The sequence below is a fragment of the Anomaloglossus baeobatrachus genome, chromosome 1 (assembly GCF_048569485.1).
Source record: "Anomaloglossus baeobatrachus isolate aAnoBae1 chromosome 1, aAnoBae1.hap1, whole genome shotgun sequence".
NCBI classification, from domain to species: domain Eukaryota; kingdom Metazoa; phylum Chordata; class Amphibia; order Anura; family Aromobatidae; genus Anomaloglossus; species Anomaloglossus baeobatrachus.
In genome coordinates, this window is record NC_134353.1 from 590,101,482 (window position 1) to 590,245,660 (window position 144,179).

General features: G+C 46.1%; 1 protein-coding gene across 2 annotated transcripts; it reads left to right on the top strand.

Annotated features, from left to right (window-relative positions):
* Positions 1 to 19,166: 19,166 nt before the first annotated feature.
* LOC142296483 (cytochrome P450 1A3-like) lies at positions 19,167 to 80,864 on the top strand. 2 transcript variants are annotated; one of them, XM_075340145.1, is made up of 7 exons: positions 19,167 to 19,248; positions 20,573 to 21,384; positions 54,009 to 54,132; positions 66,205 to 66,294; positions 66,870 to 66,993; positions 74,765 to 74,851; positions 80,269 to 80,864. In XM_075340145.1, the coding sequence occupies exons 2-7, from the start codon at positions 20,587 to 20,589 to the stop codon at positions 80,549 to 80,551; spliced, it is 1,506 nt and encodes a 501-aa protein (XP_075196260.1). In that variant the 5' UTR covers positions 19,167 to 19,248; positions 20,573 to 20,586; the 3' UTR covers positions 80,552 to 80,864. The 2 variants fall into 2 exon arrangements, with proteins under 2 accessions (XP_075196260.1, XP_075196269.1); XM_075340154.1 differs by lacking the exon at positions 66,205 to 66,294.
* Positions 80,865 to 144,179: the final 63,315 nt, after the last annotated feature.

The window sequence follows — 144,179 nt, forward strand, 5'->3', positions numbered from 1 at the left end:
ACACACCATGTATACATATTAACCAAGCACACAAGAGCTTGTAAAATAAACTAGAACAGAAAGCAGATGAAGTATGAAATATGATGCTCGAGCCAGAAAAACTTAGTAACAATGCCACCTCAGTTTAGGGTCCTTCCTAGTGTAGTTTTTCAAAAAGAGAGAATGTTTAGGGCTACATGATTTTATGTATACCCCTTCTCAGATACTTTTAATAAACTAGTAAATCTTGGAGCATGTTTTCTGCAAGCAGTCTTTAGATGTATGTTTTGTAGAAAGTCAGATTTTATTGCCAAGTGAGGTGTTAACAGTGGAATGTTAGTTGTTATCTACAATGCTTTCAGCTTTAGCTGTGAAAATAGGCAGATTGGATTAAAGCCTAGCTAGCGCTGCAGCTCAGGGGTGGAGGTGAGAGGCAAAATATCTGAGTGAGCCCCAAACCAGTTAAAAATGTTTAAATCTAAGCTGATGCACCCTAATCGTAGGTATAGGAGATCTTTAGCAGGTGACCATGTTGTTACTGAAAATAAATCTCAACAAAATAACCAATTAATATCACTGCCATAAGATGGTCATGATGGTCATACAGTGGAAGACGCCAATCCTACAGAAATTTTTAAAATATTACAGTACATTTATAGTTAGTGACTTACAAGCGACATTCTTCATGATGGAGTTGTTTACTTTTCCATCATGTCCGGACTGCATTTCTAAGTTCTTCCAAACAGGGATTAGAACGACACATTTCTCTCCTCAATTTCCTGCACTGTCCACATAATTTCCCAACCTGCACAAACTCCTCATCCTACCGTCACTCAAATTGTGACCCTGCTGCTCCTGCTGCTGTATCTGTCCCTGTTACTTAACCTGCAGTGTGGCACAAAAACATACTCCTCTTAGTACCCCACGTAATAATGACACCCACTGTGTCAGTTGAAATGCAAAATGCATCCTTTGTGAACTCTAGATGGTTAAATTTGTCTTCAAGCAAATGTGAATGCCCTATTCTAGAAACCATTGCCCACATTTTGCCCTCTAAAAAATAATAATGCCCCTTTTGATGGACACAATACTCTCCACGTTACATTTAATAATGTCACTTGAGTCTGCCCACGTAGTTACAATGTTCTATGAGTCCCCCATGCACAATAATAATATCCCCTCAGTCCCCCATTGTACAGCTCTGCTCCCCTATACAGAGTATGATGTTCACACAGCTCCCCTATACACAGTATGACTCCCAATTGCCTTTTACACAGTGTAATTCCTCCATATATATAGTATGATGCTCCCATAGTTCCTCTATACATAATATAATGTTCCCCCATGCTGTATAATGTCCATCTAAAGTTTTCTTTTTATGGTTTAATGCCCCCCACAATATATAATGCCCCCACAGTTACACTGATGGGCAAAAGAGTAACAATGTTTTGAACTTTTGAATTTCAGGCTCCATATCTCACCATCCACTACAGCTTTGAATGAGAGACTACCATTAATTTATAAACCATCATTTTGGCTATCTCATATAGAAATTTGATTTGTAACTATTTACCATATGATTAGTTATGCAGATTCTCATCATGTCACTGCATTGTTGCTGTCTTGCTCCTAGTGGTAGGAAAAATCTTTTTTTCCTGTATACAAATTGCAACCTCTACTCATATTTATTAATAGCTCACTGTGTTATTAAGTTGAAGCAAAAGGTCACTGGTTCAAATCAAGGAGCAGCCATGAAGATTTCCCAAGAAAAGAGAAGCAGCAGCATCCAGCTCATTGATAGAAGTCTCTTAGCCAAGAAAATTGATAAACTACATCATATGAGTGCCATGACAGTTGGAAGAATACGAAATAAAGTCAGATCATGCATTCAAGAGCTAAAGTGGACATCTGGGCAAAATATCAGAGTCAAGATATCGGGTCATCACAAGATCTATCAGTTCTAGAATGACAAAGACGGCAGTGGAGGTGCCTTGTATGCTTCATAATAGTCATATCACAGGTGTCCATGCAAACAACATGTGGCGAACATTGCACAAGTCTGGAATGGTGGCCTGAAAAAAGATGAAGTAGCCTTGATTTCAATATCGTCATAAGAAGCGTAAGCTTGAGTTTGCAAAAAAGTACAAAACATGGACAGAATATTGGAAATGGGAGAGTTTGAATTATAGACGATAAATGAAAGTCAATAGACTAGGCTCTGTTGTGTGCAAATGGGTCTGGAAGAAACAAGGGAAAAAGTGTGCTAACAGATTGAGAAATTGAAGTAACTGTCAAGTTCATTAGAGGAAGCCTGATAATATGGGGTTGTTGCATAGTCAAAGGTGTTGGACACTTGACCAGGATCGATAATGGTCTCAATACTGAGTTATTGTGAGTATCCTACAAGACGAGTTATTTTGTACACTTTAGTACTATGGGTATAAAAATTATGACATAGCGTTCCAGTGGGTCAATGACCCAAAACATACGTCGATATTGGCAAATAAATAGTTCAATTAGAGGTGCTGGATAGGTCCCCACGATCCCCAGACATCAAGCCAATTGAACGGAATGTTGAAAGTCAAAGGTGGATTTACAAAATGCAATCACAGCATATAGGAGGCTGGGAGAGGGAGTGCACTCCCTCCACCACCCAATCAGACTCTAGTGATGTGATCACGAGGGCTCGATCATTTCTATGGTCTATGAACTCAGGGTTACCTGTCTATAGTGGCCTGTTAGACCATGCCAAAAGAATGGTCTAAGAGACAATCTGTAAGTGCAGAACTGACAGGTATAATGTATTGCAATGGTGGTGCATTACAATATATAATACCAGCGATCTGGCTAACAAACATTAATGTCCCACATAGGGTCTAAGAAATAAAGGTAAAAAAAATTGTTAAGATATTTTTAAAAATTTAGAAAATTAAAAACAAAAAAATGAAATGCATATTTATTGACATTTTTTTTATTTATGTGAAAACAAAAATAAACAACAAAAGTACATATATTTGGTATCACCAATTCTGGAACACCCTGATCTCCAAAACTGTCAGACGAGTTAATCCCCTCAGTGAACACCGTAAAAAAAATTGCAATAAGACTGTGTGCACACGTTGCGTTTTTTACCGCGGAAACACTGCGTTTAGAACCGCAGCGTTTCAGTGGCAAATTGCATGCGTTCAGCTTTCCCAGCAAAGTGTATGAGAAAGCCGAAAAATCAGTGCACACGCTGCGTTTCTAAACGCAGCATTTTGGATGCCAAAAATCGGTGCGGAAAGAAAAGCAGCATGTCACTTCTTTTGTGCGGTGTGGCTGCGTTCTCTCCCCCATTAAATCAATGATGTGGGGTCAGAACGCAGCTACACCGCAGTGAGCTGCTTTTTTGTTGCGGTCCGCGGGCTTTGTCGGCATGCCAGAACGCAGGCATTTACCTGGAAGTGAGGTCAAGAGGTTTCCTGTTGACCTCACTTCCTGGCAAAGTTCTGGAAAGCCCCCAGTGTCACCAAAGTGCCCGCCCCGACCCCCGACCCCCCTCCCGAAAATCCAACAAGTAGCGCACCAATATCGACAGTAGCGCACCGGCCGCCCTGCTCCTATGATTTCTGTCGCATGTGCCTTGAGACATGCGACAGAAAAATGCCCCCCAGGCCCTGCCCGGTCACCCCCTATTCTCCCCGGTATTCCCCCTTACCTGTCTGGTCGCAGCGCTGATCCCCCGCGGCCCCCTCCTCCTTCACAGCAGACGACGGTCAGTGCGGTCACATGAGCAGAGCAGCTGACAGCCAGCACTGTGTTCAGAGAGCTGTGCTGGCTGCTCGGCACTCTGCAGCTGTGACCCGGGGAGAGTGGGTGCAGATTCTTTGCACCCACTCTCCTCAAATGGAGGGTCTGCCCTCCTAGAAAATGGGGGATACATTCCCTGAACGTGCCCCCATATTCTAGAAGGTCCAGAGGCGACGTGGGATGTCCAAATGGATTTCTGCAGACCCATTTTTTTCACATTTTTGATTAAATTGGAGAACAAGGGAATGATTTGGGGAGTGTTTTTTCTAATAAAAAATTTTTTGTCATTTTTTTTTGCTTTTGTTTCCTGTCAATTAGTTATGTCTGGTATCTGATAGACGCCGTGACATCACTAATTGCTGGGTTGTGCCAGGTGACATTACACATCTGGTATCAACCCCATTTATTACCCCGTTTGCCAATGCACCAGGGCGCGGGATGAGTTGGGGCGAAGCGCCAGGATTGGCGCATCTAATGGATGCGCCACTTCTGGGGCGGCTGCGGCCTGCTATTTTTAGGCTGGGAAGAGTCCAATAACCATGGCTCTTCCCACCCTTTGAATACCAGACCCCAGCTGTCAGCTTCACCTTGGCTGGTGATCTAATTTGGGGGGACCCCACGTTATTTTTTTTTTAATTCTTTATTTATAAATAAAAAAAAAAATCCTGGGGAGCCCTCCAAATTGATCACCAGCCAAGATGAAGCTGCCAGCTGTGGTTTGCAGGCTACAGCTGTCTGCTTTACCCTGACTGGCTATCAAAAATATGGGGGACCCCACGCCATTTTTTTCATTGTTTTTTTTTTTTGTTTTTTTTTGATAAATACTAAGCTAGGCACCCTTTAGTGCCACATGAAAGGTACTAAAGGTGCCAGCTTAGAATATGCAGGCGGGGGTGGGACGTTATATATATTTGACATCCATTCATCCATTGGCGCTTTTTAGGCTGTGTGTCCACAATCAGGGTTTGCAGCGTTATGGGTGCTGAGTGTTTTTCCTGCATCCATAACGCTGCGTTGTGCAGTAGAAGCACAGTGGAAGGATTTTTGGAGATCCCGTGCCCACTGTGCTTCTCTTCTCCGCAGCATAAACTGACCGGTGGCGTGGCTTCCCGAGCCTCAGCATGTCAATTTATGCTGCGGAGATGAGAGTGTTCTCTGCAGGTAGAATAGAGCTAAAGTCCACAGCAGCCTGAACCCAAATCGTGGGCATGGGCAGCTGCAGGAAGGCTGGCACTGTGTACTAGACGCCGTGTCGCTGGATCATGGCCACATAGCCTTAGGCCTCTTTCACACGTCAGTGATTCTGGTACATTTGTGCTTTTTTTTAAACGTACCAGAATCACTGACATACGCAGACCCATTATAATGAATGGGTCTGCTCACACGTCAGTGATTTTTCACTGCACGTGTCTCCTTGCGGCGTACCCGCGTGTGCGTGATTGCCGCACGGAGACATGTCAATTTTTTTCTGGCATCACTGATGTTCCACGGACCACGCAGTGGTGTGGTCCATGAAACACGTGCCAGAAAAAAAGTGCTTTTAAAATAAAAAGCATTTTAACTCACCCGGCGTCCTGCGATGTCCTCTGCAGCCCGTGCAGCTTGCTGCTTCTGAGCCGGCTCATTATTGTCGCGCATATTCATGATGCGCGACACAGCCGACCCGGAAGCAGCTGCTGCGGGGGTCAGCACCAGCCGGATGCTGCACCGCGGGAGCGATCAGCACCATGGAGAGCGGGAGCGGGCGCAGGTGAGATGATTACTGAGTGCAATCACGGGCCACGGAGAACGGAGCCCGGATTGCACTTAGAGAACCCACGTGTGCCGTGATTCACGGCACACGGAGGGACATGTGCATGTTTTACACGCCAGTGAAAAACGTCAGTGTTTTTCACTGACGTGTGAAACGGGCCTAAAAGTGAGAATATTGTTGCTACAGCAACATTTTGGGTGAAGTAGCTGTGGATTCACAATGCTTAATATACTCCTGAATAAAATCCTTGAGGGGTTCAGATTCCAAAATGGGGTCACTTGTGGGGGTTTTCTGACGTATAGGTACCCAAGGGGCCCTGCTAATGTGACATGGTGTTCGAAGTTTATTTCAACTTTTCCAAAATTCAAATGGTGCTCCTTCCATTCCAAGCCCTCCCATTTATCCAAACAGAATGTGGAGAAGGAAATGACATCACAGGTTTTTTTTCCAAAGGTCTGTGTTCAACCAACTTTATTAACACTGACAAGTCTTAAAAAAACGCACCTAAAAAAACGCATGAAAAACGCATGAAAAATGCATGCGTTTTCGATGCGTTTTTCTCAAAAAGCATTGTTTACAATTCTCCCCTCTGCCAGAGGGTGCGTTTTTTTCCGCGCTGAAAAAAAAGCAACGTGTGCACATAGCCTAACTGTCTTTCCATCATACAGCTGACAAAAACGTGGAATAAAAAAAACGATTAAATAGAAATAGATATAGTCAAATGTCAATAAAAATAGTATATTTTCAGCGTAAAAAACTGGGGAAAATGGGTTTTATGCTGCGCTAAGAGACCACAAGCATAAATATAATAATTTGTTCTTTTATTTAGGTCATTCCAACGCGTTTCGGAGACTCATCTGCCTCCTTCCTCAGGGAAAAGAATCCTATCACAGCACCAATAAAAATAGTATGGCAGAAAACGTCATCTTGTGCCAAGCCACCATACAGCTTTCTCAGCAAAAAAATAAAAAAGCAATAGTTTTCAGAATACAACAATGTAAAAACAAATACCGTATTTTTTGGATTATAAGACGCACTTTTTCTCCCAAAACTTAGGGAGGAAAATGAAGGATGCATCTTAAAATCAGAATGTAGCTTACTGGGGGTTGTTGAAGAGGGGTCACAGGAGGCAGAACAATGCACTGTGCTGTGGGCGCTGCTCTCTGTGGTGCTGCTCTGTGTGGTGTGCAGGCTGCGAGGCTTTGTACGGTGGGCGGGCAGCAAGACTCTGAGCGGCAGGTGGGCAGCGAGGCTCTGTGCAGTGGCCAATGCTGCTGTGCTGGTGCTTGCTTTGGGCAGAGAGGCATTGGCCATTCTGAAAATGTCAGTGGTAAGTTCTTCCAATAATGGCGCCCAGAGTTGGCGAGTGCGCAGATAGAGCTCTCAGCTCAAGCTCTCATCTGTACCAGCGCCGACTCCGGCCACCATTTCTTTGAAGCCCGCACCGCCGACATCTTCAGAATGGCCAGTGCCTCTCTGCCGAAAGCAAGCACCAGCACACAGCAGCGCCGGCCACCCTAGCGCACAGCAGCGCCCGCTGCCACAGCACAGCACCGCAGTGCGCATTTGAGCCCCCCTCTGCACCACTCGCAGCACCGACCTGCTCCACCACCGCCACTGCCTCCTCTGGCCCTGGCTTCACCACCCCTGCTGCCACCCTCCAGTAAGACACCACCAGATTATAAAACAGACCCCATATATTTTATTATTTTTTAACTTTTTTAGCTCTTAATTTGGGGTGCGTCTTATAATCCAAAGCGTCTAATAAAGCAGAAAATACGGTATTTTTTGATAAAATTGTTTTTATTGCTTAAATGCAGCAAAACCTAAAACAATATAACTGCATTCATACTGACCAGAATAATAAAGCTGTGTTATCACTTTCATGACACAGTGAATAAAGTGAAAAACAAATAAAAAAACAATTCCTGAATTGCTGCCTCTTCTTGATGCTCCTCATAAAAAGTGGAATAAAAATCGATCAAAAAAATATTATGCTGCCCAAAATATTACCAATACAAATTCCAACTCATCCCACTAAAAACAAGCCATGACATGACATCGGCAGAATAAGGAAAAACTATAGTCTTTAAAATTCGGTGATGCAAAAAACCTTTATTTTCTAAAAGAAATGTTTTTTAGTGTGATAGTAGCCAAATCTAACAAAAAACTATATAAATCTGGTATCGCTGTAATTGTAAATAAAGCTTATTCTTCAACTGCTGTTTTATAATTCTTTCTCCCAAAGATAACAGTGAGACTCAGCTTGCGTGTAAAAAACGCATGTGTTACAAGGTCCGTTTTGCCCATCTGTGTGTGTCGTATGTGTGCCGTTCGCGTAACATCCGTGTGACATGTATCGAAAAAAAATACATGATACTGAAATAATTTTTTTTTTATGTGTAAAGATAGATAAATGCTAAATAGATAGATAGATAGAAAAGTTTACATACACTATCTATCTATCTAAAAATACACATATGCATGTTTTTCTCACTATCTGACATGAAAACAGAATAAATCTTTGCCGTTTTAGGTCAATCAAGAACCAAAATTATTTATATTCGCCAAATGCCAGAATAACGAGAGAGAGAGCATGTTTTAAGGCATTTCTATTACTTTCTGCAAAGTCAAAAAGTTTACATAAACTACGAGTACTATGCCTTTATACAATATGCGACAGCCCATATGATGATGTTATGTCTTTGAAAGCTTCTGCAACATCTGAGTAAATTAGAGACACACCGGTCGATGAAACACACTGCTTCTATGTGTAGCATAATGGGAAAGTCAAAAGAAATCAGCTAAGATCTCAGGAAGAGAATTGTAGACTTGCACAAGTCTGGTTCATCCTTGGGTGCAATTTAATTTACAGATACCTGAAGGTGCCTGGTTCATCTGTAGAAACAATTATACACAAGTACAAACAAGATGGGAATATCCAGCCATCATATCGCTCAGGATGAATATGGGTTCTCTGTACCAGAAATGAACATGCTTTTGTCAGACATGTGCATATCAACCCAAGAACAAAAGCAAAAGACCCTATGAAGACCATGGTGGAAACTGGTAAGATTGTGTCATTATTCACAGTGAAATGAGTACTGTTCAAATATAGGCTGAAAAGCCACTCTGCCAGGAAGACATCATTACTCCAAAAGAAACAAAAAAAAACCAAATGCACAAAGACCTAATTTTTGGAGACATGTCCCGTGGTCTGACAAAATTAAAATTGAACTGTTGGGCTATAATGACCATCATTACGTTTGGAGGAAAAAGGAAGCAGCTTTGAAGCCTAAGAACACATCCCAACTGTGAAAGACGGGGGTGGCAACACCGTGTTGTTTGGTTGTTTTGCTGCAGGAGGGACTGGTGAACTTCACAAAATAGATGGAATCATGAGGAAAGAAGATTATGTGGCAATACTGAAGCAACATCTGAAAACATCAGGCAGGAACTTAAAGCTTTGGTGGAAATGGGTCTTTCAAATGGACAATGACCCCAAAGATACTGTGAAACTGGTTACAAAGTGGCTTAAGAATAACAAAGTCAATATTTTGGAGTGGGCATCATAAATCCCTGATCTCAGTCTTACTGAAAATGTATGGGCAAAACTGAAAAAGCAGGTGCGAGCAATGCGACCTACAACATGTCTCAGTTACACCAGTTCTGTCAGGAGGAATGGGCCCAAATTCCTACCAACTAATGTGAGAAGCTTGTGGAAGGATACTCATAACATTTGACACAAATCATACAGTTTAAGGGCAATGGTACCAAATACTATTGAAAAGTATATAAAATGTTGTCTTTGCAGAAAGTAATAAAAATGCCTTAAAATATTCTCTGTCTCTCTTATTGCTCTGGCATTTGGCAAATACAAATAATTTTGGTAATCATAATGGACCTAAAATGGGGGCTTGTATTATCATGGTTGGAAGGCCCATGGTTATTTGTCCATTCTCAGCTTAAAAATACCAAAGTTTGGCATTGTGCCTGGCTCTTCCAGATTGCTCTGGTGTTGTGGCAATCAGAGTATCAGGGTAATAGGATAAAGAAGTAGATGCCAGCTGTGTAGTGTCAGCTGGCATTAAGCCCTGATGTTAGTAATGGGTGAGCATCTATCAGACAACCTCATTACTAACCCAGCAAATTTAAATAGGAAAAAAAACAAAAATATTTTATGTTAAATAAAATAAGCCAACTCTAGCCCCCATTCACCAATTTGTTAAAAAAAATAAAAAAAGACTTGAAGTTCCGATGTAATCCAATGAATCCGAAGGAATCCACAAAAGCGAACCTGAAAGACATAAAAGAGAGAATTAAAGAAATAAAGACAGGACAAAGTCCTTCATTCACCAATATATTAAAAAATTTAAAAAGCCATGAAGATCTGACATAATCCACTTGATTGTCCCCGACTCAGTATCCCAGTCTACAAAGAATGTTTACAGAACAAACCCCATAAGCTGGAACAGTAGCCACTGCCAGCCATCAAGCTGTGCTCTGTGAGAACCACTGGTGGCTGTGATGAGCAGTAACGTCATGAGGTCACAACAATTCAGAACAGTGGGGTCACAGAGAAAGTAGTGCAAGAGCCAACAACAGTGAACTGTGGTGACCTCATGATCTCACTGCTCTTCACAACTGCAGGTGGTTCTTAAGGTACCGTCACACATAACGAGATCGCTAGCGAGATCGCAGCTGAGTCACCGTTTGGTGACGCAGAAGCGATCCCGTTAGCGATCTCGTCATGTGTGACACCTACCAGCGATCAGGCCCCTGCTGTGAGATCTCTAGTCGTTGCAGAATGGTCCAGGCCATTTTCTTCAAAGGCGATGTCCTGCTGGGCAGGACACATCGCTGTGTTTGACACTGTGTAACAGGATCACAGTGACTGCTGAGATCATTATACTGGTCACTACTGCGATCTGTATTGTTCTGCATCGCTGGTAAGATCTCACTGTGTGACATCTCACCTGCGACCTCCCAGCGACTTACCTGCGATCCCTATCAGGTCGCATCGTTTTCGGGATCGCAGGTAAGTCGTTATGTGTGAAGGTACCTTAACACTACATTGTGTGTGAACTCAGCCAGAGAAAGTCATGGGACCTCCATGTGGACTTCTGGGGCAGCTGCTGGCTGTAATTTTTAGGCTATGAAGGGCCAAATAACTATGGGCCTTCCCACCCTAATAATACCAGTGCCCAGCTGTTTGCTGTATCTTGGATGTACAATGCGGGGGACCCTATGCCATTTGCTTTAATTTTTTATTTAAATAATAAAAAAATAGCATATTTTTCATAGCAAGACAAGTTACAGCAGATATCTGAGCACAATTTCCTTTTGGCCTTTGAAGAAGTCACAGCTCTGGTGACAGAAAGCGTGGGGCAACACCCCGTATGTAAGCTGATCTGTGGAACACACACTGCTCTCCCTGCATGGCAGTGGGTAGTTAGATTATAGAACAACTTGCTATTTTCTTTTTTGTCTGGACCTAGGCTGAAATTATTTGTTCCGACTTACTGATTTATACCGATGCTGTTTTGTCCATAGTTCTTTACTCTAAAGGGGGCTTTACACACTACGATATCATTAATGTTTTGTTGTCGGGGTCACGTTGTTAGTGACGCACATCCGGCGTCATTATCGATATCGCAGCGTGAGACACTGACCAGCGACCTTAAGCGACCTCAAAAATGGTGAAAATCGTTCACCATGGAGAGGTCGTCCCAAACTCAAAAATCGGTAAGGGTTGTTTATCCAGGTGGTTCATCGCTCGTGCGGCAGCACACATCGCTATGTGTGACACCGCAGGAGCGAGGAACTTCTCCTTACCTGCCGCCAGCCACAATGCGGAAGGAAGGAGGTGGGCGGGATGTTACGTCCTGCTCATCTCCGCCCCTCCGCTTTGATTGGCTGGCCGCTTAGTGACGTTGCAGTGACGTCGCTGTGATGCCGAACGTCCCTCCCCCTTGAAGGAGGGATTGTTCGGCAGTCACAGCGCCGCCGACGACCAGGTAAGTATGTGTGACGCTGCCGTAGCGATAATGTTCACTACGGCAGCGATCACAAACAATCGCTTGCACAACGGGAGCGGGTACTTACACGCTCGCTATCGCTACAAATTGCTAGCGATATCGCTACCGTGTAATGCCCCCTTTAGTGTACTCCACCCAGGCTCACTACTTATCCTACACTGAGACAGGGTTGTCTCATGTACTGTATATTTATTTTTGAACCAATAAAATATAATAATTTTTGTCTATATACACGGAGTTGCTTGGTTGATCCCTATTATACAGCAATTCTTTCCTCATATATTTGTCTTTTGTTCCTTGTTGCTGTTGGAGATCCCAAGAAGGGAAAGGTGCCCCCTGTCATATTATTATTCAGATATCTGAGGGTGCAGCCCACAGCTGCTGCTTTACCTGTGCTAGTTATGAAAAATAGCTGGAAACCCACGTAATTTGTTTCCTTTAATTATTTATTTATTTTGTTTTAATAGCTGTAAAAGCTATGTAGCGATCTACAGTATCTATCTATGTATTTATCTATGTATCTATCTATCTATCTATGTAACATTTATCTATCTTTGCACATCTTTCACACATAAAAAAACATTTACAGTATTTCAATATCATCTGTTTTTTTTCTGCTACGTGTCACACAGATTTCACAGGGGTACTATCCGTGTGATGTCTGGATTTTATCCTTGTTGCCAGAAAAAATGAACAAGTCTCCAAATGGATCACACGGATACGTAGATGCAGGGACGTAATGATGTTGCAGAGATTGCCACGTGGACAGGCCTGGCTTGGATAAGGGCCTGGCGCCTGCCCTGCAGAGAAGCAGCTGGCTCTTCTCTGTGAGAGAGGAGATGCACTTTTCAGTGGCAGACTACACGGCCGCTATAGGGCACATGAGTCATGGGCCCTCTAAATCATCGCACAGAGGAATGATGAAGGCTGGAGTGGAGTGCTCCACTACATTCTTCTTCATTCTCCTCCTGTGCCTGCGCTCAACATCTCAGTGCAGCAGAACTCGGTGATGTCAACACTGCGTGGCTGCTGTGCTGAGATGAGACATGCAGAGCGCAGCGTGCAGGATGGGAGGATGCTCTGACCAGAGCAGCGGGGGAATGAGAAATGAGTACATATATTTTTTTTTTTTTATCAATGAGTACATGGTGGCCAGAGGCCTATAGGGGTGCACTAAATGGTATAGGGCTGCATAAAACAATATGAAGGACACATTCTACATGTACTATAAAGGTGCATTAAAATACATGGAGGCTTATGGGGTTGCATTAAATGGTAAGGGGGCTGAATAATATAATATGAAGGACTATGGGGCTGCATTATAAGATATGGAGGCCTATGGGGTGAATTATAATACATGGAGGACTATGGGAGGTGCATTATACTATATGGAGGACTATGTGAAGTGCATTATAATACATGGAGGACTATGAGCGTGCATTCTAATATATAAAGGGTTATGTGGGACCCATTAGACTATATAGAAGGCTATGTGGGGGCCATTATAGTATTTGGAGAGCGATATATGAGGGGGGACAAAGATTAATTATGCGCTGGGAAAGCACTCAGCACTCAGCTTTCTTATGCACTGTTACGGGGTCCTTCTCCCATATCACACAATCAACAGAGCGACAGATGATTGACCAATCCAAAGAAAATTTATTTCAAGCAAAACAGAAGGTCCATAAAATAATCCACCACACAAAGGGAAAAATAGTCTAGCAACATGGATACAGTCCAGTAAGCAAAAAATGTCCAGGACTCAAGTCTCTCGGGAGCCGCAGCTTCTCCTAGAGAGGATGAATCTTCCTGCTTCTCTCTTCTTCTCAGAAAGACTGAAGAATCCACTAGGTAAACAGAGAGGTTGGGTGGATTCCAGGTCCCCCTCCACCAGACTTATTAACAAAAGCCTGGCAGGGGGTGATTAACTTGCAAACAGGACAATGTATACATAAGGAATACACAATGGACAGAGCACCACGCCTAAAACACAAACCTACACAAAATTATACAGAACGCACAATATCACATTATCACATGTACTTTTGCTTATAGAGGGATTTCAGATCATGAGAAACATGGGTGCTGAGGGAAAGAGCCAAGTGTCAGTGACACTATCCTGTACCCCAAGTGTCAGCGTCATTATCTCGTACCCCAAGTGTTGGCATCATTATCCCGTACCCCGAGTGTTGGTGTATGGTACGGGGTGGGCCCACGTCCAAACTTTGCCCTGGGGTCCATCAAACTCTAGTTATGCCACTTGTAGGTGGTTCACAGGGACACCAGGTCCGTTTGAAAACACAGAGGTGTGAAGATCCCGATTTAATTAGTATGCACGTGAACATGTCTCCAGTACATGTGCAAATGGGCACCACACGTACCAGAGACATGGACATGTGAAGGGGGCCTTATGCTGAGGGTTTACGTGAAAATCCCAGAAAAATGTGATTTAGACAAAATTCCCAAAGGAAAATTCACTGTAAAAAAACGGAAGGACCTGAGCGCCTATCTGGACAACACTGAACAGCTTCTTAATTGAGGACCATGTGATGGATGTGACTGCTATTCCACAGTTTGAAACAAAGGAGATCTAGCCACAAGACATTGAAGAAAATGGATGAATAATATGCAGTGTTAAAAGAATGTGCAATATCAAAATACTACAGAGTATGTATGAAAAGTTTAAAAGTTTGAGTTTCTTCACAAAATGTTTCTGAGTTTATTTAACTTCACCATCAGATACAAATGGGAAACAACCAATGACCTTTCATACTAAACAGCAGAGCAGTAATAGTGCAACCAAATCCCCTGTATACTAATACTAATACCTTCAATTAAAGCACCCTGAGCGACATATATACAGTACTTGCTCAGGAAATTTTTAGAAATATGTTCTATTTAACAATATAAAAATTACAACAAAAAGTAATATAATATATATATATATATATATATATATATATATATATATATATATATATATATATATATCTACACACACACACTACAGTTCAAAAGTTTGGGGGTCACCCAGACAATTTTGCCTTTTCCATGAAAAATCATACTGTTATTTATCAAATGAGTTGCATAATGAATAGAAAATATAGTCCAGACATTCACTAGGTTACAAATAATGATTTTTACTTGAAATAATAATTTTCTCCTTCAAAATTTGCTTTCGTCGAAGAATGTTCCCTTTGCAGCAATTACAGCTTTGCAGACCTTTGGCATTCTAGCTGTTAATTTGCTGAGGTAATCTGGAGCTATTTCACCCCATGCTTCCAGAAGCCCCTCCCACAAGTTGGATTGGCTTAATGGGCACTTTTTGCGTACCATATGGTCAAGCTGCTCCCACAACAGCTCAATAGGGTTGAGATCTGGTGACTGGGCTGACAGAATACCAGCTGCCTGCTTCCTTCCTAAATGGTTCATGCATAATTTGTAGGTGTGCTTTGGGTCATTGTCCTGTTGTAGGATGAAGTTTGCTCCAATCAAGCGCTCTCCACAGGGTAAGGCATGGTGTTTCAAAATGGAGTGATAGCCTTCCTTATTCAAAATGCCTTTTACCTTGTACAAATCTCCCACTTTACCAGCACCAAAGCAACCCCAAACCATCATATTATCTCCACTATGCTTGACAGATGGCGTCAGGTACTCTTCCAGCATCTTTTCAGTTGTTCTGCGTCTCACAAATGTTCTTCTGTGTGATCCAAACACCTAAAACTTCGATTCGTCTGTCCATAACACTTTTTTTCCAATCTTTCTCTGTGCAATGTCTGTGTTCTTTTGCCCATATTAATCTTTTTCTATTATTAGCCAGTCTCAGATATGGCTTTTTCTTTGCCACTCTGCCCTGAAGGCCAGCATACTGGAGTCGCTTCTTCACTGTAGACGTTGACACTGGTGTTTTGCGGGTACTATTTAATGAGGCTGCCAGATGAGGACCTATGAGGCGTTTATTTCTGAAACTAGAAACTCTACTGTACTTGTCTTGTTGCTAAGTTGTGCAACGGGGCCTCCTACTTCTCTTTCTACTCTGGTTAGAGCCTGTTTGTGCTCTCCTCTGAAGGGAGTAGTACACACCATTGTAGGAAATCTTCAGTTTCTTGGCAATTTCTCGCATGGAATATCCTTAATTTCTAAGAACAAGAATAGACTGTCGAGTTTCACATGAAAGTTCTCTTTTTCTGGCCATTTTCAGAGTTTAGTGGAACCAAGAAATGTAATGCTCCAGATTCTCAACTAGCTCAAAGGAAGGTCAATTGTATAGCTTCTCTAATCCTCAAAACTGTTTTCAGCTGTGCTAACATAGTTACATAAGGGTTTTCAAGGGATTTCTAAACATCCATTAGCCTCCTAACACAGTTAGCAAAAACAATGTACCATTAGAACACTGGAGTGGTGGTTGTTGGAAATGGGCCTCTATACACCTATGTAGATATTGCATTAAAAACCAGACATTTGCAGCCAGAATAGTCATTTACCACATTAATAATGTATAGAGTGTATTTCTGGTTAATTTAATGTTAGCTTCATTGAAAAAAATGTGTGTTTTTCTTTCAAAAATAAGGAAATACCTAAGTGATGCTAAACTTTTGAACTGTAGTATATATATATATATATATATATATATATATTACATATAAAATATATGAAATATTCAATGAAATGTCTGGTTTAAAAAATGACAATAAACATGTACATCCATATTAGAGAGAAAGAGTAATGCTAGTCTAATGATTTCAATGTACATGTAGACTTGAATTGGTGCACGCCATCCAATTTACGCTGCCACTCGCAGCATGCTGCAATTTTTTCTCATGCCAAATTGGCATAATTAAAAAATACACTAATTGGCATTATCCCAGTCTAACGTTGGACTGGGTGCTATCAGATAAAACATTGGATAGTACTCGTCCGAGTTAAAGTTTTTAGTTAAGCAGATTAATTCACCCTGCCAAAAAAATCCCCCTGCTAAAAAACATGATGCAAAAACAAAAGCTAGTAGATAGGGCCATTGCATAAAAACACTGCCCCAAAAATACTGCAACAGCCCTACAATATAGTTATATTGTGTATGGATGCAAAATTTGAATATTAAAACTCATGTTCAAAAACTAAATATAAGTGTTTTACAAGGAAAAAAAATGTTGAAAACATAAATCCATAAGCAAGAATGTCACATTAGTTGATAGGTAAACAAATGCAAAGGAAATTATGGCAACAGCCAGAAGAATTGTTGTATTTCGGTTGGTTGTCAATTTTACTATATAGTGAATGTGGTAAATAAAAAACCCAAAAAACAATTGTTGATTTGTACTTCTTTTGCAAATTGGGCATAATTTCACACAAAACTAGTAAGAGGTGTGGGCAATATCAAAATCACACCTGAAACCAGATATAAAGGGGAGACGTTTATTAAATCTTTGCATTGTGTGTCTGTATGTGCCACACTAAGTATGGACAACAGAAAGAGGAGAAATGAACTCTCTGAGGACTTGAAAACCAAATTATTGAAAAATATCAACAAGTCCATCTCCAGAGATCTTGGTGTTCTATTCTCCACAGTGAAAAACATATTCAAGAAGTTTAGAACCCATGGCACTGTAGCTAATCTCCCTGGATGTGATTGTCAGAGAAAAAATTATAAAAGGTTCCAATGCAGGATAGTCTGGATGATGGATAAGCAGCCCCAATGAAGTTCCAAAGAAATTCAATCTGTCCTGCAGATTCAGGATGCATCAGTGTCAGTGTGAACTATCCATTGACACTATTTGAAATGAAACGTTATGGTAGGAGACCCAGGAGGACACCACTGCTAACACAAAACCATAAAAAAACCCTAGACGGCAGTTTTTCAAAATGTACATTAGTAAGCTAAAATCCTTCTGAGAAACTGTCTTGTGGACAGATGAGATCAAGATAGAGCTTTTTGGTATAGCACATCATTCTACTGTTTACTGAAAATGAATGAGGTCTGCACATAAAAGAACACAGTACCTACAGTCAAATATGGTAGAGGCTCAAAGATGTTTTGGGGTTTTTACTGGGTGCCTTGACTGTGTGCAAGGCATCATAAAATTTCAAGATTGCCAAAGGGTTTGTGTCCCAGGTCATAGGTCTTCCAGTAGGACAATTACCCCAAACATACTTTAAGAAGCACCCAGAAAACAGATGGAAACAAAGTGCTGGAGAGTTCTGAAGTGGCCAGCAATGAGTCTGGATATAAATCCCATTCTACACCTGTGGAGAGATCTTAAAATTGCTGTGAGAAGGCGCCTTCAAATATGAGAGACCTGGAGCAATTTGCAAAAGAAGAGTGGTCCAAAATTCCAGATGAGAGGTGTAAGAAGCTTGCTGATGGTTAAAGGAAGCATTTGGAGTTATTTATTCCTAGGGGTATTATTAAGTTAGATGTGGAAACAATTTTGTCCTGCCCATTTTTGGCTTTTTGTTTGAAACTATATCCAATTTGCTTTTTTTCTCTTTTTTTTTCTGTTGCTCCAATACACACAAAATAACTAAATATTTGTATAACAAAATGTGTAATTGAAAACATTTTCTGGGAGAAATACTTCAATTTTCTGGAACACTTTCAGCCATGACTGTATATCAGAGATCACAAGTCATGCTCCAAAGAGTTAATGTACACTTTTGTACTATATAACATATTGCATTTCAATTTTGCAGCTGATTTAAAGAGGTGTTCTCAAATTTTAATGTTTTCTTTAAAGCATAGCACCCACTGATCCTCTGATTTCGAGAACCAGGGCCTTGAATGGAACAGAGGCAATATGTACTGCTTTTCCATTCATTATACTTGGAGTGCTGAAGATAAGCTGTGCGCAATGTATGGCATTCTCTGGTGCCCCCATTTAGAATGAACAATGTGGTAGTGCACATCATCAACCACCATTTTTTTCAGCTTGTCATATTCAGCACCAGAGTTCTTGGGATCAGTGGAGGACACGGTGATTGAACCCCCAGCGATTGGAAACATATCTCCTATCCTATGGATAGGGGATAATTTTCAAACTTGCAAGTACCCCCTTAATAGAAGGAAACAGAACAAACAGGACATGGAACAACCTGCATATAAGTTAATGAGACTGGTGAGTGACATAACACACTGTTTTTTTATAATATAATTTTTAATTATATGTTTGTATTGCAAGACAATCACGGAAAGCGAAGGTTCCTCTCTGAATCTAAAGGTTTGAAATGTGAACATATTTGCTGGTCAATTGCCATGAGTAAGGGGGCATTATAGAGCTCCGCTCTCGGGTCTGGTAGGGGTTCTAGTAGTGGTACAATGGGCAATCAGCTTATTACCACCTAATAACTATACAATTGATAGGTGATCAGTTCTAAAGAATGAATAACTATAATTCTTGGCAAAAAAACTAACTTTGTATTTTTAAACAATCTTAGTATCCATTAATTCAGTGAATTGCGCAATTGCAGACATGAATTGAGTGATAGTGCCCTACTACATGTGTTATCTAGCTTCAACAACGGCTGGTATTTACTGGCACAGCAACATAGTAATTGTAAACTGATACGCAAACTCTGCCCACATGTTTATATCTTAGTCTCTGCTGAAATGCTGCCAATATCAGTCTTCATATTGTGTATTCGCAGGAAAACTTAAGCACTTTGGCATTTACCAGAGCCTGTGAAGCTACCAAGGTAATGTAAACCATATTTTAGAGCTCTGTTAACATTAGAAGAGGTAAACTGTTACAGTGTGGATTAGACATGTTAGCTGAAATATTTCAGTCTCATTTTTGCATGGTATTTGTTATTTATACAGTGTGTATATATATATATATATATATATATATATCTGGCAAAAATTAAGAGACCACTGTAAAATTGTCAGTTTTTCAAATTTTTCTATTTAAAGAAAGATCTGATTCTAGATCTGATATAATTTATGTTGACACCTTCCCCTTTGTATGAGCAATTTTGTTAACCCCTTTGGTCTGGGTCCCCACGCAGTGTGGTTTTCCTTATGTCCTCTATATTATTGTTACATGGATAGGAAGTTGTACTAGTACACTTCCTTTTAATTTGTATTGGTATTGTTTAATAAAAATTTTGGATAAAATATACTCCATTGTGTGGTTTCACATTTCTAAGTGAAAAAATGCTACATGCAGCGCTCCTTCCACCCGACGCAACGTCAAAATAACGCACTTGCGTTACAGTCCGTCATCAATACAAGTCTATGGAGAATAGCATAGTGCGTTAACGGACTGCGCTATTCTCCATAGCGGCGGATTGCGCTGAACGCAGGTGTGAAACCAGCCTTAGATGGTGCCCACCTCATTGTCTTTGATGTTATGAAGCTGCAACACCATGGGACCTTACCTTTTAAGGGGTTGACCAGGACTTTTATATAAACTATCTATCTTCAGGATTGGTTATCTGTAGAAGATTGGCGGTAGTCAGCCACCTTGCACCTCTTTGATCAGCTGTTATTACCTCCAACAACAGTGTATAAACTCCACAGTAGAAATTCCACAGCTCTGTAAACTGCTTAGTGGCCGCCGGCAGGGTACTGCAGCTGATTTGCTAAAGTTTTCAATAGGAACTCATTAGCAGTACGCAGAAGCAGCCACAAAACAGTGTATGGAGCTACAGTGTTCCGGTCCACGCATTGTTTATATCTAGCTGCCAAAGGTGTTAACAGCGGATCAGCAGGGCACAAGGTGTCGGACACCCAGTGATTTTATATTGATGAGCAATCTTAACGATGAATACAAAACTCCTGGAAAACAACATTGAATTTATGGTGCTTCCTTATTCTCACTTGAGAAATCTGAGTTGGCTCAATTATAACGTGCTTTAAATCGAGAACCAGTGTTTATATGCATGTTGTGATATTTTTGAAGACTTGTACATTTTTGGAATAACTTTTTATTAGTTAATTATTATTCTGTTTGTTAAATTTGATTTTAACAGTCAATGCCAAGATATTAACCTTTCTTAACATTATTTACTTGTGTAGGACAATTGATCAACATGTTTGTTTTTACAAATGTGGAAATCACTTTATCGCTGGTGACATTTTTTATTGTCTTGTTAATCACAAAGAAAGTCTGGAGAAAAAGGCGGCTTCCTCCTGGTCCTTGGGGAATACCAATTCTGGGGAACATATTACAAGTAGAGGAACTTCCTCACATTTCATTTGGTAAAATGAAGGAGAAGTATGGAGATGTATTTCTTCTAAAGCTAGGCATGGTGCCAGTGGTGGTAGTGAGTGGATTAGAAACCATCAAAAGGGTGTTACTGAAACAAGGAGAGCAATTTGCTGATCGTCCAAAACTTTACACCTTCAGCTTGGTTAATGATGGAACAAGTATGGCATTCTCAGAAGATTTTGGAGATGCTTGGAAACTCCATAAAAAGATTGCAAAAATGTCTTTAAGAGAATTTTCAAAATCCTCAAGAACTTCATCATCCCAGAGCACTTTTGAAGAATTTGTGTCTCTAGAATCTGAAGCTCTTGTGGAAACGCTGCTATTGAATTCTGTAAAAGGCTACTTTGATCCATCAGATAATATCACATATGCAGTAGCCAGTGTAGTCTGTGCTTTATGTTATGGAAAGCATTACCGTCATGATGATGAAGAATTTCTTGGAGTCATCAAGATAAATGAAGAGGCACTAAAGGCATCAGGTTCTGCTGCGCCCGCAGATTTCATTCCCATTTTACGTTTCTTTCCATTGCCAGGACTAAAAGCATTTCTACAAGTAACTAAAAAATTTAACAACTTTACTAAAAAGCAAGTAAAAGAACATTATGAGTCCTATGACAAGGTTTGTAATAATTAAATATCAATTATTCTTAAAGGGGTATTCTCATGTTTTTAAATTGCTTTCATTAGGTAAACTGGTGGGGTTGTCCTGATATGAGTGTTTCTATGGTACATATTGTAGAATTTGTTTCCATCAAGCTTGGCCACCAGTGCCTGGCCAAGTGTATCCAGTAGATATTTTACAGGAGAAAAGTTAAAGGGGTTGTTCACTACTAGGACAACCACTTCTCATTCCCCATGTGCTCCCCCATAAAAATAAAAAAGCCTATATTCACCTCTGGTGCTGGCCCACTTCCAGCCAAGTCGGAACTCGCAATCACAGGGCCCACCTGATAGTACATGCGAGCTGCACGACCAGTTGGTCTTTCTTCCTTTCGTCTCGGCACGTTTAAGTAATTAACAGGAAGTGAGTGCTGTGACTCTCACTCACTTCCTGTTTATTGCTTAACCATGCAAAGGCGGGGAGAAGGAAGTTAGCACTGATTGGTCTTGGGCTCACATGTCATAACAATGTCACATGGGCCCTGGGAATGCCGGACATGAGTATAGGCTTTTTTTATATTCATGGGAGCGCATTACATTTTTGACTACACTTCTTGTAATGTTTTGTTTGACAAAATGTTTGGGGGCTGCAATTTCTTCTTTGCATCTTTCCTGAAACAGGACGGTATGAGGGGTCGACACTACTATCACTTACCAAATCTTCTATTACCACTGTCCCCTGATGTCATCCTGGTTCTGTAGAGGTGATTGAGAAGTGACCATATCTTCAGTTGCCACCGTCACTCCTTGATCACGTCTCTATAATGTTATCAGAAGACAGCAGTGACAGAAGCTGTGGTAAGTGACTGACGTGCCACCCCCTAATGACGTCTTGTTTCAAGAGGACAAATAGATGCTGCAGAGACGTGAGTGCAGCTCCAGTCTTTTGTGACATCCCGTTTGAGACTCCTCTTAAACGCAAAGTTTAAGTTTAACGCAAAGAAATAGTAGGATAGGGAGAAGAGTAGGGAATTTAATAATAAAGCTAATTACAAAATAAGTTAGGGTTTAAAGATAGATATTTATGTAGGGCTTTATAGGTATTGGACCATCCTTTTAACACAATTGTAAGTTCTCTTTAGCCCATTGATTTCTAGACAACAGTTAACTGCCTACCTCCCTCCCTTTCCTCTTAGCACTTTGCAAGCTACTATTACAAAATTTGCAAAATCACTATTCCCCAGCCTTGGTTGCTTCCAGAGCAGTTATACTAATCACAGCTCTCACTTTTCTGAGCTGTGTGCTTTTTTAAATGCACAATTATCTCTATATGTAAATACAGGGACAGCAGTGTAAACTCAGAACAAAATACTCATAGCTGAGTGTGTTACAGCAGACTTTGTGCTGAGCCTTAGGGTATGTGTCAACGAGCAGGACTCACTGCGTCTTGGATGCAGCGGGTCCTAACCTGCGGGTCTGCTCTTCTCCTCCACAGGAGAACGCAGGAGACTGCAGCTGCGTGTACCCATGATCAGGGTTCAGTTATCTGCGGTCTCTTGCTGTGTTATCCGCAGCAAACAATTGACATACTGAGGTCTGGAAAGACGCACCGCAGGTCAGTGTTTGTTGCCCTTATAGTCCTGCTAATATACAGCAGTGCTAATCACCAGAAATGTCACTCAATGAGGACTGTCCGCTTCACCAGAAACCATGAAGTAAGGAGACTGCAGATTTGTGAGCTGCTAAAAAGACAACTTGAGAGTAAACCTTTGACTGACAATAAAAAAAATATCTTGCGCAAGATGAATCCTAATTAAACAAGTTATTAGAAAAAAAAATCACTAGCACCTCCTAATATAATAAAGCAAGTGTGAACAGGTTGACTTCTGGTTTGTGCTAATAATTTGTAGGTTCATTTGATAAGTATTTTCTGTAGAGTAGTAACTAGTGTTGAGCCACCCCCCTAGTGTTCGAGTTCAGTTTGGTTCGTCGAACTGCGGCTTAGTTCGGGCAACGTTCGACGAACGTTCGACAAACATCTTCGAACACCATTGAAAACAATGACAGGCAAACACAAACACATACAAACACATACATGTACACATACAGTTAATAAACATTATGCCATTATACTTACAGGTCCCCGGGACACGTCCTGCACTCAGTCTCCCACCGCTTTTCCTTCCGATCATCGCTGCGCCCTCCCGGTAACCAGCACTGATGATAGGACCTTCCGTAATGTCGTCATAGCATGTGACCAGTCAAGTGTGTATTATCTCATTGCCTACAGACTGGTCACATGGCTAGACGTCATGCTAGGTCCCGTCAGTGCATCTCTCCGGTATGCGGTGCTCATTTGAGCATCTCCGTGTACCGGCGAGATGCTTGGGCACATGCTTGGCTTCCCGATCCTGCATGTGGGTGCTCTTTACAGAGTCAGCCCACATGTAAGAACTGTATGCCACAACCGAAAAATAGCGGCGACGGGAATCAGGTGATCGGAGATCACAGTTAATATAGTAACCCGTCTGTCAGATTACTATTTCAACGGTGGCAGCGGTGATGTCACCACTTATAACCCGCAGCCTCTGCTCACTCACTGAGTAATTAGACTACACGGCAGAAGCAGCGTCTTCCTCCCATGCAGTGCTATCTGATGGAGCAGAGCTGCATGGGTTGAAGGAGAAAGAAAACGGAAGACCAGGATCATGGAGGGGTGAGAGGGAGTAAAACACATGTAGCCTCTAAGTGTGTCTGTGTATTTATTTCTATTAAAGTATTTTTTCTCTGTGTAGGCTTTTTTTTAACCCTTTATTGGAGATTCTTAATGGCCGGGTCAAACTTGCCTGACATTAAGAATCTCTGGATTAATACTAGCTAGTAAAACAAAGCTAATATTAACCCATTATTACCCAGCGAGCCACCCGCCACCTGGGCAGCTGAAAGAGTTGGAGACAACACCAGAAGATGGCGCTTCTATGAAAGCACCATTTTCTGGGGCAGCTGCGGACTGCAATTCGCAGCAGAGGGGCCCAGAAACCTCGGGCCAACCTGTGCTGAGGATTCCAATCTCTGGCTGCCTAGTTGTACCTGGTTGGACATAAAAATGGGGCGAAGCCCATGTCATTTTTTTTTTAATTATTTAATGAAATTCATGAAATATTAAAAAAAGGGCTTGCCTATATTTTTAATTACCAGCTGGATACAAATAGGCAGCAGGGGGTTGGGAGCAGCCGTACCAACCTGCTGTACCTGGCTAGCATACAAAAATATGGCGAAGCCCAAGTCATTTTTTTGGTGAGCAAAAAACTCCTGCATACAGTCCTGGATCCAGTATGCTGAGCCTTGTAGTTTTGCAGCTGCTGTCTGCTCTCCTGCATACACTAGTAAATGGAGCATGCTGAGCCTTGTAGTTCTGCTCCCCCTGTCTCTCCCTCCAGCATACAGTCTTGGATGCAGCATGCTGAGCCTTGTAGTTCTGCAGCTGCTGTCTGCTCTCTTGTATACACTAGTGGATGAACTATGCTGAGCCTTGCAGTTCTGCTCCCCTTGCCTCTCCCTCCAGCATACAGTCCTGGATGGAGGATGCTGAGCCTTGTAGTTCTGCAGCTGTTGTCTCCTCTCCTCCATACAGACACAGCAGACTACAGCTGCAGAACTACAAGGATCAATATACTCCATCCAGGACTGTATGCAGGAGTTTTTTGCCCCCCAAAAAAATTACGTAGGCTTCGCCATATTTTTGTATGCTAGCCAGGTACAGCAGGCAGCTACGGGCTGCCCCCAACCCCTAGCTGCCTATTTGTACCCGGCTGGGAACCAAAAATATAGGGAAGCCCTTTATTTTTTTTATTATTTCATGAATTTCATGAAATAATTTAAAAATAAAATGACGTTGGCTTCACCCAATTTTTGTATTTAGCCAGGTACAACTAGGCAGCTGGGGATTGGAATTTTCAGTGCAGGGTGCTCAAGCTTTCTGGGCATCCCTTCTGCGAATTGCAGTCCGCAGCCGCCCCAGAAAATGACGCTTTCATAGAAGCGCCATCTTCTGGCGCTGTATCCAACTCTTATATAAGAAAATAGAGAGAAAAGAGAAGAGAGAGAGAGAAGAGAGAGTGAGAAGAGAGAGAGAGAAGAGATGATAGAGAGAAGAGGAGAGAAGAGAGAGAGAAGAGAGAGGGAGAGAGAGAGAAGAGAGAGAGAAGAGAGAGGAGAGAGAAGAGGAAAGAAGAGGAGAGAAGAGATAGAGAGAAAAGAGAGAGGAGAGAAAAGAGAGAGGAGAGAAAAGAGAGAGGAGAGAGCAATGCAGCCTCATTCCGTGAACTGCTCCGATTTTAGAGGTGTGTCCCGCGGCTCACAGCTGATGTCTGCTTCCTCCCCTCAGTGCATAATTAAATAAATTATAATTATAAATAAATAATAATTATAATTTAAAAAAAAATAAATTAAATTCTTTACCAGGACAGCTGGGACTCGAACTCGTGAACTAATTCGCCTTAGGCAGTAGCTCTACCCGTTGAGCCACTGCCTCTAAAGGAAAGAGAGAGGCACTACCTGAGTGAAGTCTTCAGTGACAGCGTGGCTCACGTCAGTTGCTGTGTGGAGCTGACACAGAGCGCTCGTGTTCTACGGCGCTCCCTGTCAGCTTTATGTAGCAGAGCTGAAAGCGTCGTGTGGATTACTTCAAACCTGGATTGTTGTTTGGGAATTAATAAAGAGGTAAATGAGGGTGTTTTTTGTCTTTTATTCCAAATAAAGGATTTTTCGTTGTGTGTGTTTATTTACTTTCACTTACACGTTAATCATGGAAGGTATCTCGGGGAGACGCCTGTCATGATTAACATAGGACTTATTACCCCTTTTGTCACTGCACCAGGGCAATTCGGGATGAGCCGGGTAGAGTCCCGGGACTGTCGCATCTAATGGATGCGGCAATTCCGGGCGGCTGCTGGCTGATATTGTTAGGTTGGTGGGCTCCCCATAATGTGGCGCTCTCCATCCTGACAATACCAGCCTCCAGCCATGTGGCTTTATCTTGGCTGGTATCAAAATTGGGGGAGAACCGCAGGTTTTTTTTTTTATTATTTATTTATTTATTTTACTGCATGATATAAACCTGACCGCCGGATTGGTTGCAGTGAGACAGCTGTCACTCAGCGTGGGGGCGTGTCTGACTGCAACCAAGCATGGGCGCTGGTGGGCGGGGAAAGAAGGGAATACCAGATTGAATAATGAGCGGCAGCCATTTTCAAAAGAGGAAGAGCTTTGTGACAGCCGTGCAGCGCCGCGCCTATGATCGATGAGTAGGAAAGAGAGAGGAATTATGCTGGGGACGCAGGACGCATGCAAATACACAACGTGCGCACATAGCCTTACTGTGAAAAGCCATGCTTTTGGTGATCGAACCGTTATTGAACGGTAACTCGAATGGCCGAACTTGAAGCAAATCGTTCGAGTTCGTCGAACAACTTGAACACCGCCCAAAATCACTCGAATTTGAAATTGGCGAACGGTTCAAATTGATCACCGCTCATCTGTAGTAGTAACGCAGTACCATGTCCATGTTTGTCACTTAATGAGCAACCATTGTTTTAATTTTTATATCATAAATTAATAGTACACATGAACAGAAGCTTTGTAATATATCTTATCGAACAAATCTTTTTCCTTTTCTTCCAAGACTGATCAGTCATTTTCAACATTCTCTGTTCATGGGTAAAATCTGTATTCAGTGAAGAAAGATTTTTACAGTATAGAGATAGGAGATGATCAGGAGTAGAGTTGAGCGCGGTTCGTGGTTCGTGGTTCTCCAGTTCGCGGCTCGAGTGATTTTGGGGCATGTTCTAGATCGAACTAGAACTCGAGCTTTTTGCAAAAGCTCGGTAGTTCTAGAAACGTTCGAGAACGGTTCTAGCAGCCAAAAAACAGCTAAATCATAGCTTGGTTTCTGCTGTAATAGTGTAAGTCACTCTGTGAATCAAACTATTATCACATTTCAGTGTATAGTGTGCGTGAACAGCGCCTTCAGATCACTGCTGTTTCTATAATGGCGATCGCCATTTTTTTTTTTTTTTTTTCTTGTCTTCCTTCCCTAAGCGCGCGCGTCTTGTGGGGCGGGCCAGCATGTCAGCCAATCCCAGACACACACACAGCTAAGTGGACTTTGAGCCAGAGAAGCAACGGCATGTGTGATAGGATCTGCATGTCACATGTCCCTGCATTATAAAACCGGACATTTTCTTCACGGACGCCATTATCTGCCTTCTGCGTCTTTGGTGTCAGACATCACTGTCGCAGCTCCGTCTTCCTGAGTCCTATAGCCGATACAGCTGTATGCGCTGCATACACAGCGTTAGACAGCTTAGGGAGAGCACTTTATAGCAGTCCTTTTAAGGGCTCCAACCGGCAGGGTCAGAGAGCCATAGGTGACAGGTCCTGCAAACAGCAACAGCGTCTGTGTAGCCCAGGTCAGGGATTTCCTACCTGCATTTCACCATTAGGAGGGAATAGAAAGGCAGGCTTCCATTCCTCTACCCAGAGCACCACAATCCTGCCACTGTACCCTCTTGTCCTCTGCACACTCCAACTGATAACTAAGCCATTATACTAGCAAACACTCAGTGTACCTAGTGGCATCCTATACGTGGCTATTGGACTTTGCTATAGTCCCACTAGTGCAAAGACATTTGCAGAGCGCGTCTGCCTGCATTGCACACTACAACTCATTCTAACCAAGCCATTATACTAGCAAACACTCAGTGTACCTAGTGGCATCCTATACGTGGCTATTGGACTTTGCTATAGTCCCACTAGTGCAAAGACATTTGCAGAGCGCGTCTGCCTGCATTGCACACTACAACTCATTCTAACCAAGCCATTATACTAGCAAACACTCAGTGTACCTAGTGGCATCCTATACGTGGCTATTGGACTTTGCTATAGTCCCACTAGTGCAAAGACATTTGCAGAGCGCGTCTGCCTGCATTGCACACTCCAACTCATTAAAACCAAGCCATTATACTAGCAAACACTCAGTGTACCTAGTGGCATCCTATACGTGGCTATTGGACTTTGCTATAGTCCCACTAGTGCAAAGACATTTGCATAGCGCGTCTGCCGGCATTGCACACTCAAACTCATTTTAACTAAGCCATTATACTAGCAAACACTCAGTGTACCTAGTGGCATCCTATACGTGGCTATTGGACTTTGCTATAGTCCCACTAGTGCAAAGACATTAGCAGAGCACATCTGCCTGCATTGCACACTACAACTCATTCTAACCAAGCCATTATACTAGCAAACACTCAGTGTACCTAGTGGCATCCTATACGTGGCTATTGGACTTTGCTATAGTCCCACTAGTGCAAAGACATTTGCATAGCGCGTCTGCCTGCATTGCACACTCAAACTCATTTTAACTAAGCCATTATACTAGCAAACACTCAGTGTACCTAGTGGCATCCTATACGTGGCTATTGGACTTTGCTATAGTCCCACTAGTGCAAAGACATTAGCAGAGCACATCTGCCTGCATTGCACACTACAACTCATTCTAACCAAGCCATTATACTAGCAAACACTCAGTGTACCTAGTGGCATCCTATACGTGGCTATTGGACTTTGCTATAGTCCCACTAGTGCAAAGACATTTGCAGAGCGCGTCTGCCTGCATTGCACACTCCAACTCATTAAAACCAAGCCATTATACTAGCAAACACTCAGTGTACCTAGTGGCATCCTATACGTGGCTATTGGACTTTGCTATAGTCCCACTAGTGCAAAGACATTTGCATAGCGCGTCTGCCTGCATTGCACACTCAAACTCATTTTAACTAAGCCATTATACTAGCAAACACTCAGTGTACCTAGTGGCATCCTATACGTGGCTATTGGACTTTGCTATAGTCCCACTAGTGCAAAGATATTAGCAGAGCACATCTGCCTGCATTGCACACTCCAACTTTTTTAAACTAAGCAATTTTACTAGCAAACACTCAGTGTACCTAGTGGCATCCTAAACGTGGCTATTGGACTTTGCTATAGTCCCACTAGTGCAAAGACATTTGCAGAGCACGTCTGCCTGCATTGCACACTACAACTCATTGTTACTAAGCCATTATACTAGCAAACACTCAGTGTACCTAGTTGTATCCTAAACGTGGCTATTGTACTTTTGTCTATTCACAGTATTGGAACGATATTTGCAGCACGTCTGCCTGCATTGCACACTCTAACTTTTTTAAACTCAGCCATTTATAGTAGCAAACACTCAGTGTACCTAGTTGTATCCTAAACGTGGCTATTGTACTTTTGTCAATTCACAGTATTGGAACGTTATTTGCAGCACGTCTGCCTGCATTGCACACTCAAACTTTTTTAAACTCAGCCATTTATAGTAGCAAACACTCAGTGTACCTAGTTGTATCCTAAACGTGGCTATTGTACTTTTGTCTATTCACAGTATTGGAACGATATTTGCAGCACGTCTGCCTGCATTGCACACTCTAACTTTTTTAAACTCAGCCATTATACTAGCAAACACTCAGTGTACCTAGTGGCATCCTATACGTGGCTATTGGACTTTGCTATAGTCCCACTAGTGCAAAGACATTAGCAGAGCACATCTGCCTGCATTGCACACTACAACTCATTCTAACCAAGCCATTATACTAGCAAACACTCAGTGTACCTAGTGGCATCCTATACGTGGCTATTTTACTTTTGTCTATTCACAGTATTGGAACGATATTTGCAGCACGTCTGCCTGCATTGCACACTCTAACTTTTTTAAACTCAGCCATTATACTAGCAAACACTCACTGTACCTAGTTGTATCCTAAACGTGGCTATTGTACTTTTGTCAATTCACAGTATTGGAACGTTATTTGCAGCACGTCTGCCTGCATTGCACACTCAAACTTTTTTAAACTCAGCCATTTATAGTAGCAAACACTCAGTGTACCTAGTTGTATCCTAAACGTGGCTATTGTACTTTTGTCTATTCACAGTATTGGAACGTTATTTGCAGCACGTCTGCCTGCATTGCACACTCTAACTTTTTTAAACTCAGCCATTATACTAGCAAACACTCACTGTACCTAGTTGTATCCTAAACGTGGCTATTGTACTTTTGTCAATTCACAGTATTGGAACGTTATTTGCAGCACGTCTGCCTGCATTGCACACTCAAACTTTTTTAAACTCAGCCATTATACTAGCAAACACTCACTGTACCTAGTTGTATCCTAAACGTGGCTATTGTACTTTTGTCAATTCACAGTATTGGAACGTTATTTGCAGCACGTCTGCCTGCATTGCACACTCTAACTTTTTTAAACTCAGCCATTATACTAGCAAACACTCAGTGTACCTAGTTGTATCCTAAACGTGGCTATTTTACTTTTGTCTATTCACAGTATTGGAACGATATTTGCAGCACGTCTGCCTGCATTGCACACTCTAACTTTTTTAAACTCAGCCATTATACTAGCAAACACTCACTGTACCTAGTTGTATCCTAAACGTGGCTATTGTACTTTTGTCAATTCACAGTATTGGAACGTTATTTGCAGCACGTCTGCCTGCATTGCACACTCAAACTTTTTTAAACTCAGCCATTTATAGTAGCAAACACTCAGTGTACCTAGTTGTATCCTAAACGTGGCTATTGTACTTTTGTCAATTCACAGTATTGGAACGTTATTTGCAGCACGTCTGCCTGCATTGCACACTCAAACTTTTTTAAACTCAGCCATTTATAGTAGCAAACACTCAGTGTACCTAGTTGTATCCTAAACGTGGCTATTGTACTTTTGTCTATTCACAGTATTGGAACGTTATTTGCAGCACGTCTGCCTGCATTGCACACTCTAACTTTTTTAAACTCAGCCATTATACTAGCAAACACTCACTGTACCTAGTTGTATCCTAAACGTGGCTATTGTACTTTTGTCAATTCACAGTATTGGAACGTTATTTGCAGCACGTCTGCCTGCATTGCACACTCAAACTTTTTTAAACTCAGCCATTATACTAGCAAACACTCACTGTACCTAGTTGTATCCTAAACGTGGCTATTGTACTTTTGTCAATTCACAGTATTGGAACGTTATTTGCAGCACGTCTGCCTGCATTGCACACTCTAACTTTTTTAAACTCAGCCATTATACTAGCAAACACTCAGTGTACCTAGTTGTATCCTAAACGTGGCTATTTTACTTTTGTCTATTCACAGTATTGGAACGATATTTGCAGCACGTCTGCCTGCATTGCACACTCTAACTTTTTTAAACTCAGCCATTATACTAGCAAACACTCACTGTACCTAGTTGTATCCTAAACGTGGCTATTGTACTTTTGTCAATTCACAGTATTGGAACGTTATTTGCAGCACGTCTGCCTGCATTGCACACTCAAACTTTTTTAAACTCAGCCATTTATAGTAGCAAACACTCAGTGTACCTAGTTGTATCCTAAACGTGGCTATTGTACTTTTGTCAATTCACAGTATTGGAACGTTATTTGCAGCACGTCTGCCTGCATTGCACACTCAAACTTTTTTAAACTCAGCCATTTATAGTAGCAAACACTCAGTGTACCTAGTTGTATCCTAAACGTGGCTATTGTACTTTTGTCTATTCACAGTATTGGAACGTTATTTGCAGCACGTCTGCCTGCATTGCACACTCTAACTTTTTTAAACTCAGCCATTATACTAGCAAACACTCACTGTACCTAGTTGTATCCTAAACGTGGCTATTGTACTTTTGTCAATTCACAGTATTGGAACGTTATTTGCAGCACGTCTGCCTGCATTGCACACTCAAACTTTTTTAAACTCAGCCATTATACTAGCAAACACTCACTGTACCTAGTTGTATCCTAAACGTGGCTATTGTACTTTTGTCAATTCACAGTATTGGAACGTTATTTGCAGCACGTCTGCCTGCATTGCACACTCAAACTTTTTTAAACTCAGCCATTATACTAGCAAACACTCACTGTACCTAGTTGTATCCTAAACGTGGCTATTGTACTTTTGTCAATTCACAGTATTGGAACGTTATTTGCAGCACGTCTGCCTGCATTGCACACTCAAACTTTTTTAAACTCAGCCATTTATAGTAGCAAACACTCAGTGTACCTAGTTGTATCCTAAACGTGGCTATTGTACTTTTGTCTATTCACAGTATTGGAACGTTATTTGCAGCACGTCTGCCTGCATTGCACACTCAAACTTTTTTAAACTCAGCCATTATACTAGCAAACACTCACTGTACCTAGTTGTATCCTAAACGTGGCTATTGTACTTTTGTCAATTCACAGTATTGGAACGATATTTGCAGGACATCTGCCTGCATTGCACACTCAAACTTTTTTAAACTCAGCCATTATACTAGCAAACACTCACTGTACCTAGTTGTATCCTAAACGTGGCTATTGTACTTTTGTCTATTCACACTACTGCAAATCTATGTGCAGCACCTCTGCATGACAACCTCGTGCTCTGTTTTTAATAAGCTATAATGATAGCACAAAATACTGCCATTTTGTGGCATCATAGAACTGGCTGTTGTATTCCATTAGTGCCCCACTGGTGACAAGCTATTTCTAGCACCTCTACATCACACCCTCATGCACATTTAGCTACGCTAATGTTATAGCAAACTCATGGAATTCATTGCTGCATTTCATAATTCGGAGGGATAGAAAGTCAGGCTTCCTTTAGCTTTTCCTTCTGTTCATAGACAGCATCTCCAAGACAAATTTCCCCTCCACGTCTAAGTGTGGAGAGGCAGCTAGTGCGCATGCGTGTGCCGATGTACCCCAGCTGCAGCATAATTACAGTGTTTCGCCTAGTGAGTATGCTCAGCCTGACTGTGCCATTCCTGACGCTAAGTCTTCATTTCGGGATACAGCGCATGCTCCCACACTAAGTGTGAAAAGCCTCTTTGCACAGGTGCTTGCATTCTGTGCCGGGTCTAAGTCCTGTTTTGTGCCTAGACACCATGCTAAAGCTGATAGTCTTTTTTCAGAGACTGTATTTCATGCTACTGAGCATGCTCAGGCACTTCCTGCATCAGAGACTAGGTCCGGTAATGAACTCTTTGGCCCTGGCCCTGATGTGGGGGTCCCATATAGACCACAGGGCATCAGGTGTCCTCCCAAATGGCTTGCAGAGGCCCACACCTATGACTTGTCACCGCATTATTGATGGTCAGACGATGACTGGTGAGGTGTTTGGGTCATGGCAGCCATGAGGTCATCATTGAAGTTGCGTTTCCAAATAGGACGCTAGTTATGCCACTCATGACGTGTCACTCTGCTTTTGTCTCCAGGAGGTGCATTGTGGTTCACCCTGGTTTGGGGCGGACCCAGGTTATAAAAGGGGCTGGAGCCAACAAGGAGGTGCGCAGTCTTCTATTATGCTCCGAAAGAGCACACCTCCATGTGTTGAACCCATTGCGGCTTTAGGCCAGAGGTAGGCAGGGATAGGGTGGTGGATGCAGGCCACCACCACAGTTGGTAACGCAGAACGGTTAAGACCAGCTCCTGTCCTAACAGTCCTGCTTGTGCAGCCCAGTGGCATTAACAGGCCTGCTGCTGCTGATGCGCCTGCTGTCCACAGGTGTGGCCCCTACGCACACGGTCAGCGTACTCAATGGCCCCTGTGTTGTTAACAGGGAGTTCCTGGGCTGGGTGGGCATGTGGACCCTGTGACGCTAACAGGGCTCACAGTCTCCAGATCCGAATGGCGTCTAACTCGGTTCAGGCTACTATTAGTTTCATAGCCACACAGCTCTGTATCCTCCACCAAACCTTCAAGTTGCCAACCTCTCCTTTTCCAACTGGGAGCACGGTGGACACTGACTGCTGAAGGTGATATATACCTTTCTCTTTCTTTTCTTATTAATTTTTGTTATATAGCGGTCACAGATTATATACCACTTTATCCAAATCTGCCAGTCCCACTGTAACAGATGTTGTTTCTTCAGCAAATGTTACAGTTGTTTAACCACCAAATCCACGGACCAAAATTTTTTTCCCCTTTCCAACACACCTGTTCCCCTTTCCAACAGCATCTGTCCTTTTTCAACTCATTTTGGGATATGACCAAAAGTGCAACTGTGCAGGGACACCGTACTCAACGCCATCTCAGCACAGCAGCCATCCCTCGGTCCCTCCGATGTGGACAAGTAAAAGACCATTTCCTCCTATCCATGACAAAGTGTTGAGATTCACTCTGTGCAGCACTGGTGTTTAGTGGAAAAGTAGATCTAAGATTGCGTACCACATTCTGCAGATACTCCTGTATACGTGCGTCTATTTCTATGGCAGGAATTAGTTCGCCAAATTTTGTCTTGTACCGGGGATCTAACAGTGTGGCAACCCAGTATTCAGGATTACTTCAAATTCATACAATCCGAGGGTCATGTAGGTAGTGCAGCAAGAAGGCGCTCATGTGTCTTGTGCATCCAGGAGGACCAAGTCCTTGGTGTGTTGGTGGCAGAGAGGTGAGAATCGTGCATCCTTCCTCTGCCCTCTACCCACAACCTCGCACAACCGAAATGTGAGCAAGCTCTCACTCATCTGCTGAGTCTTCCATGCCCATCGCCAGTTCGTCCTCCATTTCTTCATGGGCTCCTGCACTTTCATCAACACTTTTTGCTGATACTATGCGCCCTTGTTAATCCCTCTCCCTCACCATGACTGCCGCATAGGTGCCGCTGACCATCTGGACCTCGTAGATCTTGTTATCCCTTCCGCATATGACTCCTCCTGTACTTCCTCCCCTTCCTCTTGTCCCAACACCTGACTCCGAATAATAATTACAGTGTGCTCCATCATGTAGATGACCAGAATTGTCACGCTGAGAATGACATTGCCAGTGCTAAACATCTTCGTCGACATTTCAAAACTGTGTAGCAGGGTGCATAGGTCCTTGATCTGACACCACTCCAGCAGCGTGATCTGCACCACCTCTGGATCAACTTATCCCAGGCTATATGTCTTACCGTATTTCAGCAGGGCTCTGCGGTGCTGCCACACACGCTGCAACATGTGCAGATTCCAATTCCTGCGTGTCGGAACATCGCATTTCCGGCGTTTAACTGCCAGACCCTAAGACTTCCGGAGTGATGAAAGTTGTTGAGCTGCTGTGTGCGCACGATGGAAGTGAGCACATAGCGAGCGTGCCCGCTGCACAAGGCCATGTAGGCCGTGATGGTGTTTTAAAAATTGCTGGAGAATTCGGATCAACACGTGAGCCATAAAAGGCACGTGTGTCACATTGCCCTGAGGATGGCCCGCAGCCAGGTTTGCATCATTGCCGCACACGGCTGTTAAGTCACCAACGGAGTCCGCTCCGTCAATTTGTACTCCGGTCGCCAGGTGACAACGTGTTCCTTTCATGAATAGTGCTGATGATGGGAGAGTAGTCGATGCCAGCGGCGCAGGTGGACGCAGGTTATGCTCACCCACTGGGCTGCATTACCTTGACAGATGCAGAATCTCTGGCTGAATGTAGCTGGTGGGTATCTCACAGATGAAATACCATCATTCAGCTACAACCAATGGGAAGACACCACACCCTTTTTTATGCCCATCCTGTCTGCAGACCACTGCCAGACATAGCTATGAACCTCTGGTTAATTTTACCCCCAGTTCAGTTTTATGATTTTGTGTGCTTGTTACCTGACTACTTTTCCTGCTTGCTGTTTATGTACCTTGTTGGCCGATACGCATTTCACCTCTGCTTGTTTTCTGATTAAGTCCTGGCCGTCCCATTCTGTTCCTGTTCCTCAATTAATGTTTTGACCCTGCCTGACTACTATTCTCTGTAATAGCGGTGTGACTCACATTTCCCATACATTTCAAAGTAAAACTTTGACCGCCTGATGGCATTGAGCTCTGCTGCCAGCATAGTAAGGAGGTGTGTGGTAGTCCTTGTGCGCAGTTGCAAGGAAGGGTGGCCTGACCACACAGGGTTTGCGCAAAGGTAGAGGACCCACACGAGGTTGAAGAGGCAGAAGCAGTGTATTAACTTCTACATACAGAACAAGGATTGAAACAACTCGTGGGGACGGCAAGACTTGTACAGCAGACCCTTCTCCATCTCTCACCATAGTTTGCCAGTGCCCAGTCAGTGACATGTAATGACCCTGTCTATGCTTACTGGTCCAAGTATCTGTGTTGAAATGCACCCTGTCGCACACAGATTTTCTCAAGGAAGTGGTGATGTTGTGTGCGACATGCCGGTGTAGCGCGGGCATGCTTTTCTTGGAGAAGCAGTGGTGATTGGGCATCTGGTACTGGGGCACAGCGACAGACATAAGGTCTGTAAAATCCTGTGTGTCCACTACGCGTAAAGGCAGCATTTCGGTAGCCAACAGCTTACAGAGGGATAGAGTCAACCACTTAGCTTTGTCATGGGTCGCAGTAAGTGGCCTTTTATTTGACCACATCTGAGGGACAGAGATCTGGCTGCTGTCTGTAGACGGTGTTGAGTAGGGTGTCCCTGGAAAAATGCAGGTTTGTGAGAAAAGTGCAGGCGGAGACATGATGTTGGCTTCATCTTGCCTTCAGATCTGTTCATCTTGTATCATTTTTAAAAAACACAGCAAGCAAGGGTTACTCCAAGCGGAGTCTCCCTTTTTTTCCAAAAATTGGGCCCCACACAGACACCTTATCAGTGGCAGCACTTGTGCCCTAGTTGCAAACAGGATGTTTTGATTTGCATCAAGCACATTCCAAATCCACAAGCATTTACTCTCCCCAGGATGACACAGGGGTAGTAAATTCCTTCTGGATCCATGACTTGTTCATTTTGATGAACGTCAGTCTGTCCACATTGTCACTGGACAGACGCGTGCGCTTATCTGTCAGCACACACCCAGCAGCACTGAAGACACGTTCAGAGACAACGCTGGCAGCTGGACACGACAAAATCTTCGAGGCGTAACTGGAGAGCTCTTGACATTTTTCTAGATTTGAAGCACAAAAGGAGCAAGGCTCCATTTGCAAAGTCATTGCATCGATGTTCATTTGGAGATACTCCTGTATCATCCTCTCCATCCGTTGACTATGTGTCAGACTTGTTGTCTCTGGTGGCCTTGCAAAGGAGGGTCTAAAAAAATTATGAAAAGATTCCATAAAATTGCTGTTACCAGCACCAGATACGGTCCTACTGGTACGGGTAGACTGTTGAAGATGACGAGGCCGTCCCATGTTTGTCAAGTTACAACTGGGAGAATCACTCCCTTCACCTGCACGGTTGTTTGGTGGAAAAGCCGAGCTAAGATCGAGTAACAGCTTCTGCTGATACTCCTGCATACGTGCGTCCCTTTCTATGGGTGGAATTATGTCACAAAATTTGGACTTGTCCCGGGGATCTAATAGTGTGGCAAGCCAGTAGTCATCATCACTTCTAATTTTGACAATACGAGGGTCATGTTGGAGGTAGTGCAACAAGAAGGCACTCATGTGTCTTGCGCAGCCATGCGCACCAAGTCCACGCTGTGTTTGTGGCATAGAGGTGCTAACCGTTCTTTCTTCCTCTGTCATCTCCCCCCAACCTCTTTCAACTGAAATTTGACCAAGGTCCCCCTCATCTGCTGAGTCTTCCATGTCCATGGACAGTTCGTCCTCCATATCTTCATGTCCTCCTGCACCTTCCTCAACATCTCACCTGCTACCATGCGCCCTTGTTGATCCCTGTCCCCCATGGTCCCATGCCTGCCGCGTTGGTGATGATGAACGTCTGGACCTTGGTGATGTTGTTGTGTCTTGCGCATATGAATCCTCCTGTAGTTCCTCCCCTTCCTGTTGTCCCACCCCCTGACTACGAATAGTGTTTAGCGTGTGCTCCAGCATGTAAATGACTGTAATCGTCATGCTGATAATGGCATTGTCAGCGCTAAACATATTCGTCGCCATGTCGAAACTGTGCAGAAGGGTGCATAGGTCCTTGATCTGAGATCACTCCATCAGGGTGATCTGCCCCACTTCTGCATCTCGTTGGCCCAGGCTATACATCATGACGTATTGCACCAGGGCTCGCCGGTGCTGCCACAGTCGCTGTAACATGTGGAGAGTTGAATTCCAGCGTGTCGCCACATCGCATTTCAGGCGATGAACCGGCAGGCCGAAAGACTTCTGGAGCGATGCAAGTCGCTCAGGTGCGGCGGTTGAACGGCGGAAGTGAGCACTGCAGACAGTTTCCGTGCCCTGGTCAGAAGGCCATCTAGGCCGGGATAGTGTGTTAAAAATTGCTGGACAACAAGGTTAAACACGTGAGCCATACAAGGCACGTGTGTCACCTTGCCCAGGCGAAGGGCCGCACCCAGGTTTGCAGCATTGTCGCACACGGCCTTACCAGGCTGCAGGTTGAGTGGAGACAACCATTTATCAAAATCAGTCTCCAGAGCTGCCCACAACTCAGTCGCTGTGTGACTCCTATTTCAAAGACATGTCAAGCTAAAGACCGCCTGATGCCGTTGCGCTCTGCTACCAGCATAGTAATGAGGGGTGCGTGATTCCTTCTGCGCAGTGAGAACGCTGGTGGCCTGACCAGGCAGGCTTGGGGCGGAGGTGGAGGACCCAGATGAGGTGGAGGATGCAGAAGCAGTGGCGGAACTTGGACAGACAGAGGATTGACACACAAGTCGTGGGGACGGCAAGACTTGTGCAGCAGACCCTTCACCATCTATCACCATAGTTACCCAGTGGCCAGTCAGCGACATGTAACGTCCCTGTCCATGCTTACTGGTCCAAGTATCGGTGGTGAAATGCACCCGTTCACACACAGAGTTTCTCAAGGAAGCGGTGATGTTGTGTGCGACATGCTGGTGTAGCGCGGGCACACCTTTCTTAGAGAAGTAGTGGCGACTAGGCATCTGGTACTGGGGCACAGCGACAGACATAAGGTCTCTAAAATCCTGTGTGTCCACTAGGCGGAAAGGCAGCATTTCTGTAGTCAACAGCTTACAGAGGGATAGAGTCAACCTCTTCGCTTTGTCATGGGTCGCAGGAAGTGGCCTTTTATTTGACCACATCTGAGGGACAGAGATCTGGCTGCTGTGTGTAGACGGTGTTGAGTCGGGTGTCCCTGGAAAAATGCAGCTTTGTGAGGAAAGTGCAGGCGGAGACATGATGTTGCCTTCATCCAAAGTTGGTGCTATCGATGTCTGAGAGAGCTGTACACACTCACTTGTTTCCCCTTCCAAACCAACTGACGACCTACCAAGCAAACTGCCTGTTGCGGTTACAGTGGTGGAAGTTGTGGGTGGAAAAACAGGTGTGACAGCTGTCCCCACAGTCCTAGAAGATGACGAGCGCGCGGATGCACTGGAAGGGGCAGGCGGTGGATGGTTCGCTCCGCTAGGCCGCATTGCAGCACGGTGAGCTTCCCATCGGGCCATATGATATTTATTCATGTGACGATTCATGGAAGAAGTTGTCAAACTGCTGAGGTTTTGACCTCTACTAAGAGAACCATGACAAATTTTACAGATCACATAATTTGGGCGATCTTTTTCTATGTCAAAAAAGGACCTGGCTAGGCAAGGCTTAGAGGCCATGCGACCTGTTGATCCACCCCGAATAATGCTCAGAGGCAGAGTGGTGGCTGAGGATGCAGTTGTAGACGTGCTACCAGTGCTCCGACTGTGTCCAGGAAGGCGCCAGGTTACTTCGACGTCGGTTGCATCCTCCTCCACCGCCTCTGTTGACCTCCTCGAGTGTCTGACTGTGGGTTGACAGTAGGTGTGATCTAGAACTTAATCATCAATTGTTGTGTTTGCACTCCCCTACCCCTCAGACCGAGTTTCTTCTTGCCCTGACCGAATATTTAAGTTGTCATCCCAATCGGGTATCTGCGTCTCATCTTCATCAGTATGTTCCTCATTGCCTATAACCACAGTTGTTGGAAAGGCAGCATTTTGGTAGCCAACAGTTTGCATATGATGAAAGTCAACCTCCAAGCCATTTCATGCCCTTCTAAAAGCATGTAAAACACAGCGAGGGGACTCCAACCACAGTCTCCCTCGTTGCCACTAACTGGGCCACACACACCCCACTTGACTGGCATCGGTTGAGCCCCCTTTTGAAAAAGAAAAAGATGCTTTGCATGAAGCACTCTCAAAAATACGCGTGCCTTTCCCGTCCCCTGGCTGACCCAGGGGAAGAAAAGTCCTCTGAGAGCCATGACTTGTTCATCTTGGTTCTTTTAGAGACACAGCGAGGGGACTCCAACCACAGTCTCCCTCGTTGCCACTAACTGGGCCACACACACCCCACTTGACTGGCATCGGTTGAGCCCCCTTTTGAAAAAGAAAAAGATGCTTTGCATGAAGCACTCTCAAAAATACGCGTGCCTTTCCCGTCCCCTGGCTGACCCAGGGGAAGAAAAGTCCTCTGAGAGCCATGACTTGTTCATCTTGGTTCTTTTAGAGACACAGCGAGGGGACTCCAACCACAGTCTCCCTCGTTGCCACTAACTGGGCCACACACACCCCACTTGACTGGCATCGGTTGACCCCCCCTTTTGACAAAGAAAAAGATGCTTTGCATGAAGCACTCTCAAAAATACGCGTGCCTTTCCCGTCCCCTGGCTGACCCAGGGGAAGAAAAGTCCTCTGAGAGCCATGACTTGTTCATCTTGGTTCTTTTAGAGACACAGCGAGGGGACTCCAACCACAGTCTCCCTCGTTGCCACTAACTGGGCCACACACACCCCACTTGACTGGCATCGGTTGACCCCCCCTTTTGACAAAGAAAAAGATGCTTTGCATGAAGCACTCTCAAAAATACGCGTGCCTTTCCCGTCCCCTGGCTGACCCAGGGGAAGAAAAGTCCTCTGAGAGCCATGACTTGTTCATCTTGGTTCTTTTAGAGACACAGCGAGGGGACTCCAACCACAGTCTCCCTCGTTGCCACTAACTGGGCCACACACACCCCACTTGACTGGCATCGGTTGAGCCCCCTTTTGAAAAAGAAAAAGATGCTTTGCATGAAGCACTCTCAAAAATACGCGTGCCTTTCCCGTCCCCTGGCTGACCCAGGGGAAGAAAAGTCCTCTGAGAGCCATGACTTGTTCATCTTGGTTCTTTTAGAGACACAGCGAGGGGACTCCAACCACAGTCTCCCTCATTGCCACTAACTGGGCCACACACACCCCACTTGACTGGCATCGGTTGAGCCCCCCTTTTGACAAAGAAAAAGATGCTTTGCATGAAGCACTCTCAAAAATACGCGTGCCTTTCGCCTCCCCTGGCTGACCCAGGGGAAGAAAAGTCCTCTGAGAGCCAGGTCCACATTGTCAGTGGACAGACACGTGTGCTTATCTGCCAGCAGACCCCCAGCAGCACTGAAGACAGGTTCCGAGAGAACGCTGGCTGCAGGACACGACAAGATCCTCAAGGCGTACGTGGCGAGCTCAGGCAATTTATCCAGATTGGAAGCCTAAAATGAGCAGGGCTCAAGTTGCACAATAATGGAATCGATGTTTCTTTGCATATACTCATATATCTGTGTGTCTCCCTCTTTTTCCTTGTCCAGCTGTTTTGTTTTCACATGAGTATATGTCCTTGTCACTTTCCCATGTGTTTGTGTTATGTTGTGAGTTGTTTGTCACCTTTTGGACACCTTTCAGGGTGTTTTCTAGGTGTTTTACTGTGTTTGTGATTGCCTGCCATTGTTTCCTATGGGCTCGAGTTCGGTTCGTCGAACGTTCGACGAGCCGAACTCGAGCCAGACCCCCCGTTCGGCGAACCGCCTCGAGCCGAACCGGGACCGGTTCGCTCATCTCTAATCAGGAGCACAGTAAGAGTAGCCAGGACTCTGGGCAGTTTAGGAGGTCCAGCCCGATATATCCTGTGACATGTTCCCTTTGATAGATCAAGTGATAGATCAAGTGATTTACACACAGGTACTCTGGAGCACATTCTGTAGAAGCAAAATGAGAGAGACAGCTGCATGTATAATTTTTTCCCTTATGTACAGTGGTATATACAGTATATCATAGTACATAATAGTGCAGGGCTGGGCAATTACATAGTTACTAAGGTTGAAAAAAGACCTAGGTCCATCTAGTTGAACCTTCCTCCACCAGTTCTACATTTGGTCACAAAGTCATTTATAACCAACAATGTTTTGTGTACTGAGGAAATTATCCAGCCCTTTTTTGAAAGCTGTTATAGTATCTGCCATTACTACCTCTTGTGGTAGAGCATTCCACAGTCTGACTGCTCTAACTGTAAAGAACCCTTTCCTATTTAGCTGTCGGAATCGCTTTTCTTCCACTCGCAGTGAATGCCCCCTGGTCCTTAGTATTGTCTTCGGAAGAAATAAGTCATGTGCCAGTCCTTTATATTGACCACACATGTATTTATACATATAAATGAGATCTCCTCTGAGACGTCTTTTTTCTAAGCTAAACATATCTAACTTATTCAACCTGTCATCATATGGGAGGCCTTCCATTCCTTGTAGTAGTCTAGTTGCCCGCCTTTGAACTGACTCTACCTTCTGAATGTCCTTTTTAAAATGTGGAGCCCAAAACTGAATCCCATATTCCAGATGTGGCCTTACAAGTGATTTATAGAGGGGTAACAATACGTTGGGATCCCGGGATCTAATCTCTCTTTTTATACACCCTAGAATCTTGTTTGCTTTAGCAGCTGCTGCTTGACATTGAGTTCTGCTGCTCAGCATATTTGTAATGAGAATACTCAAGTCCTTCTCCTGTTCTGTAGTCCCAAGTTTACTTCCATTTAATGTATATGTAGCTATAGGATTACTCCGTCCTAGGTGCATTACTTTACATTTATCAATATTAAATCTCATTTGCCAAGTATCTGCCCATTCTGACATCTTATCCAGATCTTTTTGTAATATTATACTATCAAGGTCAGTTTTTAATATCCTACATAGTTTGGTGTCATCAGCAAAGACTGACACTTTACTATCAATCCCATCCACAAGGTCATTTATAAAGAGATTAAAAAGAATTGGTCCTAGCACAGATCCCTGCTGACTATGGCCCATTTAGAGAATATACCATTTATGACAACTCTTTGTTTCCTATCTTTTAGCCAATTGCTTACCCAGTTGCATATAGTTTCCCCTAGTCCTTGCTTCTGGAGCTTTAGTATAAGGCTATTATGTGGTACAGTATCAAATGCCTTTGCAAAGTCCAAATAAATCAAATCAGCTGCATTACCAATATCCAGGTTTGCACTTACCCCCTCATAGAACCCCAACAGGTTGGTTAGACACGATTTATCTTTCATGAATCCATGCTGTCTGTCAGTTATTATATTATTTTCTGCAACATATTTTTGCATGTCATCCCTTAAAATGCCCTCAAAAACTTTGCATACTACTGATGTCAGGCTTACTGGACAGTAGTTGCCTGGATCTACCCTCTTACCTTTCTTAAATATCGGTACCACATCAGCAATCCTCCAATCCTGAGGCACCAACCCTGTTACAAGCAAGTCTAAAAAGATAAGATACAGAGGTCTGTCAATTTCATAGTTTCATAGTTTCATAGTTTTTAAGGTTGAAGGGAGACTCTAAGGCGGGCTTTGCACACTACGACATCGCAGGTGCGATGTCGGTGGGGTCAAATCGAAAGTGACGCACATCCGGCGTCACTTGCGATGTCGTAGTGTGTAAATCCTAGATGATACGATGAACGAGCGCAAAATCGTCGTCATCGTATCATCGCTGCAGCCTTCGACATTTCCATAATGCCGGGGGAGCGACAGGTACGATGTAGTTCCTCGTTCCTGCGGCCGCACACATCGCTGTGTGTGAAGCCGCAGGAGCGAGGAACTTCACCTTACCTGCCTCCCGGCTGCAATGAGAAGGACGGAGGTGGGCGGGATGTTTACATCCTGCTCATGTCCGCCCCTCCACTTCAATTGGCCGCCTGCCGTGTGACGTCACTGTGACGCCGCACGACCCGCCCCCTAAGGAAGGAGGCGGGTCGCCGGCCAGAGGGACGTCGCACGGCAGGTATGTGCGTGTAAAGCTGCCGTAGCGATAATAATCGCTACGGCAGCTTTCACTATATATCGAACGTGCGACGGGGGCGGGGACTATCGCTGCAGCATCGGTAACACATTGTTACCGATGTTGCAACGTGCAAAGCCCGCCTAAGTCTATCTAGTTCAACCTGTAGCCTAACATGTTGATCCAGAGGAAGGCAAAAAAACCCCAATGTGTCAATAAGCTCCAATGGGGAAAAAAATTCCTTCCTGACTCCACATACGGCAATCAGACTAGTTCCCTGGATCAACACCCTGTCATAAAATCTAATATACATAACTGGTAATATTATATTTTTCAAGAAATGCGTTCAGGCTCTGCTTAAATTTTACTAGTGAATCCCTCATTACAACATCATACGGCAGAGAGCTCCATAGTCTCACTGCTCGTACAGTAAAGAATCCTCATCTGTGATTATGATTAAACATTCTTTCCTCAAGACTTAGCGGATGCCCCCTGTTCCAGTCGCAGGCCTAGGTGTAAAGAGATCTTTGGAAAGGTCTCTGTACTGTCCCCTCATATATTTATACATTGTGATTAGATCCCCCTAAGCCTTTGTTTTTCCTAACTAACTAACCCCAAGTTTAATAACCTGTCTTGGTATTGCAGCCCCCCCCATGCCTCTAATAATCTAGGTCGCTCTTCTATCTACCTGTAAGATTATGCTATTTATAACCTTCTATACTTTTGCTAACAAGAAATGCATCCATTCCTCTCTTAAATTCATTCAGTGAGTTGGCCATCACCACTTCCTCAGGAAGAGAGTTCCAGAGCCTCACTGCTCTTACCGTGAAGAACCCTCTTCTATGCTGATGTAGGAATTTTCTTTCCTCCAATCGAAAAGAATGCCCCCTTGTTCTTGTCATAGTCCTTGGTACAAACAGATCATGGGAGAGATCTCTATATGGCCCTCTGATATATTTGTAAAAATATTTATTACGTCTCCCCTAAGTCTTCTCTTTTCTAGAGTAAATAGACCTAATTTTGATAACCTTTCCGTGTATTGTAATGCACCCATTCCATTTATTATTTTAGTAGCCCGCCTCTGAACCCTTTCAAGTTCAGTAATGTCTTTCTTCAGCACCGGCGCCCAAAATTGCACACAATACTCCAAGTGTGGTCTGACTAGTGATTTGTACAGAGGGAGAATGATGTTTTCATCTCGTGCCCCCAGACCTCTTCTAATGCATCCTATCACCCTATTTGCTTTGGTGGCTGCTGCCTGACACTGGGCACTCCAATTTAGATTCTTATTCACTAAGATGTCTAAGTCTTTTTCCATGTCTGATTTCCCCAGCAGTTTCCCATTTAGTAAGTAATCGTAGCATCTGTTTCTCCTTCCCATGTGCATAACCTTACACTTATCTGTGTTAAACCTCATTTGCCATTTTTCAGCCCAATTCTCCAATTTACTCAAATCCATCTGTGGTTGCAAACTGTCCTCCTTTGTGTTAACTACCTTACATAGTTTTGTATCATCTGCAAATACTGATATTTTACTCTGTAAACCATCCACCAGATCATTAATAAACATATTAAATAGTAGGGGGCCCAATACAGACCCCTGTGGCACCCCACTAGTAACCCTGGCCCAATCTGAGTATGCACCATTAATAACCACTCTTTGTTTTCTACCACTAAGCCAGCTACCTACCCATCTACACACATTTTCCCCGAGCCCAAGCTTTCTCATTTTACTTAGCAGTCTTTTATGTGGGACAGTGTCAAATGCTTTACCGAAGTCGAGATAAATGACATCCAATGATTCTCCTCGGTCCATGTGAGAGCTTACATCCTCATAGAAGCTGATCAGGTTAGTTTGACAGGAGCGATCCTTCATAAATCCATGTTGATATGGAGTTAAACAGTTATTAACATTGAGACATTCCATAATAGTATCCCTTAAAAACCCTTCAAACATTTTACCCACAACAGATGTTAAGCTTACCGGCCTATAGTTTCCAGGTTCCCTTTTGCACCCTTTTTTGAATATTGGTACCACATTTGCTAGCCGCCAATCCAGTGGAACAGACCCAGTTTCTATAGAGTCTTTAAATAAAAGGAATAGAGGCCTGTCTATCACATTACTTAACTCCCTTAATACCCGAGGGTGAATGCCATCAGGGCCTGGTGATTTGTCAATTTTAATGTTACTAAGTCGGTTCTGCACTTCTTCCTGGGTTAGGCAGGTCATACTTAATGGGGCATTTACATGATCACTCTGCATTTCCCCTGGCATATGCTTTTCCTGTGTGAACACAGTTGAGAAAAAAGTATTTAAAACATTTGCTTTTCCCACATCGCTTTCTATGATTTTACCCTCATTATTCTTTAAAGGGCCAACACCATCAATTTTAATCTTTTTTTCTGTTTATATAATTAAAGAATAGTTTGGGATTTGCTTTGCTTTCCTTAGCAATGAGTCTCTCAGTTTCTACTTTTGCTAAATATATTTGTTTTTTACACATTTTATTTTTTTCTCTATATATTTTTAATGCTTCCTCGCTGCCTTCTTGTTTTAGCTTTTTAAATGCCTTTTTCTTATTATTCATTGCCCCTTTTACATCCTTATTTAGCCACATTGGTTTTCTCCTGTTCCTAGCCCTTTTATTTCTGTATGGTATGGCTAGCCCGCAGTGGGTGTTTAATACCGATTTAAAAATGTCCCACTTATTTTCTGTGCTCCCATTTTTGAGGACATTGTCCCAATCAATTTGGCGAAGGTCTTCTCTAAGCTGATCAAACTTTGCTTTGCTGAAATTCAGCGTTTTTGTAACCCCCCTCCAAGGCACCTTACTGAAGGACAAGTGGAATTGTATTATATTGTGGTCACTATTCCCTAGGTGCCCATCCACTCGTACGTCTGTTATTCTATCTGGCCTGTTGCTTAAAATTAAGTCCAGAAGGGCTGCCCCTCTAGTTGAGCCTGGCACAAGTTGGGACAGATAATTATCCTTAGTTACTGACAGAAACCGGTTTCCTTTCTGAGATACGCAGGTTTCAGTTTCCCAGTCTATATCGGGGTAATTGAAGTCCCCCATAATAATCACCTCATTGTGATTTGCTGCTTTGTCTATTTGTTTCAATAATATATTTTCAGTAGTTTCTGTTATATTTGGTGGCTTATAACAAACCCCTATGAGGATTTTATTAGTTTTCCCTCCTTGTATCTCCACCCATAGAGACTCCACCTCTTCATTTCCCTCTTGAATATCTTCTCTTAGTCTGGGCTTTAAACTGGACTTTATATATAGACAGACTCCACCCCCTTTCCTTTTTTTACGATCCCTCCTAAACAATTCATATCCTTGCAGGTTAGCCGCCCAGTCATAACTATCATCTAACCATGTCTCAGTTATTCCTACTATGTCGTATTTCTCCTCATACATTACCAGCTCCAGTTCCTCCATCTTATTGGTCAGGCTTCTTGCATTGGTCAGCATGCAGGAAAGAAGTTTTGCTCCCCTTTTCTTAGCTTCCTTCTGATTACCCTGTCTTGGGTCCTCTTTACGGCATCTAGTATCCTTGATTAGTTTGTCCTTCTGTTGCATGTTCTTGTCTGCTGTTTTTTCTCCCATCCCCTCTTCTTCTAGTTTAAAGCCCTCCTGATGAGTGTGGCAAGCCTTCTGGCGAACGTGTGTTTCCCAGGTTTTGTGAGGTGTATCCCGTCTCTTGCGAGAAGTCCATCGTAGAGGTAATTCACTCCATGGTCCAAGAATCCAAATCCTTGCTGCCTGCACCACCGTCGTAGCCAGTTGTTCAAATCTAGTATCCTATTCCATCTTCTGACACCATGGCCATCGACTGGGAGGATTGATGAGAAAACAACCTGTACGTTCCGTTCCTTAATTTTCTTCCCCAGAATTTCAAAGTCTTCACAAATAGTTGGTAGATCATTTCTTGCCGTGTCGTTTGTTCCTACATGTATCAATAGGAACGGGTATTCGTCCTTGGATCCGAGGATAGTTGGTATCCTGTTGGCCACATCCTTGATTTTTGCTCCCGGTAGGCAGCATACTTCTCGTGCGGTTATGTCCGGCCTGCAGATAGTTGCCTCTGTGCCTCTTAGTAGTGAGTCGCCCATAACTACCACTCTTCTTTTCTTTCTGGATGCACTGCATTTTGCTCCTGAGTGTTTTTGAGTGTCTTTTGTTTCTGCTTTTGTTGACAAAGTAACTTCTTTTGATGATACTGTGTCTTCTCCTGTAGAGACGGTATCATCCTGAGCTGTGCCATTTTCGTTCTCCAGCATGAGGGCTTCATATTGGTTGCTAAGCTGTGTGGGTGGTGCCGACCACTTGATCCGCTGGCTTCTTTTGGTCACATGTGTCCACTTTTCAGCCTCTGTATGTGTTCTGAAGCTTTTCTCACTTTCCATATCCTGAATTGTTGCTTCTGCCTCGTCCAAGAAGTCCTCATGTTCTTTAATTAGCTTCAAAGTTGCTATTCTTTCTTCCAGTCCCTGCACCTTTTCCTCTAAGAGGGCAACAAGTTTGCACTTTTGACAGGTGAAGTTGGATTTTTTGTGCGGCAGATCCGTAAACATGTAGCATGTGTTGCAGGTGACCATGTGGATTTTCTTCTCTTCCATAATGCTGATGTAGTGTATGACAGGCGAAAGTCGCGCGCCGTCAGGCGCGCGGTTTTGCGATGTCCTCAAACAGCGAGACCCGGCAAGTCCCAGCAATCGATCAGCTTACGGTGACTCTTCTCTTCTTAAACAGCTACAGTTATCACCACTATGAGATTGTGTTAAAACTATGCCACACTTATCTTCAGTCGCCTCCCTTTACTTCAGTACCTCGCACTCTCAGCACCTTGCTTGCTCTGGCTGGTTTATATAGTTCTACAAGGACTACTAGAAGCTGCTAGAAGCTTCTAGAAACAGGTGTGGCTAATACTACTGACTAAATCACTAGACACACTTTTTTTTTTTTTTTTTTGCTTTTTCACAGTACCCCAGACAAACACAGACAACAAATCCCTAATGAAATTAAACAGTTACAGTTATCACCACTATGAGATTGTGTTAAAACTATGCCACACTTATATTCAGTCGCCTCCCTTTATTTCAGTACCTCGCACTCTCCTTAGGGTACCTTCACACTTAGCGATGCAGCAGCGATCCGACCAGCGATCTGACCTGGTCAGGATCGCTGCTGCATCGCTACATGGTCGCTGGTGAGCTGTCAAACAGGCAGATCTCACCAGCGACCAGTGAACAGCCCCCAGCCAGCAGCGACGTGCAAGCGATGCTGCGCTTGCACGGAGCCGCCGTCTGGAAGCTGCGGAGACTGGTAACTAAGGTAAACATCGGGTATGGTTACCCGATGTTTACATTAGTTACCAGCGCACACCGCTTAGCTGTGTGTGCAGAGAGCAGGGAGCCGCGCACACTGAGCGCTGGCTCCTTGCTCTCCTAGCTGCTGTACACATCGGGTTAATTAACCCGATGTGTACAGCAGCTACATGTGCAGAGAGCAGGGAGCCGCGCACACTGCTTAGCGCTGGCTCCTTGCTCTCCTAGCTGCTGTACACATCGGGTTAATTAACCCGATGTGTACAGCAGCTACATGTGCAGAGAGCCGGAGCCGGCAGCACAGGCAGCGTGAGAGTTGCGGAGGCTGGTAACTAAGGTAAATATCGGGTAACCACCTTGGTTACCCGATGTTTATCTTGGTTACAAGCTTACCTCAGCTGTCAGACGCCGGCTCCTGCTCCCTGCTTGCTTCATTTGTCGCTCTCTCGCTGTCACACACAGCGATCTGTGTGTCACAGCGGGAGAGCGGCTTTGAAGAAAACGAACCAGGGCTGTGTGTAACGAGCAGCGATCTCGCAGCAGGGGCCAGATCGCTGCTCAGTGTCACACACAGCGAGATCGCTAATGAGGTCACTGCTGCGTCACAAAAAGCGTGACTCAGCAGCGATCTCGGCAGCGAGGTCGCTGTGTGTGAAGTACCCCTTACGGAGCTCAATTCCCTCAATATTCGTGGATGAATGCCATCTGGCCTTGGGGATTTGTCAATGTTTAATTTACTCAGACGTAGGCGTACTTCTTCTTGTGTTAAATTAATTATATGGGGTGGTGAACTTTGATTTTTCACTTGTTGAATGATGCCTGGTACAGTCAGTTCCTTGGTGAACACAGAAGAGAAATGCCTATTTAATATCTCAGTCTTTTGTTTGTCCTCTATAACTAACTTGTTATTATATTTTAAGGGGCCAATACTATCCTTTGTTTTCCTTTTGGCATTAATGTATTTATAAAAGATTTTGGGATTTATTTTAATGTCATTGGCGATTTTTGTTTCAGTAGCTAGTTTTGCTTGTTTGATTTCTTTTTTTGCATTGCCTATTGATATCTTTATACTCCTGAAATGCTATTTCTGTATTCTCAGCCTTCAAGATTAATTTTCCCGATGGGCTATCTGAGAGATCGTGACTGTAGGCTGAAATTAATTCTTCTCAATATTCATATTAACACATTAATTATAATTATTATTTCTTATTAATATTATTTTACCTAACATTGAGCAGAGTGAAATATTCTGACATGCCCTATATACCATATGAGCCTATACACAGCCCCATCATATACAGTATGAGTTCACACACAGCTCTCACATATCCTACATGTATACAATATGAGCCCTCATATAGCTCCCTATATACAGTGTGAGCTCTCACATAGCCTCCCTACATACAATATGAGCCCCCACGTAGCCTCACCTATACACAGTATGATCTCCCACATAGCCTCCCTATTCACACTATGAGCTCCCATATAGTCCCCATAGATACAGGATGAGCTCCCACATAACTCCCTATATACAGTATGAGCTCCCATACAGAGTCCCTATATCCAAGATGAGCCCTCACTTAGCCACCTATATAGACACACATCCCATACACATTTGTAAAAAAAAATTACACATACCTCATTCCCGTTCCCCGATGCCTCATTGTGCCAGGTGATGATATCATTGCACCGCCAGATCACAAAAAAACGACAGGTGCTCCCTTGGATTTGCACTGCAGTTCTGTATTACTGGCAGCAAAACTCCCAGAAAGCTCCTTGCTTGGAGATCTGTGGCACCAATGACAATGAACAAAACATTGTAATGAAGGAAATCTAGCCATAGGTTCCCCCAGATTTTTAGGCCCTGGGTGGTAGCCCAGATTGCCTTCAGTTTTTATTCGCCTATGGAGATGATAGTTGCTGCAAAGTTTCTTCTTCCGCATATCATATGATCTTTTAAGTAGTACCTGTTATGTCCTATCTCATTAATGGGTTAGTCTTCATTGAATACAGATTTTACCTCTGAATTGAACATTTTGAAAATGACTGACGCGGCGGAGAAAGAAGTGGATTTCTCTGCTAAGATATCTTACAAAATTGGTTATTTTCATGTGTACCATTGATTTATTAAGTAAGAATTAGGGATGAGCAAACCCAAGCTTTAAATTTTGGGGTCTATACCGAACACCTTGTTTTCGGTGCTGAACACCGAGCATAGACTTTTGACTGTATGTCCAGTTCCTGAATAAAGCTTGTTAAAAGGTTGCAGAGCAGGCAATTAGCAAGCGTTTAGGATGTGGGCACTTTCATTGCAGCCATGTCAAGTATTGGCATTGGTGTGATTGGCTAGGGAAATAGCTGTAATAAAAAAAATAACACAGACTACAAATGGAAAATAAATTGTACTAAGAGCATGATAGTTATACATACCATGTTTCACGGTGTTTCCCGGAGGACCACACTACAGTCAGACTCTGAATGTTAGAACGTAGCCTAAAGGCTCCGTTACACGCAACGACATCGCTAACGAGATGTCGCTGGGGTCACAGAGTTCGTGACGCACATCCGGTGTCGTTAGCAAAGTCGTTGCATGTGACACCTACAAGCGACCGCTAACGATCCAAAAAACGGGAAAGATCGTTGATTGTTGACACGTCGTTCCTTTCCCAAATATCGTTGCTCGTTTTGGACGCAGGTTGTTTGTCATTCCTGACTCCTGAGGCATCACACATCGCTACGTGTGACACCCTGGGAACGACGAACAACAGCGTTCCTGTGTCCCCCGGCAACGAGGTGGGAGTGACGTTCATGTGGCTGCTCTCCGCCCCTCCGCTTCTATTGGTGGCCTGCTGTGTGACATGGCTGTGACGCCGCATGAACCACCCCCTTAAAAAAGAGTTTGTTCAGTGGCCACAGCGATGTCGTTAGAAAGTTATGTTGGTGTGACGCGTACCAGCGATATTGTTCGCCAAGGGCAGCGATTTGCCCGTGACGCACAGACAACGGGGGCGGGTGTGATCACTGCGTGTAAAGCGGCCTTTTGAGTAAGAAAACACTTGTATTCCCCATAAACAATTCAAGAGTATTTTTTCTTAGAAATCTGTTTATTGCTGTTCCTTTATATTTTTTTTTTTTTTTTGTGTGGTACATTTCCATTTTCAATAGTGTGCCTTACATAGTCAGTCATTGCCATCCCTGATTGATCTTTGCCAAAGTGTGTTTTGACAATGGAAGTGGTAACACCCAGATGTCTATTTTTTACCGGAGTTCTAGAGTTCAAGTTCTCTTTTTCTCTGAAGAGGCAATTTGAATAATTAATTTTGCAGGAGAGCATTGCATGGCTGATGAGCTTCCTTAAACTGGAATGTCAGGCTTGTCACTCTTCAGAAGGAGAAATATTACCTATTAGACCCTAATCAGAAGCATCTCATTCTGTATATCCAAAATTAGATCTCATGCTTTGAGCTGACAAGGAGCAATACCTCCCCCCCCAAAAAAAAAATAAATAAAACAAAAGAAGAAAAAAAACACTGTCTGCAAATTGAGATTCTGATTTAGCTTTGATTCTAAATAATTTGGTAAGGCTCATTAAAGGGTCGATATTGAGTTTTAGGATTGCTACTTTCAATAGGTGGCAATGAAGTTCAAGTTCTCTTCCTCTCTGAAGAGGCAATTTGCATATTTAATTTCTCAGAGGAGCATTGCATGGATTATAAATCTCCTTACACTGACATGTCACTCTCTTTGAGGAGAGACGTTACCCTTTAGTCTCAAGAAATCATACCCAGATTTACAGTTTGTTCTTTTGGTCACTAGGTGTCTCAAAGGTCAGACATAAAATTCTATTCTCAAATAAGGACACCCTTCTAAGTCATAATATATTGGCAGTATTATCACTTAGTAGTAATAATACTTCATATGAAAAAATATATATACGGTAGATATCATTGCTACTAGCAATACCCCAGAAAAAGGCATACTAGTAAGCATGTTTATCTATTTCTTCATATTGAATCTCACAAAAAGAGGCTACAGTATGTTTCAATATAAAATCAGATACAATTGGACAATAGACATAAGGAGGTAAAAGTTGTAAAATTAGTGTTCATTATCTCTGTTCTATGTATAAAGGATTGAGGCTTAAAGGAATAAATATGAAAACTTGTTAAAGACAAATAACTAATTAGGTTGTTTTTTAATTTTTCTAAGCCTTGATAAGACTAATTACATAACAGCTTTGTTCTATAACTTTATATGTATGTATTTATTTATTTATTTTATTACAGAATCACATAAGAGATATCACTGATGCATTAATCTGCTGCTGTAGCCGGAGAAAATTAGAAGATAAGTTATCTGCTTTGTCAGATGCCCAGATTCTATCCACTGTGAGTGATATCTTTGGAGCAGGTAAAGAATTGTAGCTCAACTCAAGTCTTTCCCAAATAGATAATGCAATCACTAGTGATGGCCGAATATATAACTATTCATGCTCGGATAATGTTACCGAATACTGAGTGTTATTCCAGTATTCGTCACAAGAAAAATGCTCAGGTTCCCCATTGACTTGCATTAGATTTGTCATTCGTGACGAATACCGGAATAGTACTTTCAGATTCATTATGAATAATCTTAACACAAATATTTACTATTCGCCCATCACTAGCATTCACTTATTCGGGTGCAATGTGTGTAGGTAAAAAGCATTGTTTTTATGGCCTTTTATGCTTAAAATCGTTCAGAAAAATTTTCATTCCCAGTTATTGACTGGCATAAAATTTCTGACAATCATCCACCAAGGAGCAAAACGTTTGTTTGTTCTAGAGTCCAGTGATGGTGTGCTTTACTCCATTCAAAAGCTAATATTGTGCTTAGTGATGTAAGGCATCCATTAAGCTCCAGGGCATCATTGCAGCTAGGTATATTTTTTCTGACATGCTCATGTAATTTGCAAGACTGTTCCATGACACCCACCCATCTGCTAGCACTTTTCCAGGTGAAGGCATATGGGAGAATCCTGACAATTACCTGGCGCTGCAACTCATTCTATCACAAATGCTTGTAAAGATGCTTGTAACACCATTAATTCCACAGCACTTTACAGATTTGATTATCATCACTGCACTCATTGGGGCTCACAATCTATCATTGTGACTTTGGAGTGTAGGAGTAAACCGGAGAACCCAGGGGAAGCTCACACAAACGGGAAGAATATACAAACTCCTTGCAGATGTTGTCTTTGGTGGGATTTGAACCCATCACAGAAGTTCTAACCACTGAGCCATCGTGCTCTAGACTATTTTAGCTAAGGGCTGGATTTTATACATCTGTGACATTGGGGATTGGTGAAAAACCCTGAAATCATTTATTAAGATGTTTTTCCCAATATGACAAGAAAGGTGAGCATGTGACTCTCACTAGTCAGTGCAGGCAGATGGGCAATCCCATCTGCAAACAAGCAAACCAGAGTCCCATCCTTAGTGATACATTTTAAACTTTCTATAGCCACATCTTTTGCCACATATTAAACCTTTAATAATGTTGTATATATAGTTTTGAATTTCACAAGCCCTATCTAAGCAGCCTATCAATGCAGCTCTGTCAGAAACTTGAGGCTGGAAACTAAAAATGAGAGAATCAAGCTAACTCAAATTCACCTGTTTGCACATTTATTCCCAGGAATTTTTTTAATTCAAAATTTAATGTCCCTTATTATGCACTGTTGTTGTTGTTGTTATGTCCAGACCTTACAGCATAATAATAAATATCTAAAAAAAATTCTAATACTCTTCTCTTTGGCCCCTCTACTTCTCACTCTTGTCCTCCTCACATCCTCTGTTGACCGTCGGCCATGCTGAAATCCCCAAGCCTTGCTTGCTAGGGTAAGGGTTACACATTTGCTAGGCCCGGGAGGGTTTTGCACATAGTCACGCAAAGGCTGAGGCACACTTTATGGTATTATACATTTATATTCACTCGCAGGGTCAAGGCTACCAGGTTTGCAAAGCTCAAGTTGTTTGTGTGGCCATGGAGGATCTAAAGTTGCACCAAAGACTGTATGAGTGGTGGGGAGGTACATTAACAGATTTTTTTTTTAACATTTTGATGGCCTTTTTATGGATTCTAAAAGTAATGACCAGCATCTGCCATCTTGCTGAATCTCTACTGATGTGAATTACAAAAATATCCACAATTTAGTGAATGAGTATTGTTGTATAATTCAAGTATAACTCAATTCCACTAAAATTTATTTACTGATCTCTAGTGAAGACCCAAGATGGAGAACCTCCAGAGTAATATTCCCTTTCCTCCTTATAATTCAGCTAGGGATGATTGATTACAATCAAGATTTACTAATTTGAACCAAATACAACTGTCGATCAGATATTTGCAATATGTAGAAACAATTGAAATATATTAAGTAGTGTAATATATATAGATATATATATATATATATATATATATATGCAGTATATATATCTATATATATAATTGCCTTATTCTGTCTGTCTGTCTGTCTGTCTGTCTGTCTATCTGTCTGTCTGTCTGTCTATCTGTCTGTCTGTCTGTCTGTCATGCTCCGAAATTGTGTCCTTACGGTGACACAAAGCTGATTGGCCGCTGGGCTCGCCATGGCCCCGCCCCCCCACACGGATTGGCCTCTCGCCCCGGCTCTCTGCAGGCCCCGCCCCCCTCACGCAATGCACGCTCGCTCTGGCCCAACTGACACGGAGCCCCGATTCCCAGGTGAGTACACACACACACATCAGATCACACTCACTCTCACACTCACTCTCACACACACCTCACACATCACAACATCCTGGGATATCGCTTGCTTCTACACCGGCTCTGTCAGGATCCCAGCAGCGCCAGACATAACCTTGCGATGCTGGGATCTTGACGGAGGCCGTGAAAGCTGGTAACCATTATACACATCGGGTAACTAAGGTCCCTTAGTTACCCGATGTGTATCATAGTTACCAGTGTACACCGGCTCACACTCACTCTCACACACACCTCACACACACATCACATCGCATCCACACATCAAGGTCCTGCAGCTGCGGAACATACACACACATAACAGCACACACACAAACACACACACACACATACACACACAAATCAGATCACACTCACACACACCTCACACATCACATCGCATCCACATACTCACAACATCCTGGGATATCGCTTGCTTCTCGGCGGCGATACTGTGCTGTTGTGAGCTTCCAGGACCTGCCGGGGGATCACATGGCCAGAAGCATGTGATATCCCCGGATGTTGTGAGTATGAGCGCGTATGTGCGATATCGTCAGTGTGTGTGTCTTTGTGTGTGAGTGTATGCGATCGGGTGTGTGTGAGTGTATGCGATCGGGTGTGTGTGTGTGGGTGTGTGTGAGTGTATGCGATCGGGTGGGTGTGTGTGGGTGTGTGAGTGTATGCGATCGGATCTGTGAGTGTCGGCAGAGGAGCACGGCGTGCTGGAGGAGGCTGAGAGGAGAGTGTGTGCCCTGTGTGTGCCCTGTGTGAGCCCTGTGTGTGCCCTGTGCGAGCCCTGTGCGAGCCCTGTGCGTGCCCTGTGCGTGCCCTGTGCGAGCCCTGTGCGTGCCCTGTGCGAGCCCTGTGCGTGCCCTGTGCGTGCCCTGTGCGAGCCCTGTGCGAGCCCTGTGCGTGCCCTGTGCGAGCCCTGTGCGAGCCCTGTGTGTGCCCTGTGTGTGCCCTGTGCGAGCCCTGTGCGAGCCCTGTGTGTGCCTTGTGTGTGCCCTGTGCGAGCCCTGTGTGTGCCCTGTGTGTGCCCTGTGTGTGCCCTGTGCGTGCCCTGTGCGAGCCCTGTGTGTGCCCTGTGTGTGCCCTGTGTGTGCCCTGTGCGAGCCCTGTGCGAGCCCTGTGCGTGCCCTGTGCGAGCCCTGTGCGAGCCCTGTGCGTGCCCTGTGCGTGCCCTGTGCGAGCCCTGTGCGTGCCCTGTGCGTACCCTGTGTGTGCCCTGTGCGAGCCCTGTGTGTGCCCTGTGTGTGCCCTGTGCGTGCCCTGTGCGTGCCCTGTGCGAGCCCTGTGCGTGCCCTGTGTGCGCCCTGTGCGCGCTTTGTGCGAGCCCTGTGCGAGTCCCATTTGTGCGCTGTTTTGTGTGTTGGGGTTTACATGGCAGCTGCAGTTTTCCTATCATCATGTTGTCATTCTACAAGCCTCACTGATCAGTGCTGAGCGGCTGATCTTATACTTTACGATTTTATATCAGTGAAAAGCGTCTATTCTGGGCAATGGGTGTTTGGGCCATAGCTGGTGCTAAGTCCTATATTCCTTTGTTATTGATATGTTATATATTAATAATGTATTTGTGACTTCAATAATTTTGCATTAAGTAGAATCATTTTGAATATTTTCTGTAGTTTAGAGACGACTTTATAGAGCAATCTATATATATAATTGCCTTATTCTGTCTGTCTGTCTGTCTGTCTGTCTGTCTATCTGTCTGTCTGTCTGTCTGTCATGCTCCGAAATTGTGTCCTTACGGTGACACAAAGCTGATTGGCCGCTGGGCTCGCCATGGCCCCGCCCCCCCACACGGATTGCCCTCTCGCCCCGGCTCTCTGCAGGCCCCGCCCCCTCACGCAATGCACGCTCGCTCTGGCCCAACTGACACGGAGCTCCGATTCCCAGGTGAGTACACACACACATCAGATCACACTCACTCTCACACTCACTCTCACACACACCTCACACATCACAACATCCTGGGATATCGCTTGCTTCTACACCGGCTCCGTCAGGATCCCGGCAGCGCCAGACATAACCTTGCGATGCTGGGATCTTGACGGAGGCCGTGAAAGCTGGTAACCATTATAAACATCGGGTAACTAAGGTCCCTTAGTTACCCGATGTGTATCATAGTTACCAGTGTACACCGGCTCACACTCACTCTCACACACACCTCACACACACATCACATCGCATCCACACATCAAGGTCCTGCAGCTGCGGAACATACACACACATAACAGCACACACACACACACATACACACTCAAATCAGATCACACTCACACACACCTCACACATCACATCGCATCCACATACTCACAACATCCTGGGATATCGCTTGCTTCTCGGCGGTGATACTGTGCTGTTGTGAGCTTCCAGGACCTGCCGGGGGATCACATGGCCAGAAGCATGTGATATCCCCGGATGTTGTGAGTATCAGCGCGTATGTGCAATATCGTCAGTGTGTGTGTCTTTGTGTGTGAGTGTATGCGATCGGGTGTGTGTGAGTGTATGCGATCGGGTGTGTGTGTGTGGGTGTGTGTGAGTGTATGCGATCGGGTGGGTGTGTGTGGGTGTGTGTGAGTGTATGCGATCGGGTGTGTGTGAGAGTATGCGATCGGGTGTGTGTGAGTGTATGCGATCGGGTGGGTGTGTGTGGGTGTGTGTGAGTGTATGCGATCGGATCTGTGAGTGTCGGCAGAGGAGCACGGCGTGCTGGAGGAGGCTGAGAGGAGAGAGGCTGATCCTGGGGAAGGCTGGGATATGGAGGCTGATGCTGGAGACGGAGAGGCTGATGCTGGGGACAGAGAAGCTGATGCTGAGGACAGAGAGGCTGATGCTGGGGACAGAGAAGCTGATGCTGGGGACAGAGAGGCTGATGCTGCGGGAGGCTGATGCTGGGGACAGAGAGGCTGATGCTGGAGACAGAGAGGCTGATGCTGGGGACAGAGAGGCTGATGCTGGGGACAGAGAGGCTGATGCTGGGGACAGAGAGGCTGATGCTGGGGACAGAGAGGCTGATGCTAGAGACAGAGAGGCTAATGCTGGGGACAGAGAGGCTGATGCTGGAGACAGAGAGGCTGATGCTGGAGACAGAGAGGCTGATGCTGGAGACAGAGAGGCTGATGCTGGAGACAGAGAGGCTGATGCTGGGGACAGGGGGGCTGATGCTGGGGACAGAGAGGCTGATGCTGGGGACAGAGAGGCTGATGCTGGGAGGAGAGAGGCTGATGCTGCAGGTAGAGAGGCTGATGCTGGCGCAGCATGGCGGATGGAGCACCTTTGGGAGTGCGCAGCATGGCGGATGGAGCACGTTTGGCAGTGCGCAGCATGGCGGATGGAGCACGTTTGGGAGTGCGCAGCATGGCGGATGGAGCACGTTTGGGAGTGTGCAGCATGGCGGATGGAGCACGTTTGGGAGTGCGCAGCATGGCGGATGGAGCACGTTTGGAAATGCGCAGCATGGCGGATGGAGCACGTTTGGGAGTGCGCAGCATGGGAGATGGAGCACGATGGGGAGTGCGCAGCATGGCGGATGGAGCACGTTTGGGAGTGCGCAGCATGGGGGATGGAGCACGATGGGGAGTGCGCAGCATGGCGGATGGAGCATGTTTGGGAGTGCGCAGCATGGCGGATGGAGCACGTTTGGGAGTGCGCAGCATGGCGAATGGAGCACGTTTGGGAGTGCGCAGCATGGCGAATGGAGCACGTTTGGGAGTGCGCAGGATGGGAGATGGAGCACGATGGGGGGTGCGCAGCATAGGGGATGGAGCACGTTTGGGAGTGCGCAGCATGGCGGATGGAGCACGATTGGGAGTGCGCAGCATGGGGGATGCAGCACAATGGGGAGTGCGGAGTATGGCGGATGGAGCACGTTTGGGAGTGCGCAGCATGGCAGATGGACCACGTTTGGGAGTGCGCAGCATGGCGGATGGAGCACGTTTGGGAGTGCGCAGCATGGGAGATGGAGCACGATGGGGAGTGCGCAGCATGGCGGATGGAGCACGATTGGGAGTGCGCAGCATGGCGGATGGAGCACGTTTGGGAGTGCGCAGCATGGGAGATGGAGCACGATGGGGAGTGCGCAGCATGGCGGATGGAGCACGTTTGGGAGTGCGCAGCATGGGGGATGGAGCACGATAGGGAGTGCGCAGCATGGCGGATGGAGCACGTTTGGGAGTGCGCAGCATGGCGGATGGAGCACGTTTGGGAGTGCGCAGCATAGCAGATGGAGCACGTTTGGGAGTGCGCAGGATGGGAGATGGAGCACGATGGGGGGTGCGCAGCATACGGGATGGAGCACAATGGGGAGTGCGCTGCATGGGGGATGGAGAACGATGGGAAGTGCACACCTCCCCCCAACACACACACACATACGCGCGCGCGCGCACTGCACAACACACCACACCACACACACACACTGGGAACCACAAACAACTGCCCTACACAGACACCCACACACAGACAACGCTGCACACACAAATATACGCACATACCGCACAACACGCACATTGTACAAAACATACCTCCCCCCAAAACACACCACACACACACAAACTGCGCAACACACACACAACGCTACAGACACACAGCGCTCCACAAACAACGCAACACACAAACAACACCGCTCTCACCCCCCATCACACCCAGACAACATCCAGAACATGTACAGCGCCCTACACAAACACTTGGTAACTACACACAACAACATCTATATATATATATATATATAGATATATATATATATAACAAAAATCATACATGAACTACACAATACGTAAATTCTAGAATACCCGATGCGTAGAATCGGGCCACCTTCTAGTATATATATATATATATATATATATATATATATATATAAAATTTCAACTATAGCTATGTATACAGAAATTTCACAGGTAATTCTACGCACGTAAAGAACAAAACATTTTCTTTTTTTGAGTTCTTTTATGAGCAAATGTATGTACAGTACGTACCTCCCAACATTAACACTCAACTAGCCCTAACCAATATGTAATTGCCACGATTTAGAGTACATTTTGTGTATGTTCCTACAAGTGCATGTAAATATACCGTATTTTCCAGCGTATACGACGACTGGACGTATAAGACGACCCCCAACTTTTCCAGTTAAAATATAGAGTTTGGGATATACCGTATATAATCGAGTATGAGCCAACCTGAGTAAAGTGGCCATTGTCTAGTAATGTCCCTTGAAGTAATGTCTCCATTGTTTAGTAATGCTCCCTTCAGTAATGTGCCCATTGTTTAGTAATGTCTCCTGCAGTAATGTCCCCATTGTTTAGTAATGCCCCCTGCGGTAATGTGCCCATTTTTTAGTAATGTGCCCATCCTTGTCCCCCCTTGTAGTAATGAGCCCATTGTTTAGTAATGCCTTTCTTCCGGTCTCCTACCGATACCCCTATCTTGTCCCCTATTATGCCGTTGTTTACACATAATAAACGTTATTCTCACCTCTAGTCCGTTCCCGTGGTGACCTCAGCTGCTTCTTCTAGACCGCAAGGCCCATAGACCCCTCCGTGATAGCGCACGATGTACGGGGCTGCTGTCTGCCGTCATGGCTTTACTGCAGTTGAATGCTTTGCGGTGCCATAAAGCATTCAACTGCAGTAAAGTGCTTACAGCAGCGGCCCTGTATATGGGATGCGATCATGGAGGATTGCTTCTTGCGGACCGCAGGCCCATAGACCCCTCCATGATTGTGTGCTGTACACGGGGCCGCTGCCGCTGCTGTCAGTGCTTTACTGCAGTTGAATGCTTTACGGCATCGCAAAGCAATCAACTGCAGTAAAGCCATGACGATGGTAGCGGAGGCCCTGTGTACAGGGCACTATCGCGGTGAGGTCTATGGGCCGTCAGTCTGCCAGAAGAAGCTGAAGGCACTGCAGGAATGGAGGACAGGTGAGAATAATGTTTATGGTGTGAAAGAAGGGGACAGGTAGGAGGGCATTACTAAACGATGGACTCATGCAGCACCGTGCACCGCCGTATAAGATGACACCTGGCATATAAGACAACCCCCGAATTTTGAGAAGATTTTCAGGGATTAAAAAGTCATCTTATATGCCATAAAATATGGTACTTAAGGACTTTCCTTTATGGGGAGCCTCATCTAAATATATTCTTTCACAGAGATTTACATTCACCTAATTGAAATAGATTGAACTATCATATCTCAATTAGAGATGAGAAATCCTGCCAAGGATCAGATTGGTTCAGGATTGCCAAACCCCCTGAGATCGCCGATCGGATTGTCGATCATAGCCGATCCAATCATTGATCCTAGCTGAACACATTGAATTCAATGGGATGCAAAAGTGATGTGTTGTAAAATGGTGTAGGGGGGCTGTAAAATAAAGAAAATAAAAAAGAGTTAAAGCAGAACATACTTATCGAGTCCGTAGCTGCAGTGCTACTTGCGGGTCCTCTAGTTATCCTTCATACATATACACTGCTTTACCTTTCCACCAGCATCTCTGATTGGCTTCCATTGAATCACACCCCCACCCTCTTAGACAGCATCTGTGATTGGTTGGAATTAGTGATAGGCACACCTTAACTGTAAAGTTCGGGGTTCATACTGAACACATAGTCTTCGTGCACACGATCCCGAACACAAGCTTTCTGGGAAGCTGGTGTTACAGTTTGGGTCCAGTCCGGGTCCAGGGGCTGTAAAAAAACCCACATTATTAAAAAACATTATGATCATACTTACAGGTCCCACAACACGTTCTGCAAACTCTGTTTCCCGGCTAATTCTGCTTCCGCATCCGATCATTGCTGTGCCCTCGGGTAACCACCACTGACTAAAGGACCTTCCATGATGTCATAGCCATGTGACCAGTCTGGTGTGAATGTTGTACAGACATTGGCTTACAGACTGGTCACAAGGCATGACATCATTGAAGATCCTGTTAACTTCCGAGGGTATTCACTGCACAGCTCGTCACTTGGCAGTCTTCGGCTGTTTTTGGCGATGTTCTCAGTGACTTCAGCGTTTATACAGAGTGAGAAGCAGAGAGAGCACTGTCAACTCTGCTTCATCGCTCTGTACAGACAGCATCTATACAGAGTGAGAAGCAAAGAGAGCAATGCCAGCTCTGCATAATCACTCTGTACAGAGCAAGAAGCAGGCTGACAGTGAGGGTATGATCCACTTGTGTCTTGCATTGCATCACCCCACATGGCCTGACGCTCTAAGGACAGGAGCACCTCAGCTGCATGGAAATACATGCAGCCAACCTGTTCCTGTCGGGAAAGTGTGCACCGTACTGGGTGTTGTGATGCGACACTCGCACAGTGACAGTCAAAGTTCAGTTAACAGGACTTTCAATGATGTCATAGCCATGTTACCAGTCTGTAAGTCAATGTCTGTACAACATTCACACCAGACTGGTCACATGGCTATGACGTCATGGAAGGTCCTTTAGTCAGTGGTGGTTACCCGGGGACACAGCAATTATTGCACACGGAAGCAGAAGCGGCCGGGAGATAGAGTCTGCAGAATGCGTTGCGGGATCTGTAAGTATAAAGACAATGTTTATTATTAACCATATTCTTTATTTTACAGCCCCAACGCCCAATCCCATAACTGTACAGCTAAGGTTTGGTGTTCGGACGCAAGTTCGCGTTAATTCAGAACCCAAATTCGAGCTTTACAAAATGTTCAGGCATGGCTCCCGATCCCGAACATCAGGGGGTTCGCCCATCACTAGTTGGAATCATAAACACTGTCTATGTCATTATATTGTTCTTAAATAAATAAAAAGTCATAGAGTCTCCCCTGTACTGATACCAGTGCAGATAAAGCCATGGCTACAGGCTGCAGACCCAGTCGTGCGCTTATAGTGGCTGTGTATCAAAATAAGAGGAACCGCATGCAGCTTTTTTTTTAAATATTTAAATAATAGTTAAAAAAAACGGCGTGCGCTTCCCCCCATTTTTGATACCCAGCCATGATAAAACCCGACAGCTTGAGGCTGGTATACTCAGCTTTTGGAGACCCATGGTTCTTGGCCCCCCCAACCTACAAATAGCAGCCTGCAGCCACTCAGAATTTTCACATCCATTAGATGCAACAGTCCAGGAACTTTACTAGCTCTCTGGTGCAGTGGCAGTCTGGGTAATAAGGGGTTAATTACAGCTGTGGGCTGCTACTAAGCCCTCAATTAGTGATGGGTAGGTGTCTATGAGACCCCCCATTACTAATATGTAAGTGAAAAGAAATAAACACACCGAAAAAATCCTTTAATGAAAAATAAAATAAAAACCACCTCTTTCATGAATTTATTATTCCTAAAACACCCAGGTCCTACGTAATCCACTTTTAAAGGTACCACAATAATTCCAGCTCTGCTACATCTAAAGGAACAGCGCACATCCATAGATTAATTATTGCCCCCTGTGAGCTTCAGGCAAAGACTGAGCCCCAACAATCAGCAGTGACATAAATCAGGTTAGTTGCATTCACAGCTCAAACTTCCCACGGTCCTTTACCTGTGACTGTAGGTCACTTGACCTCAGGAGATCTCAATGAACTCAGTTACCTCACGTTAGAAGGTCCCCTGAGGTCAGGTTACCTACAACCACAGTTGGAGAGCTATTTGAACCTCCAACAACTAACCTGAGTGACGTCATCATTGATCGCACGGCTCATTTGCTGCCTGAAGTTACAGAGGCGGTCATGTTATATGGCCTCACACTATCAGTTCAGATGTAGCAAAGCTGGAATCCTTGTGGGATCTCATGTGGATTACGTCGGATCCAGGTCTTTTGGGGGTTAATAAAGTGGTGAAAGAATGTGGGGCTTTTTTGTATTTTACTTCAAATAAAGGATTTTTTTGATGTTTGTGTTTATTTCTTTCACTTGAAAATTAGTAATGGGGGGCTTAGTAGAGTAACAGCTGTGGTCTACCATTAACCCCTTATTACCCCGACTTCCACCGCACCAACAATCCTGAGCGGCTGCAGGCTGCTATTTTTAAGCTGGAGGGTCCAATAACCATGGATCACTCCAACCTGAGAATACCATTCCCCAGCTGTTGGGCTTTATCTTGGCTGGGTATCAAAATTGAGGGGGGACCGCATGACTTCTTTTAAAAAATTATTTATTTAAGTAATTTTGCAAAAAGCCGCATATGGTTCCTCTTATTTTGATACACAGCCAATATATGCGCAAGGCTGGGGCTGCAAATTGTAGCCCTATGCTTTATTTGTGCTAGTATCAATACATAGGGGAACCGCATGGCATTTTTTAATTTATTTATGTCTTTATTTATTTATTTTACACCAGCAATATAATGCTGTCAGAGAGGGTGAAGGTGCGTTCTGACTGCAACGGAAAGCAGTGAATATGTATAAAGGATTATTATCAGCCCCGGAGGTAGCGCTGCAGCCAAGATGAGACTAGTTTAACCCTTTTGCTTCCTTTTTTTTTTTACAGTGGCCAATCACAATCATGCCAATACTTGACATGACTGTGATGGGCAGGGAGAGGATGTTTTATGCCATCCAAACATTTACCAATCCTTGGCAAGATTGCCAACTTTTGTGCTAAATGTTTGAGTGTCCGATCCCAATCCTGGCAAAGATCATACAATTTAAACATTTTCCAATCTTTGCTGATCAGGATCGCTCATCTCTAATCTCAAAAGCTTTATCATATTTTCACAATGATTTTATTTTTATCATTTTTAGGCTTTGACACTTTATCTTCTGCTGTACGGTGGTCATTCTTATATTTGATTAAATATCCAGAGGTCCAAGACAAAATATCTAAAGAGATAGGTAAAAGTTACTACATATTTTTTACTACATATTTTTTTCTGTCTTACATCTGTGATACCTAAATTGTTTATGTTAGCAAGAAGGTTATCCTGAAAAGTAAAGCATTACAGAAGCAAAATATTTCCTATGCATTGTAGGGAGAATTGAACTGCCTTCTACAAGGGTGGTAATAATGATGCTCTATACCTTGGAAAGGGCATAATTTTTGAGTGAGTAGTCGGGCTCTAACTCTGTGCCCCCCCCAATCAATTTGTTAGCAGATTTGACTGCAGTAATCCAGAGAGCTCCAGATTCCCTTATTGTTTACCAAGTCACAGCATTGGAGGCAGAGGTAAAGAGTAGTGTATTGGCGCTGTACATAGGCAAACTATGCTGAAGATGTTGAAGTCATTTCGATAATTGAACTACCACTGACCATTTTTTTTCAGCTGATTAGTGGGGATACGTTTCTGCTTTATTGCTACCTCTGACTCTCAAACTGGTAATGAAAATTATTTATTCAAGTTGTGCTATTCTAAATAATTGTTTTTCATATTTAAACTACAAAATTCTTAAATTCTCTATTATAATTGTAGATGCTTTAATTGGAGGTGTTAGAGTTCCAACATTTGATGACCGACACAACCTACATTTTACAGAAGCGTTTATACATGAGGTCTTCAGGCATTCATCATTTACTCCGTTTGCGCTGCCACATTGGTAAGTTTAAATCTGTCAGCAGATTTGGAGCCTATAAGCTGCAGCCACCACCAGTGGGCTCTTATATACAGCATTCTAACATGCTGTATATAAGATCCCAGGCTGCTGTGTAGAATGTAAAAATCACTTTATAATACTTAGCTAAATGGTCGCTGCGGTGAAGTTGGGTCAGATGGTCATCTTCATTCTCCGGTGCTCCTTCTCTTTCGGCCATCTTTGTCCTCCTTCTGAAGCCTGTGTGCATGACACGTCCAACATCATACAATTATTGAATGTTCTCAGTGACAGGAACACAATTATAATCTTGTGATACCTTTTAATGGCTAACTAAAATAAAATAAAGTGATGTTACAAAGCAAGCTATCGAGACATCTCAGGTCCCTCATCAGGCATGGTATGACAAAATATCTGAAAAATGATTGAATGTTCTCAGTGAGAGGAACAAAATTATAATCTTGTGATACCTTTTAATGGCTAACTAAAATAAAATACATGGTACCAAAACCTTTTCACTTGTAACTAAAAATATCTGAAGAAACACAAATATATGCACAAACAGAGCAGAGGGATGGCTAATAATACACATTTAAATAAACAAACACCGAGCTTAGAAAGTGAATCCTTAATTAGCTTTGATTAGTGGTGTGTGGTACCAAAACCTTTTCACTTGTAACTACGTCATACACACTTGCCGGTCCCACGCAAGAGCACTGCTCATGGCAGATCAAAGTGCGCCTGCGCAGGACCTCAATGCCGGCGAGTGGGTATGATGTAGGACGCGTCAGAAGAAGGACGACAAAGATGGCCGAAAGAGGAGACGCTGGCACCGGAGAACAGAGATGCCCATATGATCCAAATCCATCGCAGCGACCGTTTAAGTAAGTATTATAAAGTGATTTTTACATTCTACACAGTAGCCTGGTTTGCTATATACAGCATGTTAGAATGCTGTATATAAGAGCCCACTAGTGGTGGCCGCAGCTTATCGGCCCCAAAACTGGTGACAGGTTCCCTTTAACAAAAATAATTTAAAAGCTCTGTACGTTACACTCAGTCCCCAGGTTATGAATGAGATACAGCACTTTGACAAAGTATTCATATACCGTGAACTTTTGCACATTATTTCACATTACATCCACAAACTTAAATGTAGTTTTTTTGAGATTTTATGTGAAATACCAACACTAAGTAGCAAGTATTTGTAAAATTTAAAGGAAATCATACATAGTTTTCTAAGTATTTTAAAAAATATAAATCTGAAAATTTTGACATGGATTTATATCCAGCTTCCTTGTAGTCTGATACCCAATTGCCTCCAGAGGTCACCTAGTTAGTAAATTGAGTTCACCTAAGTGTAATTTATTCTCAATATAAATACAGCTGCTCTGTCAAAGCCTCGAAAGGTTTGTTTGAGAACATTGGGGATTAGGGTACCGTCACACTTTAGCGATGCTCCCCGTATCCCACCAGCGATCTGACCTGGTCAGGATCGCTGGTGCATCGCTACATGGTCGCTGGTGAGCTGTCAATCAGGCAGATCTCACCAGCAACCAGTGAACAGCCCCCAGCGACGTGTGGAAGCGATGCTGCGCTTGGTAACTAAGGTAAATATCGGGTAACCAAGCGCTTGGTTACCCGATATTTACCTTTGTTACCAGCGCACACCGCTTAGCACTGGCTCCCTGCACTCGTAGCCAGAATACACATCGGGTTAATAAGCAAACCGCATTGCTTATTTACCCGATGTCTGGCTACGTGTGCAGGGAGTAGGGAGTCGGCACTGGCAGCCTGAGAGCTGCGGATGCTAGTAACCAAGGTAAATATCGGGTAACGAAGCAAAGCCCTTCGCTTGGTTACCCGATATTTACCTTTGTTACAGCTTACCGCATGTTGCCAGACTCTGGCTCTAGTACCCCTTAAACAGAATCATGTAAATCAAGGAACACACTAGACAGGAAAGAAATAAGAAAATAGTCCAAGGTCTGAACATCTCACGGAACACTGTTCAATCCATCATCTAAAAATGGAAAGAGTATAGGTACCGTCACACATAACGAGATCGCTAGCAAGATCGCTGCTGAGTCATGGTTTCAGTAGCGATCCCGTTAGCGATCTCGTTATATGTGACACCTACCAGCGATCAGGCCCCTGATGTGAGATCTCTAGTCGTTGCCAAATGGTGCAGGCCATTTTCTTCAAAGGCGATGTCCTGCTGGGCAGGACACATCGCTGTGTTTGACACTGTGTTACAGGGTCACAGTGACTGCTGAGATCGTTATACAGGTCGCTACTGTGACCTCTATCGTTCCTGCATTGTTGGTAAGGTCTGACTGTGACATCTCACCAGCGACCTCCCAGTGACTTACCAGCGATCCCTATCAGGTCGCATCGTTTTCGGGATCGCTGGTAAGTCGTTGTGTGTGACTGGGCCTTTTAGCACAATGACAAAGCTAAGAAGACATGGGCATCTATCAAAACTGAGACCGCAAGCACTAATTAGAGAAGAAGCCAAGAGTAGAGATGAGCAAACGTTTAAAAGTTTGGTTCGGCAGGTACAGTCAAACCTTACATGAGGTTCAGTTTGTGACCCGGACTTGATTCAAACCTCAATGGAACTCTGTAATTGGGCAGCTTGTGGCTCCACCCACATGCTGCCAGCAATAAACAGAACACTTCTGGTGGGAAGAGTTTTTCAACTATATTTTTTTGTTTGTGTATGCACACTTCATCTAATCATGCTGATTTTACCAGCAGTGCGAGCCATTCAAAAACTGCAAGCGACTCGCACAGGGCTGAGCACCCCTCATACCCAAGCACAGCGCTGCTCGCTTGAGTGGTTTGCATTGTAACTCACTCGAACTTTGAACCCGAACTTTATTTTTTTGGTTGTCAGTTTCCGAACTCGATCTTCAAACTTGAACCTCTGGTTCGCTCATCTCTAGCCAAGAGTCCCATGGGCACTCTGAAGGAGCTACAGAGATCCACATTTCAGGTGGAAGAATCTTTCCACAGGGCAACTATTAGTTGTATACTCTACAAACCTGGCCTTTATAGAAGAGTGGGAAGAAGAAAGCCATTTTTGAAGCGAACCATATGTCCGTTTGCAGTTTGCAAAAAGCCATATAAGGGACGACATAAGTTAGCATGTGGAAGAAAGTGTTTTGTTGTGGAAAACTAACACTGTGCATTACCCTGAAATACCATCCCCACCACCAGACATGGTTGTGGCAGTATCATGCTGTAGGATACTTTTTTCAGTAGTAACAGGGAAGCTACTACTAGAACTACAATGGAATAGTTTAGATCAAAGCACATTCATGTGTTGGAATGATCCACTCACAGTCCAGACCTAATTCTCATAGAGTCTCTGTGAGAAGACGTGAACATGCTGTTCACAGATGCTGTCCATCCAATCTCACTGAGCTAGAGCTATTTTGCAAAGAAGAATGAGCAAAATTTCAGCCTCTGGATTTGCAATGCTGGTAGAGACATAGTCCAAACAATTTGCAGAAGTAATTGCAGGGAAAGGTGATCCTTCAAGATATTGACTCAAAGGGACTCAATACAAATGCATGTCGCAATTTTATCAGATTTATATTTTTTAAAATATTTCGAAAACCATGTATCATTTCCTTTACACTTCACATATTCTTCATACTATGTGTTGATATCTCACAGGCCAGTGTGGCGGGTGTCCCAGATGCTTTGTCGGTGGTCTTGGCTTCAAAGAAATGGCGCCCGGAGCCAAGAGCTCCATCTGCGCACATGCTGACTCCAGGCACTATCATTTGAAGCCAGAGCATCTGGGACACCCGCCGTACAGCCACTGTAGCTTCTGCTGCCAGCACAGCCAGCCTGCCACCCCCGTACAGAGAGGCAGCCAGCCAGTCATCCGTAAAGAGAGGCATCCAGCTGGCCGCCCATACAGAGAGGTAGCCAGCTGGCCGCCCACACAGAGAGGCAGCCAGCCAGCCATCCGCCCATACAGAGAGGCAATCAGCTGGCCGCCCGTACAGAGAGGCAGCCAGCAGCCCACCCAAACAGAGAGGCAGACAGCTGGCCACCTGTACAGAGAAGCAGCAAGCCAACCAGATTCCCGCACAGAGAGGCACCCGGCCATCCACACAGAGAGACAGCCTGCCAAGCAGAGAGGCAGCCGGCCGCCCTCACAGACAGCCACCCTCACCAATTCTCCAGCTCCCGGTAAGGTATATTCAGATTTTAAGATGGATTCCTCATTTTCCTCCCAAATGTTTGGGAGGAAAAGTGTGTCTTATAATCTGAAAAATATAGTAGTTCTAAAGGTGCCAGTGACAGGAATTAATCATCAAGTGTCAGTAACTAGCCATCCAACAAGGCAGAGAAATCAAACCACAAATGTACATAAATTAGGGTACATGTAATAATGAGACATTACACAGGTAAAATATTAAATACAGTTTTTTAAATTTAATTAATACAGTGTACAAAAGCCTTTGTTGATGATAAAAGCTTCAAGATTTCTACTGAATGGAGAAACTAGTCACATGCATTGCTCAGGTGTTGATTTTTGGGTCCATTCTTCCACACAAATACTTTTCAAATTTTGAAGGTTCTGTGGTCTTTCTATGAACGCTGAGCTTTTGTTCCTTCTATATATTTTCTATTGGACTCAGGTCAGGTCATTGGCTGGGTCATTCTAGCAGCTTTATTTTCTTTCTCTGAAACTAGTTGAGAGTATCCTTGGCTGTGTGTTTGGGATCATTGTCTTGCTGAAATGTCCATGCTTGTTTCATGTTCATCATCTTTGTAGATGGCAGCAGATTTTTATCAAGAATGTGTTGATACATTTGTACATTCATCTTTCCTTAAGTTATATGAAGTTTGCCAGTGCTGAAAAACAGCCTCTTACCATGATGTTCCCACCTCCAAACTTCATTGTTCGTATGGCATTAGGCTACTTTCACACATGTGTTTTTTTCCTTTAGTCGCAATCCGCTGTTTTGGAAAACAGCGGAATCCGTTAACGGATTCTGCTGCTTCCCATAGACTTGTTTGGATGACGGATTGCAACTAATGGACCTGCGTTGCTTCCGCTGGCCGACGCTGCTTTGCTTCCGCCAGGCGAAGCATGTAACGTTTTTTTGAGCAGCGGAATCCTTAGGATTTCACTGCGCATGCTCTCTCTCGCTCCCTGCCCACCTAACCAGGGTACACATCGGGTTACTAAGCTAAGCGCTTTGCTTAGTTACTCGATATTTAGCCTTGCTACGTGTGCAAGGAGCCAGCGCTAAGCGGTGTACGCTGGTAACCAAGGTAAATATCGGGTAACCAAGCAAAGTGCTTTGCTTAGTTACCCGATATTTACCCTGGCTACGTGTGCAGGGAGCCCGACACTTCCTTGCTCGGCTCCACGCCGTCCCACACTCCACTCCGCATGTACACATGCACACACACAGATGCACGCGCGCGTGTGCGCACACGCACACACACACACACACACTCACCTGTCCCCAGCCATGCAGTCCCCAACACTGATGTCCTCAGCACTATGGCCCCGCTCGGCTCCACCTACCCCACACTCTGCCCCCCGCACACATTCTCGGAGGCCGAACGATCAGCTGATCATCCGGCGGCCGGCTGCTGTGAGCGTTCAGCTGATCACCTGGTGGCCGGCTGCTGTGAGCGATCAGCTGATCACCCGGCGGCCGGCTGCTGTGAGCGATCAGCTGATCACCCGGCAGCCAGGTGATCAGCTGATCAATCACAATAGACTGCCGCCGGTAAAGCTGTAAAGAAAAAAAGAAAAAAAAGCAGATTCCGTTGTTTTGTGCGATCCGTTGTATCTGTTGTGACACTAAATGCAACGCATTCGTTGCATCCATAACACAACGCAATGCAACGGATGCCGTTCAACGCAAGTGTGAAACTAGCCTTAAGGGTGCTTTACACGCTGCGACATCGCTAAAGATATATTGTCGGGGTCACGCCATTAGTGACGCACATCCGGCGCCGTTAGCGACATCACAGCGTGTGACACCAATGAGCGACGAACAGTGAGAGCAAAAACGTGAAAAATCGTTGCTTGTTGACACGTCGTTAATTTCCTTGATATCGTTGCTGCTGCAAGTACGATGTTGTTCGTCGTTCCTGCGGCAGCACACATTGCTATGTGTGACCCCGCAGGAACGACGAAACTCTCCTTACCTGCGTCCACCGGCAATGAGAAAGGAAGGAGGTGGGTGGCATGTTCCGGCTACTCATCTCCGCCCCTCCTCTGCTATTGGACGGCTGCCGTGTGACGTCGCTGTGACGCTGCACAAACCGCCCACTTATAAAGCAAGCGGTTCACCGGCCAGAGCGACGTTGCAGGGAAGGTAAGTCCGTGTGATGGGTGTTAGCGATGTTGTGCGCCACGGGCAGCGATTTGCCCGTGACGCACAACCGACGGGGGCGGGTATGCTTGCTAGCGATTTCGGTACCAATATCACAGCATGTAAAGTACCCTTTAGTCTCCGAACATGGTTTGTATTATGGCTTCCATAGAGTTAAATTTTGGTCTCATCTGACCAGATTATATTCTCACAGTATTTCAAAGGCTTGTCTAAGTGTTGTTGAACAAACTTTAAATGTGCTTAAATATGTTTTTTGTTTAGCAATGTAGTCTTGCATGGTGAGAGCACATACAGGTCATTGAGGTTGAGTACATTTACTTATTGTTTTCTTTTAAACCAGTTTACCTACTGATGCCATATCTTTCTGTAGCTCTTGGACAACTCTTCATAATTATTTTCACTCCCCTGTCTGAAATCTTGCAGGCAGCACTTGGTTGTCTTCAATATTTGGTGAAATTATGTTGTTTCTACTTCCAGATTATGATCCCAACAGTGCTCACTGAAACTTTCAGTAGTTTAAAAATTCTGTAACTAATGCCATCTGCATGTTTTGCAACAATAAGGTTCCAAAGGTTTGAGACAGCTCACTGATTTTACCGTTCATGAGATGTTTCCTGTGTGGCACCTTGGTAATGAGACACCTTTTTATAGGCCATCAGTTGAAACAGCTGATATTATTTTTCACTAAGTGGCAGGATTGCTTTGTAATTGCTGATGGCTTACAGCTGGTAGCCAGTTACGAGATATGCCGTGAAGTGGCAACTGGGCAGATATACAAATGGCCATTTTTATATGCTAAATATCTTATTTTTCTTACATTTTCCTTAGCGGTAATGCAGGTCCATCTTCACACATTCATGGTTTCCATAGCATTATCAGAGTGCAAACTGTCTTTTCTGCATTTTATGTCATGTTCAGTTATTCACCTGTTCACATGTCAGTTTGGTAAGTGCAGTCAGTCTTTTTTAGCTTACAGCTGGTGTCAGGACTTTCCATGGCTTTTTGCACCTCTTTTTTTAATGTATTTAATACTTTTTCCCTGTGTCATTTGTCATTTTTACACACAACTTAATTTATGGAAATCATTGCCTGTGTGGATTGGATGGGTGGTGAGAAATTTATGTCAATAGCATCTTTAGAAATATATTTACTAAGAAAATTGGTGTCGTGTCCAATACTTATTTTATCCACTGTACTTACCTGCAATTTGGCCATTTTTACAGCAAAATCACAGCTCTAAAATAGTCACATGCAAGACAGGTTGCACAGAATGTTTTGATAGCGTGACGCGTGAGAATTGCTGTGGTGCTTAGCTATAGCCTAAAATAATTTTTTAAATGTCACATAGCTAAAGAAAATTATATACTTTGCTAAATTTACTATATTTTTCATTGCAGCACCACAAGAGACACAGTTTTAAATGGCTACTTTATACCAAAAAATACCTGTATATTTGTGAACTTGCATCAAGTGCATCATGATCCGTGAGTAAAATATAAGCATGATTACAATATGTTATACATTAGCTTCATCAGTTTTATTTCCATTTTGAAATTTCTTCTGATATTGGATGCTGATTCTCTGGCAAAATTATTGTATGTATTTACAGCATGTATATAGTAGTATTTTAGTGTAATTGGATATATTGTATTATATTAATTTCGAGCATATAGTGGACTTCACATGCTTTGTCTGATTCACAAGTCTAAATACAATGAGAGTAAAACTATAAGTCTGGCTTTACAAGCAGTATTTGGGCTATATTTACATGACATTTTGTACACTTGGAAAATTTCCTAAAGCATTGACAAAAATCCTGATGTAAATGTGATGCCCTGGACTAGCCAGGTAGTCACACATAGGCCCTTACACAAACACCCTTCCCTTTAATAACGTGACAGCAGCCTGAACACACCAGGGAGCGGAGCCAGGTGGTTGGCCCCGCCCACCGAGGAGTGCACAGGCCCTGAGGCAGGAAAAACAGTGTAGGCCCCCGTGGGGAGCAGAGTGTGAGCACAGATTAGTTTTGACAGGGAAGTGGAGTGGAGTTCAAGTGCAGACCTGTGTCCAGGTCTGCTACAGTCTAACACCAGGTGTCTGGGTTGGAGCCCAGTCACCTCTGGCAAGGAGGCAGATGGTGGTGGCCGCCTGCAGGAGCTGGAGTACAGCCGGTGGAACCATAAGGGACCGGGACCGGGTAGTGGCCCGCCGGTACCGAACCGGGGAACCGATTGGAAACCGGAGCACCAGGAGGAGTACTCAGACCCGGTACGAGGCCCAGAAACAACTGGACCGAGTCAAATCAACTGATTGAGGACTGGACTTTAGGCCCTTTCCCACCTAAGACCCGACTGAGGACAACAGCCCAACAATAGGGGTAGAAAGCCACCACCCAGGCATCGAGACCCCTCGGGCCAGCGTCTGAGGGCACACAGGCTCTACTGGCATACATCAGGCTGGGGAGCGGACTACCGTTGCTCAGGCATAGGAGTCATCATTTTCTACAAAAGTGAGGTGCAAGAGAAAGGCAGAAACCACCAACCTGAAAAGGGGAAAAGCGCAGCCGGCTGCGGGCACTGTCCACCATCTTGTTTGGTTTACCAGAGACTCCAGCATGTTTGTAATCGTGAGTACAACCGTGCCTTCGGGCCGTGCACCGCGCCGCACCGCACCGACACGCCAGCAGCATCATACATTCCCCCTCCTCAGCACCTCCCTTGGGCCCCTGGGACCATCATCCCCGTACCCACGGAGGGGTCAACACCAAGCTGCGCAACACCGTCCCCGGGAGCCTAGTCAACGGCAGTGGTGGTGTCCATCCATTCACCACAACCCGTGGGTGGCATCACAAACTCAAATCCCCTACAAACAACCGTGGCTCCGGCCGTGGACCTCCCCATCGAAGTCCCTACGTGTAGCGCCAACCCCCCTTTCAGAGCAACGTGACCCCCGGGTCCATGAGGAGCTCGAGCCACCCACCGACGAGCACGGATCCGAGTGGCTCGGCAGCCGGCCGAGCCCCGGGGCGGTACATAATCACAAAAAAAAGTGTCAGCATAGTTAAAGCAGCAGAGGAAAAGCATGCAACAGAAGCAGAGCTTTTAGTCAGCCTGCTCATGGAAGTAAAGAGCTGGATATTACATAATACCAACATATGGTGACCATATAGTGGTAGATATGTGTTCAACACAAGCACTATACAGACCATATAGGCTTTAGTACTGTTAAAAGGACTCTGTCAGCAGATTTCTGCTACGTAATCTGAAGACAGCATGCTGTAAGAGTTAAAACAGAAAATTCAGCCCGGGATCTTTAGCGCAAAGTGTGTTTCTGTTTACCTGCAATGTTAGTTTAAACCTCTTAGCTTTATCATTAGTGGGTAATGATGGAGGACACCTGGCTGGACACAAAAATGGGGCGAAGACCACGTCATTTGTTTTTTAATTATTTCATGAAATAAGTGAAATAATTAAAAAAAACGGGCTTCCCTATATTTTTGGTTCCCAGCCGGGTACAAATTGGCAACTGGGGGTTGGAGGCAGCCCGTGGCTGCCTGCTGTACTTGGCTAGCATACAAAAATATGGCAAAGCCCACGTCATTTTTTTGGTGGGCAAAAAACTTCTGCATACAGTCCTGGATGGAGTATGCTGAGCCTTGTAGTTCTGCAGCTGCTGTCTGCTATTCTCCATACAGACAGACAGCAGCTGCAGAACTACAAGGCTCAGCATACTCCATCCAGGACTGTATGCAGAAGTTTTTTGCCTCCTGAAAAAATTTTGTGGGCTTCGCCATATTTTTGTATGCTAGCCAGGTACAGCAGGCAGGTACGGCTGCCCCCAACCCCCAGTTGCCTATTTGTGTGTGCAGAGTGTGTGTGTGTGTGTGTGTGTGTGTGTACGTGTGTACATGCCGCGGGCAGGAGGGGGTGGAGCGAGCTGAGCGGGGAAGTGTGGGCTTCCTGCACGTAACAAGGATAAACATCGGGTTACTAACCAAAGCGCTTTGCTTGGATACCCGATGTTTATCTTGGTTACCAGCTTGTGGCAGGCTGCCAGCAATGGCTCCTGCACACTGTAGCTGTAAAAAGCCCTGCTTTTTGCTGCTAGAACCGTTCTCGAACGTATCTAGAACTATCGAGCTTTTGCAAAAAGCTCGAGTTCTAGTTCGATCTAGAAAATCACTCGAGCCCCGAACTGGAGAACCTCGAACCGCGAACCGCGCTCAACTCTAATCATAATGTTTTTTAATAATGTGCTTTTTTTTTTACATCCCTGTACCCGATCTGGATCCAAGCTGTAACTCGAGCTTCTCAGGAAAGCTCGTGATTGGGATCGTGTACACGATCTCTATGTGATCGGTATGATCTCTGATCTTTACAGTTCGAGATCACCCATCACTAGCCATGACCAATGGCTCAGTGCATCCATTTTTGTTTTTGTGTATCTGATTTGTATATCTTGCACTGTCGCTGAGCTTGATTGACAGCTCTGGCTTTCTCACTGCAAGCGCTGCCTAAGCTCAAATCCATGCAAACTATCAGGAACTTGGATGGTTAAAGGCACTCTCTGATCTCCAGCTCCTGTTAGCCTGTGGGCCATTATGCGCTACACCCATAAATGTAACAAGTGAGGTGCTTTAGGGAAGAGCCAAATATCAGAACGTGAACTAACACACTCATCTCTGGCTCCTGCCATTCGGTGGTTGCAGTCCACAACATCCAAAAATGTAGTTAGATTCTTCAGAGAGGAGCCATACATCAGTGTACTTTCTCCCAGATTGAGTGCATGTTCTCATACTGAGTGCATGTCCACACTGACACTCTGAGCATGATGCCTTTATTCTTCCAGTGTAAGGGGCACTTTGCACACTGCGACATCGCAGGTGCGATGTCGGTGGGGTCAAATTGAAAATGACGCACTTCCGGCATCGCATGCGACATCGCAGTGTGTAAAGCCTGGATGATACGATTAACGAGCGCAAAAGCGTCGTAATCGTATCATCGGTGCAGCGTCGGCGTAATCCATGATTACGCTGACGCGACGGTCCGATGTTGTTCCTCGCTCCTGCGGCAGCACACATCGCTGTGTGTGAAGTCGCAGGAGCGAGGAACGTCTCCTACCGGCCTCACTGCGGCTTCCGTAGGATATGCGGAAGGAAGGAGGTGGGCAGGATGTTTACATCCTGCTCATCTCCGCCCCTCCGCTCTGATTGGCCGGCTGCCGTGTGACGTCGCAGTGACGCCGCACGACCCGCCCCCTTAACAAGGAGGCGGGTCGCCGGCCACAGGGACGTCGCACGGCAGGTGAGTGTGTGTGTGAAGCTGGCGTAGCGATAACTTTCGCTACGCCAGCTATCACCACATATCGCTGCTGCGAAGGGGGCGGGGACTATCGCACTCGGCATCGCAGCATCGGCCTGCGATGTCTTAGTGTGCAAACCCCGCCTTAGTGCGCGCAAACAGGAACAGGGTATTGAGTGTAGACAGCGATTGCTGTGAGAAAGTCGTCGCTGTCAATCAATCTTAAAGACATTGCTAGATATGAAAATCTGAGGGCTTTAAATTGCACTGAACCCTATCCTTCATTAAGGGTGCACCTAAGCGCCTTCATTTCTATATGCATATAAAGTGATTTTTTTTTTTTAACTATACAATTAAGGTCTTATAAAGACGGCTGTGTTTTTTCCTGATAGAACACAACCCGATTAAAGTCTATGGTGCTATTCACAAGTTCGTTTTTCATCAGCGCCATCAATGCAAATTACCCATACAAGTCTATGGGTCTGTAAAAATCACAGGCAGCTTACTGATGGCATCCGAGTGCTAAGCTTGTGCTGTATGTGATTAACATTGTAATGGATAAAAGAAACTTTGCAAACCACTTATTCTTTCATATGCGAAAATCACTGATAAAACACTAATAGTGAAAGCTGAAACACTGATCAAACTGATGAAATGCAGATCCAAACACTGATTAAACTCAGATTATTTTTTAATATGTGAAAAATCACAGATATATGAATGAGGCATTAAATGTTTGTTGCAGGTGTGATTTTTTGTTTTTAAAATGGGATCTTTCATCAAATTTTTAGTGTAGAAGTGGACACGCCATACAATAGGCGTTGCAGAGCAGAATAAAACTTTTTTTAAAATAAATTAGTGAACTATGGAAAGAGTTGGGAGTGTTTTTTCAAATAAACTATTTTTGTGTGTATGTTTTTTTCTTTTTACTTACTGGATTAGTAATGGTGATGTTTAATAGACACCTCTCCATTACTACCACCAGGGTTTGATGCCAGCTGACACGCTACACAGCTGACATCAACCCCCGCAAAATATTATATTGATTGCCACAAGGACATTAGGGAAGAGCCGAGGCAAGCACCAGTTTTGGCGCATCTAATATGATGCGCCACTTGTGGGTCGGCTGCGGGCTAGTATTTTTAGGCTGAGAAGGGCCAATTAACCATGGACCTTCTCAGCCTGATAATATCAGCCTGCAGCTATCTGCTTTATGTTTCCTGGAACCCCATTTTATTTATTTATTTAATCATAAAATGTCATCCAATATCCTGTAATTTTATTACATCAGTCTGTTTATATGTCTGTATATCTATATAGCTATCTATCTATCATCTTTATATATTTATCATCTATCTATCTATCTCTATCTATTATTTATCTCTATAGCATTCATTGGTTTTCAAAAACGGTAGTAAAATGGAAGTGATAAATGCACGAAAAACTGCAGGCAAAAACACATTAAAAACTCGGCAAAATACACTTTTTTTGCTGCGTTTTTATTGCCAAGAGATGTAGCAATGATGCAGAAATCTCTGCATCCAAATGCTCAACATGTGCACATACGCTAACACTGTGTTTTCAATTTACTTGTTTTGTAGAGATCTATGGGAAAATCCAGAATGTTTTAAACCAGAGCGCTTTTTGGATAAGGATGGAAAACTAGACAAACAGATTGCTCAAAATGTTATTATCTTTGGAATGGGAGTTCGTAAATGTTTGGGAGAAGAACTTGCCCGAAATGAATTATTTTTAATGTTAACAATTATTTTGCAAAAAATACAACTAGAAAAGAGGTCATCAGATGAACTAATATTGACACCAAATAATGGAATGACTCTCAAGCCCAAACAATATGTACTGAAAGCTATTAGACGTTGTTAGTTTCATATAGTCTGATGTTAGTATCATTTTGGAATATGCACTGCTTAACATAGTAATTGCAAAACCATGTATTATAGAAAACGCAGGCGCAAATAGTTCTTATACTCAATATTGATCAACTGGAGATGAGTTTACCGTACTTTATTTTGCTGTCATTTTTAAATTTTTCACTATCATTCACATGTTTAGCAATCCTCTGATTTCCATAATTCTTTGTTGTTTTATTCTTGTTGTTGCAAAGTCAGTGTTAAGGAGTGTATATCATAGTGTATACTTCCATGTCTAGATGTCATGCGGTACCAATAAATCATGCAGTGGTTTCCTTATTCTTACTGGAATGTGCCCATTGTACAATAGATTCAGGCCGAAGGCAGCAAAACCAAGAAGTGTCACATAGGAGAACAATGAGTAAAAACACTTGTGAAAAAAACATACAATATGTGTTAAGCTTTAGATTCCTCGGGGTACCCCTCTCTTACTCTGATGACAGCTTTCACCTACTTGTCATTCTCTCAAGCAACTTTATGAGGTAGTCACCTGGAATGGATTCCAATGAACAGGTATGTTTTCTCGAGAGTCCTTTTGTGTAATTATCGACCTTTAGGAAGTGTTTGCAACCATCAAGTATGGTTTATAGAGGCAGTAATCTAAGCTGTTTGTTTACAGGACCTTAGTCATGTGAGCACAGGAGTCATCACATGACCCTGTGCTACCATGGCACCCACCAGAAGTCATGTGATCACGTCACGTGACTTCGAGTATCAGCCTGTAAGTAAATTTTCAGCGCAATCGCGGTTATAATGGCGCTGTCACTTATTGACAGCACCATTTAAGGGGTTAAAAGGTATGGGAAGATAGCGATTCCGCTCGTGCCTGGCAGGCACACATATCGGCTGTATAAATCAGCTGAGATGTGCGCCGATCTCCCCCTGCTGATTAACACTATGACCACTAGGACGTAAGATTACCGCCCACAGTCATTAGGGAGTTAAGCTATAAAGGTCAGAGTAGGTAATGAAAATTTCTTGTGTCTTGAAGGTATCTCAAGTGCAGTCATGAAAAACATAATTTGTTATCAACCAGAATGCCATATGCCCATTCAAATAAGTGTCTAACATCTTAAAAGTAATCAAAAAAATCTAAGAAAAAAAAACAAAAACAAAAAAAAACAGCACCAGGGCTTTTTAAAATTGATAAATTCAGGATTGATCACCACTACATAGTGTGCAATACTTTGGCTCAGCAATGAGCCTTTCTCAAGCAGTTTAAAAAGGACCTATATACAGCTCTAAATGCATGTCAAGACTCCGTTGATCATTAGGAAATAACTGCATTATAGTGCTGAATTAATTAACCCCTTACCGCCATATGACCTTAAGGCTATGTACCCACGGGGAAAGTGTCCCGTGGATATAGCTATATAACTTTGTCTGTTTTAATGATGCTGTTGTATTGTGGAATGTCCTGTGGATATGCTGCGGGCATTCTGCATTGAGGATACAGTACCATGGCTTCAGCACTGCATCTTCAATGCAGAACAAGTGCTGCAGTGATCGGGGAGTTCATACTTACCTCCATCACGCATCACTTCACTCTCTAGCCGTGTCTGCACTTTGCAGGAGAAGGTGGGCGGGCCTAAACTAGCTCCAACTGTCACATGACCGTAGCTCATGCAGGCCCCGCTCACCGCCTGCTGCCCGCTCCTGGCTCCACCGCACTCCTCTGCACTGAAGGAAGTGACTCCGATGTCTTCAATCAAAGCAGGTAAGTATAGGATCACGCAGAAAAATCCGCAGGTATAATTGACATGCTGCAGATTTTTCCACAGTTTAATCCGCACTATTTATGGAAAAAAAATGCAGATGCAGCATGGGCACAGCACTTCCAAAATGCCATAGAAATGGCTGAGGACTCGCTGTACTGAGGATTTTTGAGAAATCCACAGAATTTCCACGAAAGAATCGCGGCAAATTCTGCAAATTTTCCGCGGCGTGGGCACATAGCCTTAAGGGTACTTTACACGCTGCGATATCGGTACTGATATCGCTAGCGAGCGTACCCGCCCCCGTCAGTTGTGCGTCACGGGCAAATCACTGCCCGTGGCACACAACATCGCTAACACCCGTCACACGTACTTATCTGCCTATCGACGTCGCTGTTGCCGGTGAACCGCCTCCTTTCTAAGGGGGCGGTTAGTGCAGCGTCACAGCGACGTCACAAGGCAGCCGTCCAATAGCAGAGGAGGGGCAGAGATGAGCGGGATGTAACATCCCACACACCTCCTTCCTTCCTCATTGTCGGTGGACGGAGGTAAGGAGATGATCGTCGCTCCTGCGGTGTCACACGTAGTGATGTGTGCTGTCGCAGGAACGAGGAACAACCACACTACGTACAAGACAACGATTTTTGGTAAATGAACGACATCTCATATACCAATGATTTTTGTCTCTTTTGCGATCGTTTAAGGTCGCTCCTGCCTCTCACACGCTGCGATGTCGCTAACGGCGCCGGTTGTGCATCACAAACACAGTGACCCCGATGATATATTGTTAGCGATGTCACAACGTGTAAATGGCCCTTTAGAGTACCTCCTAAAAGCTGCGATCAATCGTGATCACAGCATTTAGATGCAAGGGAGTGGATTGCACTCCTCTACAGAGTGAACAGATCCCTGTAATGCGATCATAGGGACCCAATTACTGCTATTGTGTCGCCCGGGGACCAGGGGTACTCAGATCCGGGCCACGGGGTCACTTCTGTGGGTATCACGGTGGCGTGACCCGGTCTGTGATCCCAGGCTCCACAGTAAAAGGGGATTTGGTAAGGGAGATTGTCCGTGATGCCACCCACGGTTGTGGTGAGGTTGTGACACCACCGCTGCTCTGGACGGGGATCCCGGGAGTGATGGTATGGAGCAGCTAGATGTTAGTTCTCCCCTCCGTGGGTAGGGGGTTGGTTTTCCCGGGGCCCGATGAGGTAGGTGGATGGGTAGCAGGCGGGTTATGGGGCCTGGTGAGGTGCAGGGTCGCAGGGGCAGCGCTGTGCCGCACGGCACGGGGCACTCACTCAGCCAGTAATCACGACACAGTCCTTGGTAAAGCACGCGGCTGGATGGACGGGTGCCCACAGACGGCTGCGATTGTTGTTTCTCCCCTGACCCAGTTTGGTGGTGTAAGTCCTTTCTTCCACCTCCGTGCACGCTCCTCCTGCGCTCCGGCTTCCAGCTGGCTCCCCGGTTCGGTACTGGTGGGCCACCGCCCAGCCCCGGCTACCTACGGTTCCACCAACTGTCTCCCCGGATCCCTGCAGACGGCCACTACCGTCTGCCTGACTCTCTCTGCTGCACGAGGGCCCTAGGCTCCAATCTTAGGCCCCAGTCTGCGTCTGCCTCTCTGCAGACCTCCTCTCTCTTCCTCTCCTAGGACTTGACTGGGCTTGTTTCCTGCCTCAGGCCAGCTAACTCCTGGGTGGGCGTCTTCATCTCCTGACTCTGCCCACCTGGTGTGTCAGTCTGAGCCCGAGGAAAGGAATCAAGTTTCACTGGGGATGTCTGCTGTGAAACTGCTGGGGGTGGGGGTGTGTGTGTGTTGTTACCTGTGGCCCCTGGCTTGTCCAGGGCGCCACACTATAGTAACCCTGGGTCGTCACCATGATGATCCCAGGTCACTCTGTTACAGACAGCCTCACACACCATACCAGATACATTCTCTCTCTTAGCATTTGGCAAATATAAATAATTTTTGATAATCCTAATTGACCTAAAATTCTGATTTCATGTCAGATAGTGAGAAAAACATACATAAGTTACAGTATCCCTTCTCCAGCAGCTCTGCCTACACTATTTCCAGGGTGCAATGCATCAAGCATAGCGTCACCAAGTCTTATATAGACCTAATGATACTATGCGGCTGGCCAATCACATTAATGCCTGTAGGCAACATGATGTCTACGACATTACAGTGATTGGCAGGAAATCTCAGCATGTTTTGTGACTGAAAAACAGTCTTAAAACATGCAAGGTGAGGACTTAAGCATGGCGCTCAAGCACCAGAATACTTGACTGAGTACCGAGAGTGCCAAGCATCCCAATACTCCATCGAGGACTGAGCAATGCTGAACCTGCTCGTTCATCACTGCTGAGAATAAAAACTATCAACAATCTTAAAGGTAGAAGTCCATCTTCAGAGATCTTGATGCTCCTTTGTCCATGGTGTGCAACATAATCAAGATGTTTACAGCCCATGGAACTGTTGCTAATCTACCTGGCCATGGACGGCAAAGAAAACTGATGAAAGGTGCAACGCATGATAGTCCGGACGGTGGATAAGCAGCTGCAATCAACTTCCAAAGAAAATCTAGCTTTCTTGCAGTCTCAGGGTGCATCAGTGTCAGCACCAACTATCCGTCAATATTTGAATGAATTTAAATGCAATGGTAGGAGAACCAGGTAGATCCCACTGCTAACAGAGACATGAAATAGCTAGGCTGCACTTTGCCAAAATGTATTTGAGTAAGTTTAAATAATTTCGGGAAAGTGTCTTTTGGACACTTTTGGATCCAGTTTTGGGCTCCACATTTTAAAAAGGACATTCAGAAGTTAGAGTCAGTTCAAATGTGGTTAACTAAACTACTACAGGGAATGGAAGGCCTCCCATATGATGAGAGGTTGAAAAAGTTAGATATGTTTAGCTTATTTAGCTTAAATATAAATAACTGGCACATGACTTATTCCTTCCAAAGACAGTACTAAGGACCAAGGGGCATACACAGTGGAAGAAAAGCCATTCCAGCAGCTACATGGGTTATTTTCAGTTAGTGCGTTTAGACTGTGGAATGCCCTACCACAAGAGGTAGTAATGGCAGATACTATAACAGCTTTTAAAAAAGGGCAAGATGACCTTAAGATGTGAATGATGTCACTAAGTCACTTATAACCAACGTAGTTGGTTATAAGTGACTTAGTGACAAAATGTAGAACTGGTGGAGGAAGGTTGAACTAGATGGACCTAGGTATTTTTTCAACCTATGTAACTATGTAACAGATATGACCAAGAAAGAGCTTTTTTGTAAAGGACATCATTCTACTGTTTATCAAAAACAGTACATACAGTTAAATATGGTGGAGGTTCAAAAATGTTTTGGGGTTGTTTTGCTGTCTTTGGCATGGGGTACCTTGACTTTGTGCAAGGCATCATGAAATCTAAAAATAACCAAAGGATTTTGGGTTACAATGTAGTGCCCATTTTCAGAAAACTCGGTTTACATCCTATGTCATGGGCAGGGCCGGCTCCAGGTTTTTGTGGGCCCTGGGCGAAAGATTCTCAGTGGGCCCCATCCTCACATGGACATGCAAAGATACATACACATACAGGCATAAGTACATATAGACATAAAAATATACGCAGTCATATACACTGACACACAGACACATCATACACACAAACACATTAGAGATATTTCTAATATTCGAAAGCCGGCAACAGCCTCATTCAACTCCCCTGCTTGTCTCTATCCAGTTCCTGATGTGCATGTGTCTGTGCCACTCTGATTTGTGGCCGTCACTAACAGAGATGGCTGCACATAGAGCAGACTGGCACTGCTGTATATACATCACAAGAAAGGTTGGGGATATACTCATTACCTGGGGGCATACATATTATTGAGGAAAGGGGTATACAGCTATTGGGGGCATACAGCTCCAGAGGGGGGCATACAGCTCTAGAAGGGGGGCAGTGGCTCTGGGGTGGGGGAACAAACAGCTCTGAGGTGGGGGGTGACATGCATCTCTGGGGGTATACAGATCGGGGGGTTATACAGCACTGAGGTGGGGGGACATACAGCTCTGAGGGGTATACAGCACCGGGGTGGAGGTGACATACAACTCTGAGGGTATAGTAGTATGCAGCCCCCATATTCCTCCATATAGTGTTATGAAGCCCCCAAAGTCCTCCATGTAGTATTATGCAGCCCTCATATGGCACTATGCAGCCGCCATATGGCACTATGCAGCTCCCATATGGCACTATGCAACCCACATATGGCACTATGCAACCCCCATATAACATTAAGCAGCTCCCATATAGCACAATGCAGACCCTTATAGCATTAGACATCCTCATGTAGTATACAGCCCCCATATAGCACAGTGCAGACATTGATAGCATTAAGCACCCTTCTGTAGTATACAGCCCGCATATAGCAAAAGCAGACCCAGATAGCATTAAGCACCCTCATGTAGTATACAGCACGCATATAGCACAGTGCAAACCCAGACAGCATTAGGCACCTTTATGTAGTATACAGCCCGCATATAGCACAATGCATATCCAGATAGCATTAGGCATCCTCATGTAGTATACAGCCGCCATAAAGCACAGTGCAGACCCAGATAGCATTAGTAACCCTCATGTAGTATACAGCCGCCATAGTGCACAGTGCAGACCCAGGTAGCATTAGGCACCTTCATGTAGTATACAGCTGCCATATAGCAGTGCAAACCCAGATAGCATTAAGCACCCTCATGTAGTATACAGCCGCCATATAGCACAGTGCAGACCCAGATAGCATTAGGCACCCTCATGTAGTATACAGCCTGTATAGACTACAGTGCAGATCCTGATAGCATTAGGAACCCTCATGTAGTATACAGTCTGTATATAGTACAATGCAGACCCAGATAGCCTTAAGCACCCTCATGTAGTATAAAGCCTGCATATAGCACAGTGCAAACCCAGATAGCATTAGGCACCTTTATGTAGTATACAGCCCACATATAGCACAATGCAGATCCAGATAGCATTAGGCATCCTCATGTAGTATACAGCCGCCATATAGCACAGTGCACACCCAGATAGCATTAGGCATCCTCATGTAGTAAACAGCTGCCATATAGCACAGTGCAGACCCAGATAGCATTAGGCACCTTCATGTAGTATACAGCTGCCATATAGCAGTGCAAAGCCAGATAGCATTAGTCAACTTCATGTAGTATGCAGCCACCATATAGCACAGTGCAGACCCAGATGGCATTAGGCACCCTCATGTAGTATACAGCCCGTATATAGCACAGGGCAGACCCAGATAGCATTAGGCACCCTCATGTAGTATATAGGCTGTATATAGTACAATGCAGACCCAGATAGCATTAGGCACCCTCATGTAGTATACAGCCTGTATATAGTACAATGCAGACCCACATAGTATTAGGCATCCTCAGGTAGTATACATCCTGTATATAGTACAGTGCAGATCCACATAGCATTAGGCATCCTCATGTAGTATACAGCCCCCGTATCATTTAATGCAGCCCGATGGTCGTCTGGCCTCAGTGATTAATACATACTCACTTTACCTCGTTCCCCCACTGCTCCAGTCTCCTCAGTGCATCCACTGCTGTCACTCTGAGCTCGCTGCAGGTGTGCAGCTTTGACGTCATTGCGCTCTGCTGCAAAACTGTCAGAGGCTCAGAGCACCGACAGTCACAGCGCGGAGAATGATGAGAGAGGGAATGCACCGCTCCATTTCTCATCATTGCTTTCAATTGCATCGGCACCTGCGATGCCGATACAATTGAAACTGCTATCCTAGGCGGGAGGGAGGCCGGTGACAGCACTGGCAGCAGGCCCCCCTGCCACTACGAGTGGGCCCCCCGGCAGCCCAGGGCCCCGGCATTTGACTGGGTTTGCCGGGTGCTGACGCCGGGCCTGATCATGGGTCATCTAGCAGGGCAACATACTTCAAGAATCACCCAGAAATGGATGGAAACAAAGCACTGGAGTGTTCAGAAGTGGCCAACAATGATTCTGGATGTAAATCCCATTGAACACCTGTGGATAGATCATAAAAATGCTGTTGGGAGAAGGCACCTTCATATATGAGCTACCTGGAGCAGTGTACAAAAGAAAAGTAATCCAAAATTCCAGTTGAGAAGTGAAAAAAGCTTGATGGTTGTAGGAAGCCATTAATTGCAGTTATTTATTCCAAGGAATGTGCAACCAAATATTAAGTTGAGGGTGCCAACAATTTTGGTCAGCTAACATTTTAGGTTTTGTGTGAAATTATGTCCAATTTGTCCTGTGGGGTGCACGTACAGGGACAAGCAAAAGGGCAACAATGTTTTGAACTTTGACTTTTAGGCTCCATATCTCAGTATCCACTACAGCTTTAAGAGTGAGGATACCATTATTTTATACACAATCATATTAGCTATTTCATACATGAATTTAACTTGTAGCTATTTGGAATATGATTAGTTATGCAGATTATTGTCATGTCACTTTATTATTACTGCTTTGTTTCCTAAATATTTAAATTTATTTTTTAATTAGTTTGTTAGTTGGTTTGTAAATCCATTTTCACTTCCAATGCTGCCTAAATCCTTCTGGGCATGCTCTCAATCAGATTCAAGTATTTATTGACTGAAATCTGTTCCCAGATCTCTTCTACACATTCTCAATGTTGGGGCAAACTGGTGGACTTACTTGGGTATGTATACAGCTTTACAGCTTTTTCTTCATCTTTACCCACGTGTTCAATTGGGTTGAGGTCTGGGGGTCTAATAGTGCCAATCCAGCACCTCTACTTCATTGTCATTGAACAATTTCTTCGCCAATCTGAACTTATGCTTTGGGTCTTTGTCCTCTGCTGGAACACTATGTCGTCCTTTTCAAACTCATGGTGTACAAAGTAACTCATCTTGTAGCATACTCACATATAGCTCAGCTTTAATACCACCATTGATCCTGATCAAATATCCAACACTTTATGCTTTGAAAGAAGCGTATAGCATCAGGCTCTCTTCACTGAACTTGACAGTTCATTTAGTTCCATTAGCCCCTTTTTACCTTGTTTCTTCCACACCTATTGGCATCCATCAGAGTTTAGTCTATTGACTTTCATCTCATGGTTCCACATCACCCGTTTTCAATCTTCTGTTGTCCACTTTTCATACTTCTTTGTAAACTCAGGCCAATGCATCTTATGATTGTATTGAAGTTGATGGTTTTTCATCTTTTTCAGGAAACGATTCCAGACTTGTGTATCATGCATTGCACGGTGCTTGCATGGATGCCTAAGATCTGACTACATGAGAAACCTTCACGGTTATTTTTGTTGCACCAGAACTGATAGATCTTGTAATGCGCTAATGTAGCACCCCATGGGGCAGGTGTTTATACCTACTCGTCACTGGGTCGGGAGTGCAGATCCTCAAGGGGTGGCCTGGCTCGGTTTCGTTGCCCCAAGGCGTACAGGAAGGAGGTTTGGAGGCTGGTAGGGAGGATGGAGGTTGTAATTAGAGGTTAGGAAAGTCTATTAGGATCCTGACACCACCTGTAGTATGCAGCCAGGGATGGGGCCGCCGCTGCAAGGTCTCTCGCTGGGGCAGATGTTTAATGCCGCCGGAATGGTGTCGCTCCCCACAGGCGGAGCAGGTTTACCCCGAGGAGAATGGCGGGGGTAGTAGTGGTAGTCCCCGTTGGCGCTGCAGCGCTGGGCGACAATGCCAGTTAAAGGAGAGGCAAACGCAGGCGCTGCGGTTCCAAGTTTTTTACCCACAGGTTGTTCAGGCGCTGCCCCAGAGTACCGTCCTCTGCGACGATGGGCTCCAGCCGATCTCGAATCTGTCGGCGGTCATCGCCGGTGCCCGTGAAAGTCTGTTAGTGAAGCGTCCTTCAGTTTCTATCCGGATCTTGGGCCCAGCCTCCTGCTCCAAGCCACGGGCCCACAAAGAGAGAGAAACACTAACTCCAGTTGTCAGTGCTAGGTGTTATACCAAGCTCTGCCCAGGAAGGTTCTGCTCTAAGTTTGTTGGTTGCTCCTACTTCTACCCCATGTGGTGCCCGCCCCCAGTGGTTGTCCTAGCGACCGGGGAAGTCCCATGCTTCGTGACGGCTACCTCACCTGTCTGCCCTAGTCCAACCCCCTGTTAGTAAGCACCTACTGTTGTTTGTGTGTGTTTTGTGAAGGCACTGGTAAGGTAACCCTCTCCTGCCCCGGATAAATATTACCACTGAAAACTGGTGTAATACCCTGTGGCACCTGAAGCCCAGGGGCGCCACACTAACTTGTTTACCCCAATATTTTGCCTGGATGTCAACAGCTTGCCTAAACAAACTTAATTTTGTATTCTTTCAATTATCATGATGCTCAAATGATGCAGTTTGGAAATTTTCTTGGCCAAGAGACCACTATTGATATGCTAGATTATGCTGTTTCTCTTTCTTGGGCAGAAGATGCAGATTTGGTGCAGGGATATGGTGTATAATTTCCAACACCAAATCTGCATCTCTTGCAAAAAAATGTAGTTTTCTGCTAGGAGATGCAGGTCTGTGAACTCAGTGAATTCACCTGAGGTAAAGTCACTGAGTTTAATGAGGTCACCTGAGGTCAGGTTACCTGCTGTCACATGTGGGGTACCGTAGGAACCTCCAACTGTGACTGATAATAAACTGAGTGACGTCACTGCTCATCACTGTGGCTTAGTCATTTTCTGCCTGAAGCCCACAGTGTGCGGACATGTTCTGTGCTCACTTGCTGTCACTTCAGTATGTATCATAGCTGGAATTGTTGTGGGACTTTGTATGAATTACGTCAAAACTGGGTGGCTTGGGGGTTAATAAATTGGAGAAAGGTTGTGTTATTTTACATTTTATTTCAAATAAAGGATTTTTTCGGTGTTTTTTCGGTGTTTGTGTGCCACCCCCGCGTCAGCAGCCGGGCTGCTCGGATCCGGATCCGCGGTGGCTCGAGGGATCTCCAAACCCGAGGTTCCGGGTCGCGCGGCCACTCGGAATAAAAGGGATATTTACAAGGGAAGTATGTGTGAAGTTCGTGACGCCACCCTTGGTGTGTGGTAAGGTGAAATACCACCGCAGCAGTTGCGAGTACCCGGTGACGGTGGTGTGGGCAGCCAGATGTTTAACCCCTCCACGAGTAGGGGAAATGCCCCGGGACTCGATGAGGGCGACGGGGAGGTGTCATTGGGACAGCAAGGGATCGTTTGTGTACTCAGTCCAATAATACTGACACCGACAACAGTAGTAAACCAAAGTTCTGGACACCACTGCTGCTTGGAGGGAGCACGGCTGGATCCCGTGCCCGTTGGTGTTGCCTGTTAGTCTGTGACCTTTGCCTTGGCACCTCTTCCTCTATTTGGTCCCTACAGTGTGAAACTGGACGGGTCCCACTCACTAGTGTGTCTAAGGGGGTGAGCTTGCTCTCAGGGTTCACTCTTGTGATTTTCTGGACCGTGTGAGTGGAAAGTCCTATCCCCCTCATTGCCTAGTACCCCAATTTTGGAGGGGGTGGAGAATGGATCTTGAAGGCTCCATCCTCGTCGGGTTAATTGCCAGGACGCCTGAAGCTTCTTCCTGACCTAGGGTCCACGTACCCCGTTGTGCCCTGGCCCCTGCCCGGTGATGGCACAAGGCCGCCGGCTGTCCTCCTCGACAATCCATGTCCCTTGTCACGATCCCGCTGTGACCGGGGTCCAGCTCCTACCAGAACCAGACCAACATCTGCCACCTAGTAGTCTCAAGGAGCCAAGCTCCTGACCTCCGCTCTCTCCTCCAACACTTCATCGCCCCGTGACCTCTCCTCTTGAGAGTCACTAACCAACTGACTCCTGATACTCCTGACCTCCCCTTAACCAACCCCCCAAGTGGGCGACCCTATTCCACTCAGGTCGTCCAATGTTGTGTCTTGTGGGTGTGGTGCAGAGTGTTCCTAGGATTTTGATTAGCTTGTTCTTGGCAACACCAAATGTGAGGGACCCGTTACCAAGAAGGAGGCGGATACTGTGCAGAAGGGCAGATTGCACAATACCCTGTGACGACCTGATAGGCCAGGGCGTCACATTCCCCATTGGTGAAATGTAGTTCGTCCCCGAGCTACAGGATATCAGAGGTTTATTTTTTTTTTCAAACTGTAGAAAAAGGGTAAGAAAATGTTAACATTTTATTTGCACATTCATCCCATATTAGGGAGGCTTGTCACTTTAATGTTACTTAAACATTTTTAAAGAGTTCATCTTCTCAACGGTGGGATGCTACCGGTTCAGTGGTAGCGGAGACTCAACTTGCTCCGTTGCAGCCTCTTCCCACGACAGTCCAGTTCCAATGTTCTGGATCCCGTTAACCCACCACCCAAATAACCTGAACCCCTCGAAACCTATGGTGGATCCGTGACCAGGTCCCGGGCGTTGTGTTAGACAACTCTGGTGGGCACAGGAGGTGCAACTATATACAATACAAAAGTTCATGTTGGTCACGCCAGTCCTGTGACCGTGGTCCATATTTACTAAATATAAAAACTTAACAGTCCATGTACCGGGTGTACACATTTTAGCAATCTTCTCGGAAATCTGGTAATTTTCACTCTGTTCATTAAAACTGGTTAATTATGCACTTATTTTGCTAACATCTTCTACAAGAAAAACAACAAACTATGAAAAACAATAAACGAAGGCACCAATACCTAACAATTCTACGGCATTGTTAAACCACTGGTATTTTTAACATTTTTCAACACTCTTCTCTGTACCTGAGTGGGGGCTGACCAAAGTTAGCACGTGTTGACCTCCTTAACTCTAAACCCTCATCCCCCTCTGGTGGCATGGCAACACTCTCTACAGGTTCCTCGCCCTCATTCCTAGGTGTTGCTGGTAGGATCCTACGTGTGCGTGGCAAGGGTAGAGGTGCTACTCTAGGTGCTGGAGTGGGTGCAGTGTCAGTAAGCCTCTCCTGTTCTGGTTCTTCCAAAGGTTGGGGGAATGTTACAACAGGGACTATTACTGCTCCATTCTGCATAGGCCAATCTGCCGAAAAATAACCTAGAATGGTACAGACCATTCTTATTCTTCCTTACACCACTTGAGGCTGGGGCTGAGGTTCATCTGCCATTCTTAAGGGTTCTGGGCACTGCTTCAGATGGACTCGGGATACCGTAGCCATGGTCCTTCCTTGATCCTTACTAATTAAGCAGGTCTTCTGGTTATCAAAGTTGGATGGTTGTACTACATATGGCTCCTTCTCCCACTGATCATCTAACTTGTGCAGTTTCCTCTTTCTTTTTAACACAATTTCACCATGGGCGAAGGGGGTTGCTTTGGCTTGCTTGTTAAAGCATCTTTCTTGCCGTTCCCTGGTTTGGTTCAAACTCTCCTTAACGCACTTCTGAATCTGCTTGTACTGGGTCTGGTGACGTGAGTCCCAATCCATTCCAGGTGCGTAGGTTTCAGGCCATTCAACCTCCATCTCCAAGTCCACTGGCAGTCTTCCAGGCCAAGCTCTCATCGGGTAAGCTGGAGTACACTTGGTGGATGGAATGTTGTTATACATTCACACACACTGCCCCCCGAAGAAGCAGACGCAGCGAAATGCGTTGGGGTCTCCTCCTCTGCACCGGACCTGTATCCTGGCACTTGCCAAAGCACTACTGCACTTTATCTATGGGTAAGCGGCAACCTTAGTGATGCTTTAGATTATAACTCTTTGATATGGGATTGCTACGGACCCATTTGCATGGCAGAGGTCCTTGGTCTGGGAACCATCTTGTTCTCTGGGACATTTTTCCTGCACTTATGTATGTCTAATATTTATCATGATTACTGTCTCCTTGTTTATTATTATTTGTATAATAAATTATTGCTCTGATACTTACAAGGAGTCTGTACATGATTTCTTACATCATATGGGCCTTTCAACACTCCCTTTTTCTCTCTGTTTAATTATGCGTACGTGGAGTGGCCCTCATAGATTTACTTTTACCCCATCTGATACCCTTAAATCCTTTTATATAATAGATGTCTACCAAGTCTGGTAGTTTTTCAGGCCACTGGTTCTGCTCCTCAAGAGGAAGGGTTTACAGCAGATTGATCACCAGGTGGTTCATCTTTTCACACATCCCATTCGTCTGTGCATGATAGGGTGTGGTACGTATCTTCTTGCACCCGTACAGACTGCAGAACTCCTGGAAGATTTCAGCCTCGAATGCAGCGCCTTGATCCGTAAGGACTCAGTCGGGGTACCCATGCGATCTACAAAAGTGTGTCTGGAATGCCTTCACCGCAGTGCGAATGAGGGGCAATACCCCGAAACAGCTGTCTGTGGATGGATACCTGGCCTTGGTATTTCCCTTGTCATATTTTTAATCTTGTCAAAGAGTTGGATATTGACTAAAAGGGCCACTTAATATGATGGTTATGGTGGTCTCCTAAAAAGAGCCACTCCTTGGCTAGGTCCTTCCCGGAGGGATATCTGGCTAGTTTCTGTGTCGAGACTCCTAACAGAGGCTCCACGGACTTTTTTGATTTGCATATTTCCCAGGGGGCAATGCACCTAGGATTTCACTGTGTTGAGCGCCCTCGTTGGCTGCCGGCAGTGTTTCTCTGGCTGGTTTTCCCGAGATCAGTGATGATTGTCTTGTCTTGTTCGCTGCAGTGCTGGCAGTCAAATCTTTAATGGGCACTACTACCAGGAACCGTGGGTAATGGTCAACCATCGTGAGCACATACGTATATCCACTCCTGCTAGGGGTCAACTTGACATGGTCCTGAGCCACAATCTCTAGGGGCTGCTTGGTGACAATCGGCTGAAGTGGTGCGCGCTGGCTGGTGCCATCTTGTCTTCTCAAGGCACAAGGGCCGCAGTTTCTACATCAGGCTTCTATGGAGTCTCTCATTCCTATCCAGTAGAAGCGACTTCTCAGCAACATCTCCAGCTTCTTCCATCCAAAGTGCCCTGCACCATCATGGTATGCTTCCAGCACCACTGGGACATACGCCCGGGGTACCACGATCTGGCAGATCCTCTCGTGGGTCTTGGGATTGGTTAAGCTCCTACATAGCTTGCATTGGTGAAGATAAAGCCGACCTCGGTCTTGCCACAACTTCTTGGCCTCCTCGAGATGGGCATCAGCTCTGGCCAGCAACGCTTTGACTAATTTGATTGCAGGGTCCCTGTCCTGGGTTTCTTGCCAGCAATGGTTATGCAATGGGTCACAGGTCAATTCTTGCTGGCGGACACATGGTCCAGGCCGCTTCTCGGATGGCGGCTGATGGAACACAGGTAATTAAACTTCCTCCAGGTCATCTTCCTCCCTCCCATCATCAGACAGATGGGCATCCTGGACAGTGCATCTGCGTTGGTGTTCTTGTGGCAAGCCCTGTACTTTATAACAAAATCGTAATTTGCTAACCTTGCAACCCAGTGTTGTTCCAAGGCTCCCAACTTTGCCGTCTCCAGATGAGTCAATTGGATTATTGTCTGTGTACACCGTGAACTTGGCAGCGGAAAGGTAATGCTTGAACCTTTCCATCACGGCCCATACGAGGGCCAGGAACTCCAGTTTGAAGCAGCTATGATTCTCCGGGTTCCTCTCCGTGGGCCTCAGCTCCCAACTAGCGTAGACTATCACCTTCTCCTTGCCCTTATGCACCTAGGATAGGACTGCTCCAAGCCCCACGTTACTGGCATCCATATACAATATAAACGGGAGACCATAGTCGGGATAAGCCAGGATTTCGACCCTGGTCAGGACAGACTTCATCCGCTCAAAGGATTCTTCTTGCTCCTTACCCTATTGGAACGGAGGTCCCGAGGACTTGCCACGCACCGGTTGACCCACCAGAAGGTCCTGCAAGGGGGCCGCCATCTGTGTGTACCCCTTGAGAAACCTCCAGTAGTATGCCATCAGGCTCAGGAACTGCCGCACTTCTCGGACGGTGGTGGGCCTCGGCCAGTTCTGTATAGCTGTGATTTTCTCAGGGTCCGGTGCCACACCTTCGGCAATCATCACATGCCCTAAGTACTGTACCTTTGGCTTCAGCAGGTGGCATTTAGATGGCTTGCGCTTCATCCCGTATTTGGACAAGGCGTCAAACACCTCAGCCAGGTGTTCCAGGTGTGCTTCGTATGTCTTGGAGTAGACAATGACGTCGTCCAGATACAGCAAGACTGTTTCGAAGTTACAGTGGCCTAAACAGCACTCCATCAACCTCTGGAACGTCCAAGGTGCGTTGCACAGCCCGAATGGCATGCTGTTAAACTCACATAGGCCCATTGGGGTAGCAAACGCGTTTTTTTCCCGGTCTTCTTTGGCGACGGCCACCTGCCAATATCCACTGGGGAGATCAAGGGTAGAAAAGTAAGTGGCAGACTTCAAAGCGGCCAATTCCTCAATTCGGGGTAAAGGGTAAGCGTCCTTGTGTGTGATTTTGTTAATCTGTCGGTAATCTACGCACATCCTCATGGTACAATCTTTCTTTCTCACAAGTACCAGTGAGGCGGCCCAGGGACTGCAGCTGTCACGGATCACTCCTGTTTCTTTCATGCTTCTGAGCATGTCCTTGGCACATTAGTAATGGGCAGGTGGTATGGGCCTATACCTCTCCTTGATGGGTGGGTGAGTGCCTGTGGGTATGTGATGTTGTACCCCTTTTATCCGCCCAAAATCCAATGGGTGCTTGCTAAAGACCTACTCATACTCCTTGGCAACCCTGTAGACCCCTTGTTTGTGATGTGCAGGTGTAGAGTCAGTGCCCACATGCAATTCCTGACACCACTTCTCTACCGGTCTCTGGGGGCTGTCACTGGGACACTGACTAGGCTGGTTTGAGGAACCTGTTGCATGGATGTCATCTGCATTAACCACAAACAGCTTGGCTATGGTGGCATACCTGGGTAGGGACTTCCTCCTCCCCATAATTTAACACTCGCGTGGGCACTCTCCCCTTCCAGACGTCGACTACCCCTCTGGCTGTAAACACGGTGGGCCAATGTTCTGAGGGCAGGGGCTCTACCATTGCCTGGTAATCCTGTCCACGGGAGCCTACAGCTGCCCTGCACCATATCATAATTTCACTTCGTGGGGGCACTACAAGAGGGGCCACATCCATCACCCGTACACCACCTATCTCACCTCCAAAGAGATTAACCTGTTGCCGCTGCAGGAGGGCTCGGATCTCACGTTGCAGGACTCTCTGCCACTCTGCTCCTGCAGTCTCAGACAGCTATTGAAGCAAAAACAGTACCTCTCCCATGCAATTATTATTGACATTTGTGCCTAAAATGATCTTCAGATTATTTTGTACTACTATGAGGCCTTGCCTCGTCAATTCTACCCAGCCCACCTTAATGGTCACCTCCTTGAACCCAATCACTGGCAACCTGTTGACGGCATAGATGGTAAGGCTGTCGTCTGGTGGGGTAAGTTCGTCATCAAGCCAAAACTTCTTATACAGTACATAAGGAATAGTCATTACCTGGGAGCTGGGATCAAGGAGCGCAGAGGTCGGGATCCCATCCAGAGTGATGGAAACGATGGGCCATCCATACATACCGCTTTCTCCAGTCTGATGGGCCTTGGAAGTTTATTCCTGGGGACTGGCCCTTGGCCCCAGGGTTTGCCCGTTTAAATGACAGCTTCTTGTGTAGTGGCTGTTCTTGTTACATTTATAACAAACAGGTGGACCATACTGGTCACCTCTCCGTCCTCTATATGCTGGGGTCCACTTTCTCATCCAGGGGACGTCCTCCGGGCAGTCAGCTAGTTGGATTTCCCTTGCCGCGGTGGTCTTGGACTTGAGCTGCATCGCCTCCAGAATCCTTGCAACGTAGTTACTCAGTTGCTGTACTTGGACAGACAAATCACTGGTTCCGCCTCTGGACGTTGTTAAAGGAGCTGGCTCTGGCAATGCCAAGGCAGGGGGTTTCACTTGCATTGGGGATGTTTCAGCTTGCCAGGAAAGGAGTGGAGAGTCAGGGGCCTCTGGGGGATGCAGGGCTTTGATTGCCCGCTCTTTCAAGGTAGCAGATTCCAAAGCAGGATGTTCCAGGGCCCACAGCCGGAGCTGCTTGCAGCCCTCCACTGACTGTAAGCCTTGCAGGAACTGCTCCATCAGCATCTTGTTCCCCTCTGGCTCTCCAATGTCATTGGTCAGTCTCAGGGTCCGCAGCGACGCTTGTAGCTTTAAGGCATAATCCCTTATGCTCATCTTTAGCTCTGCTTCAGTGCGGGTCTCAAAGGCAGCTCCAAGTCTTTTGAAGATGACGGGCACTGAGATCTGATCCGCCTCAGTCCAAGGCGGGCTTTGCACGTTGCGACATCGCAAGCCGATGCTGCGATGTTGCATGCGATAGTCCCCTCCCTCGTCGCAGCAGCGATATCTTGTGATTCCTGGCGTAGCGAACATTATCGCTACGCCAGCTTCACATGCACTCACCTGTCCTGCGACGTCGCTCTGGCCGGCGTCCCGCCTCCTTCCTAAGGGGGCGGGTTGTACAACGTCAGAGCGACGTCACACGGCAGCCAGCCAATCAAAGCGGAGGGGTGGAGAGGAGCAGGATGTAAACATCCCGCCCATCTTCTTCTTTCCGTATAGCCGCCGGCGGCAGGTAATGTGATGTTCCTTGCTCCTGCAGCTTCATACACAGCGATGTGTGCTGCCGCAGGAACGAGGAACAACATCGTACCTGTCGCGGCAGCGTAATTTTGAAAAAGTCGGAGCCTACACCGATGATCCGATAACGACGCTTTTGCGCTCGTTAATCGTATCATCTAGGATTTACACACTACGATGTCGAAAGTGACGCCGGATGTGCGTCACTTTCGATTTGACCCCACCGACATCGCACGTGCGATGTTGCAACGTGCAAAGCCGCCCCAAGTCTCCACTTCCAATTCAGCAGCGTCGGTTAGCTGCCCGAGCACTATAGAAGCCCGCTGCCGTCCGGTGAGGGCGTACATATCAAGTACTTTACATATCTTCCTTTTGAATCCCTGCAGCACGTCTGGTCGGCCGTCATACTGTGGGAGCCAAGCGTCGCCCGCTACATAGGGCAAGGTTATCGGCATTATGGGAACAACCGCCACGGGTCCCGATGCCACCGCTCCTGCGACCGGAGCAACGTCCACCGCACCAGCGTTACCCTGGTCGGGTGGAGGCAGCATCGTCACACTTCCATCGTCTGGCGCCGACATCTTTGCGTGCCCCCTCGGTCTTTACTCAGCACTCTTTCGCGCGCTGTGGCCGTCTGGGAACTTCCGGTTCCAGCCTCACACTCAGGACGAAGGGAGGAGCATCTACTTCACGCGCTTTCATGGGGAAGACGGCGTTTTGGCGCGGAAAGATGGTGGAAAATGGCAGAATTGGCGGTAAAAGGAATTTTGACTCGTGGTTTTCGGTTCTAAGGCGCACATCACCCAGGTAAGCGGGTCCTGCTCGAATCTTGCTCGTGATGCCAAAGTTTCCAGGGTGTGCCAACCCCGTGTCAGCAGCCGGGCTGCTTGGATCCAGATCCGCGGTGGCTCGAGGGATCTCCGGACCTGGGGGTCGAGGTTGCGCGGCCACTCAGAATAAAAGGGGGGTATTTACATGAGGAGTATGTGTGAAGTTCGTGACGCCACCCATGGTGTGTGGTAAGGTGAAGTACCACCGCTGCAGTTGCGAGTACCCAGTGACGATGGTGTGGGCAGCCAGATGTTTAACCCCTCCACGGGTAGGGGGAATGCCCTGGGACTCGATGAGGGTGAAGGGAGGTGTCGTTGGGATGGTAGGGGGTCGTTTGTGTACTCACTCAGTCCAATAACACTGACACCGACAACCAAAGTTCTGGACACGGCTGCCGCTTGGAGGGAGCACGCCTGGATCCCATGCCCTTTGGTGTTGCCTGTTAGTCTGTGACCTTTGCCTTGGCACCTTTTCTTATATTTGGTCCCTACAGTGTAAAACTGGTCGGGTCCCGCTCACCAGTGTGTCTAACTGGGTGAGCTTGCTCTCAGGGTTCACACTTGGGATTTTCTGGACCTTGTAAGTGGAAAGTCCTATCCCCCTCGTTGTGCTATTACCCCGATTTTGTAGGGGGTGGAGAATGGATCTTGAAGGCTCCGTCCTCGTCGGGTTAATTGCGAGGATGCCTGAAGTTTCTTCCTGACATAGGGTCCACGTACCCCGTCGTGTCCTGGCCCCTGCCCGGTGATGGTGTGACACCCTGGGCAAGCCAGGGGTCACAGGTCACAACACCACACGCACCCCACATTCCCTGCTGGAACACCAAAGTCAAAACTTAAATCCTTGTTGCCTTCCTCCAGGGGCTGATGTCCACACCAGGGGGTGGGCCAGGCGGTTGGCTCCGCCCATCGAGGAGTTCACAGCCCTGGAGGCGGGAAAACCAGGCAGTTTAGCTCAGGCAGAGCTTAAGGAAGGAGTAAACAGTGAAGGAGAAGGAGGACAGTGAGAGTAGTGACAGAGAAAGTGACAGTTTGAAGCCTGAAGTTGGTCCGGGTGTGTGCCCCGGACTGAGACAGCAAGGTTGACAGACGGCGGTGACTGTCTGCAGGAGAGACTGATAGGAGGTTGCCGAAAGGACCGTGGACGGGTGGTGGCCCAGCGGTACCGGAGCGGTATACAAAGATTAGTCAGCACCATTGGCAGGGGCCTTTCGGATCCTGGCAAGGCTAGGAGTCGCCGTGAATTTGCCAAATCCGTCAGTGAAGGGGACCTCTGGGTCTCCCAACAACCAAGTCCCGATCGAAGGCAACAGTCCGATCGTTAAGGGGAGACACCGCCACCGCCAAGGCACCAGTTTCCCAGGGCCAGCGCCTGCGGGCAAGAGAGGGGCTCCTCAGGCTCATATCCAAGCTGGGGAGCGGGCTACCGGTGGGAACCCATCGCTACCAAAGAACCGTACTTAGGTGCAGGGAAGTGACCGTCACCGCTAACTGCAGGGAACATCAGCACCGTAGCCGTCCGAGGGACCCGTCCAACCAGCCGTTTGTTTACCGTGAACTGTGTCGTGATTACTGGCTGAGTGAGTACCCCGTGCCGTGCGGCACAGCGCTGCCCCTGCGACCCTGCACCTCGCCAGGCCCCATAACCCGCCTGCTGCCCACCCACCTACCTCACTGGGCCCCGGGACAACCAACCCCCTACCCACGGAGGGGAGAACTAACATCTGGCTGCTCCATATCACCACTCCCGGGATCCCCGCCCAGAGCAGCGGTGGTGTCCACACCATCACCACAACCGTGGGTGGCGTCACGGACAATAAACTATCCCAAACACCAAACCCATTTCACTCACGGGCGAGGAGCGCCGCTCGAGTCCCCGGGATCCGGCCCATCGCTCGAGCCACCGAGCAGCAGCAGGCCGCAGCAGCAGCGGCAGCTGGACTCGAGCAGTGGGAGAGCGCAGCGTCGCCTCCTCCGCCCGCAACACCTTGGCGTCACGAACAGGATCTTACCGCTCTGCCGTTGGGTAGAGGTGCGCCTTGTGACCGCCGGAGGTGTCCGGCCGGAAAATTTCAGAAGCCGCCATCTTTGACGCGAAGAGTTCCCGATCGAGCGTTTTCTCGAGTAGAAGAGGCGTGAAGGCCAAAACCCCGCCCCGATAGAGGAGGGGCCGGAAAGAAGCTAAGGGGGACGAAATGGCGACTGGACGCATGTAGCCGCTATAAAAGCAGGGACGCCAGGACCCTGTGGCCATCTTGTTGCTAGTTCCTGGAAAGCACGACTGCCGAGATGTCCGCTCCAGCTAATAACAGCGAGACCCCCGCGCCCGGCACGGCGATGTGGTTGAGGGACCGGACCGTCCCGCTGAGTAATCGTCTGCAGGCCCACATGCAACTCCTCCTGGAGGAGTGGGAGACCGACATGGCGGACGTGGTGGCTGCTATGTGGAGACGCGAGGTGGAAGAGGATTTGGAGGAGCGGGTAAGAGACCCACGCCCCTGAATTCCTGAGGGATCGGCCATTGGAGCTGAGGGGCCCGGCCGGCTTCCGCTCACCCTGCCTCTTTCCCCGCTACCCGTGATAGCTGCTGCCGCTCCGCCATTAGGCCCGCTACCTGCCCAACCGGTAGCGATACCCTGCCAAGCCGCCCCGGCGGACCAGCCGGCTGCAGACGTCCAGGACGTCCCTGAAGTGCACCAGGGGGAACCGCTAGGACCGCGGCACCTTAACAGAATGGTGCCAGAAGTCCCGGTAGTGACTGTGCCAGACCCCGAGCCCGGGACCATGGCCTGGATGAAGGCCCGGGTGATTCAATTCCACCAGCGTCAGCAGGATCAGATCTTCCGGATGATGGAGCAGTGGACCAACGAGGTGGGGATGCTGATTACAACTGCCCCGATGTACGGAGGGGGAATGGATGTAACAGAGTCGACTGGTGACCCACGTCCCTATGTCCTACCAGGACCGGCCGCTGCGGCTGAGGGGCCCGGCCTAGTCTCGGCCTATGCATCGCCCTTGCCGTTACTTATGGGGCGCCTCAGTGTAAGCTCGCCTAATCTGCTGCTCCGTGCTACCGCAGAAGGGTCTGAAGTGCTGGATGCTGGAGGCCGGGAGGCTGCGGCAGCTGGCAGTAACCCGCCTGACGCAGGAACAAGAGATGATGACTCCGGCCCCAGCCCCGGGTCCGCTGCTGAGCTTGAGAAGGCAAGTGAGCGTGCCCGCTATGTAGGAGACCCAGTGGTTTTCCATACCCCGCGTACCGGTGGAAATGGGTACCGGGTACCCCTGTCACAGCAGGCATGTCAGTGCATGTTTGATATGCTGGGGGAGGGGGACGGATCCGCCCTAGCTGAGGACTCCGAGTGATGGCAGCGGAGTTCCGTTGCACCGTCCCCGTTGGGACCAGAAAGGCTGTGTGTGTTTTGAAAGTTTTAAAGGTTTGCAAAAGATGATTAGTGATGATTACCGAACAGTCACCTGATTCACTGAGATTTGGAAAATCGGCCGTTGCCGGCACCATTGTCCCCGTGGGCACCATCCATAATGTTTGCATAGAGAACTTTCTATGGACAAGCCCGTGAACTTGCAGGGCAACCACAGACGTTAAGTGGCTTGTAAATAAAAATGTTTTGTTACCGTTGCAGCACCGTTACCGCCTCCGGAGAGGCAGATTGGAGGGAGGGCCCGCAGTAGAGCAGGCTGGGGCCCAGCTACCACCAGAACCGGTGGCTACCCTCTGGAGGGGAAGGACAGTTCCCGCTCGGGTAACTTGGTTCAGGACTGGGGTCTAGGGGTGCTGCCTGTTTTCTAGGGGCAGCATCAGGGCCAGGTTACTTGGGTGGGAGAGAGCGGCAGCCGCAACCGTGTGTTACCGTAACGTTTAAGCAATGTGCCTCCCGATGTGGGATGATGTTCTTTTACTTGTATGTCTTGTTTTATCTTTCAGAAAAAAAAGGAAAATAAAACCGGTGTTGGACGGGCAGCCAGAGGACGGTCTGCGTTTTGCTAAGGGGGAATGTGACGCCCTGGGCAAGCCAGGGGTCACAGGTCACAACACCACACGCACCCCACATTCCCTGCAGGAACACCAAAGTCAAAACTTAAATCCTTGTTGCCTTCCTCCAGGGGCTGATGTCCACACCAGGGGGTGGGCCAGGCGGTTGGCTCCGCCCACCGAGGAGTTCACAGCCCTGGAGGTGGGAAAACCAGGCAGTTTAGCTCAGGCAGAGCTTAAGGAAGGAGTATACAGTGAAGGAGAAGGAGGACAGTGAGAGTAGTGACAGAGAAAGTGGCAGTTTGAAGCCTGAAGTTGGTCTGGGTGTGTGCCCCGGACTGAGACAGCAAGGTTGACAGACGGCGGTGACTGTCTGCAGGAGAGGCTGATAGGAGGTTGCCGAAAGGACCGTGGACAGGTGGTGGCCCAGCGGTACCGGAGCGGTATACAAAGATTAGTCAGCACCATTGGCAGGGGCTTTTCGGATCCCGGCAAGGCTAGAAGTCGCCGTGAATTTGCCAAATCCGTCAGTGAAGGGGACCTCTGGGTCTCCCAACAACCAAGTCCCGATCGAAGGCAACAGTCCGACCGTTAAGGGGAGACACCGCCACCGCCAAGGCACCAGTTTCCCAGGGCCAGCGCCTGCGGGCAAGAGAGGGGCTCCTCCGGCTCATTTCCAAGCTGGGGAGTGGGTTACCGGTGGGAACCCATCGCTACCAAAGAACCGTACTTAGGTGCAGGAAAGTGACCTTCACCGCTAACTGCAGGGAACATCAGCACCGTAGCCGTCCGAGGGACCCGTCCAACCAGCCGTTTGTTTACCGTGAACTGTGTCGTGATTACTGGCTGAGTGAGTACCCCGTGCCGTGCGGCACAGCGCTGCCCCTGCGACCCTGCACCTCGCCAGGCCCCATAACCCACCTGCTGCCCACCCACCTACCTCACCGGGCCCCGGGACAACCAACCCCCTACCCACGGAGGGGAGAACTAACATCTGGCTGCTCCATATCACCACTCCCGGGATCCCCGTCCAGAGCAGCGGTGGTGTCCACACCATCACCACAACCGTGGGTGGCGTCACGGACAATAAACTATCCCAACCACCAAACCCATTTCACTCACGGGCGAGGAGCGCCGCTCGAGTCCCCGGGATCCGGCCCATCGCTCGAGCCACCGAGCAGCAGCAGGCCGCAGCAGCAGCGGCAGCCGGACCCGAGCAGTGGGAGAGCGCAGCGTCGCCTCCTCCGCCCGCGACAATGGCGCAAGGCCGCCGGCTGTCCTCCTCGACAGTCCGTGCCCCTTGTTGTTACGATCCCCCTGCGACCGGGGTCCAGCTTCTACCAGGTCCAGACCAACGTCTGCCAAATAGCAGTCTCATGAGAAACTGTGGAAAGAAAAGCGCAATAGGGTCTTACCCCAAAAAGGGGAGGAAGATATGTAATAAAAACACACTCACCTATAATGATTGTGCCAGTCACAACCACTATACAGGCATATATAAGATCCAGGTCCAGGCAGCAGTCCCAAAGTTGGCTGATAACAGAGAGTGATAGAAGAAGGGTCTTAATTCCGCGCCAAGGACTCAATGGATCCAGGAAGAGATTAATGCTTCTTTAATAACATGCACAAGTCTATGCGTTTCTGGAGACACAGCTCCCTTCATCAGGACATTGGCAAGAGAACATCAAATCTGATTTCAAGTGAGATGGTGAAGTATAAAAGCATGCAATGATGTCATAGGAAACACCCATCCTGAAAAAAACTTTGAAAGCGGGCGGGATCCTGATCATTCTAGAAATCTGTATGTTCCAACAGTTCCCTGAATATTGAATTATGATCAAAAACAGTTATATACACTTCTACTAACATACAGTAAACATGTACAATAATCCTGACAAAGTAAAAACAAAATAGATATATAATAGATATACTGAACGACATACACGGGGTTAGAAATAGAGTTGAGCGCGGTTCGTGGTTCTCCAGTTCGCGGCTCGAGTGATTTTGGGGCATGTTCTAGATCGAACTAGAACTCGAGCTTTTTGCAAAAGCTCGATAGTTCTAGAAACGTTCGAGAACGGTTCTAGCAGCCAAAAAACAGCTAAATCCTAGCTTGGTTTCTGCTGTAATAGTGTAAGTCACTCTGTGAATCAAACTATTATCACATTTCAGTGTATAGTGTGCGTGAACAGCGCCTTCAGATCACTGCTGTTTCTATAATGGCGATCGCCATTTTTTTTTTTTTTTTCTTGTCTTCCTTCCCTAAGCGCGCGCGTCTTGTGGGGCGGGCCAGCATGTCAGCCAATCACAGACACACACACACCTAAGTGGACTTTGAGCCAGAGAAGCAACGGCATGTGTGATAGGATCTGCATGTCACATGTCCCTGCATTATAAAACCGGACATTTTCTTCACGAACGCCATTATCTGCCTTCTGCGTCTTTGGTGTCAGACATCAGTGTCGCAGCTCCGTCCTCCTGAGTCCTATAGCCGATACAGCTGTATGCGCTGCATACACAGCGTTAGACAGCTTAGGGAGAGCACTTTATAGCAGTCCTTTTAAGGGCTCAAAGCGGCAGGGTCAGAGAGCCATAGGTGACAGGTCCTGCAAACAGCAACAGCGTCTGTGTAGCCCAGGTCAGGGATTTCCTCCCTGCATTTCACCATTAGGAGGGAATAGAAAGGCAGGCTTCCATTCCTCTACCCAGAGCACCACAATCCTGCCACTGTACCCTCCTGTCCTCTGCACACTCCAACTCATTCTAAGTAAGCCATTATACTAGCAAACACTCAGTGTACCTAGTGGCATCCTATACGTGGCTATTGGACTTTGCTATAGTCCCACTAGTGCAAAGACATTAGCAGAGCACATCTGCCTGCATTGCACACTCCAAGTTTTTTAAACTAAGCAATTTTACTAGCAAACACTCAGTGTACCTAGTGGCATCCTATACGTGGCTATTGGACTTTGCTATAGTCCCACTAGTGCAAAGACATTTGCAGAGCACGTCTGCCTGCATTGCACACTACAACTTTTTTAAACTAAGCAATTTTACTAGCAAACACTCAGTGTACCTAGTGGCATCCTATACGTGGCTATTGGACTTTGCTATAGTCTCACTAGTGCCAAGACATTTGCAGAGCGCATCTGCCTGCGTTGCACACTCCAACTAATTATAACGAAGCCATTATACTAGCAAACACTCAGTGTACCTAGTGGCATCCTATACGTGGCTATTGGACTTTGCTATAGTCCCACTAGTGCAAAGACATTAGCAGAGCACATCTGCCTGCATTGCACACTCCAAGTTTTTTAAACTAAGCAATTTTACTAGCAAACACTCAGTGTACCTAGTGGCATCCTAAACGTGGCTATTGGACTTTGCTATAGTCCCACTAGTGCAAAGACATTAGCAGAGCACATCTGCCTGCATTGCACACTCCAAGTTTTTTAAACTAAGCAATTTTACTAGCAAACACTCAGTGTACCTAGTGGCATCCTATACGTGGCTATTGGACTTTGCTATAGTCCCACTAGTGCAAAGACATTTGCAGAGCACGTCTGCCTGCATTGCACACTACAACTTTTTTAAACTAAGCAATTTTACTAGCAAACACTCAGTGTACCTAGTGGCATCCTATACGTGGCTATTGGACTTTGCTATAGTCCCACTAGTGCAAAGACATTTGCAGAGCACGTCTGCCTGCATTGCACACTACAACTTTTTTAAACTAAGCAATTTTACTAGCAAACACTCAGTGTACCTAGTGGCATCCTATACGTGGCTATTGGACTTTGCTATAGTCCCACTAGTGCAAAGACATTTGCAGAGCACGTCTGCCTGCATTGCACACTACAACTTTTTTAAACTAAGCAATTTTACTAGCAAACACTCAGTGTACCTAGTGGCATCCTATACGTGGCTATTGGACTTTGCTATAGTCCCACTAGTGCAAAGACATTTGCAGAGCACGTCTGCCTGCATTGCACACTACAACTTTTTTAAACTAAGCAATTTTACTAGCAAACACTCAGTGTACCTAGTGGCATCCTATACGTGGCTATTGGACTTTGCTATAGTCCCACTAGTGCAAAGACATTTGCAGAGCACGTCTGCCTGCATTGCACACTACAACTTTTTTAAACTAAGCAATTTTACTAGCAAACACTCAGTGTACCTAGTGGCATCCTATACGTGGCTATTGGACTTTGCTATAGTCCCACTAGTGCCAAGACATTTGCAGAGCGCATCTGCCTGCGTTGCACACTCCAACTAATTATAACGAAGCCATTATACTAGCAAACACTCAGTGTACCTAGTGGCATCCTATACGTGGCTATTGGACTTTGCTATAGTCCCACTAGTGCAAAGAGATTAGCAGAGCACATCTGCCTGCATTGCACACTCCAAGTTTTTTAAACTAAGCAATTTTACTAGCAAACACTCAGTGTACCTAGTGGCATCCTATACGTGGCTATTGGACTTTGCTATAGTCCCACTAGTGCAAAGACATTTGCAGAGCACGTCTGCCTGCATTGCACACTACAAATTTTTTAAACTAAGCAATTTTACTAGCAAACACTCAGTGTACCTAGTGGCATCCTATACGTGGCTATTGGACTTTGCTATAGTCCCACTAGTGCAAAGACATTTGCAGAGCACGTCTGCCTGCATTGCACACTACAACTTTTTTAAACTAATCAATTTTACTAGCAAACACTCAGTGTACCTAGTGGCATCCTAAACGTGGCTATTGGACTTTGCTATAGTCCCACTAGTGCAAAGACATTAGCAGAGCACATCTGCCTGCATTGCACACTCCAAGTTTTTTAAACTAAGCAATTTTACTAGCAAACACTCAGTGTACCTAGTGGCATCCTATACGTGGCTATTGGACTTTGCTATAGTCCCACTAGTGCAAAGACATTTGCAGAGCACGTCTGCCTGCATTGCACACTACAACTTTTTTAAACTAAGCAATTTTACTAGCAAACACTCAGTGTACCTAGTGGCATCCTATACGTGGCTATTGGACTTTGCTATAGTCCCACTAGTGCAAAGACATTTGCAGAGCACGTCTGCCTGCATTGCACACTACAACTTTTTTAAACTAAGCAATTTTACTAGCAAACACTCAGTGTACCTAGTGGCATCCTATACGTGGCTATTGGACTTTGCTATAGTCCCACTAGTGCCAAGACATTTGCAGAGCACGTCTGCCTGCATTGCACACTACAACTTTTTTAAACTAAGCAATTTTACTAGCAAACACTCAGTGTACCTAGTGGCATCCTATACGTGGCTATTGGACTTTGCTATAGTCCCACTAGTGCCAAGACATTTGCAGAGCGCATCTGCCTGCGTTGCACACTCCAACTAATTATAACGAAGCCATTATACTAGCAAACACTCAGTGTACCTAGTGGCATCCTATACGTGGCTATTGGACTTTTGTCAATTCACAGTATTGGAACGTTATTTGCATGACATCTGCCTGCATTGCACACTCAAACTTTTTTAAACTCAGCCATTATACTAGCAAACACTCACTGTACCTAGTTGTATCCTAAACGTGGCTATTGTACTTTTGTCAATTCACAGTATTGGAACGTTATTTGCAGGACATCTGCCTGCATTGCACACTCAAACTTTTTTAAACTCAGCCATTATACTAGCAAACACTCACTGTACCTAGTTGTATCCTAAACGTGGCTATTGTACTTTTGTTAATTCACAGTATTGGAACGTTATTTGCAGGACGTCTGCCTGCATTGCACACTCAAACTTTTTTAAACTCAGCCATTATACTAGCAAACACTCACTGTACCTAGTTGTATCCTAAACGTGGCTATTGTACTTTTGTCAATTCACAGTATTGGAACGTTATTTGCAGCACGTCTGCCTGCATTGCACACTCAAACTTTTTTAAACTCAGCCATTATACTAGCAAACACTCACTGTACCTAGTTGTATCCTAAACGTGGCTATTGTACTTTTGTCAATTCACAGTATTGGAACGTTATTTGCAGGACATCTGCCTGCCTTGCACACTCAAACTTTTTTAAACTCAGCCATTATACTAGCAAACACTCACTGTACCTAGTTTTATCCTAAACGTGGCTATTGTACTTTTGTCAATTCACAGTATTGGAACGTTATTTGCAGCACGTCTGCCTGCATTGCACACTCAAACTTTTTTAAACTCAGCCATTATACTAGCAAACACTCACTGTACCTAGTTGTATCCTAAACGTGGCTATTGTACTTTTGTCAATTCACAGTATTGGAACGTTATTTGCAGCACGTCTGCCTGCATTGCACACTCAAACTTTTTTAAACTCAGCCATTATACTAGCAAACACTCACTGTACCTAGTTGTATCGTAAACGTGGCTATTGTACTTTTGTCAATTCACAGTATTGGAACGTTATTTGCAGGACATCTGCCTGCCTTGCACACTCAAACTTTTTTAAACTCAGCCATTATACTAGCAAACACTCACTGTACCTAGTTGTATCCTAAACGTGGCTATTGTACTTTTGTCAATTCACAGTATTGGAACGTTATTTGCAGGACGTCTGCCTGCATTGCACACTCAAACTTTTTTAAACTCAGCCATTATACTAGCAAACACTCACTGTACCTAGTTGTATCCTAAACGTGGCTATTGTACTTTTGTCAATTCACAGTATTGGAACGTTATTAGCAGCACGTCTGCCTGCATTGCACACTCAAACTTTTTTAAACTCAGCCATTATACTAGCAAACACTCACTGTACCTAGTTGTATCCTAAACGTGGCTATTGTACTTTTGTCAATTCACAGTATTGGAACGTTATTTGCAGGACATCTGCCTGCCTTGCACACTCAAACTTTTTTAAACTCAGCCATTATACTAGCAAACACTCACTGTACCTAGTTGTATCCTAAACGTGGCTATTGTACTTTTGTCAATTCACAGTATTGGAACGTTATTTGCAGCACGTCTGCCTGCATTGCACACTCAAACTTTTTTAAACTCAGCCATTATACTAGCAAACACTCACTGTACCTAGTTGTATCGTAAACGTGGCTATTGTACTTTTGTCAATTCACAGTATTGGAACGTTATTTGCAGGACATCTGCCTGCCTTGCACACTCAAACTTTTTTAAACTCAGCCATTATACTAGCAAACACTCACTGTACCTAGTTGTATCCTAAACGTGGCTATTGTACTTTTGTCAATTCACAGTATTGGAACGTTATTTGCAGGACGTCTGCCTGCATTGCACACTCAAACTTTTTTAAACTCAGCCATTATACTAGCAAACACTCACTGTACCTAGTTGTATCCTAAACGTGGCTATTGCACTTTTGTCAATTCACAGTATTGGAACGTTATTTGCAGGACGTCTGCCTGCATTGCACACTCAAACTTTTTTAAACTCAGCCATTATACTAGCAAACACTCACTGTACCTAGTTGTATCCTAAACGTGGCTATTGTACTTTTGTCAATTCACAGTATTGGAACGTTATTAGCAGCACGTCTGCCTGCATTGCACACTCAAACTTTTTTAAACTCAGCCATTATACTAGCAAACACTCACTGTACCTAGTTGTATCCTAAACGTGGCTATTGTACTTTTGTCAATTCACAGTATTGGAACGTTATTAGCAGCACGTCTGCCTGCATTGCACACTCAAACTTTTTTAAACTCAGCCATTATACTAGCAAACACTCACTGTACCTAGTTGTATCCTAAACGTGGCTATTGTACTTTTGTCAATTCACAGTATTGGAACGTTATTAGCAGCATGTCTGCCTGCATTGCACACTCAAACTTTTTTAAACTCAGCCATTATACTAGCAAACACTCACTGTACCTAGTTGTATCCTAAACGTGGCTATTGTACTTTTGTCAATTCACAGTATTGGAACGTTATTTGCAGGACGTCTGCCTGCATTGCACACTCAAACTTTTTTAAACTCAGCCATTATACTAGCAAACACTCACTGTACCTAGTTGTATCCTAAACGTGGCTATTGTACTTTTGTCAATTCACAGTATTGGAACGTTATTAGCAGCACGTCTGCCTGCATTGCACACTCAAACTTTTTTAAACTCAGCCATTATACTAGCAAACACTCACTGTACCTAGTTGTATCCTAAACGTGGCTATTGTACTTTTGTCAATTCACAGTATTGGAACGTTATTTGCAGGACATCTGCCTGCCTTGCACACTCAAACATTTTTAAACTCAGCCATTATACTAGCAAACACTCACTGTACCTAGTTGTATCCTAAACGTGGCTATTGTACTTTTGTCAATTCACAGTATTGGAACGTTATTTGCAGCACGTCTGCCTGCATTGCACACTCAAACTTTTTTAAACTCAGCCATTATACTAGCAAACACTCACTGTACCTAGTTGTATCGTAAACGTGGCTATTGTACTTTTGTCAATTCACAGTATTGGAACGTTATTTGCAGGACATCTGCCTGCCTTGCACACTCAAACTTTTTTAAACTCAGCCATTATACTAGCAAACACTCACTGTACCTAGTTGTATCCTAAACGTGGCTATTGTACTTTTGTCAATTCACAGTATTGGAACGTTATTTGCAGGACGTCTGCCTGCATTGCACACTCAAACTTTTTTAAACTCAGCCATTATACTAGCAAACACTCACTGTACCTAGTTGTATCCTAAACGTGGCTATTGTACTTTTGTCAATTCACAGTATTGGAACGTTATTTGCAGGACGTCTGCCTGCATTGCACACTCAAACTTTTTTAAACTCAGCCATTATACTAGCAAACACTCACTGTACCTAGTTGTATCCTAAACGTGGCTATTGTACTTTTGTCAATTCACAGTTTTGGAACGTTATTAGCAGCACGTCTGCCTGCATTGCACACTCAAACTTTTTTAAACTCAGCCATTATACTAGCAAACACTCACTGTACCTAGTTGTATCCTAAACGTGGCTATTGTACTTTTGTCAATTCACAGTATTGGAACGTTATTTGCAGCACGTCTGCCTGCATTGCACACTCAAACTTTTTTAAACTCAGCCATTATACTAGCAAACACTCACTGTACCTAGTTGTATCCTAAACGTGGCTATTGTACTTTTGTCAATTCACAGTATTGGAACGTTATTTGCAGGACGTCTGCCTGCATTGCACACTCAAACTTTTTTAAACTCAGCCATTATACTAGCAAACACTCACTGTACCTAGTTGTATCCTAAACGTGGCTATTGTACTTTTGTCAATTCACAGTATTGGAACGTTATTAGCAGCACGTCTGCCTGCATTGCACACTCAAACTTTTTTAAACTCAGCCATTATACTAGCAAACACTCACTGTACCTAGTTGTATCCTAAACGTGGCTATTGTACTTTTGTCAATTCACAGTATTGGAACGTTATTTGCAGGACGTCTGCCTGCATTGCACACTCAAACTTTTTTAAACTCAGCCATTATACTAGCAAACACTCACTGTACCTAGTTGTATCCTAAACGTGGCTATTGTACTTTTGTCAATTCACAGTATTGGAACGTTATTAGCAGCACGTCTGCCTGCATTGCACACTCAAACTTTTTTTAAACTCAGCCATTATACTAGCAAACACTCACTGTACCTAGTTGTATCCTAAACGTGGCTATTGTACTTTTGTCAATTCACAGTATTGGAACGTTATTTGCAGGACGTCTGCCTGCATTGCACACTCAAACTTTTTTAAACTCAGCCATTATACTAGCAAACACTCACTGTACCTAGTTGTATCCTAAACGTGGCTATTGTACTTTTGTCAATTCACAGTATTGGAACGTTATTAGCAGCACGTCTGCCTGCATTGCACACTCAAACTTTTTTTAAACTCAGCCATTATACTAGCAAACACTCACTGTACCTAGTTGTATCCTAAACGTGGCTATTGTACTTTTGTCAATTCACAGTATTGGAACGTTATTTGCAGGACGTCTGCCTGCATTGCACACTCAAACTTTTTTAAACTCAGCCATTATACTAGCAAACACTCACTGTACCTAGTTGTATCCTAAACGTGGCTATTGTACTTTTGTCAATTCACAGTATTGGAACGTTATTAGCAGCACGTCTGCCTGCATTGCACACTCAAACTTTTTTAAACTCAGCCATTATACTAGCAAACACTCACTGTACCTAGTTGTATCCTAAACGTGGCTATTGTACTTTTGTCAATTCACAGTATTGGAACGTTATTTGCAGGACATCTGCCTGCCTTGCACACTCAAACTTTTTTAAACTCAGCCATTATACTAGCAAACACTCACTGTACCTAGTTGTATCCTAAACGTGGCTATTGTACTTTTGTCAATTCACAGTATTGGAACGTTATTTGCAGCACGTCTGCCTGCATTGCACACTCAAACTTTTTTAAACTCAGCCATTATACTAGCAAACACTCACTGTACCTAGTTGTATCGTAAACGTGGCTATTGTACTTTTGTCAATTCACAGTATTGGAACGTTATTTGCAGGACATCTGCCTGCCTTGCACACTCAAACTTTTTTAAACTCAGCCATTATACTAGCAAACACTCACTGTACCTAGTTGTATCCTAAACGTGGCTATTGTACTTTTGTCAATTCACAGTATTGGAACGTTATTTGCAGGACGTCTGCCTGCATTGCACACTCAAACTTTTTTAAACTCAGCCATTATACTAGCAAACACTCACTGTACCTAGTTGTATCCTAAACGTGGCTATTGTACTTTTGTCAATTCACAGTATTGGAACGTTATTTGCAGGACGTCTGCCTGCATTGCACACTCAAACTTTTTTAAACTCAGCCATTATACTAGCAAACACTCACTGTACCTAGTTGTATCCTAAACGTGGCTATTGTACTTTTGTCAATTCACAGTATTGGAACGTTATTAGCAGCACGTCTGCCTGCATTGCACACTCAAACTTTTTTAAACTCAGCCATTATACTAGCAAACACTCACTGTACCTAGTTGTATCCTAAACGTGGCTATTGTACTTTTGTCAATTCACAGTATTGGAACGTTATTAGCAGCACGTCTGCCTGCATTGCACACTCAAACTTTTTTAAACTCAGCCATTATACTAGCAAACACTCACTGTACCTAGTTGTATCCTAAACGTGGCTATTGTACTTTTGTCAATTCACAGTATTGGAACGTTATTTGCAGGACGTCTGCCTGCATTGCACACTCAAACTTTTTTAAACTCAGCCATTATACTAGCAAACACTCACTGTACCTAGTTGTATCGTAAACGTGGCTATTGTACTTTTGTCAATTCACAGTATTGGAACGTTATTAGCAGCACGTCTGCCTGCATTGCACACTCAAACTTTTTTAAACTCAGCCATTATACTAGCAAACACTCACTGTACCTAGTTGTATCCTAAACGTGGCTATTGTACTTTTGTCAATTCACAGTATTGGAACGTTATTTGCAGCACGTCTGCCTGCATTGCACACTCAAACTTTTTTAAACTCAGCCATTATACTAGCAAACACTCACTGTACCTAGTTGTATCGTAAACGTGGCTATTGTACTTTTGTCAATTCACAGTATTGGAACGTTATTTGCAGGACATCTGCCTGCCTTGCACACTCAAACTTTTTTAAACTCAGCCATTATACTAGCAAACACTCACTGTACCTAGTTGTATCCTAAACGTGGCTATTGTACTTTTGTCAATTCACAGTATTGGAACGTTATTTGCAGGACGTCTGCCTGCATTGCACACTCAAACTTTTTTAAACTCAGCCATTATACTAGCAAACACTCACTGTACCTAGTTGTATCCTAAATGTGGCTATTGTACTTTTGTCAATTCACACTACTGCAAATCTATGTGCAGCACCTCTGCATGACAACCTCGTGCTCTGTTTTTAATAAGCTATAATGATAGCACAAAATACTGCCATTTTGTGGCATCATAGAACTGGCTGTTGTATTCCATTAGTGCCCCACTGGTGACAAGCTATTTCTAGCACCTCTACATCACACCCTCATGCACATTTTGCTACGCTAATGTTATATCAAACTCATGGAATTCATTGCTGCATTTCATAATTCGGAGGGATAGAAAGTCAGGCTTCCTTTAGCTTTTCCTTCTGTTCATAGACAGCATCTCCAAGACAAATTTCCCCTCCACGTCTAAGTGTGGAGAGGCAGCTAGTGCGCATGCGTGTGCCGATGTACCCCAGCTGCAGCATAATTACAGTGTTTCGCCTAGTGAGTATGCTCAGCCTGACTGTGCCATTCCTGACGCTAAGTCTTCATTTCGGGATACAGCGCATGCTCCCACACTAAGTGTGAAAAGCCTCTTTGCACAGGTGCTTGCATTCCGTGCCGGGTATAAGTCCTGTTTTGGGCATAGACACCATGCTAAAGCTGATAGTCTTTTTTCAGAGACTGTATTTCATGCTACTGAGCATGCTCAGGCACTTCCTGCATCAGAGACTAGGTCCGGTAATGAACTCTTTGGCCCTGGCCCTGATGTGGGGGTCCCATATAGACCACAGGGCATCAGGTGTCCTCCCAAATGGCTTGCAGAGGCCCACACCTATGACTTGTCACCGCATTATTGATGCTCAGACGATGACTGGTGAGGTGTTTGGGTCATGGCAGCCATGAGGTCATCATTGAAGTTGCGTTTCCAAATAGGACGCTAGTTATGCCACTCATGACGTGTCACTCTACTTTTGTCTCCAGGAGGTGCATTGTGGTTCACCCTGGTTTGGGGCGGACCCAGGTTATAAAAGGGGCTGGAGCCAACAAGGAGGTGCGCAGTCTTCTATTATGCTCCGAAAGAGCACACCTCCATGTGTTGAACCCATTGCGGCTTTAGGCCAGAGGTAGGCAGGGATCGGGTGGTGGATGCAGGCCACCACCACAGTTGGTAACGCAGAACGGTTAAGACCAGCTCCTGTCCTAACAGTCCTGCTTGTGCAGCCCAGTGGCATTAACAGGCCTGCTGCTGCTGATGCGCCTGCTGTCCACAGGTGTGGCCCCTACGCACACGGTCAGCGTACTCAATGGCCCCTGTGTTGTTAACAGGGAGTTCCTGGGCTGGGTGGGCATGTGGACCCTGTGACGCTAACAGGGCTCACAGTCTCCAGATCCGAATGGCGTCTAACTCGGTTCAGGCTACTATTAGTTTCATAGCCACACAGCTCTGTATCCTCCACCAAACCTTCAAGTTGCCAACCTCTCCTTTTCCAACTGGGAGCACGGTGGACACTGACTGCTGATGGGGATATATACCTTTCTCTTTCTTTTGTTATTAATTTTCGTTATATAGCGGTCACAGATTATATACCACTTTATCCAAATCTGCCAGTCCCACTGTAACAGATGTTGTTTCTTCAGCAAATGTTACAGTTGCTTAACCACCAAATCCACGGACCAAAACTTTTTTCCCCTTTCCAACACACCTGTTCCCCTTTCCAACAGCATCTGTCCTTTTTCAACTCATTTTGGGATATGACCAAAAGTGCAACTGTGCAGGGACACCGTACTCAACGCCATCTCAGCACAGCAGCCATCCCTCGGTCCCTCCGATGTGGACAAGTAAAAGACCATTTCCTCCTATCCATGACAAAGCGTTGAGATTCACTCTGTGCAGCACTGGTGTTTAGTGGACAAGTAGATCTAAGATTGCGTACCACATTCTGCAGATACTCCTGTATACGTGCGTCTATTTCTATGGCAGGAATTAGTTCGCCAAATTTTGTCTTGTACCGGGGATCTAACAGTGTGGCAACCCAGTATTCAGGATTAGTTCAAATTCATACAATCCGAGGGTCATGTAGGTAGTGCAGCAAGAAGGCGCTCATGTGTCTTGTGCATCCAGGAGGACCAAGTCCTTGGTGTGTTGGTGGCAGAGAGGTGAGAATCGTGCATCCTTCCTCTGCCCTCTCCCCCCAACCTCGCACAACCGAAATGTGAGCAAGCTCTCACTCATCTGCTGAGTCTTCCATGCCCATCGCCAGTTCGTCCTCCATTTCTTCATGGGCTCCTGCACTTTCATCAACACTTTTTGCTGATACTATGCGCCCTTGTTAATCCCTCTCCCTCACCATGACTGCCGCATAGGTGCCGCTGACCATCTGGACCTCGTAGATCTTGTTATCCCTTCCGCATATGACTCCTCCTGTACTTCCTCCCCTTCCTCTTGTCCCAACACCTGACTCCGAATAATAATTACAGTGTGCTCCATCATGTAGATGACCAGAATTGTCACGCTGAGAATGACATTGCCAGTGCTAAACATCTTCGTCGACATTTCAAGACTGTGTAGCAGGGTGCATAGGTCCTTGATCTGACACCACTCCAGCAGCGTGATCTGCACCACCTCTGGATCACGTTATCCCAGGCTATATGTCTTACCGTATTTCAGCAGGGCTCTGCGGTGCTGCCACACACGCTGCAACATGTGCAGATTCCAATTCCTGCGTGTCGAAACATCGCATTTACGGCGTTTAACTGCCAGACCCTAAGACTTCCGGAGTGATGAAAGTTGTTGAGCTGCTGTGTGCGCACGATGGAAGTGAGCACATAGCGAGCGTGCCCACTGCACAAGGCCATGTAGGCCGTGATGGTGTTTTAAAAATTGCTGGCGAATTCGGTTCAACACGTGAGCCCTAAAAGGCACGTGTGTCACATTGCCCTGAGGATGGCCCGCAGCCAGGTTTGCATCATTGCCGCACACGGCTGTTAAGTCACCAACGGAGTCCGCTCCGTCAATTTGTACTCCGGTCGCCAGGTGACAACGTGTTCCTTTCATGAATAGTGCTGATGATGGGAGAGTAGTCGATGCCAGCGGCGCAGGTGGACGCAGGTTATGCTCACCCACTGGGCTGCATTACCTTGACAGATGCAGAATCTCTGGCTGAATGTAGCTGGTGGGTATCTCACAGATGAAATACCATCATTCAGCTACAACCAATGGGAAGACACCACACCCTTTTTTATGCCCATCCTGTCTGCAGACCACTGCCAGACATAGCTATGAACCTCTGGTTAATTTTACCCCCAGTTCAGTTTTATGATTTTGTGTGCTTGTTACCTGACTACTTTTCCTGCTTGCTGTTTATGTACCTTGTTGGCCGATACGCATTTCACCTCTGCTTGTTTTCTGATTCTTTCCTGGCCGTCCCATTCTGTTCCTGTTCCTCAATTAATGTTTTGACCCTGCCTGACTACTATTCTCTGTAATAGCGGTGTGACTCACATTTCCCATACATTTCAAAGTAAAACTTTGACCGCCTGATGGCATTGAGCTCTGCTGCCAGCATAGTAAGGAGGTGTGTGGTAGTCCTTGTGCGCAGTTGCAAGGAAGGGTGGCCTGACCACACAGGGTTTGCGCCAAGGTAGAGGACCCACACGAGGTTGAAGAGGCAGAAGCAGTGTATTAACTTCTACATACAGAACAAGGATTGAAACAACTCGTGGGGACGGCAAGACTTGTACAGCAGACCCTTCTCCATCTCTCACCATAGTTTGCCAGTGCCCAGTCAGTGACATGTAATGACCCTGTCTATGCTTACTGGTCCAAGTATCTGTGTTGAAATGCACCCTGTCGCACACAGATTTTCTCAAGGAAGTGGTGATGTTGTGTGCGACATGCTGGTGTAGCGCGGGCATGCTTTTCTTGGAGAAGCAGTGGTGATTGGGCATCTGGTACTGGGGCACAGCGACAGACATAAGGTCTGTAAAATCCTGTGTGTCCACTACGCGTAAAGGCAGCATTTCGGTAGCCAACAGCTTACAGAGGGATAGAGTCAACCACTTAGCTTTGTCATGGGTCGCAGTAAGTGGCCTTTTATTTGACCACATCTGAGGGACAGAGATCTGGCTGCTGTCTGTAGACGGTGTTGAGTAGGGTGTCCCTGGAAAAATGCAGGTTTGTGAGAAAAGTGCAGGCGGAGACATGATGTTGCCTTCATCTTGCCTTCAGATCTGTTCATCTTGTATCATTTTTAAAAAACACAGCAAGCAAGGGTTACTCCAAGCGGAGTCTACCTTTTTTCCCCAAATTGGGCACACAGACACCCCATCAGTGGCAGGACTTGTGCCCTAGTTGCAAACAGGATGTTTTGATTTGCATCAAGCACATTCCAAATCCACAAGCATTTACTCTCCCCAGGATGACACAGGGGTAGTAAATTCCTTCTGGATCCATGACTTGTTCATTTTGATGAACGTCAGTCTGTCCACATTGTCACTGGACAGACGCGTGCGCTTATCTGTCAGCACACACCCAGCAGCACTGAAGACACGTTCAGAGACAACGCTGGCAGCTGGACACGACAAAATCTTCAAGGCGTAACTGGAGAGCTCTTGACATTTTTCTAGATTTGAAGCACAAAAGGAGCAAGGCTCCATTTGCAAAGTCATTGCATCGATGTTCATTTGGAGATACTCCTGTATCATCCTCTCCATCCGTTGACTATGTGACACACTTGATGTCTCTGGTGGCCTTGCAAAGGAGGGTCTAAAAAAATTATGAAAAGATTCCATAAAATTGCTGTTACCAGCACCAGATACGGTCCTACTGGTACGGGTAGACTGTTGAAGATGACGAGGCCGTCCCATGTTTGTCAAGTTACAACTGGGAGAATCACTCCCTTCACCTGCACGGTTGTTTGGTGGAAAAGCCGAGCTAAGATCGAGTAACAGCTTCTGCTGATACTCCTGCATACGTGCGTCCCTTTCTATGGGTGGAATTATGTCACAAAATTTGGACTTGTCCCGGGGATCTAATAGTGTGGCAAGCCAGTAGTCATCATCACTTCTAATTTTGACAATACGAGGGTCATGTTGGAGGTAGTGCAACAAGAAGGCACTCATGTGTCTTGCGCAGCCATGCGGACCAAGTCCACGCTGTGTTTGTGGCATAGAGGTGCTAACCGTTCTTTCTTCCTCTGTCATCTCCCCCCAACCTCTTTCAACTTAAATTTGACCAAGGTCCCCCTCATCAGCTGAGTCTTCCATGTCCATGGACAGTTCGTCCTCCATATCTTCATGTCCTCCTGCACCTTCCTCAACATCTCGCCTGCTACCATGCGCCCTTGTTGATCCCTGTCCCCCATGGTCCCATGCCTGCCGCGTTGGTGATGATGAACGTCTGGACCTTGGTGATGTTGTTGTGTCTTGCGCATATGAATCCTCCTGTAGTTCCTCCCCTTCCTGTTGTCCCACCCCCTGACTCCGAATAGTGTTTAGCGTGTGCTCCAGCATGTAAATGACTGGAATCGTCATGCTGATAATGGCATTGTCAGCGCTAAACATATTCGTCGCCATGTCGAAACTGTGCAGAAGGGTGCATAGGTCCGTGATCTGAGATCACTCCATCAGGGTGATCTGCCCCACCTCTGCATCTCGTTGGCCCAGGCTATACGTCATGACGTATTGCACCAGGGCTCTGCGGTGCTGCCACAGTCGCTGTAACATGTGGAGAGTTGAATTCCAGCGTGTCGCCACATCGCATTTCAGGCGATGAACCGGCAGGCCGAAAGACTTCTGGAGCGATGCAAGTCGCTCAGCTGCGGCGCTTGAACGGCGGAAGTGAGCACTGCAGACAGTTTCCGTGCCCTGGTCAGAAGGCCATCTAGGCCGGGATAGTGTGTTAAAAATTGCTGGACAACAAGGTTCAACACGTGAGCCATACAAGGCACGTGTGTCACCTTGCCCAGGCGAAGGGCCGCACCCAGGTTTGCAGCATTGTCGCACACGGCCTTACCAGGCTGCAGGTTGAGTGGAGACAACCATTTATTAAACTCGGACCGCAGAGCTGACCACAACTCCTCAGCTGTGTGACTCTTATTCCCAAGACATGTCAAGCTAAAGACCGCCTGATGCCGTTGCGCTCTGCTGCCAGCATAGTAATGAGGGGTGCGTGATTCCTTCTGCGCAGTGAGAACGCTGGTGGCCTGACCAGGCAGGCTTGGGGCGGAGGTGGAGGACCCAGATGAGGTGGAGGATGCAGAAGCAGTGGCGGAACTTGGACAGACAGAGGATTGACACACAAGTCGTGGGGACGGCAAGACTTGTGCAGCAGACCCTTCACCATCTATCACCATAGTTACCCAGTGCCCAGTCAGCGACATGTAACGTCCCTGTCCATGCTTACTGGTCCAAGTATCGGTGCTGAAATTCACCCGTTCACACACAGAGTTTCTCAAGGAAGCGGTGATATTGTGTGCGACATGCTGGTGTAGCGCGGGCACACCTTTCTTAGAGAAGTAGTGGCGACTAGGCATCTGGTACTGGGGCACAGCGACAGATATAAGGTCTCTAAAATCCTGTGTGTCCACTAGGCGGAAAGGCAGCATTTCTGTAGCCAACAGCTTACAGAGGGATAGAGTCAACCTCTTCGCTTTGTCATGGGTCGAAGGAAGTGGCCTTTTATTTGACCACATCTGAGGGACAGAGATCTGGCTGCTGTGTGTAGATGGTGTTGAGTAGGGTGTCCCTGGAAAAATGCAGCTTTGGGAGGAAAGTGCAGGCGGAGACATGATGTTGCCTTCATCCAAAGTTGGTGCTATCGATGTCTGAGAGAGCTGTACACACTCACTTGTTTCCCCTTCCAAACCAACTGACGACCTACCAAGCAAACTGCCTGTTGCGGTTACAGTGGTGGAAGTTGTGGGTGGAAAAACAGGTGTGACAGCTGTCCCCACAGTCCTAGAAGATGACGAGCGCGCGGATGCCCTGGAAGGGGCAGGCGGTGGATGGTTGGCTCCACTAGGCCGCATTGCAGCACGGTGAGCTTCCCACCAGGCCATATGATATTTATTCATGTGACGATTCATGGAAGAAGTTGTCAAACTGCTGAGGTTTTGACCTCTACTAAGATAACCATGGCAAATGTTACAGATCACATAATTTGGCCGATCTTTTTTTATGTCAAAAAAGGACCAGGCTAGGCAAGGCTTAGAGGCCATGCGACCTGTTGATCCACCCCGAATAATGCTCAGAGGCAGAGTGGTGGCTGAGGATGCAGTTGTAGACGTGCTACCAGTGCTCCGACTGTGTCCAGGAAGGCGCCAGGTTACTTCGACGTCGGTTGCATCCTCCTCCACCGCCTCTATTGACCTCCTCGAGTGTCTGACTGTGGGTTGACAGTAGGTGGGATCTAGAACTTCATCATCAATTGTTGTGTTTGCACTCCCCTCCCCCTCAGACCGAGTTTCTTCTTGCCCTGACCGAATATTTAAGTTGTCATCCCAATCGGGTATCTGCGTCTCATCTTCATCAGTATGTTCCTCATTGCCTATAACCACAGTTGTTGGAAAGGCAGCATTTTGGTAGCCAACAGTTTGCATTTTATGAAAGTCAACCTCCAAGCCATGTCATGCCCTTCTAAAAGCATGTATAACACAGCGAGGGGACTCCAACCACAGTCTCCCTCGTTGCCACTCACTGGGCCACACACACCCCACTTGACTGGCATCGGTTGAGCCCCCTTTTGAAAAAGAAAAAGATGCTTTGCATGAAGCACTCTCAAAAATACGCGTGCCTTTCCCGTCCCCTGGCTGACCCCGGGGAAGAAAAGTCCTCTGAGAGCCATGACTTGTTCATCTTGGTTCTTTTAGAAACACAGCGAGGGGACTCCAACCACAGTCTCCCTCGTTGCCACTCACTGGGCCACACACACCCCACTTGACTGGCATCGGTTGAGCCCCCTTTTGAAAAAGAAAAAGATGCTTTGCATGAAGCACTCTCAAAAATACGCGTGCCTTTCCCGTCCCCTGGCTGACCCCGGGGAAGAAAAGTCCTCTGAGAGCCATGACTTGTTCATCTTGGTTCTTTTAGAAACACAGCGAGGGGACTCCAACCACAGTCTCCCTCGTTGCCACTCACTGGGCCACACACACCCCACTTGACTGGCATCGGTTGAGCCCCCTTTTGAAAAAGAAAAAGATGCTTTGCATGAAGCACTCTCAAAAATACGCGTGCCTTTCCCGTCCCCTGGCTGACCCCGGGGAAGAAAAGTCCTCTGAGAGCCATGACTTGTTCATCTTGGTTCTTTTAGAAACACAGCGAGGGGACTCCAACCACAGTCTCCCTCGTTGCCACTCACTGGGCCACACACACCCCACTTGACTGGCATCGGTTGAGCCCCCTTTTGAAAAAGAAAAAGATGCTTTGCATGAAGCACTCTCAAAAATACGCGTGCCTTTCCCGTCCCCTGGCTGACCCCGGGGAAGAAAAGTCCTCTGAGAGCCATGACTTGTTCATCTTGGTTCTTTTAGAAACACAGCGAGGGGACTCCAACCACAGTCTCCCTCGTTGCCACTCACTGGGCCACACACACCCCACTTGACTGGCATCGGTTGAGCCCCCTTTTGAAAAAGAAAAAGATGCTTTGCATGAAGCACTCTCAAAAATACGCGTGCCTTTCCCGTCCCCTGGCTGACCCCGGGGAAGAAAAGTCCTCTGAGAGCCATGACTTGTTCATCTTGGTTCTTTTAGAAACACAGCGAGGGGACTCCAACCACAGTCTCCCTCGTTGCCACTCACTGGGCCACACACACCCCACTTGACTGGCATCGGTTGAGCCCCCTTTTGAAAAAGAAAAAGATGCTTTGCATGAAGCACTCTCAAAAATACGCGTGCCTTTCCCGTCCCCTGGCTGACCCCGGGGAAGAAAAGTCCTCTGAGAGCCATGTCCACATTGTCAGTGGACAGACACGTGTGCTTATCTGCCAGCAGACCCACAGCAGCACTGAAGACAGGTTCCGAGAGAACGCTGGCTGCAGGACACGACAAGATCCCCAAGACGTACGTGGCGAGCTCAGGCAATTTATCAAGATTGGAAGCCAAGAATGAGCAGGGCTCAAGTTGCACAATAATGGCATGTTTCCTTGCATATACTCATATATCTGTGTGTCCTCCTCTTTTTCCTTGTCCAGCTCTTTTGTTTTCGCATGAGTATATGTCCTTGTCACTTTCCCATGTGTTGTGAGTTGTTTGTGACCTTTTGGACACCTTTGAGGGTGTTTTCTAGGTGTTTTTCTGTGTTTGTGATTGCCTGCCATTGTTTCCTATGCAGTTCGAGTTCGGTTCGTCGAACGTTCGACGAACCGAACTCGAACGGGAGGTCCGTTCGGCGAACCAACCTCGAGCCGAACCGCGACCGGTTCACTCATCTCTAGTTAGAACCTGGTGTAAAAGGAAGAAAAACAGCACGATGTCATGGAGGAGCAGAGACATCAACCTCAGGACTACCGCCCCAAGTCGTAATTTATCATCGTCCTAAGGTGGTTTCCTATTAGGCAGGCAGCCTAAGGGTATAATGATGGAGCTCAAATTGCTGTCAAGGAATTGCTAGAAAAGAGCGGATGGCTGAGGGCTATGTGTGGAGGCTAATTCTACATACTGTTGGTTTACTCGAACTGTATGACATAGACATTGAAGTGGATCTACCCAATGTGTACTCTGAGGAGGACACTGTAACTATGAGGAAATTATTTTTAAGACTGGAGGATCTTCTTAACCCCTTCACGACCATGGACGGAAAGATCCGTCCTTGTGCCCTGGGCCTTAACGACCAAGGACGGATCTTTCCGTCATGGCGGAATCGCGGCACCGAAGCCTCCGGTGACTGCGATCGGTTAACATAAACCGCAGATTCGGGGAGGAGGGAACCTGTACCTGACCTCAGGAGGGGTGGTGCCTCCTCCCCGGACCTACGGAGGCTGTGATTGGCTGACGAACGCCGCTCAACCAATCACAGCCACTGTAATGTTCCAGCCATTTAAAATGACTGAAACATTGAAATCCAGCCCTGGCCAGTGCAGCTGTAGCACTGGCCATTGGCTGGAGCTGGGTGACCTCACTGGATCACCCTCCCCCAGCTCCACTGCTCTGATTGGAGAGATCGGCCTTGTGACCGATTTCTCCAATCACAGTGGACCTGTTGCCGGTGACCGCCCCCATCAGCTTCCCTTGTCCCTGCAGCACGCTGAGCACAGTGAGTGTACACAGTGCAATGGCAGGGCGACAAGCTCCGGTCCCATGCTGTTATGTGACCGGAGCATGGGACCCGGAAGTTGCCGCGCTGCCATTGCACTGTACGAAAAGCGTCCCGATCCGCCGCCGCCGCCGCTGCCCACCGCGATCTGCCACCTGTCTCCCCGATCTCCTGCCCGCACCCTCACCCCCACACCTCCCGATCCGTTGCCGCCGCCGCCCTCCATCTGCCACAGTGCCACCGTTCCCACAATCTGCTGCCTGGCCCCTCACCTCCGTGCAGCAGATCGGAGGGAGCGGTGGCACTATGACAGATGGAGAAGGACAGGGATCGTGCACCCTGTCCTCCTCCATCTGTCAGTGCCACCGCTCCCTCCGATCTGCTGCCCGGCCCCTCCCCCTCGTGATCGGTGCTCGCCCCCTCCCCTCCGTGATGTGCTGCTCGCCCCCTCCCCTCCCCTCCGTGATGTGCTGCTCGCCCCCCTCCCCTCCCCTCCCCTCGCCTCCCCTCCCCTCCGTGATGTGCTGCTCGCCCCCTCCCCTCCCCTCCGTGATGTGCTGCTCGCCCCCTCCCCTCCCCTCCGTGATGTGCTGCTCGCCCCCTCCCCTCCGTGATGTGCTGCTCGCCCCCTCCCCTCCGTGATGTGCTGCTCGCCCCCTCCCCTCCCCTCCCCGCCGTGATGTGCTGCTCGCCCCCTCCCCTCCCCTCCGTGATGTGCTGCTCGCCCCCTCCCCTCCCCTCCGTGATGTGCTGCTCGCCCCCTCCCCTCCGTGATGTGCTGCTCGCCCCCTCCCCTCCGTGATGTGCTGCACGCTCCCCCCCACCTCTCACCCCCGTGGTCAGCTACCCGCCCCCTCCCCTGTCACCGCCGTGATGTGCGCCCCCTCTCCTGTCACCGCCGTGATGTGCGTTCCTTCCCCTGTCACCGCCGTGATATGCGCTCCCTCCCCTGTCACCGCCGTGATGTGCGCTCCCTCCCCTGTCACCGCCGTGATGTGCGCTCCCTCCCCTGTGACCGCCGTGATGTGCGCTCCCTCCCCTGTCACCGCCGTGATGTGCGCTCCCTCCCCTGTCACCACCGTGATGTGCGCCCCCTCCCCTTTCACCGCCGTGATGTGCGCTCCCTCCCCTGTCACCGCCGTGATGTGCGCTCCCCTGTCACCGCCGTGATGTGCGCTCCCTCCCCTGTCACCCCCTGTGATGTGCGCTCCCTCCCCTGTCACCCCCGTGAGGTGCGCTCCCTCCCCTGTCACCGCCGTGAGGTGCGCTCCCTCCCCTGTCACCGCCGTGATGTGCGCTCCCTCCCCTGTCACCGCCGTGATGTGCGCTCCCTCCCCTGTCACCGCCGTGAGGTGCGCTCCCTCCCCTGTCACCGCCGTGATGTGCGCTCCCTCCCCTGTCACCGCCGTGATGTGCGCTCCCTCCCCTGTCACCGCCGTGATGTGCGCTCCCTCCCCTGTCACCGCCGTGATGTGCGCTCCCTCCCCTGTCACCCCCGTGATGTGCGCTCCCTCCCCTGTCACCCCCGTGAGGTGCGCTCCCTCCCCTGTCACCGCCGTGATGTGCGCTCCCTCCCCTGTCACCGCCGTGATGTGCGCTCTCCCCTGTCACCGCCGTGATCTGTGCTCCCTCCCCTGTCACCCCCGTGATCTACTGTCCACTCTCCCTCCACCTCTCACCCCCGTGATCTGCGCTCTGCTCACCTGTCTCCCCCGTGATCTGCGCTCTCTCACCTCTCACCCCCGTGATCTGTGCCCCGTGATCTGCTGTCCGCTCTCCCTCACCTCTCACCCCCGTGATCTGTGCTCTGCTCACCTGTCTCCTCCGTGATCTGTGCTCTGCTCACCTGTCTCCTCCGTGATCTGTGCCTTGCTCACCTGTCTCCTCCGTGATCTGCGCTGCACTCCCTCCCCCACCTCTCACCCTCCCCGATCTGCTGCCTCCTTCATCTCCTGTGATCCAGCTGCCTAGATCCATCCTGTAAGGTAACTATCCCCAATCTCACCTCCCACTCCCCTTCCCACCCATCCCCCCCACCCGCCCCCTCCCCCCATCCTCTGCCGCTCCTGCATCCACTGCGCCCTCTCCCATCCGCCCCCACCCTATCTCAGCCGCCGTCTCACAATCACAGATGCTCCCTTTATATGCCGCTGCCCCCCCATCTGTTGCCGCCCCATCTGCCGCCCCCCCCCATCTTCCGCTGTTTTTTTTTTCTATGCCATGGGGGTCTAGTTTCCAAAATGGGGTCACATGTGGGGGAGCTCCACTGTTTCGGCACCTCAGGGGGTCTCCAAACAGCATGGAATACGCTAATTATCCCAGACAATTTTGCGTTTGAAACGTGAAATGACGCTCCTTGCCTTCCGAGCCCTGCTGTGCGCCCAAACATTTGAGTTCCACCACATATGAGGTATCTGCGTACTCAGGAGAAATTGCACAATACATTTTATGGTGCAATTTTTCCTGATACCCTTGTGAAAAAAAAAGCTACCTGGTTGAAGTAACAATTTTGTGGTAAAAAAGTTTTTTTTTATTTTCACGGCTCAACTCTATTCACTTTTGTGAAGCCCCCAGAGGCTCAAAGTGCTCAATAAACATCTAGATAAATTCCATGAGGGGTCTAGTTTCCAAAATGGAGTCACATGTGGGGGAGCTCCACTGTTTCGGCACCTCAGGGGGTCTCCAAACGCAACATGGAATACGCTAATTATCCCAGACAATTTTGCGTTTGAAACGTCAAATGACGCTCCTTGCATTCCGAGCCCTGCTGTGCGCCCAAACATTTTATTTCCACCACATATGAGGTGTCTGTGTACTCAGGAGAAATTGCACAATACATTTTATGGTGCAATTTTTCCTGATACCCTTGTAAAAAAAAGCTACCTGGTTGAAGTAACAATTTTGTGGTAAAAAAGTTTTTTTTTATTTTCACAGCTCAACTCTATTAACTGTTGTGAAGCCCCCAGAGGCTCAAAGTGCTCAATAAACATCTAGATAAATTCCATGAGGGGTCTAGTTTCCAAAATGGGGTCACATGTGGGGGAGCTCCACTGTTTCGGCACCTCAGGGGCTCTCCAAACGCAACATGGTGCGGCTAACGATTCCAGCTAATTTTCTGTTCAAAAAAGTCAAATGGCGCTCCTTTCCTTCCGAGTCCTGCCGTGCGCCCAAACAGTGGTTTTTCGCCACATATGAGGTATCGGCGTGTTCAGTTGAAATTGCCCAACAAATTTTGGGGGTTCATTTAATCCTGCTACCCTTGTGAATATGCAATATTTGAGGCTAAATTAACATTTTTGTTGCAAAAAGTAAAATGTTCATTTTTTCCTTCCACATTGCTTTAGTTACTGTGAAGCACCTGAAGGGTTAATAACCTTCTTGAATGTGGTTTTGAGTAGCCTGAGGGGTGCCGTTTTTGGAATGGTGTCACTTTTGGGTGTTCTGTGTCATGTAGACCTTTCAAAATTGCTTCAAATGTGATGTGGTCCCTAAAAAAAGTGGCTTTGTAAATTTTGTTGTAAAAATGAGAAATTGCTCATAAACTTTGAACCCCTATAACTTCCTTAAATTTTTTTTTTTTTCCCAAAATTGTTCTGATGTAAAATAGACATGTGGGAAATGTTATTTATTAATTATTTTGTGTCATATGTCTCGTTGGTTTTAGAGCATAAAAATTCAAAGTTTGAAAATTACAAAATTTTCAAAATTTTCGCGAAATTTCCGTTTTTTTCACAAAGAAATGCAAAAAATATCGGCCTAAATTTACCACTAACATGAAGCCCAATATGTCACGAAAAAACAATCTCAGAATCCGCTGAAGCGTTCCAGAGTTATAACCTCATAAAGTGACACTGGTCAGAATTGCAAAAAATGGCCTGGTCTTTAAGGTCAAAATAGGCTTGGGGCTGAAGGGGTTAAAGAAGAAATGCATTTTAGCCTTGATGCAAGGTTTCTTTCCATATACCTTGAAGAGAAACTGTGTCCTAGAGGTCTTAGGATAAAACATGACTCTCCTTTTCCCTCAGATCCCATCTTCTCTGCTGAATGGGGAAACATTTTAAACACCTGTATGCAGGGCATGCTTCAGTGCCTTCACAAAAAAAGATCCATTTTGGCAAAAGAAGCCACTGCTAATATAGCTGAGGTGTACGAGGAACTCAGCCGATTTGAACTGCATGCTGAGTTTAGGATTTTGAATACAGACATTAATACAAAATTGACCCAGTTGGAGCAAGATTCCATCTTTAGAAAATCAAAGAAACTGCAGAGAGACAGGCAGGATAAAATCTCAGATAAAAAACCCACTCCCCCTGGGAAGAATACACTTAGGGATGGGGGCCCTGGAGGGTTCCAAAAGGAGACATACAAAAGGACTAGGTCCACCAGTTTCAACAGAAATTTCTTTAATAGCAAATTTCATAAGAACACAACTAATAAAGATAATTCTAATAACACTAAAGAACAGCACTCCAATACTAGTGAACCCCCTGTTCCTGCCCATGTAGCTCCCAATCCCACTCTTGCACCTCTAATCCCTGATGAGGTTTTCATTCCTGATCTAGGTTTAAAGGCCCCGAGTAACATCCAAAAGGTTAATACCCTGCCCAGAGACTTTGAAAAAACCAGGGAACAGCTGGCCCTGATCAGACTCCAGATTGAGAAGATTCGTAAGGAAAGAGAGTCAATGGAGGTTTCTGAGAACAATACCCCCAGTCTTCCAGGAACTGTCCCCACGGTCCAGGAAGATATGGATCTCTTAGATCTTTCCATTTATGATGAGTACACTCCACTCCCGGAGACCCTACCTGGAGTGGAAGAATTCAAGCGTCTCCCATCTCAAGAGTTGGTCCGGAGTAATCCCACACAGAATATCATCACAATAGACAACACAGAAAAAAACAATATGTGCGTCCCTTTTTTAGCCATGGCCAAGAACACGGCCCTGAAAACGACGCAGGTGCAGATGACGGATTTTCTCACCCCCAGATCAGGGAAGAGAAAAGATTACGGAGAGGGTGACGGGCTGGCCGCAGGGTCCAGCAAGAAAGACAGATAAAGTCTAAAGTAATTCATCAAAAATCCAGTATTTTTAATTTATCTAGCCATATTCTGACTAAAGGGGAAGACCAAGTACTGAGCAAAGGTCTCTCCTTTTGCCCCTCCGCTCATGCCAATGATTTTGACATCTATCTGGATTTCCAGAAGTTCATCAGGAAGTTGACGTTGACCAGACACTTCCAGTTGAATAAATATAACCCCATGGAATCCTCGGGAGATCCTGAGGGATTTTTACATACAGACCTAAGACCAAAGTCTAGGTTTTACCCCTTGCAGAGCAAAGGTCACCATCTGAAAACCTTCAGCGATCTCGTGCTGGAGGATTTCAAGAGATTGACCTGCTCCAGTTACCCCCATAAACCCAATCTGAGTTCAGAAGAGAAAAAAGGTCTCCGGTCCCTCAAAAATAATCATGAACTTGTTATCAGGAATGCTCACAAGGGAGGTGGCATAGTATTGCAGGATAAAGAGACATACATAAAAGAAGCATTGAGCAATTTATCTAATCCATCACACTATAAAATAGTAGCGATTGAAGAATATGATAATGCAGTGGCCAATTACCGTATATTCATACAAACAGCTGTGGACATGAGGATACTCAATAAAAATGAGAAAGCCTTCTTGGAGATTGATAATCCAAGAATGGCTTTTTACTATCATTTACCAAAAATTCACAAGAGCTTGGTGGATCCCCCAGGGCGACCTATTATCTCAGGGATAGATTCCCTCACGGTTAATTTAGCTGCCTATATAGACTGTATCATGAGGGTCCATGTACTGAATTTGAAGAGTTACCTTCGTGATTCCACACAGCTCATCACTCTAACTAAAGATATTGAATGGAAGGAATCCTATCTTTTCATTTCTCTAGATATTACGGCTCTTTATACCAATATTGCGCATAACCTTGGGTTGGAGTGTTTTAAACAATTTTTAATGGTAGATGATCGCCTACCGATGGGTCAGAAAGACTTCATCCTGAAAGGGATGGAGTTCATTTTAAGTAATAATTTCTTCTCTTTCCAAGATAAAATATACCATCAGCACTGCGGGACCGCGATGGGCTCAAAGGTCGCACCGACGTTCGCAAATTTATTTATGGGGGCCTTTGAGCTTTTATATATTTATAATTCTAATTTTTTTAAACACATCATTTTGTATAAACGTTATACTGATGACCTGTTCGTCATATGGGATAATACCAGTAATAATGTGGGGTTGTTTCTGGAACACCTGTTGAGTAACAATTGGGGTCTGTCCTTCTCACCCAATATAAAGAAGGACAGTATTGATTTTCTGGATCTGACCCTCTGGCATAACAATGGGCAGATTTCGACAAAAACCTATTTCAAGAAGGTTGACAGCAACGGGTATATTCATTATTCCAGCAGTCACTACAGCAAGTGGCTTAGTAATATACCAAAGAACCAGTACAAAAGAATCCGTAAGTAGTGATGAGCGAGCATGCTTGTTACTACTCGGTACTCGCACGAGTATCACTGTACTCGGTCTACTCGGCGGGGACCGAGTAATCTCGCGATACTCGTGCTGTACTCGTGGTCTTCATTTCTGCATGTTGGCGCTCTTTTGAGAGCCAGCCCTCATGCAGGGATTGGCTGGCAGACCACTGCAATGCCACAGCCCTGTTAGTTGTGGAATTGCAGTGATTGCCCGGCCTGCACAGCGTGACCGAGCCTTTATACCGGCCGGCGCGCTGTGCTCTGCTCACAGCTATCCAGACAGTCAGTGCAGGGAGAGTGTCGCTGCTTCAGGGAAAGGTTTGCGGCCCTTTATAGCTATTTCCGTAGCAGGGCTGCAAACAGTGTGACCAAAAGTCCTTCTCAGGACTATTCTAGTTGTATACAGGCAGGCAGGGTATAGCCAGGTCGGAGTACAGTAGCAGAGTCCTTCTCAGGACTATTGTTGCTGTATACAGGCAGGGTATAGCCAGGTTGGAATACAGGCTAGTGACCAAAAGAGTCCTTGTCAGGACTATTGTAGCAGTATACAGGCAGGCAGGCAGGCAGGGTATATAGCCATTCCTAGTGGTGACCGTATACCAGCCTTCATCATATCTGGGGCTGGTGTACACAGTCTAAAACAGTCCAGATAGTGTCAGACTTCTCAGTAATTGTCGCTCCTAAAAACCTGTTAGGTTCTTATTGCGTCCGTGCTTGCATTTAAAAACCGCACGTGTGTGCCTGTCGGTGGCAGCGTACAGGTGCACGTTTTTCACAAACTATTATATAACGCACAAGTCTAGTGAATAATACACGTCAGTCAGCAGTGGCTGATAGTGTCAGACTTCTCAGTAATTGTCGCTCCTAAAAACCTGTTAGGTTCTTATTGCGTCCGTGCTTGCATTTAAAAACCGCACGTGTGTGCCTGTCGGTGGCAGCGTACAGGTGCACTTGTGTGCATTTTTCACAAACTATTATATAACGCACAAGTCTAGTGAATAATACACGTCAGTCAGCAGTGGCTGATAGTGTCAGACTTCTCAGTAATTGTCGCTCCTAAAAACCTGTTAGGTTCTTATTGCGTCCGTGCTTGCTTTTAAAAACCGCATGTGTGTGCCTGTCGGTGGCAGCGTCAGGCTCCATATTGTCCCTGGATAGAGATGTGCATGAGGGCCTCAAAACATTGTTCCCATTGCAAAGGAGCGGGTCTCCTGTCGTTGTAATGCCCATTCTGAAAGAATGGGCGAAAAAATTTACTACTGGGGGTATACCTGAAACAAAGGCCTAACTCTTGTAACGGTCATCATGATGGCGCATGAGGAGAAGGAGGAGCAGTCCAGCGATTAGCCAAAGTCCAGAAGTGTGTTACCATGGGTGAGTGGAGGTACATGGCAAAATCCCGTTACAAACTTTAAATTCCGCTGTCATTTGCTGGTGGTGTGGTGAAGTCTGGCCCAATCCAACCCTTGTTCATCTTGATTAGAGTCAGCCTGTCAGCATTTACAGTTGACAGGCAGGTGCGTTTATCTGTAATGATTCCACCTGCGGCACTAAAAACACGCTCTGACAAAACGCTAGCGGCAGGGCAGGCCAGGACTTCCAAGGCGTAGAGAGCCAATTCATGCCACGTGTCCAGCTTGGATACCCATTAATTGTAAGGCACAGAGGAATGTCAGAGTACAGTTGTTTGATCTGCAAGGTACTCCTTGAGCATCTGGGCAAACTTAGGATTTCTTGTGGCACTACCCCGCACCTCAGGGGCTGTGGTATGTGAGGGGCTGAGAAAACTGTCCCACATCTTAAAGACTGTTCCCCTACCTCTGGCGGATTGGACTTGTGCCCCTCTCGGCTGTACGCCTTGGTTGTCCACTGATTCCTGACCTATGCCGCTATCGTTTTGTGAGGGGAATGCTTTGCCTACTTCCGTGACTATGGCCTTCTGGAACTGCTGCATTTTTCCTGACCTCTCCGCCTCGGGAATAAGAGACATAAAGTTCTCCTTGTAGCGTGGGTCTAACAGTGTTACCAACCAGTAATGATTGTCGGCCAAGATGTTCTTAACGCGAGGGTCACGAGACAGGCAGCTTACCATAAAGTCAGCCATGTGTGCCAGACTCTTAACAGCCATCACTTCAGTATCCTGACCAACATGATGACTGAACATGCTGTCCTCCTCCTCCTCCTCCTCCTCCTCCTCATCATCATCTACCCTGTCCTCTGGCCAGCCACGCTGAACCGAGGATATGACTGCATGTCATATCCTCAATTTGGCCAGAGAGTTGCTCCATGTCTTCATCCTCCTCCTCGTCATAGTCCTCCACTGCACGTTGTGATGAGACGAGGCTGGGCTGTGTGTTATCACCCACACCCACTACTGTTTCTTGCTCAAACTCATCGCGCTCCGCCTGCAATGCATCATGGTTGTTTTTTGAGCAGAGACCATTTTAGAAGGCAGAGAAGCGGTATGGTGACGCTAATAATGTCGTCATCGCCGCTCACCATCTTGGTGGAGTCCTCAAAGTTTTGGCGGATGGTACATAGGTCGGACATCCATCTCCACTCCTCAGGTGTTATGTGTGGAGTTTGACCCATTTCCCTACGGCTTAGGTGATGCAGGTACTCAACAACTGCCCTCTTCTGCTCACATATCCTGACCAACATGTGCAGAGTTGAATTCCAACGCGTGGGGACATCACACACCAGTCTGTGAGCCGGAAGATGCAAATGGCGCTGAAAGCCAGCAAGGCCGGCTGAAGCAGTAGGTGACTTTCGAAAATGTGCAGACAGGCGGCGAACTTTTACCAGCAGATCAGACAGCTCTGGGTATGACTTTAGAAACCGCTGAACCACGAGGTTGAGCACATGGGCCACGCATGGAACATGTGTCAGCTGGCCTCGCCTCAAAGCCGCCACCAGGTTCCGGCCATTGTCACACACGACCTTTCCTGGCTTTAGGTTCAGAGGTGTGAGCCAGTGATCTGCCTGCTGTTTCAGAGCTGTCCACACCTCTTCTGCATTGTGGGGTTTGTCACCTATGCAGATTAGCTTCAGCACAGCCTGTTGCCGCTTCGCCGAGGCAGTGCTGCAGTGCTTCTGTGTCGCCCTGGACAAGCCAGGGGCCACAGAGCACAACACTTACACACCCCACACTCCCTGCAGGCATATCATAGTCAAAACACAAAATCCTTGTTGCCTTCCCCAGGGGCTGTTGTCCACACCAGGGGGTGGAGCCAGGCGGTTGGTCTCCACCCACCAAGGAGGAGGGAAAAAACAGGCAGTGAGAGTTAAGCTAAGGAAGTTGAAGGAGGAAAGTAGTAGAGAGGAGAAAAGTGACAGCAAAGAGCCTGAAGTTGGTCCGGGTGTGTGGCCCGGACAGGACAGCAAGGTTGGCAGGATGTGGTGACCGTCTGCAGTGGAGGCCGATTGGAGTCTGCCGTAAGGACCGTGGACGGGTGGTGACCCGGCCGTACCGGACCGGTATACAAAGAGAAGCCAGCACCATTGGCAGGGGCCTTTCGGATCCCGGCAAGGCTTGGTGTCGCCGTGAATTTGCCAAATCCGTTAGTGAAGGGGACCTCAGGGTTTACAAACAGCCAAGTCACGATAGAAGGCAACCGTCCAACCGTGAAGGGGAGACACCGCCACCGCCAAGGGCAACCGTCTCCCAGGGCCAGCGCCTGTGGGCAAAAGGGGCTCCTCCGGCCCATATCCAGGTCGGGGAGCGGGTTACCGGTGGGAAACCATCACTACCAACACTGAACTTAGGTGCAGGGAGAGACAGTCATCACTAACCTGCAGGGAGGAACAACCGCAGCCGTCCGAGGGACCCGTCCATCCAGCCACTTGTTTTACCGTGAACTGTGTCATCATCATTGGGCTGAGTGAGTACCTCCGTGCCGTGCGGCACAGCGCTGCCCCTGCGACCTTGCACCTCATCAGGCCCCGCAACCCGCCTGTCATCCATCTCTACCCCATCACCGGGCCCTGGGACAACCAACCCCCCTACCCAAATAACAACAAAGCTGCTCCCTGTCACAGGCTCCCGGGATCCCCGTCCAGAGCAGCGGTGGTGTCCACACAATCACCACAACCGTGGATGGCGTCACGGACAATATCCCCAAAACCCAAACGACCCCTTTTCACTCACGGGCGATGAGCGCCGCTCGAGTCCCCGGGATCCGGCCATCGCTCGAGCCACCGAGCAGCAGCAGCCGTAGAGCAGCGGCAGCCGGACCCGAGCAGTGGGAGAGCGCAGCGTCCCCTCCTCCGCCCGCAACACTTCCAGCTTGGGACTGGTGTGTATGGTAAAGTGGATGAGGATGCGCAGGAGGAGGAGGAGGCTGAGGAGCATGACATTCCGGAGCTGTAGAGTGTGGGTGAAACCCTGACTGAGGTAGGGCCTGCAAAACTTGGTGTGTGAAGGACGTGTTCCGTCCCTCGCTCAGACTGGGTCCCAGCTTCCACAATATTAACCCAGTGTGACGTCAACGAGATGTAGCGGCCTTGCCCACATGCACTTGTCCACGTGTCTGTGGTTAGGTGGACTTTGGCTGAAACAGCGTTGTTCAGGGCACGTGTGATGTTTTGTGACACGTGGTTAGCAATGCGGGGACGGCACACCGGGAGAAATAGTGGCGGCTGGGGACCGAGTAATGTGGGACAGGTGCCACCATCAGGTCACGGAATGCTTCTGTCTCAACCAGCCTAAAAGGCAACATTTCCAGCGCAAGCAGTCGCGAAATGTTAGCATTTAGAAGTGTGGCATGTGGGTCGTTGGCAGTGTATTTGCGCCTGCGTTCAAAGGTTTGCTGAATGGATAACTGAACGCTGCACTGGGACAAGGACGTGCTTGATGATGGTGTTATTTCTGCGTGGGCAACTGCAGGTGCAGGGCCGGAGGAGGCTTGTTCTCGGGCAGCATGGACAGGGGATTGGCTCGCATGCACAACAAGCGAAGACGAAGCAGTGACATCAGCAAGCACTGCTCCTCGACTCTGTTGTACATCCCACAAAGTCGGGTGCTTGGCTGACATGTGCCTGATCATGCTGGTGGTGGTCAGGCTGCTAGTTTTGGTACCCCTGCTGATGCTGGCACGGCAGGTGTTGCAAATGGCCTTTTTAGAATCATCTGGAGCCAACTTAAAAAACTGCCAGACTCGGGAAGACCTAACATTTGTACAGGCACCTTGTGTCGTGTTGTTCCGGGGAACAGTTGCCTGACGTCTGCCTGGGGCCACCACCCTGCTTCTTACTGCCTGTTGGGATGCTACGCCTCCCTCCCCCTGTGCACTGCTGTCCTCACTCTGCATATCCTCCTGCCAGGTTGGGTCAGTTACTGGATCATCCACCACGTCGTCTTCCTCTTCCGCACCCTGCTCCTCCTCCTGACTTCCTGACAATTGTGTCTCATCATCGTCCACCCCTTGTTGAGACACGTTGCCAACTTCGTGAGAATGTGGCTGCTCAAATATTTGGGCATCTGTACATACAATCTCGTCATGGCCCACTTCAACAGGAGCTGGCGAGAGGCCAGAATGTGGGAATGGAAACGTGAACGAACAGCTCTTCCGAGTGTCCAAGTGTGGGATCAGTAATGTCCGTGGACGTGTACTCGGCCTGGTGGTAGGAAGGAGGATCAGGTTCTGAAATGTGCGGTGCAGTATCACGGCTACTGACACTTGACCGTGTGGAAGACAGAGTGTTTGTGGTGGTGCCAATCTGACTGGAAGCATTATCCGCTATCCAACTAACAACCTGTTGACACTGGTCTTGGTTCAACAGCGGTGTACTGCTGCGGTCCCCAAGAATTTGGGACAGGACGTGCGAGCGAGTAGATGTGGCCCTTTGTTGTGGCGAAATTAGAGCTTGCACACGACCTCGGTCTCTGCCTGCACCACCATCACGTCCACTTCCTTGTTCGTTGACAACGCCCTTGCGCATTTTGCAATGCTGTGCTGATGTGTATTCACTAGACTTGTGCGTTATATCCAAGTTTTTGCAAAACGCACACAAGTGCAGCGGAAAGCTGCCACCAACAGGCACACACGTGCGGTTTTTAAATGCAAGCACGGAGGCACTAAGAACCTAACAGGTCTCTATCCAGGGACAACGTGGAGCCTCCCAATTTTTGGCTGCCCTGCCAAAGGGCTATACTATAATACACCCACTTCCTTACAATGGGCACTTCAAGTTTACAGGCCCTCATGCACGTCTCTATCCAGGGACAATGTGGAGCCTCTCAATTTTTGGCTGCCCTGCCAAAGGGCTATACTACAATAGACCCACTTCCTTACAATGGGCACTTCAAGTTTACAGGCCCTCATGCACGTCTCTACCCGGGGACAACGTGGAGCCTCCCAATTTTTGGCTGCCCTGCCAAAGGGCTATACTATAATACACCCACTTCCTTACAATGGGCACTTCAAGTTTACAGGCCCTCATGCACGTCTCTACCCAGGGACAACGTGGAGCCTCCCAATTTTTGGCTGCCCTGCCAAAGGGCTATACTATAATACACCCACTTCCTTACAATGGGCACTTCAAGTTTACAGGCCCTCATGCACGTCTCTATCCAGGGACAATGTGGAGCCTCTCAATTTTTGGCTGCCCTGCCAAAGGGCTATACTATAATACACCCACTTCCTTACAATGGGCACTTCAAGTTTACAGGCCCTCATGCACGTCTCTACCCAGGGACAACGTGGAGCCTCCCAATTTTTGGCTGCCCTGCCAAAGGGCTATACTATAATACACCCACTTCCTTACAATGGGCACTTCAAGTTTACAGGCCCTCATGCACGTCTCTACCCAGGGACAACGTGGAGCCTCCCAATTTTTGGCTGCCCTGCCAAAGGGCTATACTATAATACACCCACTTCCTTACAATGGGCACTTCAAGTTTACAGGCCCTCATGCACGTCTCTATCCAGGGACAATGTGGAGCCTCTCAATTTTTGGCTGCCCTGCCAAAGGGCTATACTATAATACACCCACTTCCTTACAATGGGCGCTTCAGGTTTACAGGCCCTCATGCACGTCTCTATGCAGGGGCATTGGTGAACCTCACAATTTTGGACTGCCCTGGCAAAGGAAAATACTACAAAGACTCACTTCCTCAAAATGGGCACATTAGACTCAAGAGGCCTTCATGTACGTCTCTTCTCAGGGACATCGGAGTGCCACACAATGTTTTCACGTAAAATCTTTCATGTATTAATCTCAAAAAGTAACATACACCAGCTCTATCTCACTATTGGGTATGTGCCCTTAACATTTCTGCCATGAAAAATCATTTTGGGGTCATTTTGGAAGGTTTTCTGGTGAGTCCGTAAAAATGGCGTGAAACGCGGACAAAATTGTTCACAGCTGTGACTTTTGAGTGATAAATGCTTCAAGGGGTCTTCCCCATGCTGTTGCCATGTCATTTGAGCACTCTTCTGAGACTTTTGTGCCATTTTTAGGGTTTCTCCATGCTGCCGGGGGGTCATTTCACAAAAATACTCGGGTCTCCCATAGGATAACATTGGGCTCGTTGCTCGGCCCGAGTACACGAGTATCTTGGGAGGCTCGGCCTGAGCTTCGAGCACCCGAGCTTTTTAGTACTCGCTCATCACTATCCGTAAGAACTGTTCGCTCAACATTGATTTTAAACAACAGGCTGACATTTTAAAGGAGAGGTTCCTTGAGAAAGAATACCCCCTTAACCTTGTCAAGGGAGCGTATAAAGCTACGAGTACCCTGACCCAGACGGATTTGATCAGACAAAAAGTAACGGGGATTGGGGGATTGGGGACACAAAGCCCTGTGACTTTTCCTCAAACTTCCTCACCACTTACAGTAATGATGGTGAGAGGATCAGGAAGATTCTTTCCAAACATTGGGGGGTTCTCCTAAATGACCCAGTCCTAGGGGGGTGCTTACCGGCACAACCCGGGGTGACCTTCAGGAGAGCCTCTAGCTTAAAGAATATGCTAGCCCCCAGTAGACTCAGGGAGGTTCCCATCTCCCAGTCTTCTGTCAAACCCTCTGGTGCTTTTAAATGTCTCATGAGGAACTGCCTTTGTTGTTACTTGATACAACATAGGAGGACACAATTCTGTTCTGGTTCAGGGGAGGAATTTTTTCCTATCAAAACCCACCTAACATGCCAATCTGACTATGTCATTTATTTGATCGAATGTGAATGCAATAAGCAGTATGTGGGCAGAACGATACAACCACTACACAATAGATTGAATTCACATCGTCACAACATTAAAAAAGGCTTTGTCCTACACGGATTGTCTAGTCATGTCACTATAGCACACAATAAGAAATCTAAGCTTAGGGTCACCCCTATTGAACAGATCCCTCCTTTTATCCCGAACCGTATGGAAATGCTCAACAAAAAGGAGACCTGTTGGATCTATAGGCTACGTACACTTAAACCGTCGGGTCTCAATGAGGTCACTGATCTATTTTATTGATTTTAGGTTATATATACCCGTAATAATATTTTTTCTCAATTTTCACTTATTTATTAATGATTCCACTACATATTTTTTATATATGTATATATATATATGTATATATATATATATATATTTCAATAATTTTTTAGGGTAATTTGCTTTTAAATTCAGAGATAGATGCTTCCTAGTTTTTTAATGTCGTAATAAAAATTAATATATATATTTATTTTTTTAACCATTTTTCCTTCTTGCACTATGAGAAATGTTTTTTTTTGTTTGTTTTTTTATTATTTTTTTTTCCTTATCCAGTCTTTTATAATCTTATCATCCCCCCCTCCAGTAATTGAACTTATTATAGTTTGAACGAGGTTTCTAGTTCTTTGAAACCTGTTCCCTTACCACTCAGTTTATCCCTCTCCTTCTGCAGTTTTCTGTTCGCGGAGGCATATGGATATTCTTCCCACGCCGCTGAAATTTGTTACCTTTTTGCACCGGTTCCTGTATGTCCTACATTCATTACCTGGATACCGCTTAGTTTGCCCCTTGTCATTTTACCCCCCCCCTTCCCTCCCCCCAGCCACATAATTTAAATAGTAATAAGATCTATATTTGTGATGTATTCTTATATACTATTGCATCGGACGCACACTTCCAAATAAATATAAAAATATATATAAAAAAGCTTGCTCCATTTTTTATTATAGATGAGCTGTTTTTTTGACCGTGGTCCATCTAATATAAAGTTTCCCCCAGTGAATATATATCCCCCGTGTTTCTATATGTTAGACACTGTGTCTCTCTGATTTTTGCCTGTTTTTTTCTGAGCACCAGTCTGCACAGGTGTACTTTGGTTGTGTTTTTTCCCCACGCCTCTGAACTTTGTTCACCTCTCTGACACTAGCTCTGTACTGCATTTCATTGAAGGTTCCACAATATACTCCACACATAGCCCTCGGCCATCCGCTCTTTTCTAGCAATTCCTTGACAGCAATTTGAGCTCCATCATTATACCCTTAGGCTGCCTGCCTAATAGGAAACCACCTTAGGACGATGATAAATTACGACTTCTGGTGGTAGTCCTGTGGTTGATGTCTCTACTCCTCCATGACATCATGCTGTTTTTCTTCCTTTTACACCGGGTTCTAACCCCGTGTATGTCGTTCAGTATATCTATTATATATCTATTTTGTTTTTCCTTTGTCAGGATTATTGTACATGTTTACTGTATGTTAGTAGAAGTGTATATAACTGTTTTTGATCATAATTCAATATTCAGGGAACTGTTGGAACATACAGATTTCTAGAATGATCAGGATCCCGCCCGCTTTCAAAGTTTTTTTCAGGATGGGTGTTTCCTATGACATCATTGCATGCTTTTATACTTCATCATCTCACTTGAAACCAGATTTGATGTTCTCTTGCCAATGTCCTGATGAAGGGAGCTGTGTCTCCAGAAACGTGTAGACTTGTGCATGTTATTAAAGAAGCATTAATCTCTTCCTGGATCCATTGAGTCCTTGGCGCGGAATTAAGACCCTTCTTCTATCACTCTCTGTTACCTAGTAGTCTCAAGGAGCCAAGCTCCTGACCTCCGCTCTCTCTCTCCTCTAACACTTCATCGCCCCGTGACCTCTCCTCTTGAGAGTCACTAACCGACTGACTCCTGACATTCCTAACCTCCCCATAACCAACCCATACAAGTGGGCGACCCTATTCCACTTAGGCCGTCTACTGGTGTGTCTGGTGGGTGTGGTGGAGAGTGTTCCTAGGATTTTGATTAGCTTGTTCTTTGCAACACCAAAGGTCAGGGACCCATAACCAAGGAGGAGGCTGATACTGTGCAGAAGGGCAGATTGCACAATACCCTGTGACGACCTGATAGGCCAGGGCATCACATTTGCATATATTTCGTTTCACTTACAGATTAATAAGTGCAGGGTCTCATGCCTCCCATTACTAATCTAGGGCTTAGGGGCAGCTGTGAACTGTCAGTAACCCCTTATGACACTCACTTTCACCCCACTAGGGCAATAGGGATGAGCCAGGTAATGTTCCTGGATTGTTACATCAAAGGTATGCAACAAATCTGGGCAGCTGCAGGCTGCTATTCTTTTGCCTGGGAAGGCCCAATAACCATGGGTGTCCCAAGCCTGAGAATACCAGGCCCCAGCTGTCGGGCTTTGTCATGGCTGGGTATCAAAATTAGGGGGAACACTTACCAATTTTTTTAAATTATTTATTTAAATAAGTTTTTAAAATCCTGCATGGGGTCCCTCTTATTTTCATACAGGCAAAATAAGCACATGGCTGGGGCAGACTGGGGGACATCATGCTGTGTATAGTTACCCTAGGGGCATTACATTATATGGGGAGAGAATGTGAGGGCATCATATTGTGTGAGGGGGAGACTATGAGTGAATCATACTGTGTGGAGAAATTTTGTGTATGGGAGAATTTGGGGTTATCATACTACGTGGAGAGGCACTGTCGGGTTGTTACTGTGCAGTCATCATACTTTATGTGTGGGGGTGTTGTGGTGAAAAATTATGTGGGGGAATTCACTGTGGGAGTATCATACTTTCTGTGAGAGGCATTATTTGGGCATCACACTGTAGCACATTATATCAAGGCCAGCGGTATTGTAGTTAGAGAACATTAAGTGGTACTATTTCTTTGTTCGTGCTGCAATATATGTTCCTCTCACTGTCTTTAAAAGTTGTTAGATATTTCCATCTGTGAATGTGACTATGCGCTTTACCCTACTTATTCTGCTAAATTATTTTATTTCTGGAGGAATGGAGGGAGGCCCAATTCTGACTTGTTATTGGGCCACATAATTTCTATGAACGCCCCGGGCTTCTAGTATGCAAATGTGTGTCGCCCTGGGCAAGCCAGGGGACACAGGTCACACACCACCACACCCTACATCCCAGCTGGGAACACCACAGCTAACCAGAAATCCTTGTTGCCTTCCTCCAGAGGCTGATGATTCACACCAGGGGGTGGGCAAGGCGGTTGGCTCCGCCCACCAAGGAGGACACAGCTCTGGAGGCGGGAGAAACCAGGCAGATTAGCCCAGGCAGGGCTTGAGAGAACAGTTAGGGGAGTGAAGGAGTAAACAGCTAAGATGAGCTAAGGAAGTGAAAGTGAAGGAAAGAAAAGTGGAAAAGGAGGAAAGCAAGTGAGGTGACAAGAAGGAAGGAAAGCCTGAAGGGTCCAGCTTTGTGTAGGGCCAGATCAGCAAGGTCAGCAACGGCGGTGACTGTCTGGAGGGGGACCGTTTGGAAGTTCCTGGAAGGACCCCGTTGGCTGTGTGCCCGGCGGTCTGGAGCAGTGTTCCGAAGGACAGTCAGCACCAGGGCAGGGGCCTCTCGGACCCCGGCAAGGCTAGGAGTCGCCAAATTTGCCGAATCCGTCAGTGACGGGGAC

Coding starts and splice junctions, on each gene's coding strand:
- LOC142296483 (XM_075340145.1), top strand. CDS start 20,587: ATGTTTGTTTTTACAAATGTGGAAATCACTTTATCGCTGGTGACATTT. Junction 66,295..66,869: donor CAAAATATCTAAAGAGATAG/GTAAAAGTTACT, acceptor TTATAATTGTAG/ATGCTTTAATTGGAGGTGTT. Junction 66,994..74,764: donor CCGTTTGCGCTGCCACATTG/GTAAGTTTAAAT, acceptor TTTTCATTGCAG/CACCACAAGAGACACAGTTT.